The 144,179-nt window shown below is 37.9% G+C and overlaps 2 protein-coding genes across 10 annotated transcripts in view; both read right to left on the bottom strand.

The window, feature by feature from the left end:
• LOC116788091 (solute carrier family 12 member 7-like) overlaps positions 1 to 50,026 on the bottom strand; it is a 71,036-nt gene extending 21,010 nt beyond the window's left edge. The window contains exons 1-16 of one of the 4 annotated variants that reach the window (XM_032690480.1): positions 49,807 to 50,026; positions 32,100 to 32,194; positions 29,492 to 29,614; positions 27,133 to 27,279; positions 26,307 to 26,361; positions 23,927 to 24,057; positions 21,456 to 21,697; positions 18,797 to 19,008; positions 13,351 to 13,518; positions 12,659 to 12,757; positions 11,915 to 11,972; positions 8,185 to 8,359; positions 6,210 to 6,328; positions 5,426 to 5,524; positions 3,410 to 3,529; positions 1,615 to 1,719 (exon numbers count right to left, since the gene is read on the bottom strand). In XM_032690480.1, the coding sequence (XP_032546371.1) occupies positions 1,615 to 1,719; positions 3,410 to 3,529; positions 5,426 to 5,524; positions 6,210 to 6,328; positions 8,185 to 8,359; positions 11,915 to 11,972; positions 12,659 to 12,757; positions 13,351 to 13,518; positions 18,797 to 19,008; positions 21,456 to 21,697; positions 23,927 to 24,057; positions 26,307 to 26,361; positions 27,133 to 27,279; positions 29,492 to 29,614; positions 32,100 to 32,194; positions 49,807 to 49,927 (2,069 nt within the window). In that variant the 5' untranslated portion in view covers positions 49,928 to 50,026. Of the gene's footprint in view, positions 1 to 1,614; positions 1,720 to 3,291; positions 3,353 to 3,409; positions 3,530 to 5,425; positions 5,525 to 6,209; positions 6,329 to 8,184; positions 8,360 to 11,914; positions 11,973 to 12,658; positions 12,758 to 13,350; positions 13,519 to 18,796; positions 19,009 to 21,455; positions 21,698 to 23,926; positions 24,058 to 26,306; positions 26,362 to 27,132; positions 27,280 to 29,491; positions 29,615 to 32,099; positions 32,195 to 49,806 lie in introns of all 4 variants that reach the window. The other 3 variants (XM_032690452.1, XM_032690461.1, XM_032690471.1) reach the window with 3 other exon arrangements.
• Positions 50,027 to 71,808: 21,782 nt separating this feature from the next.
• On the bottom strand, positions 71,809 to 142,108 carry NFX1 (nuclear transcription factor, X-box binding 1). 6 transcript variants are annotated; one of them, XM_032690404.1, is made up of 24 exons: positions 142,039 to 142,108; positions 134,873 to 135,922; positions 132,383 to 132,544; positions 127,581 to 127,658; positions 124,848 to 124,953; positions 117,911 to 117,982; positions 116,132 to 116,271; positions 115,108 to 115,207; positions 114,749 to 114,966; positions 114,331 to 114,428; positions 112,855 to 112,885; positions 111,644 to 111,726; positions 111,007 to 111,115; positions 108,651 to 108,770; positions 107,885 to 107,964; positions 107,318 to 107,548; positions 106,968 to 107,041; positions 104,693 to 104,794; positions 99,450 to 99,491; positions 98,983 to 99,081; positions 92,979 to 93,045; positions 83,518 to 83,663; positions 76,921 to 77,022; positions 71,809 to 75,718 (listed from the first exon to the last, which is right to left on the bottom strand). In XM_032690404.1, the coding sequence occupies exons 1-24, from the start codon at positions 142,091 to 142,093 to the stop codon at positions 75,643 to 75,645; spliced, it is 3,441 nt and encodes a 1,146-aa protein (XP_032546295.1). In that variant the 5' UTR covers positions 142,094 to 142,108; the 3' UTR covers positions 71,809 to 75,642. The 6 variants fall into 6 exon arrangements, 5 of the variants coding, with proteins under 5 accessions (XP_032546295.1, XP_032546303.1, XP_032546318.1 ...); XM_032690412.1 differs by lacking the exon at positions 142,039 to 142,108 and adding an exon at positions 139,871 to 139,971; XR_004357537.1 differs by lacking the exon at positions 83,518 to 83,663 and having other exon boundaries at positions 75,604 to 75,718.
• Positions 142,109 to 144,179: the final 2,071 nt, after the last annotated feature.

Genomic DNA, 144,179 nt, shown 5'->3' with positions numbered 1-144,179 from the left:
CTCAGTAACCTTCTTTTAGTTTTTGCATATTGACTAGTTAGTTATAACAGTTTTTAGCCTCCTCTTCAGCCTTCTCCAAGCTGAATAAGCATAGCTCCCCTCAGCCTCTCCCCTCAGGAGATATGCTCCTGTGCTCCAGCCATCATCTCTGTGGTCCTATCCACTCCAGGTTATTGATGTCATTTCTATATTAGGGCATATAAACTTGGATTAAATATTCTAGATGTATTCTAAGGAGTGCTGAAAAAAAAGGAATATTATCTCCCAACATATTTACTTCTCAACTGTCTATGTTCCTGTCGATACCCTCCAGCATGTCACTGCCAAGACACACTGCTGAGATTACTACTAGAAACCATAAATCCTTTTCACCAGAGCAGGTTCCCAGTCTTGTATCACTGCACTGGACATGTCTGTGCTAGGTACCCCCTTCCAGATTTTCATGATCTTATTGACCCATTCCCCTACCTGCATAGGTCCGTCCAAAAGGACAGTCAAACCCTTAACCATACTGATAAGTAGCCCAAATTCAGTTGCAACGGTATATTATATAAGGATGCATTCTATTTCCTTTAATCAATATCCAATCTGGTTCTTCTTCCCAAACCAACATTTTATACTTTTCCTGTCATTGCTTTTCATCTAATGAAGAGTTGGAGCATACTTCCTACCTCAAAACTAGTTCAGTTTGAGATGTAACAAGACAAACCAATTCTTGCAATTACACTGACACAGCAGAAGGATAACTGAAGCAGTCAGATATTTAATAGGAATATCAACATTACATTACATTGATGCCTCTGAGATGCCAAGTTCATCAATCCCAGGGACAAATGATAAAATAATGCCATTACACTGAAAGGCAACAGAATATTGCATGTGCATGCACCATACATCACTGAGCAGAGACTATAATTAAAGTACCACATTACATTCACAAGAAGTGACAATGTGCAAATATCCTTCTGTTTTTAAATATTAAGTAATTTTTTACATTGGTTTTGAAGAAAATTGATAATTTAACAAGTAAAACAAAATACATTGCAAAAATAGTGGACACCTAACTTCATTACGTATAAATGGCCAGTAAATGTGAGATTTTGTTTTAATGATATCTAAGCAATTTAGAAAGTGTTACTATTGAATGAAGCTATATAAAAAAAAAGAATGTCACAAAAATGGATTTAAACTAATAAAGGATCCTTCATATATTTATACAATGTATTTCAGATGGAACATATGCAGAAGCAAAAGAACCACGCTTAGGGAATTGCAGCATTTCTTCCATAGAGACAGTGAGACTCAAGGATACCTGTTCCTTTGAATCTGAAAAATCTATCAATAATCAAACATTAAAATTCTTCTGCACTTTCGAAAACTATGTCAACACCCCCATGAATTTAAACTGGAGTTAGTGTGCCCATATTTCCAGTAAAGTTGATTACATGCTGACCATAAGGTACATTCCATTGCAGTAAAATAATACTATTGCAATGACATCATCGCCATGCCCAAATTAAAACATTATTTTAATGGTGAATTTCACTTTGGCCATTAGCTTTACCAGCAGTATTCCCAATACACTGACATATTTCAAGAATTATGTGACTCTACCTCCAGTTCTTGGTGTGAGGAGGACCGTCTTCCACACGAAGCAAAGCATAGCGAGCTGCATTCAGAGACAGTCCTCGGATTCCATCGCCCCATTCTTTTTCCGCTCTTCAGGACACAGAAGAAATTCAATTAACAGAGTCCCATTTATTTATACAAAGGAAGTATTTTTTCTCATGTGGGGGATAATGGGCATAAGAAATGATCACTTTTTTTGCATAAATGCAGGAAAAAACCTTGTCTTGCAGATTTAAATCAGGATTGAAGACTAACCAAGGTGAAGCGGTTCCAGGTGCCCTCAAGGGAATTTTTTCTTAAGTATTTATTTACTATGGTCTATTTTATACATACTTCAAAAGCATTTTTGTAATTGTGACAGCTACTTAAGTTGCTTTTTAGCACTAGAATGAATAAGTGAAGGCTACTTAAAAGGAATTGTTTTAAAGCAGCAAAATCAATAAGTGAAGCTTGACTGTGTATGGATTAGTGTAATCTATCTTCCCCTCAACACTACCACCACAGCTTTCTCCACTTACTTTCCTTCCCAGCTTCTCTCTCAGATAAGCCTAAAGGTCCATCCACCTTCCTTTTTAACTCACTTTTAAACTCCCTATGTCTTCCAGTCCTTTTAATTCTAGTATTAGAATACTGAAGATTGAAAGTGAGCAGGAGGGTGGATTGTACTACGGCAAAGGGTCCAACTCCCTTGCCCATCCTCCCACTTATGAATTCATGAATACTCACTGAACTCTGCTACCTCTAGCAAAGCAGCTCTTTCTACAAGGTAAATGTCCTGATATGTGCCAACATTTGTAGAGCCTGTATACAAATTTGGAAATATGCATAATTTTCTGCATGTGCATGCCTATATACATGCACAGAACTGTTACCATTTGATCTGACTTCCTTGATAAAATAGGGAAATTAATTTCCTTATCATTAACCCATTAAATAGAGAAACCCAGGAAAGCATCTAATCTGGAAATAGAGATATTAGAAGATGGAGAATCCACACGGGGGAATGATTTATACCAGCTGATCCACTTAAGACCTGTGTTTAATCAGTCATCAAAACAAGTGGCCTTGCTTCAGTTTCCTATCCAAGATCTTACTAATTTTTTTCAGCATAGGGTGTATTTCCTTTGGAAAGGATAACATGCACATTACTGATCATAATCACCTCTAGTGTTTATTATTGTTGGTTAGGTGAGGGGGATTGTGTTGCTTGCTGTTTTAGTTTTGGTTTTGTTATGAACTCAGCATACTTTTCAAGTCTCCTACTTGCTCAGCATTTCCTATACATATGAGTCTGTCTCAAATGCATACAATGTTGCAATTTAAAGATTACCTAAGCCCTCAGAAAACAGATAATTTTCAGTGGATCCTCTGTATGACTCAGTATGATTAATTCTAAGAAGTGCTAAAGTCCGCACACAAAAAAGTAGAGTTTGAGCTTCAGCACAAAATAACAATAATGTAACAGTTCTGTAACAGTTGATATTGAGAGGTGATGTTCTTTAAGTACCAAAACTTTACACCATCATCTCTGCTCCAATGAAAGTTTCTCAGCCTTATTGGGTCTTATTTCAATTAGTTCTGGCTGTTGAGAAGCTTGGAAAAGTGTTTCCAAGGAAATTAGAATCTGAAAACTTACAACACTTAACAGAGATAGGATCTTACCTTGTTTCAAGGAATAGTCTGAATTTTATTACTTCAGTTGTATCTATTTTATACAAAAGTGCTTTTTGCTGATTGTTAAAGATATTAAATATAGAATAAATAAGATATATGGTCTTACCCTCTATATTCTATGTATTTGTATATACATCCTGCGATTAGCATGGCAATCAAAGCATAGTACCAAGAGCAAATGAACATCAAGGCAAGACATAAACTCATCCCCAGGAATGAAAGAGTCCTAAAAGAAACCATTTTTTTCCATTTTTTTAAATAGGCATGCAAATGTTCTACAAAGTCAATTTCTTATTTAAGCTAACTTCCAGAAAGGCCTTTCTTCTTCAGAGGCCATTTTATAGCTACTATAAAAGCAAAAACACACTATCCCAATTTCAGATCATTACAAAAAAATACATTCTAAACCATTGTGCGACAAATAATACAACTGAATTAGATATAACAATAGATTTACTACATTCATCAGTGCTGAAACTCTATCAGTACCAAATAAGGTCAGTTTCAAAACATAATACTATCGCTCACTTACTGTTGATTTGAATTTAGGCTAAAAAATTTTCAAACAGTAACAAACAATATTGTTTCTTCCAGCAAAAATAGTTGATTACTTTAAATTCAATTTGACTCATCAGTTCTATTCTTCACTTCTGTTGTGGTCTGTCTGTTACACATTAACACAAGAGGGTAGAAGAGAATAAAGAAGAGAAGGCTATAAAGAAAGAATGACTGTAAGCTGAAAAAATTACAGAAGCATTTCCAGACTAAAATCTGTATGCCTGGTTTGCGCACGCTACTATCAAAGACAGATGTAAATCAGCTTAGAATGGACAGTTTTGTGTATACTTTTAGTCACATACAACACTCCAAATTACTTTTCACCCAATTTCCAAATTAGAACTAGCTTTCACTATATTGACAAAGAGTATCAGCAAATGCAACTTTCGTTTGGTACTTCAGTTTACTTCTTTAGTACCATGCAAGCATTGAGTCCAGTTATAAACTAAGGGAATGCTTTCCACCTGTTCTTGAGGATGCCAATCTTGTAGTTTGTTTAAAAAGAACTGCTCTTTCATACCTGAATTAATATAAGACTCTACTTTCACTAAAAAAAAATAAAATCCCATCCCAATTCCAGCCAAACATTCCAACACCTGCTTTGGCTGTAAGTAGTCACACAGTGAATCAGCTAGCTCACTGATCTCTCTGAGAAAAACAGAAAGGAATTGTTGTCAAATGTGTGTATTTGGAGGGTTAGGTGTCAAACTAGTGTGTGACTACTGAACATATTCAACAAGTTTTTTACAAAGGTAAAACAGCAACATTTCATTTTCACTCGACTCTTTGAAAGGAAAAATAATAAGCAACTCTTACATCCTAGAATCATGCCAGCTTACCTCGTATATGTTCTAGGCTTTAAGGTATTTCAGCACTAAAATTTCTCAACAGAATTACTATTAATTAAATTATGTATTTTTAACATACAGTTAAAAAAATCAAGAAGTTTCCCAATCTTAGTTTGAAAAGTTTAAACCCTCAAGCCGCTAAAAAAGAAAGACTAGACAAAACCCACACCCTCACCTTCAGTATTATTGACCTTTAGTGATTTTGTTAAGTGTCTACTTGTCTACTTCAGTTATAAAATGCAATGTCAAAAGCATATTTTAAAACCAGTGATCATATCATCAATGAGCCAACTGATGTATATTGAATGAAATTTTTTTTTACAAGTTGTGGTTTTGCATATTTTTTGCATAACCAAAATGAAAATTGTCCCAACGTTCCTGAACATTTTTATCAATTCTCCTTATTTATATATAAAAGACAGATTATATGTTTTTCATCCTCATTTTCGCACAGGTCTCTTGCCTTATAAGCAATATAAAATGTCATCCTATAACCCCTTCCCAAGCCATCTACGTTAGCCACGTTTTCATGATCACTGTTATTACTATTGCTATTCCAAACACATGAAAACAAATGTTGCTTTTAAAGTATTCAGTGCATGAATCATAACTCATTTAAGTCAGAAAGGAGATTTTGTTTTATTATCACAATAAAATCAACAATTTAGGGCTATATAGTTATTTTTAACTGTTCTGAATGAAGAAATATTCCCTACCAGTGGTAATACTTGAAACGAGGTCTCCAGTTAGGAGTTCGTAAAAGTGTTTGAACTGCACAAGCCAGATTCACAAACATATAGCACATAAGGAAAAACCTGTTAAGAAAAAAAGAGCATTTTCCAGTAAGAAATTAACTTGACAGATGTGCATTAAAACAGTGAACACAATCCAAAAAAGTGTAGGAAAGTGTCCATTCTCCTGTACACTGTGTTCACAGTGACCAATAGAACACAAGACATATATTAAGAATACTTATAGAATATTACACCTCAAAATATGGTATTAGCATAATATAGAGCCTCAAACAAATATTTCAGAGACAACGTAGCAAATAACTGACAATCATGGTGTATTGGTTTTGGTTGAGACAGAGTTAATTTTCTCCATAGTAGCTCATTTGGTGCTACGTCATGGACAAAGTCAGTAAAATAAAATTCAGTTTATATCCTAAAGTATTAAATGGTTTTGTCTGTCTCTACTAGATGCACGTGACCTAAAATAGCAGGAATTTTTATTTTAAAATCCTTTTTTCTTTTAAAGTTGAACATATTTTTATTCGCATTCAAGAACTCTGTCATGTAAAAAGTTTTTTGTGCCTAGAAAATTAGTTCCAGTCAGAACATTTTGTTGTTTCATATTATCTCCAGGATCAAACGAATATAATTTGCCAGAAAACAAAGTCTAGCGTGTATTATTTAACCAAGAAAAATAATTACTTAGTTAATTTAAAAATAAAATACTATTTAACTTAAGAACACAAAGCACTGCATTCATACTTACATTGAAAGAATTGGTGCTACACTGTCCAATGAAGCTATCAAAATTCCTATTTCACAAATACCAGCAGTGAGGAGCAGAGCCCAAGTTGGTTCTCCATTTGCTTTTCCATGACCAAATATCTAGTTCAATTCAAGTAAACAGTAAGATTAGGGAAAGCTGTTCATTACATAGTTATGAACTATGGTGCAGACTGTGAATCAACTAACTAACTTACTTCTAATGGGAACTAAAAGTAGTCATTAGTTACAAAGCAAAATAATGCAATCTATACTATGAAAAGCCAAAACTAAAATTGCAAAACACCCCATTTCCAATATGAAATATTTTTACTAAAGTAAGCAATGACTACCTAACATTAACATCCTATTACAGCTGCTGTTGAAATATTCTTTGGTAAATTAAAATCCATATGCATGAGAGATTTATGCTTAGTAAACAGCTAACATAGTTGAGGGCAGTATTTTTTGTAACAGAGAGATTAGGTGTCAATTCAGTACTTATGAATGTAATACTGACCTTTAAAGAGGACTTAGATAAGCCTATGATCCTGCATAGAGCCCTACCAAAAATCATTTTGCTTGTGGTAATTTCCTTTGTGGGGAATTCCATCCAGCTATACTGGTGACAGATGGCAAAATGCTTTGCCTCAAGTTCCAGCTGTACTTATTCTCCTCCATACTCCTCCATTCAATCACAGAGATGAAGCCCTAATTCATTCTCCATACTGTCTTCCTCCCTTAGCTTTCTATCATCCATCAATTTTCCTACCATAACATTAAAATCCCCTTTTTTTTTCTGCTCATGTTTCAAGTCTTTTGGTTTATTTTTTTTTAAATATGTCATACTCTTGTTCCTGTATTAATCTCCTTGAACTCATTTCCCTGACTGTCCATGCAGCAGCCATATCGTTCCAAAACTGCAAGCACACTTCGAGTCTCAAATCCCTCTTTAAATAGCCTGTTTCTCTTTGATTCCCTTTCTCTCACTTTCCAAACCACAATTTTTTTCCTTCCAGTTTTCACTCCTTTCAAATCTAAACATGATAAGGTGCAATCATACTGCCATCCTCTCACTACCAAATTTTTACTTCAGGCAAAAGTGAATTTTTTTGCTTGTCACTCTCAATACTACCCAGCATTTACAACTTATCGCATTACAACCCCTTTCCACTGACAAGTCGAACTCCACCACCATTCAGTCCTCCCAGCCAAGCATATTTAGTGTATTTACTTCCTGTTAAAGACACAGAGAGTCTTGCAAGTATTGAGGTAAGCTTTCAAACTCCAAACTTCACCACAAAGATCACAGCTTTGCTCTCTAGACACTATTTTTTTTGGAGTTTTATTTATTTATTTTTCACTCAAGTCTAGTTGTCTAGGTTTTACAGAAGCAGCCCAGCAAGAATTCTCTCCTCCTCTTTTGTTTGCCAGCTCCCTTACTTCAAGAAAAATCTGATTTATTTCTTTTTAAAACATGCACAGAGATGTTGGAACAATCTTGATGTTTGGAGTCATGGGGATAGAATTCTATTGTTACATTTTTGTTGACTTTATTTAGCTTATAAAAATGAATAAAAACTAGAATTGTATCTATGATACGAGAAGTATTATGCAGTTCCACAGTGAGATGAGATCAACTCTGTTCACAAATACAAGTTGTAAACACAGTCAGGAATCTAGAAGTTTAGTTGTTGTTTGCTTCTTAGTTAATTTATTTCTATTTATAGAAGTCTTATATTCTCAGTTTATAACCAGTTTTATGTGTAAAAACAAATATAATTAAATTGCATTGCACAAAAATATTGAAGCTCAAACTTTGTCCTACAATAGCCTGATCTATTATTGTACTCAAACAGAAGCGAGCTCCAAATCTTTTCCTCACAGTTCTATAAAAACGGTAGAAATTATGCCTCTTTTTTTTTTGGTCAAAATAGAAGCCACATTTGAAGCACTGTGAAGACAAAAACAAATCTCACTTGAATAAACGGTACAATGCCATCTCTTGCAATGGCCTGCAATAGACGGGGTGCACCAGTGAGACTCTGGAGACCAGCACCACATGTTGAAAAGAACGAACCAATCACAATAACCCATGGAGAAGGCCAGGCCAGTGTACCAACCACTAGATTTCCATTAACTGCTTCTCCAAACCTTAGGAAAGAACAGGGGAAACAAAAATAATTTTTAAAAAATCACTAAGCATTAAAATAAGTATTACTACAGTTTCAGTGTCCACATTTCAATCTTTTTGGATAACAGAAATTTTAACAATAAACACCATGTTACAGTATGAACTATAGGATTTCCCAACCAAGCAATCTCTCTTTATTCTGCTTTTTCAAAGAAACTGTTATAATTGCTTCACACTAGGTGCTGCCTCTAAGCAGACATGCAGCCATTATCAGGTATTTTGGCAAACTTTACAGAATTAACAGCAATAGCAGGAGTATGCACATATGTATCTTACAGATTCTTGTGACAGCTAGGAACTAGATTGTCTGTTCTAGAAGTAATAAAAGTAATACAGGTATAGTCTGGGGCATAAGCAGACGATTCACAAAACAAAGTATTAGCCTTTCCTTTTAACAGGGTGATACTGACATACAGACAAGTAATTAGAGAAATTACTAGACACAACCATCTAGAGTTTTGCACATCTTCTGACTGTTGTGCTACCTGATGCAATTTTTAAATTACTATGGCAAATAAGTGGGTAGAAGTCAGGAGGAGGTGCTTTCATTAGTCTTGAGTATCCTATCTAATACTACCTCCCTGTTTTTAATTTTTTTTTAAGATACCTAACTTTATGCTATTTATGGAATAATTGAGTAAACTAAAAAACAGTAATTCCTCACTCACCCCCCTTTCAAACTGACGCTTTTTTTCTTGTAGTTCATCTTACTTTTGTTAGTAAGTAACCAAAATCCATTTTAAGACTATTTATATTGCGATAGCACTTTTTTTTTCCCAATGTTTTCAGATTTTTCAAAATAAAACACCAGAGGAAAGGAAAAGTCTACAGACTAAGAAAAATTAAATGCTTTCTCTTTTCAGATCTGCTTTTAAAACAGGATCAAGAAACACAACAAAGTTAACATAGTAAGCCAGTGTTCAAATTATTGCATATGCCCAAGCTTGGATGTATGACTACATACTATTTTCAGCAGAGGGAAAAAGGTAAAATCACATCTTTAAAATTACAGGAGAAAAAGCTATGCTTCTATGATATTATTTATACAACTGCACATTTATTTTTAATTCAAATTCTAATGCTTGTGATTTAATTAGACACAAGGTAGGAATAACTTGAAGAGATGAAAGAAACACTGAAAGATGTACAACCTACTTTTTCCCATTGCAGATACAACCACCATAATGAAAAAAAAAAAAGAAAAAAACAAAACCAAAAAACAGTCTTTAAACCAAACTAAAAATCCATACACTCTACTGTTACGCTGGATTTCAGCCAAACAAGGACTGGTAGCACTGTACATGAAAGTTCACAGATTCAAAGCTCCTGCTACAATGCAACCTGCTCTAGCGACAGATCACAGTTTGCAAAATTCAAAACTCCCCTGCCCCAGTAAATTTCAAATATGTTACTTTCAAAAATGTGAGTTTATAGATATTACCTCTGCTTTAATTTCTAATTTCAGAAATCATTTACTATTTCTTAGGCAGTTTGATTCAGGTTTTATATTTTGAAGAAAAACATATCAGATATTTTCACTGATGAAGCAATACCATTTTAAAGTAAAAATCACTGAATCACAGAATGGGTCAGTTTGGAAGGGACCACAGTGGGTCATCTAGTCCAACTTCCCAGCTCAAGCAGGATTGTCCTAGAGCAGACAGTTCTTGAATATTTCCAGTGAGGAAGACTCCACAACCTCTCTGGGCAATCTGTTTCAGTGCATGGTCACCCACACAGTAAAGAAGTTCTTCCTCATATTCATATGGAACTTCCTGTGCACCAGTTTCTGCCTATTGCCTCTCATCCTATTGTTTGGCACCAACAAGAAGAGCCTCCATTTTCCTGGCACCTCTCCTTTAGATACTTATAGACATTGATGAGGTTCCCTCTCAGTTGTTTCTTTCAAGGGGGAACAGGCCCAGCTCACTCAGCCTTTTCTCATGAGAGAGATGCTCCAGTCCCTTGATCAACTTTGTAGCTCTCCACTGGACCTGCTCCAGAAGCTCCATGTCTCTCTTGTATTGAGAAATGGACACAGTACTCCAGATGTGCCACATCAAAGTTGAGTAGAGGGGAAAGATCACCTCCCTCAACCTTCTGGCAATGCTCTTCCAAATGCATCCCAGGATTCTGTTGGCCAAGGGCACACTTCTGGTTCACGGGCAGTTTCTTGTCCACCGGGACCTTCAGGTCCTTCTCTGCAGAAGTACCTTCCAGAAGTCAGCTCCTAGCCTGTACTGGTGCCTGGGGTATTCCTCCTCAGGTGCAGGACCCTGCATTTGGTCTTGATGAATTTCAGAGGCTCTTCTCTGCCCATCTCTCCAACCTGTCAAGGTCCCTCTCAAGGGCCACACAGCCCTCTGAGGTATCAGCCACTCCTCCCAGTTTTGTATCATCAGTGAACTTACTGAGGAGGCTCTCTACCCCTTCAACCACATCACTGCTGAACAAGTTAAACAATACTGAGCCCAGCACAGAGAACCATGGGGGACACCACTAGTGACAGGTCTCCAACTAGGCTCTGTGCCATTGATCACGACCCCTCTGTGATCTGCCATTCAGCCAGTTCTCAATTCACCACACCATCCACTCATCTGACCCACACTTCTTGAGCTTGCCTATAAGGATGCTGTGAGATGCAGTTGTCAAAAGCCTATCATGATCCCTTGCTGCTCCTTGTACTAGTTTTGAATAGAATCCAGCTTTTAACTTATATTTTTCCTTCTAGACTAATGAAATAAGTTGTCTCAGCATCAACTCCATCAACCTTTAAACAATAACCCAATGCCACTTCTTTATCACCAAAAGCAAACCTAGGCTTCGACAGAAAAGAGAACCAGACACCAGCAAGAAAGCAAATGTGAAATCTGACAACACTTTCATCCTAATCAACTCAGCTTCTCCTAATGGAGAAATTTATCAAAATCTGGAGATTCTGTTCATACTAATCTCCATTATGTTTATTCCCTTCATGCTTCATATTGTGCCTTAAATGTCGTTAGGCAACTACATGGTTGAAAATTGACATGACTCTTGATCTAAAACTGATATTTTAAAATGAGAGATAGTCATACATCCAATGGGAGTTACAGGTTTGATGGTGCACTGCGGTCTCATAAACTCTTCTTGTTGCGTAACAAATTTTTTTCTTGTCTTTGTCCCTCAGGAGCATATTACTTCTCCCTAAGTAATACCAGCCCTCTTATCCCTACCCATCAGCTCTGCAAATACTAGTTACAATTTTCTTTATCAAGAACATTTTATTAGGCTGGTTCCACTTCAAACATTTATCTTAGATTCTGCTTCTGCTTTTCGAAAGGATACAGCCTGATAACCTGACTCATTTTTGCAGCCATCTCAGGTTAGCAGATAGACTTTCCCTCCAGTTTTAATCAAAGCAAAAGAAATATATATCACATAGATATTTCACAGAAGAGTAATTAGTAAGTCCTATTAATATAACCCATGATTATATATACTCTCTGTAAAATTAGAAGTTGAATATGACTTACTTATCTCTTAATATCACACCTTCTATACAGGCACCAAACAACACTATACAGGAGAGATCTGTAACTGAGACTGAAGGAAGATTACGTTGTAGATAATTACGTAGAAAAAAACCCACCATTTTTCACGTAGGTATGAAATGAAAACATTCATGATAATGAAGTGTGTGGGGGGAAGGTGTTTCACAGTTGTTTTTGTTTGGTTTTTTTAGTTCTTCCCTACTATAATTTTTTAGTTTATATTCTCTATGACTGTATTTGATACATAGTTGATTTGTGAAGTATTGGAAGTAGCCAGTTCATACGTCACACAACAGAACAGGTATTTTCTCATATAAATAAGTAAGCATTTGTGTCCTCTAGGTTTTGAAGGAACAAAAATTTCTGTTGCTGGTTGTTTGGTTCAAGATTTGGTTATGCTGAATATAACAACAATCTGCAAACTGAAGCATGATGCTAAAAACATCTATGACTCTTTACAAAAAATGTCAGCTATATCTTGGAATTTGAAGCTAGTAGAATATAGGATATATATATTTATAAATAAATAATTTATAAATAGAATTTGAGATATTTTAATGATCTCTATAAATAATACTTATATTACAAATATACAAATATAAAATACTTCTTTTCAGGTTAGATTTAATTCATTTTATACTCAGGCAACTCTAATGACTTTCCAATAAAAACCTACACCTAAACTACAGAATGCAGACTAGAAAAAAGTCACATCATAAAGGATACAAATAAAAGATGTAGTTGAAATAGCCAAAATTGTTCCAGTAGGAATAGATTTCTGAGCATCCTTTAGGTCTCCAGATCTGTTTGAACCTGCCATAATACCTTAAAAAGAGATGAAATTTATATGTTATAAAAACAATTAACAGAAATCCATGGAAATAACTAATAGAACACGAACATTTAATTTTAAGCCTGATTTAACACAGGATTACCAATGAAGCAGACTGCAGTAGTATATTATAATTCTGCACAAATCTGCAACTTATACCTTCATTTTATTCAGAAATTTGTGTTACTACCCACTGTTGAATGAACAAATCCTATAAAGGTTGGTAAAAATGCAGATAAAAAAAAAAATTAAAATATTTCTCAACTATAACCTGAGAATCATTATTGAAATGAAGAAACATAAGAAGTAGCAAAATATTGGGGATGGATGTTATAAACTAACAGGGATTTAGCAATTTTAGCTAGTATGGCCAATGCACTAACTTTCTACTAAACAGACCACCATAATAAGATATGCAAGCAAATCAATAAACTAAAGAATAAAAGCATAGAAATAAAAAAAAAAGAAAGAAGCAGGCAAGAAGAAAAAAAATGGTTAGAAAAATCACATGTACACATCCCTGTTTCAAACTAACAAGAGAACAGAAGCATTTTCTAGCACATACTGTGACGGGAGTTGTATCTACCTGTCACAGATGGGAAATAAATCCCAACTAGCATTGTGAAGTAGGTCATGATGTCTGTAAAAACATAAGGGAGTCCACCCATTTTTGTCTCTTCTGATCCGGCAATGGATGGTTGATCTTTTTTCTCAACTATCGACCCTTTTTCTGAATAGGTACTCCAGAGATTGTCTACAAGGGAAGGGAAAAACAAAAGTCAGTGTCATCTCACTGTTTCAGGATATCAAGTAGTGAGAATGAAATAATCTTATTAATCAGATGCCTTTTCTTACACAAAAATCATGTTTCCCAATATGATTAATACCAACTTTAATGGGTGGATATTCCCACTGTAAGCCAGTAAAAATGCAGTAGTGTATGAGATGCATCATATAAAATTTTCTCTTCCCTTAAAGAAAAATTTAGTTAGAGAATTAAATGCTAATATATTTGTAGAATGTCCGCTTACATTGCACAGGCATACGGATGTATTATCATGATGTATTGTGAAAAGATAAGGAAATTATCTCCAGGTTCAGGCAATCTTAGCATACATTAATATTTCTTGTTCTTGTATTTTGAGGACCAGTACAAAGAAGAAATGCTAGTTAACAGTAACTTGAGTTCTTTGAGACCTGCTATACAGAATAATCTTGGACAACACTTCAGCATTCAGCCGTTCATGGTGAAGGATTTCCACATGGTGACAAAAGCAGAGTAACCAGACTTCAGAAAATCACTGATAAGCAAAAAAACCTGTGGGAGTTTCTCCCCAAAAATCCAATTTCCGAGCTTCCCCACAATTTGCCTCAATGTAAGAGAGAGGAGGTTTCAGACAGGCAAAACTCAGCATGGGGAAATTATATCAAAATTTATTACTAACAGAATAAAAACTATAGAAACTAAAAAGCAAATAAATACACATTATTAATACAACTCTTACGACTCCTGGGGAGTCCTCCCACATCAGTTCAGAAGAAAAACCTTCAGGGCGATAGCTAAAGTCTCTCTCACTGGGGTATCAGGGAAGGGGTCTTTTGCACCCCCACCAGCTCCTCGGCCTCTGCCAAGGTCTCCTCCTGGACTGCAAGGGAACACTTGCTGCACCAGGTCTTCATCACGAGTTACAGGGAGTCAGCTTTTGAGTCCTTTCCCCTGGTTTATGAAGGTTCCTCCTGGAAGTAAGATTCAGGGACTTCTCCACTTCGAGTCCACTCTTCCTCCCCAGGTTGCAGGGTTTCTGGGTTTTTGCTCAGTTTTTTATTCCCCAAATAGTTTTCATCAAAAGTCCTTACCCAGAAAAAGCCTGCTTGGTTTGGCTTCTCTCTGTCTCAGCTGCTACATCAGCTCAGCTTCCACGTGTCACGGGGAGGCATTCCTCCCCCGCATTCCTTGTCCTTCGGTTTTTTGGCTGCCCTCGTCCAAATCTAACATAGGGCACTTCCGAGCTCCTTGGCCCATCACCATGTTTCAGTCTCAGCTCCAGGTCGCCTCCTCCCCCGCCATTGTGGAGGAGGTGGCAGTGAGACTGCTTGAAGTTTTCTCTCCTCTGCCTGGAATTCTTCCAGCTCTGCTTCACAATTGTCGCTCCCCCCACTCGCAGTGGGGGGAAACGGTGAAGAAACCACCCCAGCCCTGGCTGGACTAAGGTCGTGGAGGCCCAGGGGCCCCCCGGGTTTGGAGGTCCCTGGCCATCCCTCGTGGCTTCGATCCTTTCTGCCAACAACTTCCTCCGGCTGTTGTAATATGCTAATTTCACAGGGGTGAAACGCAGCTCTGATTGGCCCCACACTGGAAACTCACCTGGGACCAACTACTTCCAGCCCCCCCAGGGAGGAGGGGTGGGGGGTGAAACCACCACAAAACCCCAGCAGAATGTGGTTTAAATTCCCCAGCAAACTAAAGATGTTTGTTTGAAGGCAACTGAGGGTCAAAGAACCAGCAACTTGAGAGAGTTTACATTTGTAGGAACACTGGTTGTGCACCTTGACAAGACTGTGAGAATATCCAACACTGACTCCTATTTTAAAATAAGACAAGTTATCCTATCACATGTGAGGAAACAAAGTAGATGCTCTCCCGCCCTGTCAAGAACACAAAGGATTTTACAGCACGGAAATAAACAATTCCCATGGACTGCCAGGATGATCAAATAGCCAATTTTTAGCCATTCTGTACAATTTTAGGGAATTTAAGTACAGTATTCTAAGCCTCCAAAATAGCAAAAAGTTACCTTGTGCATAATATGAGACTGACTTTGAACCATAAGTTACCAAAGAGAGGATACATATATCCAGATTCATAACAGAATCTTACAATTGGTAAGCATATACGGAAGAACGCATGAGAATTGTAAGAGACAGCAGAATAAAGATTAAAAGTAAGTTTTAATTGCTACAGAATATGTGTGTTAGTTCAATCAAATGAAGAGGAGTAATAAACCCATCTAGAGATAAGACTGAAGCCATAAGAAGAGTTAAGGAAACAAGAGAATTGTAAATTTCAGGAATTTTCACAAAGATTTGAGGACTGATGTAAAATAAGTCAAGATCTCCAAAGTAGCATCTACTTCCTGTGGAGCATAAAGGAAAGTCCAAAAATCAGCTTGTAACTGCCAATCAAAACCACTTAAATACTTAACAAGGACTCAACAGCTTGTGTCCTTTATTTAGTATGACACCGGACTGACAATGGCCTGACCACTCCAACACACACAACTTAATTGTGGAACTGCTCATGCCAGCATGAGTGGGAAAAATTAGCTTAGATATTTTGTTAAATAGAAATCACTTCCCCATTTCATAACATGTCACATAGAGCTTTTCTATACTCATTTTCCCACAAGTGATAATCCAAGGGGACTTGGAAGTTAGGGTGAGAAAAAAGAATCACTTTTCAGAAGAGTACAGACATTTGTCCCCTCTAGGACCATTCATGGATTGCTGAGGCTCCTCTAGCAACGTTTAGGACACACACACAATGCATCAGACCAGCATGCTACCATGAAGCAGAATAATGTTGATTAAAGCAATTTGGAAATTCTATCATTATTGTTAGGATTACAGACATATTTGTTCAGCCATTTGTAGAATGATTTATTATTGTTAGGATAACATTCAAAGAAGGTGTATAAGAGATTTATACTTTCTGTATATGAGTGCCCAATAAATAGTGTGAGGACTCAGCACACACTTCCTGGGACACCCAGTCATGGTATCTGAGTATTCCCACTCACAGCTCAAGAATCTTTAATGTGCAGAGCAGCTCCAAAGTCTACCTACAATGCAGAACAGACACTGAATGGAGGAAAACCCTCCCTGAGAAATCTTTGCAAGTCAAGCTCAAACCAGGTATCAGAATTTGTGCTCACACTCAGCAAGGAGGACACCTGAGTTCTAGCATTATGTGTCACTAGGATAGTGAAATGCATTGTAAGAGTGGTTCTTGTTCAAAGAAATGTTACTCAGTGAATAGAAGCAGAGCATGTATTTCTAAAAGTAGAACAATCAGTACTCAGCTTGAAATCTCCAAGAATACTGAAAGACCTGAGGCTGACGTGAAATCGTACTGCTACCCAAGGACAAACGTAATGCAAACTTTTTTATTTAAAAGGGTTTCAGAGAGACATAGAAACTAAAGACTCAGAAGTAGCATTGAACATCATGAACATAGCAACAACAGCAATTGAGAAGAGACAGTAAACATATGGGTGTTATCTTTGAGTTCTGAAAAAAACAGCAGCTATTTTCTTGAGTTTTGAGGAACTGGGGAAGCCTCAACTTGGTTTTTGTAAAAGAAAATTGCCAGAAGTATTCAAATTCCTTGAGGGAAACTTAAATGAAGGTGATCCACTTAAATCAGTCCACCTGTATTTCCTATGTTTTTGAAATATTCCTCACCCAAGGAACCTATAGTAGCCGTGGTATAAGAGGAAAACGGTTCAAAGACAGAAAACAACAGGTAAAAGTAAATGTAAGTAGTTTTGTAATGCAGAAGAGCCACCAGTAAGCTTCTATAAGGATGAGCAGCAGTATTTAACCAGTGCTATCCAGTACACTTGAACAGCCTAAAAAAGGGAGCTAGTAACAAGATGAGAAAGTTTACTGGCAATACTCAGTTAAATCAAAGTTGTAGAAGCAAAACCAACTGCAAAGAACTAGAAAAAATCATATTAGACTCAGTAAATAAATATAATGCAACTGATGAAATTCACTACAGCTAACCAACAAGTAACAAACACTGGAAAGCATATCCCTCACATTGAGCTTTCAGCAGACTCCTAATGGTCTTTAGAGATCTTAGCGTCACGTGAGAGTAAATTAGCAAAATGTACTTTTATACAGGATTGCTAGTTCAAGTAAATATTACATAGTGAACAAAACAATGAACAGAACAAAAGCACATTTTTCCAAAACAAGAAAAATCAGTGCTCAGCCTGAAACCTCCAAAAGCAAAAGAGCAGTTTAAATCTTACAGGGTAGCAAAAAAAAAAAAGAACATACAGTTGTCTTCTGAGTTGGAGCAGGAAATGCAAAAATATTTAGGAAAAACTGTAGATATGCATATGGTAAATTGTAAAATGCACAGAACAAACTCTAAGTCACATTTCTTGTAAGAAACATTTCAAATCAGAAATAATTTCATTTATCATTATCTTTTTTTAAACACACAAATTTACATTCAGAGAAGCCTATGTTTCATTTACTATCTTTTTATATATTTCTACACTTTATATTTGGTATTTAAACTGAATTACTATGGCAGTAGTGATTGCCTCGTGTCCTTGCGTAGGTAGCATTGCATATTTATATAAATCAAACCTTATTTTAAGAGAAAGCAGGGGAGAGGTATCAAAACATCCATTTCATTCTCAGAAATGCTATTTGTGCATGTACAGTAGAATCTCTTACATGAATCTCATGACTTTGTGCAATTGGAATTCCAAGCTGTCACAACTGGACAGAAATGTAAACAGAAGAAAAATCTATACACTCTGTAGGTTGCTTTTCTCGAAATCAATCACTAACTTGCCGTACACATTGGACAGGCCACTGGACTTCATTCCTCATTGCACTAGCTGTAAATTGGAAACAAGTTCTCCCTCAGGAGAGTTTGAAAATGTATTAATGAATGGCTTATTGAATTGTGTATCTGGCATACAAAGGAGCCAAACACTTCAAAAAAATAGCTGTGATAAGCACTTTACTACCATTTTCTTTTTGATTGAACAGTGGTTTTTGAAAGTGCGCCTAAAAAACTCCAATGACCCCCAAATTAAAGCACTTGATATTAAGCTTCTAAAACCAGATGAAAATTTAATAGGAAGAAGTATGCTCAAGGTAGTAATCTTTCACAGCAACAGATTAGAGGTAAAGAAGTAGTGACAGGTTAGACCACTACAATACTAACCAGCTATCAGCCAAATTAATAACATCCAAAAATTTTTAAATCACTGTGCTTTCCAACTTACCAGTTAGAACTCCACTCATTATTCCTGGAATACCTTGAATTTCTGTTACATTATTGAGACGAAAGTAGTCATCACACGTAGCATTAAGCAATGAGCTATCACAGAAGAGGCGCCACAAAGGTGTAGTCTTTGTTTCATTATTGCTTTCAGTAAATTTGGCACAGACATCAAAGTTGCGTTTTGATAATGTACGGTTTCCAAGGAGACAGATCCTACAAACAAGAAAAAAAAAAATCAGTGATCCTTTAATATAGGGTGTGCATTAAAGCATTTTATGTCTTTCAGACTTCTTCAGAAACCTGTTATTCACAGTATCTAAGACTCGTACTACATCTACTAAAACAGTATATAGTTTCTACATCTAAATGTATAACCTTCATCAATAGCCTTTAAAACATGGATCAAATATTTTGACTTTAAGGTATTAATAGCTATTTTGCTTTCTGATTTATTCTTTAGAAAATATAATCAATTTAAGCAGTTTGACTAAATAACAGAGATAATGATTCATTTAGTCCTACAAGAAATCAGGGAAATTAAGGAATACTTTATATAAAGATGAGTCTAATCAAGAAAATACGAAAGTAATATTAGGCAAATACATCATTCGCTTTTCTAGCAAATAAAAACTTTAGATGATCCTTGAACATATTACAATCCAAAAGGTAGGAAATAAGCCAGGAAAGTTAAATAGCAAAATTTAAAAACATTGATGGGAGTACAAATTAAAGAATCATGTAGCGGGAAGCAAATAATTTCTTTCAAGAATGAAAGAAAATTAGAAAAGTCAGAAGAGTTTGTCAAAAGCAAATTCCTACCAGCAAAGAATATTAAGGATCATGGAATATTTCTTTGCTAAACTACACAAAAGATGTTTAGGAGATCTCTATTCCAGGTTTGCTTAATACTCAAATTATATATATATATATAGATATAGATATATGAAGACGAAAGAAGGAATATAAAAAAAAATCCCCTGTGGGTTAGGCAGATTAGTCAAAAATCAGATAGAACACATGTAATATTTCTGAAGGAGCTCAGTTAAGAAGCTGATAACAAACAGTAAAAACATACCACTTGGCATTAGAACAAGTATATGAAGTCAAGCAGAATACTGCCCTAGTGCAATATTCTGTTTCTGTGTGCAATTAAAAGTAGATGCCATAGGAGGAGTACAGGACACCAGTACAGCTTCAAGGTATGGCATCACATGTAAGTTAAACAGGTTTAACAGAAAGCTGTTGCCAAAGAGATCATCTTGCCACTTGTCTTGCTCATTTTTCTTTTTAATTGCTATTAGTTTTGGTGACCCTATAGAAGCAAGGTCAATTGATTCAACCAATGGAAACTTCTTTCAGTTTGATTCAACTGAGAGATCATGAAGTAAACTATTTTACCACCTATACAATGGCCAAACTTAATGGAAGTTGGTGATATCAACCTAACTAACCAGCTAAGTGGAAGCTGGTTTTTTGATGACCAGCTCACCATCAGATCAGCCTTATCATAAATTAAAACCACACCTGAGTTTCTAATTTTGAGGCAGACTATAAGCGTAAACAATTATATTTACTGGGAAAAAACCTTTCTTTATATTTTTTCACCCCATACAATAGTATATCACAGTAGCAGCCTCATACAAGGTTTCCAGGAACTTGATAATCAGTCTTACCCATGCTACATATCCAGATAAACTCTCTTTTACTTGTATAGGTGACTAAAAGATTTAACTATTTCCCCACTGGAAGTTACAGCTGGTAAGAAACTCAAGTTTAATTCAGATATATGTCAGAATTTTTGATCACACTTATTTTTTCAATCGAGGACAGTATCATGTTACAAAACAGTAATGCTCAATTTGTAATACAACTACCCACACTTCAAAGTACTATAGAATCTGTAACAATCATACAGCAAAGGATAACTCTTGTTATGAAGTGCCATGCAGGACTGAAGTTATCAGCCTATTCCACTAGTGGTTCAAGCAATATAATCTTGTTTTCTCTTTAAACAGAAAAAGATGCACAAAAATGTAACTCACATACTGATAACTGGAGTAAAGCAATAACTCTTAGCTAAGGAGTTGAACAAATTGAAGGTGTTGAGAAGCAATGTCATGTGTGACAACAATAAAATTTTATTTTATTAACAAGAAAGCCTTCACAAACACAAGTGAATTTAACACTGCAATGTCTCAATTTTAGGAAGGGAGAAATGGAAGTTTCAAAAATTTCCTCATAACACAGAAAGTTTGAAAGTATGTTTCTTTCATAACTCTGGTTCATGGCTAATACGTTTTCTTGAAGTTTTTACTTTATTCCATAAGTTTTTAGTTTAGATAAAGCAGCTATATTTACTGTCAGTAAAACCCACCTTTTGATTCTTTAGGTGTGGGTGGAATAACAGCTAGTAATTTTAAGCACCAAAGAACATTTTCTAGAGTATCACGTCTTACGAAAAATGAGAGAAAGATTCAGATATGTAACTCAGAATAACAAATAAGCACATCAGTGCCTAAACCCCTTAAACCTACCATTGAAGCCAGTGCGCTTGTATTTTGAAGCTTAGCTTAAAACATGAAATGGTTACAGTAACTATTCCCTCCCCATACTTTTTTTTTTCTTTTAAATAACCCACACAACTTAAATATTGCACTTACGGAAAGTCGGGTGGGTCAAAAGCAGTCTTAATAACTCCAGCATATATGGCAATGATGGAAAGAATCACACAGGCAAGGAAGACCAGAGCAAGTTTGTTGACATACTTTACTCCCACAAAAACTACTATGGCCATAAGAATGATAATACATGTTCCATAAACTCTCATGTTGTTTAGCATAGCCTCTGTTTCTTCACCAACCTCTTCTGCTTTAAATATAGCAGCACTTGGAGAAATGTAGGTCTGCAAGAGATATGACAAACTATCACACATGTAATAACAAATATTTTATTAAGAAATCATTTACTTGAACTACAAAATCTAAACTTCTGTATTAGTTTTATGCTTTCACAAATGTGTTCAACCAGATAACATGGTCATTTAGAAAGTGTAGAGGTAAAAGGGAGGGGGAGGTGAGAATGAAGGAAAACAAGTTTTGAGAATAAGATACAGCTTTTGCTCCAGCTTCTTCTCTCCCCTTAAAGAGTTTCCACTCCCCAAACTCATGTGTCAGCCAGACAGGAAAAACTGCTAAGAAATCTGGGGGGAAAAGAAGGAGCACATAACAAAAATTAAAAGAAAAAACCCAAACCCATAAACTAGCTCAAACCAGATATATGCTTAATAATTCCACTGACTGAAACACAATATGAAGAATCAAATAATATAGCATAATAAAAACCTGAAAATGTTTTCAGTACTACAGATCCTACACTACATTTCATAAAATTTGAATCTGAAATTGCAACAGCACAAATTAAGATTAGCGTGACAAAGCTTAGTCCTGTGCTAAAACAGACAATTTGAACTACTGCAATTTCAAACATGAAAGCATAGATCTCAATTGAGATCTACAGATCTCAATTTCATACAATTTAGTTCTAGGTTCTACATGAAAAGAAGTTAAAAGTACAGCTCATAGGACTTACGCTGATAAATGCAATTGAGAAAACTAATTGATCTATAGTTCTAAGACATTTGTGTACTACACTACCTGAGAGCAACATCTTTATTCCTTCTTCTAGCATCTCTAAAAAAATCCTCTTCGCTCAGCTACTAGGGAAGTATTGGGGCTTGAGGCAACTCAATCCTTCAAAACAACTACTAAACTGGCTATCCTTAGATAATTTAACTCCTAAATGAAGAAGAAATGAAGAAATGAAGAAACTTTGAGGAGGCTATTCTCATATGTCCAGAAGCAAAATCCAAAACCAGACATGGAGGATTCTTCACTAGAGTTTTCTTAAATTAAATTTAGTACATCAATATTTACTAGAGTGCTAGGAGAGATGACAATTGTCACATCACCATGGAAGAAAAAAAAGTAAACTGAAAAACTAATTACAGGTAGAATATTTATATATTGTTAGAAAACTCTGCATTGCAATGTTGCAGAAGTATCAGGCTCTGTACAGGCTCTGTATGCCAGTACTCCAGTAAGATTTTCTTGTGTACTTTGTTGCCCTGCTGTTCACAGCCTTTGCTAGGGAAAACCACAGGCAGATGACTGATTCCTGTCCCTCCAAATAATCCACATCCCATCAGAGAAAAGAAAAAAAAGCAATACTTGTGCCTTGCAGGTATGATAGAGGTCTGTTTTGCAGTCTTTGTCAGATATCTTGGGCAGCATTTTACTTCAAATTGCATAGCTAAACCCCATACATATTTATTAGCAACACATACCCAGTATGACACTTTAATAGGGAGAACAGCGCACCAAATTCAGCTCACAATTTAACATGGCGCTGGTGTTGCTACTATAGATCAAATTGCCCAAGCAAGCAGTAGTGAGGACTGTCTCTAATTTAAATTCAAGAAAGTCTGGATTTGATGACATGGGTCTTAGTAAGCAACAAGGAGCAATTCTGAAGTATTTCTTGTGCATATCTGCAGTTTCTGATATGATGAACAATAACTGTCTGGCCCCTCCTGGATGATGCACAGTCACAGTAGCTGCACCACTGCCATACAGGCAGTCTTCCACAGCATCTTTACAAATATATGAAAATTCAAAGCCAGCAGTTTGGAAAGGAGAAATTGGGACAAATTCTTAATTCCTGCCTCACAGGTGATACGACCTTCACGTTCTTCACAACTTTCAATTGGGCAGCAGCCAGCGCATAGGGCACTGCAAAGCACTGTAGAAGCTGAAAAGTTTCTGTGAGTTACCCTGGGAATGCTTGTCTGATCCAGGTTCACAGACTTTCATATGGAAGGAGAGGAGTTCTATTTGATTCCTACTTTAAGTAGAAAAAACTTACATCAAACAACTTTTAATTTATTTTTGTATTATTGATAAGAATCTACCTTTTTCAAATAGTCACAAGTAAGAATAAATATCAACATACTGAAAATGTAGTATCAAAACATTAATAATCACCAAACTAGAATGCATTTTAGGCCAAGTAAATTCATCAGCAATCTCCCTAAGCAGCCCAAATACATTTAGCCTTAAGAGAAACTAGTACTCACCAATAAAATTTCGATGGTACCAAGAATGTACATTGCTCCTGCAAAGGTTGTGCCCAAATAGAAACAAAGTCCCACTGCTCCACCAAACTCTGGCCCTAAAGATCTTGAAATCATGTAGTAAGAGCCTCCAGCTGTGAATTTAATAAGAAACCAACCAAACAAAAAACTTCCAGGCCTTCAGGTTAAGGATGGCAGTAGAGAACAAAAATCTGAATCATTCAATCAACATAATCAAGATAACCACTGCATGTGTCTCCATTGACATGCTAATACCAAAACTGTAGTCAATGTCTATACCAACTAGACAGTACATTTCAAGATTAATATCCCCAAGCGCATTTTAGGGGGAACAGAAAGTAAAGCCCAACAAAAAAAGAGAAAAAATTTACACAAGCTAAACAGAAGTAAATTAGAAAAGGATATATAGGTATAGATAGATGTGAATCAATTTCTAACCTCAAGCTGTTCCCCACCAAACAACAGATTTCCAAAACCATTGCTTTATGACATAGGGACAAACCAGATTTTTTTCTTCACTGATATACATTCTTTTCATTCTTTTTATTTTCTGTATATGAAACCATTACCACTTTCACTACAGGCATTTTTTTTTCAGTACCATTTAAAAGTGTTAGCTAGGGATTGCTTTTTCTTGTGTGCTCATATACTATTCACTTTGAGCATGAATTTTTCAATTCTTCTCACTCTTACTTCCCATACACATGCATCATCTTTCTCTAAGTCATAAACTACACCACCACCACCTCCATTTCCAACATACCATTTCCCTTTCAATAAGGTTTTAAATTTCAAGCTCTTAATATCTCTATTGAGAATTTCACCCAACCCCCTCAAGGCAAACTCTTCTCTCTCATTCCCTCTCAATCTACTCCTGAATTAATATTTTCCCACTCATAACAAGGTTATGAGGAAGTAAGAGGAGACAGAGAAAGGAAGTGCTTAATTTTAAATACACATACGTCAGTGTGCAGTCTGAAGTTGTTTCTCATAGAATCTTTAAGGTTGGAAGAGACCTCCAAGATCATCAAATCCAACCATCAACCTAACACTGCCAGGTCCACCAATAAACCATGTTCCTAATCACCATATCTTCGTGTTTTTTGAACACTTCCAAGGATGGAGATTCCAACACTTCCTTGGGCACTCTGTTGCACAGGCTTCAATGTTTTCAATATGAACAAATGAGAAACTAACAAAGAAATTATTATTCATCCCCAATACTTTTACTAAATATAATGCTGTCACATATAATGTGACAAAAGAAAAGATCCTGTTGCTCAAGTCTCCTTCTGTCCTAGGTTCTTATCTTTCTGCCTTCTCCATATATTCCAGCACAAGCATAATTTCTCTAAGAAACTGGCACCAACAACAAAAAAGTGAAAATGAAGACCTGTCTAGTGTAAGAACTGCCAATTTCAAAGATTTCTGTGACACTCAGATGTCAAACAAAACCTTTACAATGAACTTTAAAAATATGAGGGGGACAAGAGCAGAACATTTTAGTTATCTAGACACTCATTTGAATAAATTTCTTTATAAAATACAAGTATTTAAAACAAAATTTTCTATTGTATTTTTATTTCATATATGGTACTGTATCCATGAAATACAATTATAATACAATTATTCTACATCCTGCACAAACTGAAACATTTACTTTTGCCCAACAACTTATCTAACAGTTCTGAAACCCCTTACTAAGCTGCAGAACCTCTGTGAGGAACTATTTTAAGTTCATTAAGTAAACTGTTCAGAGTTGAAAACAACATCTGAATGTCAGAATTATCAATTAACGTGTTGAGAAACTGAAAAGGATAAGAGCTTCAAGGGCTAACTGCTTTTGCATCTAAAAAAAATATAATTATAAAGCCAAACAAATTCATCTATTTATGCTGAACATGTAAGGAGATGAGCAGAACCTACAGTGCTTATATAGAAAAATATTTCTGCCAGCAGACTGGTTGCTATTCTTGCAGAAAACAAGATAACTATCTCCAGTGCTTAGATGGAATCTAGGCAAATTCAAGATAGAAAAAAGAAGCACTAGCCTTATTTGTAAATTTATAAAGAAATTTGTTTTGCATGAAGACCAGTCTCCATTCATTCAAATTACATCTTATCTTCCATTAAAACAGAATCAAATGATTAATGACAAAGATGTGCTGCAGTTCATTATTCCCAAACGATCCAGTTAAAAGACTGCATCTCACATTAAAAAGCTGTTTATAAAATCAATTAAAAGAAAATATGCACTTGACACAAAATCATTACTTCTGATATTTGAGACTACAAAAATTTCTTATCCCAGCTTTAAACTTTCATCATTTGACCATTCACCATCTAAGATAAAATTCATTACCTGGGACCACACCATTTGTTGCTATCGCACTCATTGAAATGGCGGTTAACATAGTCTGTGGGAAGACGAAATAGAGGAAATTTAAAATACTAGAGGAGGTTTTTTTTGTTTGTGGGGGTTTTTTGTTTGGGTTTTTTTTTGAAAGATGGGGCAAGATAAAGTGATCAAATGAAATTAGAAATTTACTTTTTTAAAGAAGATGTTACAGTTACCATATATTTGGTTTGGAATATCCATGTAAATTAAGTACTAAATTTTTCTGTAGAAGATTCAGTTAATTTAGATGTTTGAGACAGTCTTTAAAAAGAACTGGAAGAATATATACCACTGAACATACAAAACAGTATGTTATTTCAATTAAACAGTAGTGACAAACTGATCATATCATTGTTATGACAATATCTACTAGTGGTCTCACACTCTAAAATACTACTTCATGGACATAATGTTGTGGTTCAATTTGTAGTTTATATTTCAGTTCGTTCTAAAGTTGTGAAAAGCAGATCAGTTCAGATCTCAAAGTAAACAGTGAAATATTTACTAAATGCCAATTTAATAAAATCCATATAATACTTCAGACAAAAGCTTACTGTAATCAACTCAAAAGAAACTTATACAGGGTAGAATGACATGTGACACTCACTGCCTTAATACATATAACCCATCTCTCTCAATTTAACCATAGTGGTTAAATATCAGCGCAATTTAACCAATATATTTAAATATGGTTATCTTTCTCTGATACTCATATAATAGAAGGCATCAGTACTCCTGTAATAGAGGATTTGGCTAACAGTTAAAAAAAAGGAAAAAAAGGTGAACTTACACAAGCACAACACATGAACACGATAATGAAAGACTCAAGAACTCCAGCTGTTCCCACAATCCATGTTAAACGTAGGAAAAGGATGACTCCCAAGATGTTTTGCAAGCAGGGAAGATATACACCAATAAAAGTGCCCATCCGTGGACCCTGGAAACGAAGTGAGAACATGAATTTCTTTGCACTAATTCCTAAGCACTTTATTCCACAAACTCTTATCACAAATGCTCCATGAAGAAATACCAAGTGACACTGAATGGTAACTTCAGAGCGTCCAGCTTTGCAAATATTCATAGGCTATTGATGAAGAAAAATTCCTGAGAAGACAGAAAAGTATTTGTGATAGTAAACTCTCTTGTTCCATAGGAAACCTTGACAGGAGTAGGATGCCCCTTTATCTGTTGATTGCAATGCTTTACAAACTTTCTTCTGAAATACCTCTTAAAGGCTACTGTTGAAGATAAGTTACTGCCACAAATCAAAATACCAAATATGTTATGCAAAAAGCTGATCACAAATTACCATGCAGCTTGAGCAAAAAAATTATATTCAATAGCAAGTGTTTTCCATTTTTACAAAAGATAGACAAAGTATTAAGACAGAGAGAGAAGAAATGCAGAGCTGATTACAACTTGTTTTTGCAAAAGTTGTAAAACCTGCTACAACATAATACATTTGTACTTTTTATTTGCTGGTGATCATCAGGGATCAAGACACACACAAAAGATGTGTGTAGAAGTTTCGTCGTCTACACTTATGAATAAATCAGCCTTTGAAATACTCTAGTTAGAAGCAACAGCTATATACAGATTTCTAGACAGATTTTTAACACTTGGGCAATATCCATCTGAAACATCAACACCACTGTCTCAGTCTTGCCATTAAAAATGCTACCCTGCCAAGGTACTACTTAACTACAACTTAATTTTGGAAATGAAACTAAGACATGTGCATAAAAATTGTGTTAGCAGGCCACCAGATGGTGTTAAACAAGACAGGGCAAGTGAGGACATGAAGTTCATTTGACTGGTCAGCTCCAGAGGAACTAATATGGTGATGCATTGAGAAAAAACTCTGCTCAGAAGCTAAGCAGACAACAGGGATCACACGAAGGAAGGTGTGAGCTGATCAGTTTTGGTTTTCTCACATCTCAAGTTTTATCTTCAGATGAGGTGAAACAAATATAGATTAAGCACAACTAGACAAACAAAAAGAAAGCCCACATATGAACAAATGCAGGATAAGCAAAAAGTTAAACCAAACAGCTGGACTTAATTCCTCACCCTTGCCCGTTGTCCTGGTACCAACTTCCACTCAAAATCTCCCTTCCAGTCAAATAAGCTGCACTTTTAAGCTTACTTTCAAGCACCTTTTCAACTCTGTTTCTTCTGCTATGTGCTCATTTCCTTTTACTCATTCTCAGGTGCTTCTCCTCCTTTCTCAGTAGCTCAGCATACAAATTCAGTATCAGCACACCTTCTCCTACACAAAGGACTCCTAGCACTCTGCCTTTCCCATTATCTACCCTCATTTTCTTAGTTTCATTTACCATGCTCAACCACTTCCAGCTCATCATTCTTCCTTGCCTGGAAGTTTTTATACTCTGTCAGGTCATGTTTTTTAACCAAGCTTTCTCCTTCCAAAACAGCTCCCTGCTTACAGAGGGATCAATCCAACATCTCATTGAAGACTCCAACTGTTGCATATGTTTCATTTCTACAGAGGCTCAGACAGGCACTTTGGGCATCCAGTACACAACCCTTGATGAATTCAGTTGCTGTCTTCTAGTAAGTGTGTTTAACAATGTGCCAAACAGAGCATATGCCTTCCTTTCCCCCACCAATATAATATTATTGATGTATGTAACAACAAAAAAAGTGTTCTTGAAGTGCATCCACTAAGTCTTAAAAATACTTAGTCTGACACACTAAACCAAGAGAGCTGCTGGAAAAACTACTACCATGTTAACCAGGTGCAAATACGCTTACAGATTTAAAAATGCGACCTGTTTCTTGTCAGGTTTGTCTTAATTTCAACTAGGTAAAAACCTAGGCAATCCAAATACATTAAGGGCAAGGGAGGGGAGCAGAGGAAAAAGGAGGGAGGCGAGAGTGGGTGTACTCTGGGTTTCAGATACTAGCTTTGCACACATTTTACCTAGGGGTTTTACAGCAACATCTTGTTAAATACGCTAACAAGAACACCAAATTAACACAAGTCCTGCTGCAAATGCTTCAGTTCTAAACACATTATTAGTAATCTCACTCCTGTTTTTAGGTATCCATATATTCTCTTTTCAGGTTGAAAAATGCTCTTCTTTATGGCTAGCTTTGTCCCAACAACTTATTAGAAGTTTAAATACCTTGACTTCCTTTCGCTTGCTGTCTTCATCTGCTTCATGTTCCACCACACCTTGAGTAAGATTAGTGTAGTTTGCTAGTTTATTCAGAAGAGATGACACCATGGGATTACTATCCATTTCTTCCTGTTGGGTTTTTAAGAATACTGCATTAATTAAATAGGATTTTTTAAAAGTCATGATTTTATAATACTACTTCAAAATATACTCAACAGGTCAGCCCTGATTCACCCAAACCAAAAAATTAGCATGACAAAATACCAGTCAGCTTTCAACCAACTTTCTATTCTTCCTAGCTGTTTAACACTTGTAGCAGGGAGGATGCTGAAACTGAAACCAGTACACCGCTGAAAGCTCAACAAAACCAATATTTATTACCAAGAGGTGGCCAACAAAACAAGAACCCGAGAGAGAGGAAAGGGGAGGGAAATAAGCCCTCAGTACAACTCCCCACTCACTCAGGTGTTGCTTACAAAGTTATCTTACCAACTCCAGAATGCCTAGAACTACCCATAGCAGAAGCTGCATCCTCATAGTGTCAGCAGGCTCACAAGATGGCAGGCGTCCCCATAAAACGCAATGTTGTCCTTCATTGTGAAGCTTGAGTTCCACTCCCAGCACGAGCTATCTGCTTTTTATACAATTAATTGGTGATGTCTACCTGGGCAGGTGTGGCCAGCACCGCCTAGCTAGAGGCCTTCAGTCTCCCCCTCTGTTATGCACGCGGTATCTCTCCTGTACATGCATGTGTGCATTGGAATTTCCCTGTGCCTGCACGCTATACCTTGGGGGGGTCTTTCCTAAATGAGTCTGGGGGCGTACTTCATCACCTTCCTCTTCACTTTCGCTTTCAAATGCCCTTGAAGGGCCATCAACCAATAGTGAGGTACCAGTTAATTCTAGTTTATGCAAGATGCTTCCTTCAAGGACGACGTTCTCATTTATCAGTACTTGTTTTCTCATAACTTGGCAGGAAAAGAACAGACTCTCACAAGTGGTTGGGCCAAACACAGACCAAAGTAGCAACATCTAATTAAGCACAAATACAGCACTACATGGTTATGTTGCAACATACACTGTCTTACAATATGCAGCTTGAATATAAGGAAAACCTAGAGAAAGACCACTGTTTATTTAAAAAATCTTTTCTCATCACAATACAGTTTTTAGGAAATTGTACTGGTAGGGTTCAGTCATTAGGGTGTTCTTCCTGCATCTTGCTTGTGTTTAAAGAGTGATTTCAAATTATTCTCTCAAGCACCTCTCTGGAGGTGCTAAAGGACCTCTGAAGTCTGTAGCTGCAGGCTTATGCATTTTATCTTAAACCATGCATACGAATTCCGAAGTATTCATTTGTTGAAAATATGGGCACATATGCATGTCATATACAGTTGCACATATGTAGTATTACTTGACACAGAAGTCAGCCCCTCTTTCTTTAGCCAAGTATCTGCTACGAAACAAAAACATACTAAAACAATTAATAAAATCCAGAGGAAGCATATACAATAAAAGGATTCCAAGAAAAATGGAACCAGATAATTCAATCAAATACACAAAAATTGAATACTGGAAAGAAGACAAGCGATCAGGATCTCAAAGAGAAAGACAAGAACTAAAATACCTTTGCCTGAGACAGTAAGTAATGATAAACATGGTCATAATAGTCAAACTTGTTTTTAACAGTTTATATAAAAACTCTTAACAGCTGAAAACATGAGAAGAACAAGATTCTAAGAGCCAAAAACCAATAAGACATGCATACATGCCAAAAACACTATTAATGACTAACATTACTTTGATCCTTAGCACAATTTTCTCCATGATTCAGTGGAAAATAGTAAATAGACATTATTTGGGTCATGCACAGAATGAACTGAAAGACCATGTCCTCAGTGCAAAGATATTTGGCAGAGAGAAGAGATGAGTGGAAGAGAACAATAAGAAAATATTGAGAAGAATTCAACTGCAAGATGGCTAAGCAAACAACATTGGAAGGACTTTGATTATTGTTAACAGCAAGCATCGAAGCAAGACTAGTTGATACTGCTATAGCAGAACAACCTAGGTTAAGTTTTACTAAAAGTACTATTTCATTGAAATAGTGGTCCTTAAAAGTACTTCCTTTCTATGAATGATTGCAATCACTCATTTGATTAAAAAGGTATGAAACTTCCATTATAAAGTAGATGCTTATATTAGAAATTACAAATACAGCTCAGTCATGGCCTGTAACTTTGTTTTCTGCCTTTCCTGCTTTAAGATAAGTCTATGATTCCCTTGTTGAACAAATTAATTTGCTAATCCTTTTAAAACTGAATACTGTTCTGCTAAAACTAATAGATTTAACTTCCAACACCTTTCTCTAACAACAATTTCTAGATCCTAGCCCAAAAAACTTAAACACAAGAAGACTTATTTCATATATTCACATTAATGCACTATTAATGCGTTATGTCACTCAAATCTACTGAAATGGAATGTTAGCAGGAATCAAATTACAAAAAAGTTATTAAAATTCATTTTCCCCCACTATATTTCACAACAAAGAAAACAGGTGTTTGCTCATCCCAATTAACGGTTAAGTATGTTTCTGGGGTATTTAACTTACCTCAAAGAGAGCCATATTCTTTCCTTCATACATGTTTCCTCTGTCCAATTCTGCACTGTTAATAAATGGACTACTTTCCCTGGCAATCCCATCCCCTGGTGGAAAAGTACAACAATTAGAAACAAAAGGAAAAAAAAAGAGAACATGGTATACCATAAAAGGAATAGTCAGAAGATGCTGATTTAAGAACGGGTTCTAAAAGCACTGCAGGTGAGTGCCAAACACTGTCTTAGTGTCAGACACGTGGACTTAACATCCGCATTTAAGGAAATTAAGCTTATTTTAACAGTCTAATCTTTGTATAGTGTTCCATCTCTTAACTCTTAATTATTATTCTTTAACATATATACTGATTTCCCTCCTGTCCTTTCTAGTTTACCTAAAAACACTTGATAATAGCACTTCACATAAACCTTTTGGGCAACAAGAATAAAATAAACCCCCAACCTACCTTTTTATTATTTTACTGACTTCCTCAAAAAATCTCAAGTAGTTAATGCAGGAATTTATGAAAAAATGATGTGAAAGGAGTTATTCTTTAAAGGTTGTGGGGACCCTTCTGTGACACGCTATACTTACTCCTCATTGAAATATAAACCTCATTAACCTGTAGCTTCCCTGACCTGCTCTGGCACACCTCTCAAAAAATACAGCATTGCTTTCACTGCCTTCCAACCCACACACTACGAAACCTATCACATGCTGATGCTGTCACAACATCAGCATTTCCAAATAATCTCCAGTCCTTGCCTATGCCACTTTACCCCTCTGCCCTTTTGCCCTTATATTCAGAGGTTACAGCAATAGTACCTACAGAACCTCTTCACTACAGAATTAGGGAAGAGCTGGAGAACAAGTTGTACTCTTTTTCCCTGTATCCTCCCACTGCCCCCTCCAGGACACTTCTCCCACATAAAATCCCAGAAGAAAGCTCTTGCAAACACAGACACCAGTCTCAGCATAACGTATTATCTTCATTGTAGAACAGATAGAAATAGATCTCAGTCCCTTAAGCAGAAGAGGGACTGCATCCCTGACAGATTTCACACCACTCTTCATAGTATCCCTATAACTGTTGGTGTCATGACATAGAAACCATGTTCTATCACGAGAGACCCAGAAGACCATTAGGGTTCTAGAATTAGTTACCCAATCCAGAGAAGAAATATTGATGAATTCATCCACCACTACTGTGGTGTATCCAGTGTATCTCCTTCTATCCATATCCTCCTACTTATAGTTTTCTGTTTCTCTACACTTCATAATTGGTCCCCCACTGCTTCATGTCTTACAAGCTGTTAGGTGTCCCTCCTCCAATAAAGCTTAATGCAAGGCCAGCAGAAGGAGAACTGTGAACACAAAACAATCTCCCTCATGGACCAGCACCTTGAGGTGTTTTACAGCACATGGAACATGCTGGTTTGGCACAAGATTATCTGAGAAATTGGCATTTATCCTTTAATGGGTTCCATTATACTTAGAGAAAGGTTCAGTCAGCTTTTCCATAGACAATAAAAAGCAACTTCGTCCTCAAACAAATACATTCAGATTCCTCTTATCATCTTGCAAGACCATATCAGCACTAGAACTTCTTGCCTAAGATATTGCATTTTCTTCCCAAGATTTTTGGAACATTGTTTTTCTTTTAGCTCCCTTCATTGAAATGACATTATTTTTGCTACAGTTTTTACAAACCATTCATTTAAAGGTACATTCCCAAATAAAAATAAAAGTAAGGTTGTTTGATATTAGTCTTGCTGAAACCACACTTCTATTGACTTTGTCACCTACTGACAGCCGGCAGCTGTAATTATTAGCTAAATATCAGTACTCTTTTCAGAGTACTTCCAATCTCTTCAAAAAGGATTGCTCTTCAAAAAGAGAGCTGGGAAATTTCAAGTATTGTTTTGCATTCATACAGAATGTAATGTCACTGGAGTTACTGCTCCAGTGGGTATCATTAGACTAATCGAAACATCAAAAGGGTAGCCAAAAAGATAATGCGAATCAATATTCACAATTCTGAGGTAAAAGAATACAGTTTTGTATTATCAGCTCTGGACATAAAAATCAGTATCTTAGCACTATAAAGTATTTTAAATTGTACGTGGGAGAATAGTGAAGCCTTCTTTTATATGCTGGTATTTCTAAACAAATAGTTACTTAGCTTCACTCCAGTAGGAAAAAGCTCAGAGAACAGTATCTCTAACAAACAAGTCTTGTCAAATGCACCTAAGAGGCTTCAAATAGAAAAACAGAGAACTCAGGTTTCCTACTCTTCAAACCCTCTTTCAGTGCTTCCAACCAATATTCTTCCCATTTTAAAGCTTTCTAAAGTTAGTCTTCAAAACAGTCTGTCACTACCAGACTACTATAAAGTCCCGTTTCTCTAATACAGTTCTCTTTTTGTATTTGTGAATGTTGGTACAGCATATTTATAGTATTTGACATGATCAGCATGACTTATTTTAGCTCCATTTGAAAGAGAATGAATGTTGAAAAAGTGACTGCAAAAACAAACTGACAAGTACTCTGTCATCTGCAGTTTGTTGACTGTAATTGTAATTCTACAATTATCAGAGAATCATAAAATCATTAAAGTTGGAAAAGAGTTCTAAGATAAAGTTCAACCTTTAACTGAACATTACCATGCCAACTAAATCACAGCATTAAGTACCACATCCAGTCATTTGTTGACCACCGCTGGGGATGGTGACTCCACCACCTGCCTGGGTAGCCCATTCCAATGTTTAATAACCCTTTCAGTGAAAAAATTCTTCCTGATGTCCAACCTGAACCTCCCATGGTGCAGCTTGAGGCCATTTCCTTTTGCCTTGGCACTAGATGCCTGAGAGAAGAGGCCCGCCCCTGCCCTGCTACAACTCCTTTCAGGTAGCTGTAGAGAGCTACAACGTACCCCTAGAGCATCCTTTTCTCCAGGCTAAACGACCCCAGCTCCCTCAGCCATTCCTCGTAAGACTTGTGCTCCAGGCCCTTCACCAGCTTTTTTGCCCTTCTCTGGACACAGTCCAACACCTCAGTGTCTTTCTTGTCATGAGTGGGCCAAAATTGGACACAGAATTTGAGATGTGGCTTCACCAGTGCCGAGCACAAAGTAACAATCACTTCCCTAGTCCTTCTGGCCATACTAATTTTTTTAACAAGCCAGGATGCGATTGGCCTTCTTGTCCACCTAGGTACATCGCTGGCTCATGTTCAGCTGCTGTCAACTAGCACCCCCAGTCCCTTTTTGATGGGCCACTTTCCAGCCACTCTTCCCTCAGCCGGTAGAGTTGCATGGGATTGTTGGGTTCAAGTACACTTCACCTTACTGAACCTCATACAGGCACACCATTAGCTAACCTCCAGTTGTCTGTGACCTCCCCGGTCAATGATGACCAACAATAATGATGGAGAGTGGCTTGGTAAGCTCTTCTGCCAGCTCCTACAGGTCCTCTTTTTGTTTTTAATACATTTATAAACCCCCTTATAACACCTTTGAGTTTTCATCATTGCTATCAATAAAATCATCTTCACTGCAAATTAAAAAACACCACATTTTGGAGTATGTTTATTTAATATGTTTAGATAGTGTGGTGGATTAACGCAAGCAGGAAATTAAACTCCAAATAAGCCAGTAAGGGAGGGGTGAAAGCAGAAACTATAGGTTGAGATAATAATTTATCGAAAGCAAAAAGCAGTGGAATAAGAACCACACAGTAACAACAGCAATATTAATAATAGAAGTATACAAAAAGAGGAGGTGTTTTACCCCCAAAAGAGGTGTTCACCACGTCAATTTAATTCCATATGGCCATGTAGACCAAAAACAAGATGACAGACAGTCCCCATAGGTTGCACCCACATGGCTTCCCCACACAAAGACAATATGGCAATCATTCCCACACACCACACTATGTGGCTGCTGCAAACAAAGCCAAGATGGTAAGGGGCTCCTGTGGCTAGTGTTTCCCTGACTCCCAGCCCAAGACAACAAAAACCAACGACAAACAGACCCCCTAAAAGCTAGGTCGTCTGAGTCAGGTTGTGCTGTTGCTTGTTGGATTCCAAATTTTGGATATGAGAAAAGAAATTGCTAAGTTTAAACAGAAAACCTTGAGTCACAGAAGCTGGGGAAAAACCTCTGTTTGAAGGCCAGACCAGATGTCACTTGTTTGGAATGCTCTGCCAAGAAACAGGGAGATGGTGCTCTGATGTTATCAGATCTCTTCGTAAAATCCATTGTGTTCCCCCCTTTGCATATCTATACTCTGTATCCCTTGTGTCCTGTAGATTCAATACCTAATCCTCCCTGCAAAATCCCCTAAGATAAAGCAGGGTTTTTCCTCTGATGTAATTATAAGACCCAAAAGTTCCTAATTTAGGTTTTCCCCTTTACCTCATCTCTGGAAACCCCCCCAATTTTAATAGCACAAATATGTAACCCCCCTGTTAAATATGTAAACCCTAAACCCTTTAAATATGAAGCTGTATGTCCAATAAAGGATTCCAGCTTCTGCCTCCAAACTGGGATCGTCTTAGCTTTATTGACTCACTACAGTTGCTTTGTTGGGCTCAGTTCCTCACAGGTGCCTGCGCCACTGCTTCCACCGTTCCGCCACACTAGGGGTCAGTCCCATAGGTCACTGCTACTTTCCTACTACTCCGCTGCACTCCTTTCAGCTCAGCTGGACTGGGCTTGACTCCTCTGACAGCTGGGCTCCCCCTGGCTGGACTGGGGGTTGCCCCCACTGGTCTGTTCCTTGCCAGCAGCCTCCTCAGTAGCACTGCTGTTCAGCACACATTGATTCCGTGTTCCACCTCTTTCCTTTCAGCACCATGTCCCGTAGCTCTGCCTCAGAGAAATGGGAGAAGGTGGATGGCGGAAGCAGAAGACAGAGTCCACAGGGCAGATGCTGACAACTTCCCAGGAGAGAGAGTGAGGCAAAATGGTGCCCACTTCTGGGGGTGCACCCATTTCCTTCCTGAAACCATACCCCCTAGTGAGGACGTGGGTGGTATAGAATAACTTAGCTGCAATCTGGACAGATGTAGTGAGCCTTACAAACATGTAACTCAAATTGATATGTATTACATCATTCTGTAGAAAGAACTAGCTTCAGGACTCAACACACAGTCAACATCTATTGTGAAGTTAACCAAATCAGCTGTTTCTATCTTTAGCTCATCCCTTCTTCAAAAGAAGATTCGTTAGAAAAGAAGTGATTCATGAGAAGCCCAGAACTAAAAAAAAGACAGGATTTACACTTTTCACAAACACTGTAAATATTGCCCTCAGTGCAGCAAGTAAAACTGAGACAGTAGAAAAAACTATTTCAGTTGCTTCCACTGAGGTAACATGGAACATAAAAGAAATAGGCACTTCATCCCACTAGTCTCAAGCCATATACAGCTTTACATCTCAACCCTATTCCCTTGAATAGGGGAAATCTATGAGTAAGCTTTAACATAGTCAAATCATAGAATCATTTAGGTTGGAAAAGACCCATTGAGTCCAACCATCAATTTAACACTGCCAAGTCCAACACTAAATGTTCCTAAGCACCACATTACATATATTTTAAATACCACCAGGGATGGTGACTCAACCACTTTCTTGGGTAGCATGTTTCAATGTTTGAAAAGCAAATCACCTTTCCCTTAGGTTTCTTTGAAATTGTATATGTTTAAACTCTTCTCAGGTGTGGAGATGAGTTAAAAATACAATAAAAATTTTAACTTCCAATGCAGTTTTAGACATGTCTTTAAGTTGCACGTCTTCTGAAGTCCAGTTTCTGTAATTAAAGCACTCCAAAAATCTACACTTACTATTGCTTGATTTCTGAAAGTAACTGAATTTACGAGAGTTTACTGGCAAAAATCTTAAATCTGGACCAGTATTTCATTTTGGACCACTATTAGTGTTAAAAGATCCAGAAGAAAAGGCAAAGTAAAATAATAAAAAACCTTCTAAGGGTTTGGTTATGGTACATTTCACCTGTCTTCTGACACATGAAAAAAATCCACCTATTGATGTGACACTCCATTCTAACCAACATAAGTGACCAAAGCCTAAGCTTTAAAATTAATCTGTTTCTACTTCCATACTCACTTTAAAAATTATTACTAATTCTCATCTGCTACAGAATGTTCACATATCCTAGCACAATTCTGTGCTCACTGATGGACCAGTAGACAAATTAAAGCCATAACTAATGTACCTTTCCTAGAAGCCTGTCTGGTATTTTCTATGTTGATGAGACATGCAAAAATCCCTAGTCTTGACTTCTACAGATACTCAAGCACGATAGTTACACTTACATGGAAATTAGCTGCAACAAGTTACATTTTCTTTTCCATACAAGACATATAGTTGCAAGAAGAGAAGGTAGGAGACCTCTCAAGTGTGGAAGGTTACATTCAGAATGTTCACGCAGACAATCCCAATGTGATCTCCTATACACCCCAGCCTTCCAGCTGCCTATACAGTGTAACCCACGTAAATTATCACAAACTGTCCCAGTGCTATGCTGGCCTTAAATTTAAAACTGCCAGTGCCATCAGATGATTTCTCACTAACATTTCCACACACCAAACAAAACTTAGGTCAGAAGTTTTGCATGTCAGAATTCAAAGTGTTGGTCACAGAGGCAAAAATGGCACTCTGTCTAAATTCATATTCCTCAGATTTCAGAGCAGTGATCCTCACAAACATTGACAGGTAGAATACTTTCAGGTATGTTAATTATTAAATTTCTAAACTGATCTGAACTGGCCCATTTTATACAGCGTAAAACAGAACCCAAATCTATAGCTTAAACATGCTGAAGCCACCTTTGCCAAAGAGGTGGTCCACTCATTTGGAGGTTGGACTAGATGATCTCCAGAGGTCCCTTCCAGCACCAGTAGTTTTGTGATTCCCCTCTCACACTTATTACCCACCCATTTGTATCCCCATATCATAGTGTTCCTCAGAGAAATGGAACTATTTATTATAAATGCCTATATTGTCACTAGACAATCAGTGTACAAATGAGCAATAGTTTCCTTACAGTAAGCAAAACAACTTCCTTAGCATTGATGACAATACTGCTAAATCATAGACCTATGACTTTTTTTTTTAATGGTTTTCTCCCTTTCACACCTCTGCTTCCTCCTCTGCCCCTGAATCACAAGTGGTAGAGTATGAAAAAGATATGTTACAGGGGTTTTGTTATAGAGAAAGTGGAAGAGCATGGCTTGGGGTAGAGAAGGAAACGATCATTTAAGTGATCCTAAATTTCTACTATGATGCCTGTTCAAGAGATTAAGGACAAAAATATTTGACCATCTAATCCGATATCCTATCTTTACATGGGTTGCAGAATTTAATTTCTGCATTAGGCTCTATAACTTTGAAAAAACATACTGAAATTCGACCAGTGTATCTCGATGTTTTCAGAAACTAAAATAAGGAACCCCATTAAAAAACTTAAGGGTTTTTTAATTACTGAAAAATAATCTCAAATTGTTTCTTATCTATTTAAATTTATCTCTTTTCAAACTTCTAGCTATAATGTCTTAGTACAGCTTCCAAATTTAACTACTCACATTTAGTATTTTCTCTTGAAGGTAACTATACTTATTCAAATAATCTCAAGCTTTCTTCTGAAAAAGTAAGATAGTTAAGTTCCTAAAATATTTTCCTAACTTTTAATCATTTTTGTGGCAACATTCTCTACAAGTTTTAAGTTATGCAAAACCAAAAAATTCAAACTTTAAAAATCAAATACAGCCTTCTAATACCAGTCTCAGTCAATGCTATTTACAGGAGTATAATCATCACCTCTCTATTCCAAGGATCAGGCTAGCCCTCTTTACCACAGCATTAAACCAAGCTCATGCTATTCTATTCCAGTCTGACCCCTAAATCCTTTCCAGATTCACTGCTTCCTCACAGTCACACACTGTCATCATTATTCATATTTAAGTAATGCTCCTATCTGCTTTTGTATTCAAGCACATTTTGTCCAAAAAAGTAAGCACCTTTGTCTCCTGACATGCTGTAAGTTTTAACATCTATCTGAAAAATAAAACCAGATTGTTTTCATATGGCAAAAGAATTCAGGTGTTGTTCAAAGGAATGAGAATTATCTAAAACTCTTGAACAGCATGGCCTCAAATAAGATAGCTCAGCTCTGAAAATGTGTAACTGTTCTCCAAACAAGTACATGTGTAAAACAAAACAGCTTCGATTCCCACCAGAAGTTTCTAATTTTATATGCTGTTATTTAAAGCAGAACCACAGTTGGAGAATAATCCTTCACAGAAAAGTCCTAACTTTTCAGTTTCCAAAGGGCAACTCTTAATCATAGTCCACATACCTTGAAGTAGGTTCTGGTTAGCCAAATACAGGCAAAAAATAACAGTTCTTAATAAAAACAATGGTAACATTTTCATTCAGGTAGTATTTGGTCATATTAAGAACAAACCACTACAAAATGAGAATATGAAAATGAGATCCTGTTTGCACAAGGGTAAACAAGCACAGTGTTAATGTAACTAAAGCCTTTAAGGCAAAAATACATAAAGTTTGAAAGTCAGTAAAGCTGACATATAGGAGTGTCACACTGAAGAAAGCTGCCTGTGGCAAAACCTGTAATTCTATCTTCTCTACTATGCATATTTACTTCCTGTATGTCCAAGTTTTTGATTGGCAGGCAACTAAAGAGAAGTCATAGAATCTTAAAACTAAAATTTCTTGACACTTCTAATCCAAAAATATACAGAAGTACTCTACAGAGCTCTAATATATACTTGTTTTTAAAAGTCACTACCTTGCCATAATTCAAATTATGAAAAGGCATCAATAACCTTGCTTGAACACATCTTGTTTCTGAATTTTTGTGCAAGATGAGTTTAAGAATTCAGCGCAACCTAACCCAAAGTTTCAGGTTATTGGGTTTTTTTAGTAATGAAATGTCTAAATATATTTATTATATCATCCATTTCTTAGATTATTTTTAGTAATGATTAGCACAATTTACATAGGTTATCTTGCAATGCAAGACAAAGTGAATTTAACCTCCTTGTAAACCCCTTTACATAATGGAGGATTCTAATACTACATCCATCACCTTGTCAACATTGCTAAACTTTAGTTTTTACTTAGGCTACTATTATAACGAAGCACAACTTGCTTCTAATTGACGACACTGCAAAAGCTTTTTATAAGTCTTTATAATACAGCTAGAAGTACAGGAACCTGCTGTTTCAGTAAAGAGACATTAGAACTATGGTATTGTCTTTTAAAGAGACTCACTTGGATTTGGCCCACTTTCTTCATAATCTTGTTCACTCATGATTAAGGAAAATCAAAATCATTCCCCTCTGCTGATTCTTCATGTATTAAGAACTGAAACAGGCAACTGACAGTTGCTTCCTCCCAGCTTTGTGTAAGACCTCAAATCCTGTTTCTTATTAGCATTGGATTAATCCTGAAACAAGTCATTAAGGCGTCAGGCAGCACAAAGCATGCACATGACACAAACTACATGACAGTCACAGAACTCTTTAAAGGGAATTAAGCTGGAGGATTTTCATCAGCAATAAACACCCTCCTTAGTGAAATGGGAAGGATCAAGCCACCAAAACATTCCACATCTTCACCTAATAATAAGTGCCTTTAAAGTTTTATTTCTATCAAATAAATTAATTTTAAAATACTTCCACTAAACAGATCAGTATAGATTAGCAACAGTAAGTATTAATCTATTCCAAAGACCTACCTACTATTAAAAAGCCTATTTTATGCACCAAGTATATATTAGCAAACCTTAATTAAATTACAGTTAACTGTAGTTGTTAGACATCAATTTTATATAGAAATTAATTAAATTTACTTAAGATGTAGCAGATGAGAAACATTTTAAAACATAATTCTATTAACTTTTGTAAGCTCTTTATAAAACCAAATATTTTTAAATTACAAAGGGTCCTTTTCAAGACTGGCTGCATAATTTGTTAACTCTCAAATTAAATATGTTGCTGTTTTCTAGTTTATATTAACTTAGTTTACATTAATCTATTTCTCTTGGTTTAAAAAGAAACACATTGGGACATAGGAACTCTAATAATATGAACTCTGCTCCCCTTTAATAGAGGAATAAAAAAAAAAGATGGATGGTTTTCTCCCCCTTCTTCTAAACCACCTCCCTTGGCACCAGTGCTGCTCCATTCATCTTCACTGGGGTTTCGGGCTCCGTGCAGCTGAGGTGGGCAGCGAGGGGGAGGAGTCCGGCACGGGGGTCCAGCGTATGGGTCCCAGAGCAGCAGTCCCCGGGGGGCTTCAGTACTCAGGCGTCAGCGGTGGTGCGGGCGGCTTCGGCATTTAGGTGGCGGCAGCAGCAGAGGCACTTGGCGGGAGCAGGCAAAGCAGCAGAGGTGGAGGGGGGGTGCCACCAGCCCACAGTGAGCAAAGCAGAGGGGCTCGCAGCTGGCTCAGTTGCACCTTGGAGCTGTCCACTTCAGCACCATAACTCCTCAGTAGCACTCTGCAGGGGGCAAAGCAGCAAGCAGCAGAAGGGACCAAGTTTCACTGCATTTTTTTAGGGACAGCAAGTCCTCATCACTGCAGCAACTGAGGCAAGATAGCACCCTTTAGGTTCCCGGTGTGGCTTTTCCTGTTGTCCAGGCAGGGACAGTTTCTGGCTGCAGCAAAGTCTCCCCTCCCTTCCAGCACCCCATGAGGGGAGGGCAGGGCAGCCCCCTTCATATGGCATAACGGTATGAATATTCATGGCTGTAACTCTCTTCCCTGGCTTGTAGCCATAACACTATTACACATTCTATACCAGCCTTAAACAACTTCATACAAACTCTTTCAATTCTATTAAATGGATGTTAGAGCTTAGAACAGACTAGTTCCTGTGGTCAAATTTTTGAATAACATCCAAAATGTACTCTTTGTGATCATAACACCTATGTCACAAGCCTGGTCAACTGTGGAAAGGCTGAGACAGTTGCAGGCTCCTTCCCAGCCCATGCCCGAAGTCTCTTCTTCCTAGAACCAGTTCTGGTGCTTACTAATCCCCTAGAAGAGGACTAGTATGGGGCTATGTTTTGGATTTTTACTGAAAACAGTGTTAATAATGCAAAAATGTTTTCATTACTGCTGAACAGTGCTTACACGGTGCCAAGGTTTTTTTCTGCTTCTCCTACTGCTTCTCCAGCAAGGAGACTGCTGGTGCACAAGTAGTTGGGAGAGAACACAGCCAGGACAACTGACCCCAACTGACCAAAGGTATGTTCCACACCACATGGTGTTATGCTCAGCATATAAAGCTGGGGGAAGACAGAGGAAGGTAAGGGCCATTCAGAAGGATGGCGTTAAGCATATAAAGCTGGTGGAAGAAGGAGGAAGGTGGGGGCCATTTAGAAGGATTGCATTTGTCTTCAAAAGTCACCATTATGCAGAATGGAGCACTTTTCCTGTAGATGGCTGAATACTTACCTACCAATAGGGAAGTGGTGAATGGTTTTGCTTTGTTTGCATGTGTGACTTTTGCTTTACATGTTGAACTGTCTTTATCTCAGCCCCCTCTCACTTTTACTCCTCTAATTCCCTCTCCCATTACACCAGGGGTGAGTAAGCAAGAGCTGTAGCTGTCGGTTGGGTTTAAACCACAACATTGTACATTTGATGCAGTGATGACAGAGCCAAGTAAAACATATTCCAATCCTGAAGTACTCTTATTAGCTTGGAGTTGAGGAAGGCAAATAGAAACGTGACAGGATAAGCTACACTACTAGCAGAATTAAAGTTCTGCTAGCTACTGTTTGGAAAGTTTGCAAAGCCATGGTATACAAATAACTGCACTTATACAAATTATAGTGCGTACCAGAGGTGCTCCTTGTTCAACTAGTACAATGGAATAAGTTGGAAAATAAATACTATCTGATTATGCAAGAAATACCACAAAAGTCACAAAAAGATTGTATAGGTAAAAACAAAGCAGGAGAATCCATTTAAGTTGATAGAATTCACTTAAAACCAAGGGATGCACTTTGTTGAGGGGAAATCCTAAAGCTTTAATATTTCTACTGCTATTTAGAAAGTCCCCTGTGAAAACATTATATAGTTAATTAGTCAAAAGAGAAAAGAAAAAGCACTAATTCTTTCATTCCTCATGCTTTAGTATCTGTCTTTATATGAAGCAACAACATAGTTCAAAGATGCAGAAACAATTCATCACATCTGTGCTGCCAAAAAGGGTGGTTTTCTGCATTGGGGTGGGGGTGGAACAACTCTGTTGTTCCGCAATGAGCTAATTCAAGGAAATAAACCCTCTTATAACAATATTTTAAAAACAAGTGCTTTTCTGTCATAGCTATTTTCCTGTCCATTGAGACTATAATTACTTACAGTTAGCTCTTAGGCAATAAGTACAGTGAGAGTTAGCATTTCACTCACATGAAATTAACACAATGGAGTAAAAATAATTTGCTATCCATTTCATGCATTAAGACTCTCTCTCTCAAAAAAAAGGTCAACACTGCAATGGCCTAAAAGAAATGTTTAAACAGTTACAAAACGCTAAGTGACTGTAAAATGCTTGCTCCACAGTGAATTTATTTAGTCTATTATCCTTAATTCTAACTCTTTTAATTGTGTCCATTTCCCTTAGCACTATCAGTAGCTAACAGAAACACACATTCAAAATTATATTAACCAGTGAAAGGATCAATTACAGCACCTTGGCAGAGCTCACTATACATACATATACAACCAATGCCCCCCAGAGTAAAGAAAATCCCTGTGGTCTCAGGCATCTCCCATGCCTGTGATCAAATGTAAGATACGCAACAGGAATATTATTTTCCACTCCAGCACTGTACTATAACATACAGCATTGGGGTGGTGGGGGAAGACCATCACTGTCGCTTCTGCAAAGGCAGATTCTGTCTCACATGCCTAAAGAGTTCTTTGAAAGAATCAACAAGCATATAGATTAATGAAAACCTAATTTATACTGTCTACCAAGTTCTCCAAAAGACTTCTTAGGAAGTGCTTCTTTGAACATACTTAAGGAAATAAAACAGCCATAGAATGAGAGAAAAGGGATAAACCATAGGTAAATAACTAAGAAAATAGAAGACAAATGTGGTGTGCTCTCAGAGGCAGAGATAGTCATTGAAGTTCTGCTGGGACACATGCTATTGCACACATTAATAAAAAACAACAACAACAACAACAAAAACCCTTCATTAAAACAAAACAAAACAACAACAACAAAAAAACCCACACCAAAACCCAAACAAACAAAAAGAAACAAACAAACCAACCAAAAAAAATCAACCCCAAAAAAACACCCAGAGATGTGACAGTTTAAAACTATTTAGGATAGTCGAGGTGCAAGCCAAATGTGGAGACCTGGAGATCTCCAAGCCTATGTGAATGTTAAAGCAACAGGTAAAATTTGATGTAGAGATTTATACATATATATACATATACACACATGAAGAAAAAATCCTAATCCATCTGGGCTCCAACTGATGGTTACCACTCATAAACTACATACTTTGGTTATGACTGTGGCAAAACACCAGTTCAATACTTGCTTTTCCAACCACAGACTGAATATCAGGAATAAAAAAGGGGGAAAGAAGAAGAAAATAAAACTGTTTGTTCACAACTTGATTATCATGTGCATTTCTGGAACTTCCCCCATTTCAAAATGTACAAAAGTGGAAAAACTTCAGAGAAAGACAGACGGTAGAGCAATAAGTATGAAATAGCTTCTATGTAAAGAATGACTAAATATGTGTCTTCAGTTTGGAAAAATTATAGGGTTAAGATGGGACAAGATTTATCAAGGTTTATCATATGGAGAGGGACCAGATTAATTTAGAACTTAATCTAAAAATCTAAATTCACCAAAAAATGAGAAACTAATCCAGTTTCATATAAGACTTATCTTTTTCTGGCCTACAAGTTGTTGGAGCTTGAAAGACCACATGAAAAACTGTGTCATATTTGCCATCCCATGCTCACCCCTAGACCTGAGCCTTTAGCCACTACTGAAACACCATGCAATGCACACTACAGTCTAAGCACATGAACAAGGCAGAGAAGGGTAACTAATCCATGGAGATGAAAAATAATTGAAGACATCAGTCTGCATTTTTTCAGGATACAGCAAACTGGACGAATCACAATGGGATGAAGGGGAACATGCAATACTGCATTTTTCTGTACAGTAAGTTCTGAACTACAGACTGGATCTGTGTTTGAGTAGAAGTTGACTGAAAATACACCAGACATCTCAGTAAGATTAACCTAGTTTCCCTCCATTGCATATATATACATATCTATCTATCTATCTATATATACACCTCTGTCAACTATTTCCTGGTTTTCCAATAAACAGCATTTTACAGAAATTCACAGTATCCATGCTCTATTAGTTATATGATGACGTCTTGGTAGATGACCAGGTTTGTCACTGCTATTCCTTGCATTTGAGGGTCTTCAATTTGAAAAGATTTTCTAGGAGTTAGTTCTCGTATTAGTTTCTAAATAAAAAAATGCTGTGGTGAGGTAAATAATACTATGGGATGCTAAAAATACGAGCTATGCCTTGAAACACCTGATACGCAGAGCTGCTAATGAAATAGGAAGCTGATCCAACCTTATGAAGTTTTGACATGCCTATCTAATAGTCACCACAGATATGTGTGAAAACAAAAGACCCAACACAAACCAAACCCAGAATTTCTCATAAAACTTCATACATTGCTGCCTACAACAGAATCGTATTTCCTTTTCTTCTTCAACCAGTTACTATTTCCTGACTACCCTTTCTTTGTAGTATATTATAAACACACTAAAAGACACAGGCACATATGTCTTCTGCTACTTTGTGAACATTTGAGTCAGCAGGCCCTCAACTATGTTGTTCAATTGAAGCATTAATTTCCACTCTGCCTCCCTACTCTTCCCAAGTACTACTTTGGTCAGCACTATAAACCAGCCACACAGCCACTCACAGAAGTATTCTCCTCCTTCACACATGAAAGTGTGTTCACATAATCAAAAATGTGAAGCTGTAGAATTTCAAATTATTATGAAGGAGCCAAGATCATAGAGAAAGAATATCCCAGGTTACTTACTCCATTATCACACAGATGAGTATCAGGTAAGAATGTGTGAAAGGGGATAAATGCACAGAATTATGCACTAATTGATAAGTGCCTTGCTAATAAAAATCAAAATTACTTTACTCATGACCTAATGGCTGAACAGCATACAGCCTTCTTCCTTTAAAAAAAACATCGAGTTTGATGGGGTAGATTTTTTGGGTTTGGGAGGTTTTTTGTGTGTGTTTGGTGGGTATGTTTTTTTTTTTTTTAAAAAGTCAGTCAAGGAAAAAACTACTTGGTTTTTAAGACAGATAATTTAATCAAAACAGATAAAATTCTAGATTTCTAAACAATTGGAACAAAATGATATGCTGAGCTATATAGGCTAAGGGGAAGTTCCCATTCTCCTCTTTTTTACTTTCATCTCTGCTCTTAGCTTGACCCACCTCTTACTTTGACACAACCCTAGCCATTCTCACACTTTTTGCAGCACTCGCTCACCTCAACTCCAAAACAGGGGAAGCATGATTTGGTTTTTTGCAGGAGTTTAGTTTATGCACAGTTTAGCATGTTGAACCAGGCCAGTAAAATGTCTGATGAGCACCAAAGTCAAGTGCAGGAAAAAGGAAGCAAAGCCAGTGATGTAGAGGAGGGCAGTGAAAGAAATATTTACTCCCTAGTTTTTTTCTCAAGGCTGAAGCAGGGAGAAGGGCAGTCCTTCTCTGAGCAGCAGGCTTTTAGATGGGTTTAACGGGTTTTAGCTGTACTAATATTTTAGAATTCTTTCTAGTTTTCAGAAGAATGACTCAAGAATTATTTCATTTCACATCACTAACTTAACAATTCCATACAATACCCAAGTATGTTTTTCACTTCCCAAAACTCTCTATCAGAGTACAGCATGTAATCTTTTAATGAAGTCAGAGCTCTCCAACTATAACCTGTGTACAAATCAATGCCTTCTCTTTTCAGCATTTTACTCTTTAATCCCTATGTTACCAGCACACAGGAAGAGTCATAAATAAATTCACCCACTCAAGTGATATAGATCCATAACAGTATGGATGCCTTGCTGACTAGCCCTTCTACCAAAAGAAAATTTGTCCAAAGAGATTAATGTCATACTGTTGTCATCCATGATGACAGAAAATAAACTGTTGCCACAGTTTATACTGTTTTGGTTTTTCTATTTCATTTAGCTTGGAAAAAGAAGAGGCAATTATTAGAACACTTGCTCATAGTTTGGATTAGACTAAGGGAAAGGCAACTACATGTAGTATATATCTTTTATGGGTAAGTAGGGGTTCGAGGGGAGAAAGCTCTGGGAGAAAATAATCCAACTTTGTTAGCTTGGTGTTTTACTAGATCACTTCCTAAAATAATGTAAATACATTAAGTTTGTCAAATATCTGTTTTCATTCAAATGCCACATCACATTAGGTGATAAGGTATTAGCCTTATTTATCTGTCATCTATACCACAAAAAGGAAAAGATGCCATTAAGAGGAATTGCTCTTTACAAAAAAATCTATTCCCATCACCTGTGATCATCTAACATAATTAAAAAAAAAATCTTTACAGAAGTATTGATTGTAACACAGTGTCCAAAAAAACGTGCTAGATTTAAACTACTTCTCAGTGCTAGCAGCGATTCACACGCCATACTTGGTACTGCTGCCACAACACGCTTTAGCAAGAGGAAGTGTTATGAGCCAAAATTACTGCTTCCCCAGCAGTGCCTCATTATCCAAGTGAGAAAAGCACTAGCGCAGGTAAATACTCATCCCCCTGCAAGAAGGGGTGTCCTGAGCAGACCCTCCCTCACGATGCCTAAGCTCCTCCTCCGGCTTGATTCTGCTCCCCCCAGGAGGCTTCAGGGGCAAGGCCTAGCAAGAGGCAATCTCCGAACACCACGGCATCATGTAGCAACCACCTATTTAACCCGGGACACGGTCTCTGATGCAAAAGCACGTGGCAGGACGAATACCAGGTGCAAGGCAAGTAAAACTGTACTCTTCTTTGCAGTCTGAATCTTTCCTCCTATCCCTCTCTCTAGTGAGCTCCAAAAGGACTTGGCTTTTAACAGAGCTTAACGGTTGGACTTGATGATCTTAAAGGTCTTTTCCAACCTAAACGATTGACTCTATGACTTTTTACCCCTGCCTGTTGAATGGCCGTGGGCGGCGCTACTCCCGCCCGCTCCCCGTCGTAGGCGGGAAGCGGCCTGACTGCCCCACATCGCCGCGGGCAGGCGCCGCGCCCGGCCGCCTGCGGGCTGCGCCGCTCCTCCGCCGGAGCCGCCCGTGACTACTTCCTTTCGGCCAGCGGCGTTGGCTGATAGAAACAAAGAGAAACAAGCTCTTGGCCACCCCAGGCGCCAGACTTTCGCCCTCTCCGAAGCGCACTTCTCCTGGAAAGATAGTCCCGGCACCGATCGCTGCAGAGAAGCAATGCGGCCCCTCCAGAGCCTACAGAAGCCCCTACGACGGCGAGTCCGCCCGCCACATGCGGCAGACCCGCTTCTTCCCACACAAGGGTCAGGCGCTCTCTTCAGGCGCTGACCCCCAGCACCTCCCCGCTCTCTCACCGGTGCCCCGGTCCCTCTCGTCGTCTTCATCTTCTTCCTCCTGCAGCTGCCCATCCCGCTCTGGCGGTCCCCGCTCCTCGCCCTGCGCCTCCACCGGCACCACCGTGAAACTCGTCGGCATGGCGCAGACGGCCCCAGACCCGCTGGCACCTCCTCCCAGGGCAGCGGGCCGGGTGAGCCGGGCGCTGCCGCCTCCCTCACGTGAGAGCCATTTCCTCACGCGGGGGGGGCGGTGGCCGGCACCGCGCCGCCGCCCTTTACCGCCTGACTGATGGCGGTGCGGCCGCAGCTCCGAAGGGAGAGGCCCAGGCCCGGCATTCTCTCGGTCTCAAATCTTGCCTTGCAGTTATCCTTGTAGTGCTAAGACCACCGGGCGGCTGCTCTTCTCGTACCACCAGACAGAAACTGCCTTCCAAAGAAAACCAGAGATGGGCTGCAGGGCCCTGATTCTCCAGGTCACTGAAGGGATGACATCATCCAGAAAGCCCAACCAGGAGATTTACGGTTCACCTTTTGGACAAGTGGAGGAGGAAGTCCACTCTGCCTTTGGACTACCGGGAGATAAAGATGGTTCCCAGAAATCTGGTCCCCTGCACAGCAGCTATGCTTTGCAGAGGACAGGTGAAGGTCCTGTGATTCAGGTTGGAGTCAGCATGTAAATTCTGACCTGAAGTAAAGCAGATTCAAAGAATCAATGGATGAGCAGTGTATCAAATTAAATGTTAATGATATAGCACTAGTGATGAGCTGTAGTTCTTGGTTATCTCAGACTTCCTTCCCAGAGGAGGTTGTGTTGTAGCATCTCCACTGCAAAAGTAAAGAAAATGGACTTAGAAGCCAAGGGCATTTTTCTTGTCTCCTGGTATTCTACATTCCCAGCAAAGTGCTGGAATAGAGCATAAAGACTCTATTCACGTCAGTCTGTATCTATGCCTTTTGGAAGGACATTCTGGTGGTTTTGTGGGTCCAGTGCCTCAGTGGGATATACGATTTCTACCTAACACTACAACCTGTCCCACTACATAGAGGTCTTCAGAGAAAGGGGTAGGGAAAGTGATTCTGGCCATCAAAGATGGCAGTGAAGTGGCAGATGTGGAGACAGTGGGGCAGCAAGAAAAAGAGGGAGAGATGCATTCGATACTTGGTATGGACTTCCAGTTCCACCCCTATTTAAACCATAGTGTCACTACAGTAATGGGAATAGTGGCTGCATGAGAAAGGAGTTTCTTCATCCTTTTTTGGAGCTTAAGAAAGCAACTGGAATGGTGTCTTTGCTAATGACAGCATTTTACAATGCTGTTGTTTTTCATTATTCCGGGTTTGGTGGGCATTTTTGCATATAAATCACCCTCTTTTTGTAAATCTTTTTTATTAGTATTGTTGCTGTCATCGTTCTTTTATCTTGTTGCTGTTTTCAGTAAATTGTTCTTATCTCAACCAGTAATCTCTGTCTTTTTTATCTCCCAGCAGAGGGGGAGGGGAGCGGCTTGTGTTTTCTCTTTAATGGGAGTACTAAATAGGCAATACCATTCCTAAACCATGCAGCAGAATGCAATGTATAAGGTATGAGGTCATGTATGAGTATTGAGAAGAAAATTTTCAATGGCTGATCATCTGTAAAGTAACAGATGATCAGCTATTGATCAGCTTTTGTGCATGCAGTATTGTACTGCATACACAAAAGACTGAGTGGGGAGAAATTAGAACGGCAGCCTTCATTTTATTCCAACCTGTTACATTTTTTTTTGTCTAAAATAGCTAAGAGCAAAAGAAAGAGAAGCTTTGGACCAAACAACTTTTGAATGAACAGAGGCAACACTTCCAACTGTCTTCTGTCATAACCATGGAGAACCATCTGATTGAAAAATAGGCACAGTTCAACAAAGATGGTAAATTCATATGTGGTTGTGAGTTGTCCCTCATTACAGGGACACCCTGTAATATGAGAGCTGTGTTTTGTGAGCCACCTGGGAGTGGGAAAAGTAACTCACTTCTTACGTTTATTTATTGTCACTTCCTTTGAAATAGCATAAGTAGTGGTGTGGTGCATGCCACGTTTAACAACTGACTACTCTGATGGTACGCTTCTTGGAATAAGAAATAAAAATAGACCATAAGTAGAATAAGACTAAAACATTATACAGATCTGTATCTAAAAAGCATGGCATTCATTACATTAATGTTTTATTAAAAAAAATAAAAAAGGAAAAGCTTTCAGTCTGTGTTGTTTCCTGAAAACAGAGCTCTGCATCACCATAACGCTGTTTGGCAAGAAAGGAAAGCAGCAGGTACAGCATCAATTCAAACAGATACATCCAGATGGAGCTTTAAAAGTCATTCCTCTTGTTAACAAAAATGGATTTGAGGGCTGAATATTCTGAATATTCTACTAACATCCCCCCTGAATAAACTAAAAACAAGAACACATGAAGATCTGTGAAAGAAGCTAGTTTATATACCAAGAATAGAAAAAGGCTAAAATTAATACTAACAATATTGTTAGGATTTAAAACAAGACACCTGAGACACTTCTACCTTCACGCTGCCCCTGCATCAATGGACTCCCTTTAAGTTCAGACCTGGGCCTTCTGTCCCTGTGTGATCTATGCCATAGGTACTTGCCTCAAGTTTCATCACAGCTATGCTTCATTGTGAGCTTTGTTGATCCAGAACTTTGCCTGCTTGTCTCACTTGGGCATTGTGGAACCAGTGTCTGGCTAGAGAAGCTCCTACCCTGCTGGCCTTTGTCATTGTGCATTTGCTTTCCCCAAAGGGAACAGTCAGGCCTGTTTCTTGATGTTTGTCTGAATGAGGCCCTGAGTAACTTGATCTACCCTTGAAAATTTGCCATTAGGGTAAGAAGCTGCACTAAATGACCTCCAGAGATCACACACTACTTTCTGATTTTGTACAAATGCAACCACTAGCCCACATCAACTAGGCACAACATAATTTGCTTTTTAACAAAACCAAAAACCAGAAGGAAACTAGAAAGCTTGATATAGTATCTGTTGCCTTCAGCATCTGCTTCTGCTGTCTCCTTTCTACTTTTGCCTCTCCGTGCCAATATTGTGTGGTATGGGGACATCATGAAACCTATCTCCTATAGTTTGCCATGCCATATAGGAAACACTAAAAGTGTATTAATTAAAACAGGAAAAAAAAAACAAACAAAACCCTGCACTGCAAACCTCTCTGCGAGATGAAGGTAGGAAAACCAATGTTTGCTTACACTAGCATAACTTTCACATGCAGCTGTTCCTCTTTGTTGTTGCTGAACCACTACACCTGGGGAGAGAAAACATCATGAAAGTGTTTAAAACAACTATATCTCATGAAGTTGTCCTCTGCCAAAATTAATAATGTCTCCTCTCTCTCAATGACATCTGGTAGCAGTCGCAGTTGATACTGACTTGCAACATAAGGATTGCAGGTTAATCATTGCCAAAATTTGAATGACTTGTGAAACTAGTTTCATAATGCCAAATAAGTGAGGAGAATGTAGAACCATATTAAAAAAAAGGTAAAGAGTTCCTTAATGTCAAACGAGTGATGGGTAGAAACATTAGGATGATACAATAGCATATTACCTTTGTTTTGATACTACTTTGCTTTAACTGTGTTTTATTATTCTGCTGACAGAATTTTTACTTGTCAGATAAAAAATCACTCATAATCCAATTGCATTGCTTTTCTTCTGAAGGGAAACTATGCTCAACTCAATGTTAGGAGTCACTTCTGTCCCATGAGAACCCCTCACTGAGCAGCAACACTACCTGGTTCCCTGATATGCACTCCTTGGAAGAGTGAGTTCTCTGCTGGACAGCACTACATTTTCAGTAGAAAGGGTGGGGAGTAGCTTTTTGCATACTCATTAAGAATATTATTTTGGGACATGAGCAATGGCACCTTGAATCCCCTCAGGCAATAAATGTTTGGAATCCACTTGTAGTACTCCAAGTAACAGGTTATTATGCAAAAACTAGGCGCTTCACCTTCTCTTTTTAATTAACTAACTTTTGACTGTTATATGCCATATTTTTTAATGTCTGCTGAATGAGGCTCCTCAGAGGACATAGGCAAAATTGGGTGCTTCTCTGCTTTGTCTGAAGGGCATTGAATCTACATAAGCATGCTAATTCTTCATGTCTGAAGGTGCTCTAATTCCAACACTAAGGAATTTTTCAAATTGAAAATTAGATAATGATTGATCAAGCAAGGTAGTGTTAGCTTTAGTGTCAGCAGTAGTGTTATAAGGGAAGTATGTCATCTCTATTGCCATCTTGGACACAGACACCTGAATCCCTCTCATGTGTTGTATTAAATGCCAAGGAACATGGCCTTCATGTGGTTCATTATTGTTTATAATTGAGTCTTTAAAACATTGGAGTATTTTTCATAATCAGCTTCATAATCATAATCATAATCCCTCCATAAATTATGCCAGTATCAAGGATTCATCTTAGTTGAACATTACCTTGTAACTTGTCCATCACTATCAGCTGAGAATATTTCACCTATATAGAGACTTCATAGTTATAGTTAGAAGTGACACAGTAAACCTATCAATTTTGCATTAAAAATACATAAATTGCTTCCAAAATGTTGAAATTAAAGCTCTCAGATGTTAGTTATAGTTTATCTTCCTTTTAATTTCCCTATGCTTCTCTGCCAACATCTTTCTTCTCATTATTGGAGTGTTGTAAAACAAAGATGGAATCAGAAGTTCTATGAACTGCAGTAGCAAACTGCCCAATTATTTCTCAATAAAGAGAGCAAGTATCTTTTATGTATCAAGGAAGCTAGCCAACTTAATGAGCTTGCAAACCAATAGAAAACTATTAATCTAAATAAGGACTTTCTGTAACCTGTAATAAATGGCTACAATAAGTTACAGCTTCAAATTTGAATATTGACTAAAATTGTAAGACACTTTGTCATGCTGAAATATTAATTAGCGTAACCATTCCCTTTGTAGAATTGTGTTCAACTAAATAAGTGAAAAACTATTATCTGTTTGTTAGAAAAAATAATTTCCACAGTAGTTGAGAATATGTAGTCTCTGTGGATCTTTTTTTTTTATCATGCCTCAGTGTCCCCATACTGTTGTATACTATCATATGCAGTAGAGTATTATAGCGTGGTGGATCTTTATATGATAAAGAATGATGTACACTCTTCTCAGATGGAGAACAAAGAGGCTTTATTTGAATTTGGCACTTCCTTATATTCCCTAAAGCCATGTGACCATCGTAACCAATCGGGTTGTCTGTCCCTGCGCATGTCCCTTGATTTCTCTGCCCCTGGGATACGCCCCCTACAGGGTACGGTTGGACAGTACCTATCAGAATAGCCCAATGAAGTAAAACATGCTTAAATAGCACCTTTCCAACTAAGAACCATGGGGAATTTTTTGAAGTTTGAAGCAGGGAGGAAACTGCTGCTGAAATGGCATCTTTTGGTGACCCAGAGCACAGAAACAAGAGCCAGGTTTTAGAAGAGATTTTTTTTTGTTTTTAATTTAACTGTAATTCAGTGACAAACATAGCTATGGTGGATTCCAGGAAAACAGGTTAGGTTGTGCCTGCTACATGGACTTTGATCACACTTATCTAGAGACTGTGTGCTGGAAGCTAACTAAGAGATGCTAATTGATTTTAGAAAAACTGTTTACATGTCTACAACAACCTGTTCTCACAGCCTTTCTTTAGAGATAAGCTCTCAACATCAGCTAGTTTTACCGTACAGGAATAAAGCCTATGCTGTAATGTAAAGGCAAGTCCTGGTTTGAGTTGCACCATCATTTAGGACATTACACCTTGAACTGTCTTTAAATGGAAGTTCAGAAAACTGTATAGAAGGGTTGGGGGCTGAGCAAGGCCTTGTAAGTCTTCACGAAATATCACCTGGTTTACAGCCAAGAAAATTACCTCAGTCAAGGAAATTATGTTTAATTTTGAACTTTCAAGTTTTCACCTTTTTTAAGTTTTGAATTTTTGCTGCATAAACAGAAGGGCATTGTTTTGCCTAATTATACAGCTCACATGATAGTTGTTTTCTGAAATCAAAGTCATGGGTATGGAGAGTCTGGGCCCTAAATGCTTATAGCCAGGAGAGTTCTAGGTTATTAGTTCTCAAATGGGAACTAGAATGCTCATGGTTTTTATCTTTTCTATTTGTGTATTTTTTTAAGCAGTTATGTAAAAAGCAACTTTTGTTCTGACTGGTAATTTTCTCCTACACAGGGGTTAGAGTGCTCTCTGCCTTGTCCATTATTCCTAAAAGTGTGCTACAATGAAACTAATAAATGAAATTATTTTTGTGTGTTTACTTGGTGGTGTTATCTTAAAAATAATGGGCTTGAAAGGAAAAATGTATAATTTTCTGTAGCTTATTGGTTTTAGTCTGAAAGTCTTAGCAAATGTGGATTACCAGAAGAGCTTCTCAGAAGTGTCACTGATAGAAAAGGTGGATGATACTGTCATATTTTTACATCTAAGCTGCCAAGGTATATTATCATGACACAATGCGGGTTGTTGTGATCCAATTAATGAGAGATGCCTCTGCCTGAATTAAGACCATATGCTGGAGTCAATAATACCGATTTTATTTAACAGTAAGTGTGAGGTAGAGCGATAGAAAGAAATAGAAAAGGAGAGTGGAGAGAGAGAGTGAGAGATCAAGTGGAAGATAGTCACCACCAGTGGATCCAGCAGTGTCCTGTCGGTCCTTCTTCACCCTGTGCTTCTTGGTGGGGAGGGGTCCCAGAATTGTTCTTCTACCACCTTTATGCAGTGCAAGTTCTGGGTATCCATGCAGTGGTCGTAGATGTTCTTCCCGTAACTTGGAGTGATATGTGTATGAGTAGTAACTTCCTTTCTAAAGTGGGAATTTTTGTCTGGATGCATAAACCAGACAGATTTATGGTTAGGTTGTGCTAACCAGATCTCACCTTGCCAGGCCTGGAATTAGTGCCTTCCTCTCACAAATTCCTCTCTTCTGTGCTTATCTCAAGTTCCTGCTGTGGTGGCAAGTTCCTTCTTGACAGTGATTGAGACAGGCAGTTGTGCTTTTTAAGTCCATACAAGGGTACCTTATTAAATGTTTCAACAGAATAAATTAATGAATGTTAATAGAAGGACTAGAACTATAGAGAAAGGGTGAAGAAAAGAAAGAATAAAATTAATACATTTTTTGTTGAAATGCCACTAGAGTTGTAAGGAATATGGAACTAGAAATAAATCAACCAAAGCTAATATAATTGAAATCAGCTGTAATTTAATGAACAAAATTATGATAAAGTCATATATGCTGCCCACCAGCTTGCTTCTAGAAATGGGATTCAATTAAGGCCAGTGTGCAACTTGGACAATGCTAGCAAAAGACTTCAGCATTAACAAGAAAATAATTTGCTAGCAGAAAAAGGAAGCCAAATCAAAAGTTAGTGCAGAAAATAAGTATTGAATACTTGTGTATTTCATCTTTCATTTGAAATTAATGGGTCTACTAATGCCTAGTAAAATTAAAGACCTATGACAACTATATCCAGAATTAGGAAAGAACAAGCTACAAAATACTAGTATCAACTGAATGTTTTTGAATCCACAGCATCTAATGAAATTATCCTTATCATATTAAATAACTAAATAAAACAATCTTAAAGCTCTTAGTGTAGACACCCATATATTTTGCATTTGTTAGGACTGGGACCATACAATCACCACCTGAACAGTCTTGCTTTGTTTCTCCCATCCTTGAGTATCTTTCTTTCCAGTAAAGCCAGGTGTTATGATCAAGCTGCCATCTCTTATACAACTCTATTGTTGTTATATTTTGAGAAAATTGATGAAAACTGCTGTTTTGTCGCCAAGGCAAAGAAATTTCTTTTGAAATTCATTCCCAACTTCCAACCGGCAGAAGGTGTTCAGCCAAGTCCAGGAAAGCAGGGCTACATCATATGTAACAATCACTTGGAAAGACAAGCACCATCACTCTCAATATCCCCTGCTTCCTTCCACTTTCTCCAGCTTGCCATATAGTATGGAATATCCCTGTGGTCGCTTGGGGTCAACTGTCCTAGCTGTGTCCCCTCCCAACTTCTTGTGCATTCCCAGTCTCCTCACTGGAAGCAGAAAAGACCTTGATGCTGTGTAAGCACTGCTTCAGCAATAATTAAAACATCCTTGTGTTATCAACACTGTTTTTACCATGTGGTCAGCTGAAATGTAATCTGCTTTCTGTTGCACAGTAAAGAAAATATTTGCTTGCTAGGATTGTAAAAATAGTCATTAAAAAGTAAAGGCATATCAATGGGTAGAATGAGTAACAAGTGAAATTTCTCAGGTGAGCACAGTAATTTAAAGGAATGTTATGTGAAGTTGTGGTGGGGCTTAAAAATAAGTTTTTTATGTGGCAATAATAGCATGTGGCATAAGATAAAGCAGTATTGCTATCAGAATTCAAAATGCAGGAATTGGTGCCTCCATATTTAAACGAGTGCAGAAAAGACTCATAAAAATATTTGTTCTAGGAAATTAAGAAATTGGCTCAGAATAAGAAAGTTAGACTATTTTCTATTAATAAGAGCCAGAGATTACCAGATTACCATATAAAACTAGTTTTCATGTGGATATTATAGGGTACTAAAGAGCAATTAATCTACAAGCAAACCACTGATTTGATCCCAGCACCAGATAAAGAGCTATTGGCTCAGTCCTGGGGGACATTAAAAGCTTCTGAACTACATCAGGCTGCTCAAAATCCAGTAACTTCCCCCGTAAGCTTAAGATTCATGCATTTAAAAATATGTACAGCTATCCCTATTCCTACTACTTTTCATTTTCTTTGAAGTCTGTAACCATTTTTGCACCTAACAAGAAACTATCAGTTTGATTTATGCTTTCATCTACCTAGTGTTAATTTTTTGGTTTTATTTGGGAATTGTTTCTTTAACAATTATTTTAAAACTTCTGGAACCAGATTAATTTTGTCTAAACTGGAGGGATGCAAGGGGAGCATAGTGAAAGAGAATTTAGATTTTATTCTTTCTAATCTGTGTGTCCGGAGAGCTTTCTCAATCAGTTCTTCCTGGCAGAGATAGAGTCTATACTGGCAAAAGATGCTTTGGTTGGCAATCACTTAGGACAGCATCCTAAACAGAGCAAGACATACTTGCAGAATATACTTTATTTCAGCTGGTTATACCCTTATGTAAGAATGTAAGGGGGGGAATCACATCTGTGACAAATTGTTCCAAAATTTAAAAGTATAGGTAATGTAGTTAAGACTTTACTGTTAAAAATCTTAAAATTCTCTAGATGTACAGTGATCTTGTAAAAAGCACTTTCCACTTTTTCAAATCACACTCTGCAACATAAGAATACATTTTTCCTTTAAATATTAGGGGCTTAAATATATAAAATTACTGTTACTGTAGAATTTGTTATGTAATATATATGTATATAGTTTATAAAGTGTGTATACTGTATAAAGTGTTTATATATACACTCTGATACATGAATCTAGTTATAATTCCTTTTGGTTTAGAATAAGTGTTGGTTGTTCATCCTGTCAAAGCCAGGGAAGCAGGCAACAGCAAGTCATATCAGGGAAAGGTGTCAGAAATAGCTCAATTAGCTCAGAAACTGCTGCATGGTCCTCCTTTAAACACAGACTTTGTGAAGAAGACATGTCCTCACAATTGGACAAGACACAAATAGAACACCGGTGAAATAAATTGTCTACAAGAAATATTACATAGAATTAGACAGGGAGGAACAAATTATCATAAGTATACAGAATGTGTTTGGGTTTGAATGGACAGAAATGGGTAACTTCCTGTCTAGCTGAGAGACTAGGAAACCTGGAAAAATCTGGGAGTAGATGCAGCCTTGGTCTGAGTGAGGGCAGGGAAAAGAGTGAGAAGAGTTGCAGAGTTACATCTATGCCTTCCTCTGGTATTCCTGAAATATGTAGATTACATCACTTTTTTTGGAAGGCTAAAAGATCTTTTTCAGCTTTCCTCAGTGTCCCTTTACCCTGAGCCACAGCTGACCTCTGGAACTTATTTTTTTTATATGACTTTTTGATGAAAATCAAACAGTAGAGTTGCTCCCATAGAGTATGGCTGGAACCAGAGGGGCTCACTGCCTACATCTACTGGTGTTACCTGCTGCTTCCTTTTTCTGCTATACATTAACTATTTGTATCTGTTTCTAGATCTGTCCACTGCATGCCGTTGTTCCATAACAACTCAACACAGACATACCACTCTCTCTTTGTATGCAGTCTATCAGGCCAGCCCTTGTACCATTTTTCCTGTTTCTATTTAACTTTCCTACAGCCAAACCCTGTTACTTTACCTGGAGATACTAGGCTAATTTAATTAGAACATGACAGCTTCATCAATTCTTGGCCATAACTGAAAAATTGTATCTCTCTCCATGTTGGCTTGTTTCATTTTGCCTCTTCTGGGTGGATTTTATCCACCTATCTGGCTTATGACTGACATCATTTGATGGCACTGTGGGCATGCACTCCGACTCCTGGGGTGGCAGGCACCTGAATCAACTTTATTGGAAAAACACTACCTTATATATGAGGTTCAAAAAGTAACAATGTTTAACCAATCACATACATGTGCAACAGAGTACCAGGAACTACATTTCTCAGGATGCCTTTTGGCACGTTCCTGTGACCTAACTGCCACATCTCCTCTCTCTCTATTATAATTTTAACAAGTGATAGAATAATTTTTAACATTATAACAAGTGACATAACAATTCTTAACCTTTTTTCCTAAACTTATCTTGACCGTTTTTATAATCAGGGCCTAACGTGGTAAGGCCTTTATTAAAACTGATCATATAACTTTACTAACAGCACAACTTCTATAACTCCATAAACAGTGCAACCTTTAGAACTTGTAATAAGCAAATTTAGTTAGAACCTTCGTTCTGGGGTTTTGTGTGTATCTGGGTAGAGGCATCAGTTTTATTTCTCTGAGGATTTTTATAGAACTTTATTTCAAGGGCTTATTTCAGTTATCTCCGTGATATGTCTATAGAACTTTATTTCAAGGGAAAGGTTTTCTCTGAGTTATATGTCTTGTTATCAGTTATCTCCCATATGTCTATGTGACTGAGGTAGCATTTATGTTTTTAAGGCACCTTTGCTATAAAGTACATTTGAGTTTCACACACATTACATATCTTCACACAGCTTTTCTCATTCACACCAAGGTGGCCACCTTTTCATTCTCTCCTCACACACACATACTTAAATCTTTTATTATGTCCCTGCTTTTTAACAGTTCGGTTTATGTTTTCTAGTAGTCATTAGCTGTGTGTATCCTCTAGCTCACCTCCATTAATTGTTATCTCTGGTGCTCGTTCTTGTTTTGAGGAAAAGTTAATGTAGGTTCAACACATAAAAGAGACCCATATTTTCTCCCCCCCTTTTTTTGTTGTTTTTATAATATTTTTCTTAATGTGTGGTGTGCTCTCTCTATTATTGCTTGTCCTGTGGGTGAGTGTGGTGATATGTATATATTTCATATGGCTAAATTTAGTTATATGAGTGATCTGTGAATGGCAGTAAAGCATAGCTTTTGAAGGTAAATTTTCAATTTCTGATCATGGTCTGTGCCTGAAATAGATAGGTTATCATTACAATTTGCTCACGCAGTTTGAAATACAGTATTCTCGGTAAGAAATCAGTCCACGCTGTCTCTGATTTCTGGAATGCAGTCTTCAGGCTTTCATTCATTTCTCTCTTGCAGCTATTCTTTACCTTTAAAAACAATCTTAGCAAACATGTTAATAACAGTTCAGTCAGTCTTCGATGGAAAATGGACAGGAACAAGTGTGAGGGTCAGGTGAATCTGCAGTTTTTTGGTGGTTATGTCCAGGATTGGTCGAAGTTGGTTAATAATTTGAAGCAATAGCAGTAAGTCATTTCATGTCATAGTGTCTTTTACCTCAAAGTTGAAGGTTTAGGGATGATCCTTTTCTGTGTAGTCCTCTCTATCGGAGATTTGTTCCATGGTTGGGTCTGTTGAATTTTTTCTGGAGTATTTTGCAGTCCTGTTTCTTGAATGATATTGGTTAGAGCAATCATAATCATAATAATAATCATAATCATAATCATAATTCAAATTTTTGCTGACATTATGCACACTTTTCTGGGATGACAAAATATTTTGAGAATATTTGAATGTGTTAATTAACAAAGAGTTGGGATGTTTGAAAACTCTAAACACGTTACTTGAACAAAATTGTTATAACAATGAACCTATGCAAATGCATTTAATAATTTAACAACTTTAACAACTTTTAACTTTAACAGCTCAAACAAAGCCACAGGGGAACTGGTGAAAAAATAGGAAAAAACCCCTAAAACTTCAGTGTTCTTACCAAAGGTCCTCGAGACAACAAGATATGATGTTAAATTAGTTCTGTATGTCTCTCAGGAGGCACACAGCTGTGGGGTTGAACTGTGCAGGGGTGAAAGTAGTACAGTCATTCTAGTGCTGGAGCAGTACACTGCCATCCTCTTCCTTCCTAAACACTGAACTGTGTACATCTTTTCTGTTCTTCCTGATTGAATGCTATGTGACACTGTTGCAAGACCACTGTCTACAGATTTTACACTGTTCAATTAGTGTAATATCAGCAGTAACAATAGCAATCTAGGAGAGTGCTCCTCCTAACCTCAAAAGCATAGAGGAACACTAGCAAATTAGAACATGAAGGAGGACTATGCCCTAGTCTTAGAAGGCCACAAAGAAATCCCCAAGAAAGCTCTACCCCATTCAAAGAGGCTAATCCTGCGAGTGTGATTGAAAGACCCCATGTACCCTGACCCATGCTGCCAGGATGACAATGGCAGTTCCTGGGGCAGCATTTGGGCTTTGCATAAGTCTGCAAGATACAGGCAACACTGCACACTAAAATGGAAAAACAGAAGAAAAATGCCTACTTTGGGAGAATGTATAGGTGGGGACCATAAGTGTCAGCAATTTGTTGCTGGCTAAGAACTCTGCAAGTTTCTTAGCAGACTAGAAGATGGGGCGGGGCGGGGGGGAGGAGCAGTGGCAGGGCAGGCCGCATCCTATGATGCCTCTGCTGTTAATTCCACGGCAAAAGTATAATTCGAAACATATATCTCACTTTCCTGTATACACTTTATATCATCAAAAACAGCACTTCCCTGCCTCTATTTTCTTTTAACATGGGCATGAAGCACATGGCTTGTGTGCTGGTTTGACTAGGGTAGGCTTAACTTTCTTCACAGTGGCTAGTATGGGACTCTGTCTTGGATTTATGCTGAATACAGTGATGATAATAGAGATGTTTTTGTTGTTGCTGAGCAGTGCTTACACAGAGCCAAGGCCTCTTCTGCTTTTCTTACTGCCATGCTGGCAAGGAAATTGGGAGTGCATGGGAAGTTGGGAGGAGACACAGGTGAGCCAAACAGACCACAGGGATAATTACATATCATATGACATTATGCTCAGTATATAAAGTGGAGGGAGGGGATATTTGGACTGATGGTGTTTGTCTTACCAAGTAACCACTATGTGTGATGGGGCCCTGCTCTCCTGGGGATGGCTGAACACCTGTCTGCCCATGGGAAGCAATGAATTAATTCCTTGTTTTGCTTCGCTTGTGTGTGTGGCTTTTGCTTTCTGTATTAAACAGTCTTTATGTCAACCCACGAGTTTTCTGGTTTTTACCTTTCCAATTCTGTCCCCGACCCTACTGGTGGCAGAGTAAGTGTGGTGCTTGGTGGCTAGCTGGGGTTAAACCATGACAGTCCTATTTGGCCCCCAGTGTGGGGCACAGAGGGTTTGGGATAACGACAGATTTGATTGGGGTGCGCTAGACTGAATATTATAGCTGTTAGTGTTGTTTATCTAGTAATCAGCAGGCCCCTGTGTTTGCCATGGGGCTTGCTTGCCTGACCATATATTACTCTAGTGCTCATTAGTGATTGTTTTTTGGTTTTGTAGCTTGCTGTAGTTCTGTACTGCTTCTCACCTCACTGTATTGTGGTAAGAACAGTTTGATAACAGCCATTGTGATGCCCCTGGGTTGGCAGATGGCCAGGGTGTTGCTGCTGTTCCTGTGCTGCAGTACCAGATAGGTTGGAACTCCAGTGTGGACTTGAATGGACTGTGACATGAATGAGTCCATGATGGAGCAGAGATTGGCAGCCCACGGAGGACCCAAGTGGATGCATGAAGAAGGCTATGACCCATGAGATGCCGGTGATGGAGCAAGCTGGCAGGGCTTATGACCTCACAGGGGACCCATGCTGGAGCAGTTTGTGAAGAACTGCAGCCCATAGGAAGGACCCACATTGGAGAAGTTCAAGGAGGACTGTCTGCTGGAGCAGGGGAAGCAAAGATTCCCTTGCAGCCCATCATGAAGACCATGGTGAAGCAGCCCATGGAGAACTATGATGTGGATTATAATAATGGTGGACTCTAGCAGGAACCCCTTGTTGTCAGCCAGGCTGGGGACAAGGGGAGGAGTTAATTGCAATGTTAAACCCTATAACCTGGCCCAAAAGGACCAGAGGTGGAGATTGTAATGCATATACCTTTTAATTGTTGTAAGCTATGATTTGAGTTGTGTGGTACAGGCATTAGTACAGCAGAAACCACCTGAACCAATGGAGGAGAAGCCTTACAAAAAGCAGTTGCAGTGCAGCAGTCACCCAATCTAAGCTGGCTTTAGTGCCTGGTAACTCCAAGCAACGCACCACCTCTCCTGTCCTGAGTGACCACCAGAACAGATAGAGCCCGAAGTAACGGAGTAAATTAATTCAACAGATATTTTGCAGACATTTTGCAGGGGTGGTCCATAGACTCAGGGAACAATCTCAAAGAATAGGAAGGCAGGGGGTAGTTAAAGAGGTTGTATTAAATAGTGTGGGACCTGAGAATGATGTAAATGACATAGAATAAGGGATAGAAGTCCCACTTTTTTCATACACTTTATATCATCAAAAACATAGCACTTCCCTGCCTCTAGTTTCTTTTCACATGGGCATGAAGCACAGGTTTTGTTTAGATATATCTGTAGGAGAGGTATTGATGCAGTCTAAAATCCTCTCTGCTTTCATATTGCTTAAATTAGTAGTGGAAAAATATGAAGGCTTGTGCATGCTGACAACTTCAAGATGGAGCTGAGCATAATCACCAGGTTCAAACAGTTGGCATGAGTGGTTAAAACATTTCATAACATTCTAATAATGATACCTAGCCTAAATTAAAAAATCTGTATTCTTATTGTATTTTTATACCTTCTACCTTGCCTGCTATTCTCCCTACCCAGTAACAACCATTAAACTCCCCCAAGTTTTTGGTACCCTTGGTTTTTCAGCCATAACTGTGGTCTCTAAGATCATGTGTCTTTGGGCTGCATCCCAAAGCTGTTTTCTTGCTCTTTCAACAGTAATTCTGCTGTGATAATTAGTAATTATGGTCAAACAGTACAGTCCTTATTTCATTCTTAGTCTTCTGCTTTTTGTTTGAAACAATAAAGAAGATTCCAACACAACTATTATTAGTCTTACAAGTTGTTGTAAGCTCCCCCACAGCTGTGTGTAAAGGGTGCTTCCCCACAACCCACATTCTCAGAATTAAACTTGAAACTCAGTTCACAGTCCCAGCTCATGTGACCTTTTATGAGAAGCCTTCAGGCTCAGACTGCCCACTCACATCTTGTAAGGACTTCTGTAAAACATACAGCTTTTCTTCTGTGACAGTCTGGCTTTTCAACTCTGAAATGGCCCAGACCACTGTTGTAACATGTACTACACCTAGTGTTACTACCCATTGCAGCAAAACTGAAGGATTTCATATGCTTGCTAATTGAGTGCAACTGTCTATTCTCAGCAATAACCCTGAGATTAGCTCAGCTGGTTAAAACCTGATGCTAATAACACCCAGATCATGAGTTCAATCTCTTGTATGGGCCATTCACGTAAGAGTTGGACTTGGTGATCCTTGTGGGTCCCTTTCAACTCAGAATATTCTGTGATAAGAGTGAGGAATTTGTCCTTGGGCTCCCTGTGTATTCAAACAATACGACTTGTCTTCTTTTCTGCTGTCCTGTAAATATCAAAAGTCCAGCCACAATTTCACTACACTGCACAACAAATAGAAAGTCATTAGGATGTGACTTCAAGCAGCCTTTTGAATTTGTTAATTCTAGCATTGGGCTCATCTGTATTGAAGACTGCTGAGCAAACACTGTGCCTGGCCTTAGAACTTGAATATCAGTAGATTAAAATCACATGGGGTTTATCAGTAGTAGTCAAAATATTAAGTAATATCTTCTGTAAGCCATGATCTACAACCATAGAAATGTATGAACTAAGATGTTTAGTCAAAGGAACAGAATCTCACAGAGCATAACATAGGATCCATTCTGTCATCTCTGGCTACTCTGCAAGAATAGAATGGAATTTATATCTACAGTGAGAGGACAAGTGGTGATCAAACAGAATTCACTGGTCCCCTTAATACTTACTGGTCTTAAGGATGAACAAAACCTTCCCTCTATGTGTCTATGTGACAATTATTTTTTTCGCTATCCCTTGATAGGTTGTAACTCCATGCTATTACCTGGCACACTGTCCACCTTAAAACCAGGAAGTCTTCTGGTACTTGACACAAGAAGCACTTTGTGGTTCTCTGTTAAGAGAACTCAAGAGCCCACTGCAAAATGAACTTCCCCTGAATCATCAGTGTTTTGGCATTCCCATCTACTCCTCTGTGACTTAGCTCACCCTTTAAAGCAGGCCAGACTCTGGTTGAGGGTCCACCCCCCATTTGGGAAGGAAGGGAGGTTTCACCAATGGTGCCTCTTCAAAGTGTAATAAACATGTAAAGAGGAGGAATAGATCATCCCTTTCTCTCCCCTCCCACCATTGCCTACCATGCAAAACTTCTTCACCTTTGGTGCAATCATGAACTGAAGCATAATCCATTTTTTCATTCATGAAAATCTGCAGTCATTAGCTCATGAGCCTAAATCTCCCATTGTTATTTCAAGCAATTTTGTCCCTCAGTGTGCCACTAGAATATCTGCATACACTTTCCAAATGACTCAGCCAGCTTTTGTTTTTGAAATGTATTGCTGGTTGCTGTCCAGGCTGCAATATGCTCAGGAATACTACTGACTGTATGTATCCCTTTCCTCATTTTGTCCTGCTCTTTTCTCATCACTGTGAGACTGGTTCCTCCCAAAACCAGAGCACAGCCTGATTTTCTGCCCTTTTAGCAGAAAATGCTGGAGCAACATTTTCTTCATTCCTTCTCTGAATACCTCATGACTCCTGGGCTGCTGGAGTGACAACGCCTTTGTTCCTGGGCACATATGCTAGCCCTCCTGCTTTCTTACTTCCCCATCTTAGCCAAAACTGCTGTTTCCTGGCTATCTTATGCCATTAGACCTATGCTGAGGAAGCCAAGATTGACAGCACCATGCATATGGCACCAGACCAGTTTCCAGTGTCATTCAGCTACAGCAGTAGAGATGTATGCTGCCTTCCTTACTACCTTTGTATTGTCAAGCATAAAGAAATTAATCATACCCATACCCTTCCAATGTTCTCCATCTTTTTGGCACCCTAATGACAAAAGGCTGCCAGGTGTAATACAATCTTCAAGGAACTCTGGAATTAAAAACACCAGCCATGACCTGAGTCCATGCCTTTTTCTCTCTTTTGCCCAATCTGTTTTCCTAAAACTCCTCCTGTCATGGATTCATATGGGCCCACATTCCCACTCTGTACCACTACCTACCACTAGATGGCCAAACTTCCCATCTAGTAACAATCAAGAGGTCTAGTACCTAGAGTGAGGAAAGAACATTACTGCCATTACTGGCAGACTGAATTTGAATGGAAAAACCAAACAGGAATCAGTCAGTAACTGATTAGAGCTTGTATGCTACGGAGTAATTACAAAATTGCACTCTTCAGCTGTGACACTGGTGGAAAAAAGGGAAAGTCTTAGCTCTAGATGCGCATAATTGTAAAGTAGTTTTTATTGATATTAATTTCTTTCACATGATTATATTTCCAATTTGAAGACCTGGATAATGGATAATGTTTTGAAAACTATATTACAGGGTAACTGTTTTTAGTTTATATCCACATGAAGAGGAGCACATCTGCCACTACACTATTTTGTAAATCCTTTTGCTTTGGAAACAAGCCTTTTTATAACTTCTTGATATATATTATAAGATGTTCATTCCACAGAATCAACTTATCCTGCTTCAATCAGTTTTTGATGACAGAATGTGTTTGGCCATTAAAAGTATTTGCATCATTAAGGAATTAAATATCAGGTAACACTCACAGAATGCTTTACTAATCTCAGAATAACGAGATCTCTCTTCAAGCCAATGTCTCTCTAAATTATTTCAATTTTATACATTCTTTGATGCAAAAGAAATCTGTTATGAAGCACTGAAATAATCTTTTCATTCACTTAGAATAAATAAATGTTAAAAATCTGTTGCTTTTATCATTATCCCCAAAATTAATATTTGAATTTAACTCTAACAGTCTTTGAATCTGCAAACACTGTAGTAACTGAAGGATTACAGCCTCACCATGAGTTACATTGCATATACAGCTTATAAGGCCCCAGGAAAACATGGAAAATTTTATTTCCTTTCATTCAATCCATTTTGTTCTACCAGAAGATATTTTATCCATGAATGTGTGAAAACCACTGAAAGTTACATATTAGAAGAGTGCAAAAGCTGTATCAGAATAAACAACAACACCAAAGATTAAGAACTATCCAATTTAGAACAAAACAACCATCAAAAAGTCATTCTTATTGAACACTTCAATGTGACTGCAGAATTACCTCTTTTATCAATTAACCAATCATGATCTTTTTGAAAAAGAGAAAACATAGCACAGATATTAGCATATTAATAGAATTGCTAGTGATTTCTGGAGACTGTATGCAACATTCAGAAAGATGAATAAAACAGACTAAGATGATAATCAGAATCAATAGCCTGTTCAAAAAAAAAGGAAACTCAGGGACATCAAGACAGCCCAGCAAAGCAAAGACATGGAGAGAATTAATTCATCTCTACAAACATCTTTGTCAGCTAACACTGTATGTAGAAAAGGAACTGCTAAAGCTCAAGGACAAAACTGACCCAGAACCCCTTTGGTAGTTGTGCACAGCAGTAAGATCTCTTAATATTCTCTCTTTTGAAGCTGAACAAATCCAGTGACTTCAACCTCTCCATGTATGTCACATCATGTACTCCTGCTTCCTGACCAACTTTGTGGTTTTCTGTTTGACTTGGTTCAGTCAAGGTCTTTCTTGTACTGGGGAGCCCACAGCTGGACCCAGTATGACTCGAGTCATCTCACAAGTGCTGAAGAGGGGAGTAATGACTTCCCTCGACCTGCTGTCTTTGTGCTTACTAATCCAGCACAGTGCATGGCTGGCTGCCTTTGCCACAAGGGTGCACTGTTAACTCACAGTTAACTAGCTGTCCACCAGGATCCCCTGGCACCCAGGTCTTTTTACACAGCTGCTACATCTAGCCAATGAGCTCCAGCCTGTAAAATTGCATCAGGGTATTTTATTCCAAGTGCACAGCTTTGTGCACATTCGGGCTGAAGATTAAATAATTTCTCATGGTGGGGAATGGAAAAAACAGGAGAACCAGAAAATTTAATTGATTTTGTATGAGGCTTTCTCAGTTACTTCTTAGTGCATTACTTACTTAGTAAGTACTTAGACATCAGCTGATAGGCAAGAGGTAGTGCTCCTTAAATGTCTAATGAATTAACCAAAAATACCTTATATAAACACCTTATATAAAAATTCATCACTTATTTCATTGATATTTCAGTTGCATCAATCCCTGTTTAATCACTGCCTACTTCAATAGAATATAATTAGAATTGCATAAGGCTTTGATTTAAGCTGCTGAACTGTCCTACCTAAGCAATCACACAGACACATACTTAATTAGAATCTTTGGCACTTATTTGATGCCAATATACTGAATTTAAACACCAACCTAAATCAGTACTTACCCCAGGATTTACTGCACTGATTGAAGATTTTAATTAACATTTCCTGAAACAGCATTTGTTAATAAGAGGTATCTAACTTACTGGGTAAGCAGTAAATTATGAAAATTCCTTACTGCTTGTTAAAAAAAAAAAGATAAGCTGCCTAGGTGCCTTGAATGAACAGAATTTACTTTCCTGACTGTACTGTTTGATAGGCAACTATCCAACACATCCAACAGTTTTCACCACACCTTTTACTTCCTAGAACTCAGATATAAATAATAATAAATAATGCCTCCTTGTAAAACATGTTAGCTTACCCTGCATACACATTTTGAAAGGGACAGCCTTTTGGTACCTACCTCCTATATAAAAAGTGTTCTATTAAGATAAACTTTTCTTTATAGTGATAATGATTTTAAGTTTAGTTTCTTACATCTCCTTACAAATGAAGCCCTCTAGTCCTCTGACTGGAATACATTTTCTACACTTTAAGGGAATAAATATGGATGTAGCAAGATGATTGGACACTGGAGTAAGCACATGTTAGATACATCAGAAAGCTGAATCGTTTACTAGGGGGCAGTTCCTGGGCGTTACACAGAAAGTAAAGTTGTGAGGGGCAAGCAAAACACATCTCTACACAACAGACACATTTTGCCCCTCCTTCCTTTAACTGAAAAAAGCTCCAGAGAAGGCAACAGTAGGTCATAATGGAGCCCAAAATATTAAAGAGGATTGCCTGAAATATCAGAAAAGTGCTATACCTTCATCTATGCTCTGAAAAAGATTCTTTCAGTGGTAAAAACCATTTTCTACTGTGAAAGAGACCTGTATTTTCCATAGAGGTGTAAAACTGGACAACCTGGTTAAAAAAAACCCAAAACAACAAGAACCCCACAGTGCTAGAAACAATACCTCATGGGATAACACCAAAGGACAGCGTCAACATGGTCTCTCCTGCTCAAGATGCTGCACTACTTCCTTCAAAAATCCTGAGATAACAAAGAAACCTGGTCTAAAGCTCAGGAGCATCCAAAATACAGCCTCTCTAAATATACCCTTTCTAATGGCTCTGATATTCTTATTCATGGTTAAGTAACAAGTATATAGACAAAAATTTGCACATCAACCATCTTTGGAATTCAACATCTTAGTAAAGCATGAGAACAGCATTTGTTAAATAGCAAGACTTCTACTGGGAACTCAGCATCTGCAAAGACTAAAATACTATAAACCCAACATTATTTGAACAATATTATTCTATCTAATCATATTTCCAACATGGACAAGTGAACAGAAAACAAAATTGATTTGTCTCTTCTGGTGCCATTTGCACACATTGGTAAGGATGAGATATTTGGTCACCTTCTAGTCAATGACAGTCCTGAACTGAAATGCAAGTGTTTTTTTCAGGTAAAGATTTCCAGTTAAGATCTGTTTTCCAATGTTTATACACCTGCAGCATGCCATCTTCATCCTCCAAAAATATCCAGAAAAGAAAGTCCAAACTTACTGGCAGCTGAGGTAGCAAGACAAGTTTTCCAGCTGTCTTTCAAGAATTCTTCAATCTCAGATCACTTACTGAATTTCTGAAGCCATCTTGCACTTCACCTGAAATATCAGGTCAGGCTTTTGCTGTTGGAAATGCGTGACCTATTATAAAACTTTCCAGAGGAGGCAAGTTCAAATTATTTCAAACTTCTAATTTTCAGACTGCTTGCTTTTTGAGTCTTCTTGCCACTTACTGAACTCTGATGCTAAAGTTTTTACATCATCCTTCCACCCCCATTTATCATTCTGTGTTTGTTACATCTAATGGCCTAAAGGACTTTAAAGTTACATCAGTACCCACTCCCCTCCCCCCTCCTTTACAGTCACAATTACAGCTGAATGGTGGACAAACAACAATGAAGAGACCATCAGTTAAAATCATACATTTTATTGCCAAGTAGCATTTAGGCTGACATAATAAAGGGTTTTTCAGATAACCAAAATGTACATTTCTATTCAGAATCATCTCTTCTGTACTTCTGAATTCCAAGAAGATAGCACAGTCTCCATTTCCTGGAGAGCCCTCTTTACTTGCTTCATTCTCCATAGAGCACTCATTTAAAAACCACTTCAAATCCAGGAAATCACATTTTTCTTTCAAAATTTGAGGAAAAGGACTCCCCAGATTTCCATTTAAATCTTTACTGTTTCTCTGTGATGTCTCAGTGTTCCAACTTTGGAATACCAAGACAAAGTTTGCAAACAACTCCAAAGCACTGAACTTTCAATTTAGATTTATTTTAGGTTTATAAAGAAAGTAATTTTATATCAGTAACTTGAAAAAATCCAGTAAAATATAAATCTATCAACAAATAACTTAAGTGTTGTAAAACAATTTTACTTTGCTCATTTAGGTATGAGGCAGATACTGTACAAAACTGCCACAGAAACAGTGGTATTGAAGTCTACTTATGCATCTTATACAATTTTAGGTTAAACCCATGCACTGAATATTCAGAGCACTTTAAACATGTTAAACAATACAGATAGGCAATAGCAGAGCCCAAATGCCATAGTATCTGCCTATTTTATACACAATTTTAAAAGCACTTCATGAAGTTGCATAATTCCAATTGACATCACAGAACTTATTTCAAAAGATGTTTATTGCAAAGTACTTTTTCCAAATAAATTTACAGGGACTAATATTATTCTTAGGGCTCTGGAAAATTACTAGCATATCAAAGCTGAAGTCATAGTTCCAGTAATGTCAATAGGATTTTTGCCATTGACTTCATTGATGCATGTCCTTTATCCACTCATTTTTCTATTAGATAAAGGTGTAAAGGCCAGCTCAGATTTACAAAATAGCTATCTGGAAAATATTTCTACGAGGCACATGTGCAATATAAAGATGAGTTATCACATATATCAAAACTACAGCCTTTATTACTATTCCATATGAAAGTCACTGATACATTGCAGCAAAAGCAAACAAAACCAGAGAGAACAGCACCACTGTTAACCTTTGCTGAATTCCTTAAGGCTAATGTAACTGTTCTGGGGAGAAAAATATCAATACTTTCTTTTTGGTATTACTTTCATGGGTAAACGTATAGTATCATGTTTTTAACCAAGTTATTAAAATGTATTAAAAAAAAGATTTGGCACATGTGACTTGTAACTACAGGTATGCTCCAACAGCCATGATTTAGAGGTGTGTGACATATGGATCTATAAAAATGTTTTAACAGTCATGTAGTTAAGAGGTTAGTGATGGGAAGGATGACTTCTCAGTTTTAAAAGATTTAGTAATAATTATCAATCTCAGCTTGAGAAGCTGAAGATTAGCTCTGTTTTCTTATTACAAGCAGTGGCAGATATTTGACTGCTGAAGTGCATCTCACCAAGGCTCACATTTTTATGTTAAAGCCATAATCTGATGAAAATTCCAAAAAGCAGAGTTAAAAATAATGCTATGAAAATCTTTTAAGTTTTAAATTTCAAATCAGAGGTGTAAATGTGATGTTTTGGCTATATTCATGTGAAACTGTGTTAGTAGGCTTCAGCTTTATTCTATTTATTATAAACTAAATCACCTTGGTTTTCTGTAGTGTTAAGTCTATGTGTGCTCCAGTATACATGTATCTAACTCAGTTCACTGGAAATGTTTATCAGCTCCTGTCCAGAACCCTACCTTTGCAGTATAACTATATACATTCTCCCTAAAGGTCTTAACTAGATTGAAATCAGTGCTGTATTAACTCAGTGCTATAGCTCTGAGTTTCAAAACCAGAAATAGCCTTTGTTTGGTCATATTGAGCTGGCACTTGTCTGCAAGCTTTTCATACACATACACACTCCTCGCAATGAAGGGATTGAAGAAATACATTCCTGGAAAGATGTAGAGTAACTTACTTCTTCAGCTGAACTTAGCAGCATTGCACCTTGTAGAATCAAACCATAATATGCTTATGAAATTAATGGCAATATAAGCTATATTGATTAATTTTTCATTTCTGATCACAGAGTATTAGACAAAAAAACATAAAACCAATTTAAATTACTATATACAAATTAGAAGCCTGAACACTCTTGAGGGTACCTGTTCTACCTGAAGCACTTCAAAACGTTTAAGACTGCATTTTTAAAAATGTGAAATAATAAACTCCTACAAAAATAAATGATAATAGCATGCATTTTCATTTTCAAAACATTTGGGGGACAGATACAGTCTGTGAGTTTGCTGCTAATTCTTTAATGTTTCATGAACTGTTCAATTGAAATGTAGCCACAGAATGCTTCATAGTTAAGGCTCAGGGTCATATGATAACTCTAAGTGAATCTAAGCATGCAGAACTGCCTTCCATTTTCTTGGCAACAAATCTCACACAACAACATGCTGGCTGAAAATTAAATCAACAGATGACCAAGTCTTCTGCTAGATCTGTTTCTTCTTCATGCTAAGGCCCTTTTAGCAGCAGCCCCTGATGCTGTGCAGGGGACACACCTCTAGTGCTAATTATAGCAACCACAAGGATCAAGAAAAAGAATGCATCAGTGTCAGAGTTCCTGAAGTTATTAATATAAAAAACCTTCTCTTCAAGAGAACAGATATAACTCAAATTCAGAGCTGTACCACCTCTTCCGATCAGACCTACAATGTCCTCTCCCAGAGAGCTACTCACCTATCTTAAATCAAGATCTGGAAACAATTCTGGAAACTGTCATCCCATTTTGTTAATGGCATTTCCCATAAAACAAAGATCTTCCATTATCAAACAGTTTAGATGGTCTTATAAATTTTACAAATATTATTCCAAATTCATAACATACTTAAACCAAACTTCACAAATTCATCTTAAGCTTTCACAGTACAGAAAAAAATGTAAGCCCCAATAAAACCATGCATAAAACACCAAAATATATATAAAGTCTGATTTTTGATTTTGTTCAAGGTCTTGAACAAAGACCAAGTTATTAAGTACTACTAAACCAAGTTATAGTAGTAATCTTGTGTTGTGGGGTTGATTTTGTTGTTGTTTGGCTTGGGTTTTTTCCTTTGTTTTTGCTTGTTTGTTTCTTTCTGTTTTAACGCATCAAATTTGAAATAAAGTAAAATAAGTCTTAATGCCCACTTTCCCCAAATGCTGGCTCTTCAGATACCAAAGGAAGTCTGTGCTCTTAATATGCATTTATGTATATATTCATACTTAAATTTTATATTTCCTTCCATGCAAAAGAGTAACTCAAATTCCCAAATTTACCACATTAACAAATATGTGGATCAATAAAACATGAAAATACTTTGAGAATTTCCTGACCAGTGTTTTTATCACAGCTCATTTCTAGTTTATTTTAATTTGTGTGAGATCTGACAAAATAAATCTTTGTGATTTATTGTTGTTCTTAATATCCCAAAAATACATTTAATTACCACCAGTTCTCTTGCTTTACAGGCATCAACGAAAATATACATCATTCTGACAGCACGTTAGATAAAAAATTGCACCAAACCCAGGTTAAAAAGCTATACTACTATTAGGTATTATGCAGTCACGTAAACTGTTGAAATGCATAACTTTTTAAACTGTCACAATCTATCTAACTTTAGATGTTAAATCATGAATACGCTGAACAACTGATCATTTGACAGATAATCAAAAAGCACCTCACACAGTAACTTAGTATCTTCACCTCTAAACTTCTGTATCATTCATAATCAACATGATTCTGATACATCTGAATGATTCTACATCAATCACTTCAGTCCTGGACATCAAAGTAGTCAATTACTGGCTCTTCTTTTAATGGTTTGGATAAGCCAATGTTTCCACTACTCCTGAAATTATAAGAATATCAGATGTTACTCACATGCATGAAGAACAAGATACAAAGTAAACTGAAATGACAAACTCACATAATGTCTCAGTGTGCGCATGTACAGTGCTTTAGTAAATGGCATGTACTTCTAAATTACGTTTTAACAGAAGTACCTTAATACTCCAGAAAGCCTTTGTTGACTGATTTTTGGAAAAAACATATACTTTATTAAATTAATGTACATCAACATGTCTGAATCGATAAAATTTGTTTCAGAGTTTTACCAGAAAATATAATTTACAATAATTTTGTAATATTTATTAGAAAAATTATACTGTACTGAAGACTAAATGTTCAAAATGTCTTTTTAAAAGAAACAGCAAAAGAAATACTTTTCAAGTGAGCTGATGATCAAATGTGCTTGCTTTTAAAAGCAAGAGTAACAAAATACATGGTAATACCAAATCCAAACACTGTAAAAATTTTTTTCAATAAGAGAATATGAAATCTTCCAAAAGGTTTTTTAGAATTAAGCACTCTGAAGAAATTTCACTTATAGTAATTAAAATAAATGGCTAAAGCCCTTTATTTAATTTCGCCACATAACTCCTTTACATGAATTAGGGCCACTGAAGACAGCAATTCCAAAGAAGTGGAAATGAAAATAACTATGGGTATCTGAAGCTGGCAGGTCATACGAAGCAAAGACTGTTCTATTAAGACTATTCAACAGGAAGCCTTATATATCCCACCTTCAGTAGTTTTCACTATCTGATAAAAATGGTAGTTCACCTTCAATCAACTGTGTAGTCATATCTAAGCAAGAAAAATACATTTACTATGTGTCCAAACAAACCATGCCAGTAAGATATTACTCTTGTACAGAGAATGGTTAAAGGTAAAAAAAAAAAAATTCCCAACTCTCCCAAATGGCACTCTCTTCCCAACTATCTAATATTTATTATAAAATAATTTTAAAACTCCATAATATTTGTTATATCACTATCCCTGTATCACATAGCCACTCCTACATTTTCTTGTCACTTCATTTCAGGCTTACTTCTCTGGAAAGAACATCTTAGTGCATGCTGAAAGCTCCAGAGCTGTGTGTGGGTTGGGAAAAAAAAAGAAATAGGGTGTATACAGTTGAAGCTCAGGAAGATGTTCCTCAAGTAACTCAGCACAAAATTGAAAACCACTGTTTTGAAACGAATTCCTTACTTATCTGTTTGTTTGCAATGAGGAATAGGAGGTGGAGGTCTGCTCTGCATTTCTTTATCTAGCACAGAAGTTAAGGTATTGCTTGGACAAATGGATTTCCCTCTAAAGAAATAAAAGAAAGGTTATTTAATTCAATAGGAAATTACATTCATTAAGAAGCTGGGAAAGAGTAATATTTGTAAGCAGCAGTTTTGCTGTCAGAGTTCATACCTGTATACTTTAATCATCTATTTAAATATTTAATTTTCCAACCATGGAGACTAGCAGTGCACAAAATACATTTTCATTACCAAGAAGAAGATATCCAGTACTGTAAATGTCTCTTCACAGAATTACAGAATATGCTGAGCTGGAAGGGACCTACAAGGATCCAACTCTTAGCCCTGCACAGGACCATCCCCAAGAGTCACACCATGTGCCTGAGATTATTGCCCAAACACTTCTTGAACACTGTCAGGCTTGGTGCTGTGACCCCTTCCCTGAGGAGCCTGTTCCAGTGACCAACCACACTCTGGGTGAAGAACCTTTTTCTAATATCTAACCTTAACCTCCCCTGACACAACCCTCGGGTCCTGTCACTGGTTACCAAAGAGAAGAAAGCAGTGCCTGCCCCTCCTCCTCCTCTCACAAGATGCAGAAGCAGCTTACTAGATCTGAGCATTGATACTCAAGACTCCTTTTCTGCATATGAAGTGTACAACTCCTTTCTACTATGAAGTGCACAAAATGATCAACTGTTAAAATATCAAAAATGCAATACTTAAAACTCTAAGGGCAACATATATCTGTTCTTTCAGGGAAAAAGATAAAAATTCAGAAGGAACAACTTAAAAGCTTAACTCAGCATCATGAGAACACAGTTCACTGAATCTTCACAACATGTTATCTCATGTTTGGGAAGCACCTTCTCAGACTCTGGCAGTAAGTCATGTTAAACCTGTTGATCACTGCAAAGCCCTGCTAAGCAGCACTCTCCCAGGAACGGTGCAGCAACACTGCCTCTTCCTTGTCAGCTAGTCCAGGTGAACCAGATAAGAAAAAAAAACATTATGCATTAGAGAGCGGAAAAAAAAATCAGCTCTTTCTACCCTCCACACTAGTTACAATCTATTGCGATTGTGATTGCCACCAAGCAATGAAGCATCCTGCTTGTGCTTGTCCCATCTGCAATGCAAAGGTCACCGTATGGCTATAGTTGCAGGGCATTATTTTCTCCAGTACGGGAGGACAGTGTACTTTAGCAGTTATATGCTTTAGACATATACTGGCTGTGAATCACAGTCAACTTTAGTTGGCAGTCTGTGCCAAAGACTTGAACTGACTGGTGAAAGAGAAAGGATATAAAAAAAATCTGAAAACAAACAACCCCCAACACCCAGGAAAAAAAAGAAGTCCTAGAAAGATTGTTTCAAAAAGGCATCTAATTAAAAAAAAATAATTACCAAACACAGTATATCTCTATTAGGTTGTGGAGATGTCTCAAAATTTCCTCTAAATTCATGAGCGACTTTCAAGAGTGAACTTGCTTTATTTCACTGTTATGATTTACTGCAAGACTGAAAGAGTTTCCACTATCAGCATCTTTCCCACTCACAGTTTCTTCTTCGTCTTTTCTGGGGGCAGATAAGCTGAATAAATCAAAATTCCTAAGCGTTGTAAAGGTCCATTTCTTACACTTTTTGCATTTTCCTCTAAACCCATGCTACTGACATTTTCAGACCAAACTACTTCTTGGTACACTAAACTGAACTGCTTTTCTATTTCTATCTGAATGTTTTATATTGGGTATTAGGAAAAATTTATTCCCCAAAAGAGTTGCCAAGCACTGGAACAGGCTGCCCAGGGAAGTGGTTGAATCACCATCCCTGGAAGTATTTAGAAGATGTGTAGACATGCTATTTAGGGACATGGTCTAGTGGTAGTAAAATTGGACCCAATGATCTTAAGGGTCTTTTCCCAACCTCAGTGATTCTATGATTCTGTGTCAAGCACTAAATAATGTTTCCTCCTTATTTACTTCATTAATGCATTTTTAAATAAACTCCTCCAGACCATGAGATTCTTTGTGTTTACTAATTCCATTACATTCTTACTAATTACATTAGTAATTACATTACATTCTTACTAATTACATTACATTTTTACTCAATGAATTCCTACAAGATGAACAAGTTCATCTTGTTCCTTTCAAAGTTACATACTGAATAGAAAAAATGCTGCAAAGCAATGGGTTGTATATTGTTATAATTCCAGAAATGTGCACGTGTTGAATTCCATGCTTCACACATACTTGGTAATTCATACTTTTTCCCTACCTCCCTCAGAGCTCTAAGCAGATGAAATCTCACATTAGTACATAGATGAACACTAGTTCTACTTCAGAGCTTACAAAAATGAAGTCTTTGTCTTATTTCCATCACATTTGTCTTTTTTTTCCCGTCTCATTTCTATCAGTCTGAAAATACAATGGCCCATTTCTGTGATATTGAGGCAACACAGATGAAAAATGCAACAACATTTTCAAGGTAAATTAGAAGTCCACTAAAATATGAAGTGGTGATCCCTGAACGCATTTCAGTATTCTTTTAAACTGAGTACTGTCAGTCTATTCAAATGAACTAAAAAATCTTACAAACATAGGTCACCAATTTAAAAAGTGTCCCTATCTCCTGAACAGTAAAAGTGTTCGTTATTTGGGAAAAAAGTTACTTGCCAGTGACTATAATTTTTTCAAGGTTATATTATGTGTACATGTACATTCTAACGACAAGTATATTACAGTCCTATCAGTTGAGAATAGTTAATTTTCCCCTTGTGTAAAACGGTTAAAAACTCCTCCTCTCCTTTAGCTCCAAGCCTGTCATATAAAGTCAAATGCTCACACTATCATTTCAGTTACATCTCAACAGTAGAGTTCTACCTGAAAAAAATAAAAGAGGACAAAGGTAGATGGGAGAATATTTTGCTGTCTTCTTTCATTTTTATAAACTGTGATGTGCAAAAACATGGAAAGCAAATTGCCTGGCGGTAAATAAGCAAAAAAAAGAAAGGCTAGAAAGCCCTTCTCCAAGTAATGTAAGGTGCTTGTCCTTACTCTAAAATGTCAGGTTAAATATCTCTTGTATAGTAAAAAAAAAAAAAGGAAAATAAATGAGGGCTCTGGAATGCAGGAAAACAGAACACTTGGAAGAATACATGTGCACTAATTTCTACAATTACCTAAAAAAAAGAAAAAACTTACCGAAAAAAAGAGTATGTTCCTGCATTTCAAGAAAGTAAATCAGCAGCTTTGCCCTAAAGTTGTTTTCCCAGGATGCAGAGGGTTAGTATAACAAACCTTTAAAAATTAGGAGGGATCAAAGCCTTGTGGACAGTTAGAAATGAGCTTGGAACCAAATTTGCTTTGGTCACATCAAGGCCTAGACCTGGTTTAGCTTTGACAAAATTTAGCAATCCTCCAATAAAAAGCAGAAGAGATATACAACAGACTGTTTGGCCATGAAACAACAGAGGTTTTAGAGACAAAAATCTATCAACTCACACTCCAGCAAAATGTACACCGCTTCCTGTATACCTTGGTGATACATGGGACAAAATTAGACTTGACTCCAATTTCCCTAAAATTCTGTGAACTGATTGGTTAAAAAAAAAAAAAAAAGATTAAACAGTCACCCACATTTAGCTCATGTGGAAAAAACCCAAACTGAATTCAATTAAAGAGATGTACAATGGGAAAAAACCCACTTTGTCCAATTAATTACCAGAAATAAGAAAGAAAGCAGACTCTTCCTAACCTGTCATGGTTATCTAGCATCAGTTAGAACAGTGGATATGAAACCAAAAGGCTCTGCAAGTACTTTGGACATTTTGATTAGAAAGTTACCATTCTTCATTTCCTTAAACTATTCTCAAAGTAAGGAAAAAAAACCACAACTGCTTGCCTCAAGCAACAAAGTTGAGATGAAAAATTTTTAACAGCAGTACAGGGAAAGTAATAACATAAACTATCCGCTGATTTTAAGACAGTGCTAGTGCTGACAGGATGGCCTGTTGTATAAAACTGAACTGTGGAAATCAGGATTAAATTTATCTTCTCCTTCAAGCCTAGAAGCTCAGTTTTCATAATGGATGGATCAGCATTGATCTGTTTTGGTACAAACTACTACAAAATTCTTTGCCACTAACCTGTCCAGACTTACTCCATGTAGTCGTGCAATACTGATCCATCAGCTTTCAGACAGAGTAGATTTTTGTGGAAAATGTCTCCAAAAACTGATACAGTTTGGGTGGAATAATGAAGCCAATGGCTCTCAAATGAGATTGTGGCAGAATGTGGCTTTCTCAGTGAGAACCATGTGGGACCCTGCCACCTAACTGAAAAGTCTCCTTGTTCATGAGGATAAACTGACTGTAACTATCTTCCTGGAAAGAACAGGACAAGGATGGTTCTTACAGGGATGACTGCTCTCAAAAACACTTCCAGGATATCTCATGTCCATACAAGCTGCTTAAACAGTGGTCAGTACATAACAACAAGCAGACACTCCTTTAACAGGCTCTGGAATTAGAGCTATTTGGAGAAAGAGGAAATTCATATGAGTAAAAGTCTTCAAAAAACCACTGACAGTAACAGTGAAACAAATGTGTGTGCTTGGAGAGGAAAGCTTTACTCTTTTCACTACAGTAGTCTGGACATTACCTCTGAACCTAGTTCAGAAAGAATCTGGTATTGCAATGGCTAAAAAGATGGAGACTGCAAAGATGACCAACAGGGAATTACAGAGAAGGGCACTGCAAGGATTCACTAGGGGTCTTACACTTCGAATGACACCAAACTGTAATTCAGATCAAGCTTAACAATCAATACTGGGAATAATCTTCTCTGTGGTTACACGTGGGCAATACTGTACATCAGTGATCCTAATGCAGTGATTCTAATGGTGATGGGGGCAGGAGCTAAGGGCAAAGCAGGTTTTATGGCGTTTGCTCCTAGATATCCAGAAGAGAAAGAAGCCTGGACGGAGGAAGCTTTCTTAGCACCAAGGAGACTTTCTCACTCCTCTGCCCTACCTGTATGGTGATGTTACCATTTCAGTGCCACAGTGGTGGAGTGTGAAGAGGAGGAATGGTCTTTTTGCCTGATTTATTTTGAATTATCTATACATGAAGGAGCTCATGATAGAAATCTACAGGGAATGCTGAGAACAGAATGAAACATGACTTTCCGGTGATTTGAATTCCTGGAATTGAAGAAGCCATTGTGAAATACTCAAAAATATCGGCATGGAACTTGGGCCTATCACTTGTCTGAGGCTACAATGTTTTTTAGCCTCAGAAGACCTGGCAAATAAAAAGACAATTGAAAAGAAGCTTTGGATGAATCCACTGCATGAAGAAATATTGCTATGCAGCTGAAGAATATTCTTAGTAGACCACCAAGTGTCTTTAAGAGTGGTAGTGATGAAATAGAAGCATGTGCATTCTGCGCAGTATGCTATTCCCTGAACAACACAAGGGAAGGATCAAGTGTGCAAACTCTTCTAAAATCATAGAGGGCCTCCCATTCTCAAGTTGCAGGATATGCCTTTGCTTTTAAAGGATAGTCATCTGTCCTGCTCCTTTTTCCAGCACTTTTTCCTCTTCATTAATTTCTGATCCCACTACCCCCATCCATTTATTTTTCTTAGGTAAGTGCTTTCAAATATGATCTCTTTTCTCATCTTCCTTTACTTGAAACAAAAAGTATCTTACATTGTAAGATCAAAGTGATGCTCCATCTCTCTTGGAAGAATACAATTTCTTGGAAGAAATCAAGATTGTAGCTAAGCTACCAATGAATGAACAAGTTCAGGAACAGCTCATGGCACTCTAGTAGCACAGAAGGTGACAGGTTTCTTATGACTACAGTTAAAAACAACTGTTTGTCAAAGAATCACAATTTGACTGCTAAACTAAATATGCTGTTGATACTGGAAACCGTCCCATACTATGTCTCCAGTACAATCACCTTGCTTTCCCCCTAGCTGTATTTCCTTCATTTTCTTTTCTAATATGAACTGCCTTCTGTGAGTCTTCTCCAAATATTTTCATTTTTGCTTAGAAATCTCTTCAATTTGCAGTAATTCCAGCTCCCTCTTTGTCCATTAACTAGAGGGAGCATCCTCTGTGGTAGGTTCAGATAGATGGAGAACAAGTATGTTACAATAACCAGATTTTATCAAAGGTGATGCAAATTTTATGTATGATTTCTCAACCCATCAGTTTTTATAAAATGTTATTACATATTATCTTTGATACCTCTATCAAATTTAGCTGATGACAAAAAGTTACTGCACAGATGAATGGAAAACAACCTGGCAAAATATTTTCTTAGCTTTATTATTTCTAATTGCGTTTTCTTCCCTGAAGATATACTTGAGTAATAGAAATAGAAGTCCATTAAACTATCAATTCAAAAATTGCTTTAAAAAAAATTCTACTAGAAATTAGTGCGTTTTTCAAATTGCATTGTAAATAAACTCATTCTGGTAAATGATAAAAACATCCAATTACTTAAACTATGCTTAAAAGATTTGAAAACAATAACGAATTACATACTTCACTGCAGTAATAACAACATTGCGTTTTGGTTCGTTGTCATAGCTCACACTTTCAATACCATAAACCTGAGCTAATTCATGGATGATTCTGCGGTGATCTCTGTTCATTGGTGGGTAACAATGACTCTTCTTTGTATGCTTGCCCTGAATTCAAGAGAAAAGGTTAAGAAAAGAAAAAAAAAAAAAGGTGAAGTTTTCCTTCAGGGAAGCCAGGGGAAAGAAAACAAAAAGAAACAAGTGTTTCGACCTTTAAAATTTTGCTGCTATGACATAATTAGTACCACAAATTGCTAAGACCTCAGTATTTACAGAAAGCTCATCTGAAAATGTCTGTTTAATTAACAAAAATTAAATTTTATGTTCTCTATTGTTTCCATCACCTCAAAGTATACACACACCCAAGCAGGTGTATACTGCTTTTAACTTTTAAGTTTTAACTTTTCAAACTTTTAAGTTTGAAATACAAATCCTGATTATAGTCATTCTACTTATACCCCAAAGAAGCAATACAAAATTATTTTTATCTCAATTTTTTTTTTCAAAATGAGCTGCCAATTTGCATGACATCTAATTTTATTTTTCAGAATGGCTTTGCAGTGCACATATTGCAGATAGCTACAGAGGTGTCAAATTTATCAATCATCTCCCTCTACCATAGAAGCTATTTATCTTCAAAATCCCTGATATAATGGCATCAATAGATTTTTATTAAATAAAAAAAAAAAGTCCTACTTTTAATTTCAGTTAACAAAGACTGACAATACTTGATTCAAACCTGATTATTATACAAATAGTAAAAGAACAAACAAAAAAAGCAGGGCCCTCTGCAGGGCCCCACACAAAAAGCCAGTCACCCCATCCTTAATGGGATAGATCTTTGTAATGACAAATGCATTTGAGGATAAGTCACTCAGTGCTTCAGACTGTTTACAGGCATTCAGGACACTGCTTCAAGCTTTTGCCTCGGTTATCACCAACAAGGTCTTCTAGGTCTTTGGGTCTACAAAGGAGGTTCAAGGGGAAGAAAAACTACCAGTAGTAGAATAAGTTTGAGTCAGGGATTTCTAGAGAAATCCCAACCTATGTAAGTTCCTGAGTCTCCAGGCAGTGCATGTAAGGGCAATGAGAGACCAGGATGATGTCCTGTTCTCCATCATCTGTGAAAGATTGTAAAGAACAGGGTAGGAACTCACTGACTAGAGAAAGGTAATTGTTGCAACTATATTAAAAAAAATGCGAAACAAAGCCCAAGAACTATTGACTGATCAGCTAAAATTCAAATCCATTTTCAGGTACATGAAGAAGGTCCCTGGGAATAATTAATGTGGATTTACAAAAGGTCAACCACCTAAATTAGTGTAAGGACTACCACATGTAATAGAGCAAGTCATAAGGGGTACACTGCAGCTATTCTGAAAATAGAGGGCTAATATTTGTCTCCTCTTAGTTTGTAAAATCGCTAAGTTACAAACAGTAACTGGATCTGAAACTGCTCAACCATTTCCATTACGTCTTTGGGTAATCACATGCTGACAGGATATAATCTTTACTTTGCAACAAACAGTAATAAACCTCCCAGCTGTTACCACATTTGCAGCATACGAACAAGCATTTGAATGAAGAACTCTGTAGATTCTGTACCTATTTATGAAAATGAGTACACTTACTTTAAAAAAGTGGTGATGGTTCAATGCTCTGAAAAACATCAGAATTCCTGGCCATACACAGACAGAGCTGGCTATACATGCTTCCTGTCTGTTCTGCTTACACATATCAATCACAACAATTCTGCTATCCTAGATGAGTACATACTGATGAGTGTAGGGCACCAGATATTTGTGAGGCAAGCAAAGTCATATGTGATAGATAGAACTGAACAATACTAATACTAAAACTTTTAAGTAACAAAATCCTTTTTATTACTCATTTATCCAGTTAAGCTGAACTGGGTATCTCCAAAGGCACAATGTAAAAAAATTAAAAAGTAACAGTAAAATGTGTAAGCATAAGTAACAGTAATCAGTTTGAAAAACACAGTACTGATACAGGCAGAGCTACATGAACGCTTGATAGATTAGCATGCAAAATACTTTTAATACAAGTAAAGTTCTACATCTAGAAACAAAGAAAGCAAGTCACATCTTTAGTTAAGAAAGTATTTAGGAATCGTAATAAACAAACAACCAAACACAGACTCAAGCATAAAGAGGACTTGACGATCGTGACAGAACAACTAAAACCAGTCTCCCTACATAATGCCATATCACACATATTAATCCAATCTTTAGTTCCATAAACTTGTGGGTTGCAAGATGAAACATGACTCTCACAAGAGAGAAAAGAAAGCCTCTGAGACTTTCAGAAAAATAAAAAGTTATGCAAGAAGAATTGAGAAGCAGAGAAAGTTAACTTTACAGTGCGTGGGAAATATTCCCTTCTATACTGTACATGCTGCAATTTTTAAGGAAAAGAAAGTCAGAGCGTGGTCTCCATACATGCTGTTCCTTTTATCTTCAAGACAGATAAGGAAGACAGGTGGAGCTACAGGCTGGTCAGCCTCACCTCAGTCCCTGAGAAAGTGACAGAGCAGCTCATCCTTAAACTCAATTCCAGACACAAGAAATTCCTTGGGAGTACATAGTATGGCCTTATCAACTCAATAAACTTCTGTGATGGACTGATGTGTCTGGTAGATGAAGGGAGAGCAGTGGCTAGTGTCTACCAGGCTGTCAGTAAGATCTCTGACACTGTCTCCCATAACAGCCTCGAAGCCCTCAAAAACAGGCTGTTGCTGTAGGGGTTGGATGGGCAGACAGGGAGGTGGATGGAAAACTGGCTGAATGGCTGGGCCCTAAAGAACAGGGCAAAGTTTAACATCTTTGTTAATGATCTGCATGATGGGGTAAAACATACCCTCAGTGAGGTTGCCAATGATACAAAGTTGGGAGGAGTGGCTGATGGACCAGAGGGGTGTGCTGCCATCCAGCATGAGCTTGACAGGCTGAAGAAATGAGCTGACAGAAACCTTGGGAAGTTCAGCAAGGAGAAAGCAAAGTCCTGCACCTGCTAAGGAACAACCCCACACACCAGTACATGCTGGGGGCCACTCAGACGGAGAACAGCTTGGGATGCTGCTGGACACCAAGTCGGACATGAGTCAGTGATACACACTTTGTGGCAAAGAACGTTACCGGTATCCTGGTCTGCAATAAGCAGTTTTGCCAGCAGGCTAAGGGAGGTGCTCCTCTACTCAGCACTAGTGAGGCCACCGCTGAAGTACTGGGCTCTGCAGTACTGAACCGTTCAGTTCTGGGCTCCTCAGTACAAGAGAGACATGGACATGAGTTCAGTGAAGGACTACGAAGGTGATTAAGGATGGGAACATCTCTGCACTGACAAGAACACAGAGAACTGGGACTGCTAAGTCTGGAGAACAGAGGTCTCAGGGCTGATATCATCAGTGTCTATAAATACCTGAAGGGAGGGTGTAAAGAAAACAGAGCCAGGCTTGTTTCCATGAAGCCTAGTGACAGGACAAGAGGTCATGGGCAAAAACTAAGATAAAGAAGGTTCCCTCTGAACATCAGGAAACACGCTTTTTACTATGAGAATAACTGAGTACTGGCACAGGTTGCCTTGGGAGCTTGTGGCCTCTCCATCCCTGAAGATACTCACAAGCTATCTAGACATTGTCATGGGCAACTGGCTCTAGATGGCTCTGCTTGAACAGAGTGGGTTTTCCAAGATGATATCCAGAGGATCCTACCAACTTCAAACATTCTGTGATTTTGTGAAACAACTACAGCCTCATGTAGTAGGGCTCAGTGTTACCAAATGGTCTCAACATGAAGAAACACAGGAGGTTTGTAAGCAATGTGAAAAATGCAGATGTAGAATGGGCATCTAAACAGAAAACTGGTAATCAGTAATCTAAACATTTCAAGATAGAATTTGACAGCCTTGTAAAAATTAATATATAACTAAAGAGAGGATTTTTAGGAACAGAACATTAAGGTTGTCATGGAATTCATGAAGTAACTGTTGGGTTTCCCAACTGAAGAGTTCATGAAAGAATGACTTCTTATCTGCATTTGTATTATAACAGATGCTTCAAGGCTTGTGTCACTTGCCTTTGGTGTTCAGAAAGAAATCTCCTCCCTTTTGAAATATAACTTAATTTCTGGGAACTTCTCGTACCTTATGCAATTACCTATAGCCTGAGGGGTAGGATGGTACAGGATTGATCCTTGAGATACTGAACTGTCATGTGAACCTAACTGGTTCCTCCTGGTCATGATAAAAGCTAAGTAAACACCGGGTAATTCTCCCTTTAGGTCAGACTGGGAAAAGACTGACACATGTGATTTGTTTTCATTTTTTCCTTCTCTTCTGCAATGTAGATGCTCCTTAACAGACATAATTTGTCTGCTTTGTAGGATCATTATTTAACAAATAGTTGGTTTTTCCACTGAGAGCTAAAGCACTGGAGATACTTCTGAGCTCTCTGGTACTCTTCTTCTGGCATATTGTGACATCATTGTGACTAATTTGTATATTGTAAATTCAATTTTAATATAATTAATATAATTACATATCGTGGTTTGATTTAGTATAAGCATATATTTGGTATACGCAGTTATATGTAGAAATATATTTGTGTGTCCACACTTGTGTACATATGTGTGCATGACAGAGGTAGTGTATAAAGAAATATGGAAAATCAGATAACCACAGGCAACACAACACTGGGCAAATTATTCTTAGGTGATAACAAACAACTATTCTATGCATCTACTTCCAACTGATGAGGCTGGTTCCACAGATGAATTCAAAGATGTGAGACCAGCATGGAGACTGAAAATGGAATTAGAGGCTGACGGGCAGCTGATAGGAAGGCGTGTGGTGGAGGATTGTACTCAGAATGAAGTAAATTATATAATTGCATGGTTTAAACAGAGACTGGAAGAATCTCTACTGACTTGGACAGTGCGTTTGTATGATCAGGAAGCGTCAGGGGTCACCCTGGATTTGGGGGATTCCAGGAAGTTTTTAATCTTGAGTTCAGACTCATATGTGCAGGATGCATTTTAGAATAATGTTCATGATGCTAATCTGTTAGCTTTGACTGCTTTGGGATGCAGTAATAAATATCCTGCAGAAAATGACTGACCAACTGGAACTGAGCGTGTGTGGTATACTTTGTGGGACTGTGTACAACGATTAAAGGAAGAAGGGATGATATCAGTGATTTTCATAGGAGATGTTGACAGTATGATGCAGCATGTTTTGTCTGTTACTATGAGAAATAAGGTGATCAAGACTTCCCCAGCAGCATACAAAAACTTTTGATTAACAAGACAGGAAATCCCCTCTGTGAAGTAACTGAAAAAATACAGCAGCTAGGTAACCTTGGAGAATGGGGGCCGCAAGGCAGTGCAGGAAACCGGGATACTAGAGACAGCTCCAAAGGGAATGACAACAGAATTTCTCATAGGGAAATGTTTTCAGCTTTACTGAAAGATGGTATGTCTCGTGAGGAAATTGATGGGGTTCTGACTCATGAACTATGGCAGATTTATAAGCGGAGAGGCCTGAGTAAACCTGGTAAAAAAGTGCAAAACTCTAAAGTAAATAATCCAGGAACAACTCAGCATACAGAATCCCCTCCAGAGCCTCAACGGGATTCCGCACCTGTTCACAGTGGGCCCTCCAAGAGTAGATCCGTTATTCCAGGGGAGAAGGAGGACTGGGAATGATATTCTGACTTTTATCCTTGGAAACAGACCAGGGAAATTAATCAGTGTGGTAAACGACACTGAAGTGACATCCAAACTCCAGTGCAATTGATACAGGGGGATCGGCAGGCCCATGTGGAGCTTCAAATATCTTGGAAAAACTGGTCTTCACAAACATTACTGTTAATTGATATTGGAACGGAGGCCTCTTTGATATATGGCAATCCCAAGAAATTTAAAGGGCAGCCTGTAACTATTACCAGTCTGGAAGGGAAACAAATTGATGCCGTAAAAACCTAAATACAAGTGAAAATAGGGAACTTCCTGAAACGATCTTACTTGGTCATGGTTGTTCCTATCCCTGAATAATCCCTAGGGATAGATATTCTAAAAGGATTAACTGTGAATCTTCCTGATGGTCAGTACCAATTTGGAATAAAGAATTATATTAGTGCCTGGTCAATCTTCCAGTAGGAAAAAAAAAATGTCTCCTGTGCAGATTTCTGCTGCAAATGAATTAGTAACAATGAAACAATACCGGAAACCAGGAGAGCATGAAAAAAAATATCACAATTAAAGATTTGCTGGATGCTGGAGTTTTAAAATTGACTACCACAGCTTGGAATAATCTGGTATGGCCCATAAAAAAGAGTGATGGATCATGGAGAATGACTGTAGATTTTAGAGAGTTAAATAAGCATATGCTGCCTCTCATGATGGCTGTACCAGATACTGCGACTTTAATAGAAAAAAATTCAGAAACATTCCGGAAGTAGGTATGCTGGAATTGATTTAGCTAATGCATATTTTACTATACCTATTGTAGAAGAACAGTGGGACTGATTTTTTCTTAACGTGGCAGGGACATCAGTATACTTTTACCTCGTTGCCCCAGGGGTGGGTACATAGTACAACAATCTGCTACTGAACAGTGGCTGAAAATTTGGATGAAATAAAGCTGCCTCCTCATATGCAAATAACGCATTACATAGATGACATTTTAATTAAGGGAAACAGTGAGGAAGAAATACAACAGATGCTGGAATTGGCTGTGGATCACATGAAACAAAAAGGCTGTGAAATAAATCCTACTAAAATTCAAGGACTATCCCAAGCAGTGAAATTTCTGGGAATTCAGTGGCATTGTGGACACTGGGAAACATTACCTACAACCCCACAGAAAATTTTAGATTTTGCAGTACCTTGTAATAAGAATGAGATGCAGAGGTTTGTCAGATTGTCTGGATTTTGGAGACAATACATTCTGCACCTAGGACAGATTTTCACCCCAGTACAAAGTAACAGGGAAGAAATATGAGTTTGAATGGGGGAGTGAACAGCAAGGTGCCTTTGAGTTAGCAAAAGAAGCGATTCAGAAAGCTTTGGATTTATGTCCCAAGCAGCAGGAAGAAGTGGAGTTAAATGTAGCTGTAAATGGGAACTGAATGGAGAAAGGGGAAGATATATGTGAAGAGAAGGTTTGTGTAGGTTGATTTCTGGTAAGAAAGGAGTGGTAGTTGGAATATTCAGGAAGATAGCTCTGTATTTAGTGTTTGCTTTGAACATTTTTAAATAAGCAAGAAAGCAAATATCACCCCAGTCTTTCCTAAACGGCAAGAAGGAGGACCCCAGGGAACTATAGGCCAGTCAGTCTCACTTTGGTCTCTAGAAAGGTGATGGGAACAGCTCATCTCTAAGCATATGGATGACAAGACGGTGATCAGGATTAGTCAGCATGGATTCACCAAAGGGAAATCATGCTTAACCAACCTGATTGTACGATAAAACAACTACCTGGATGGATGAAGGAAGAGCACTGGATATCGTGTACCTGTACTTCAGCAAGGTTTTTGGTATCTCCTGTGATACTCTCATAGGTAAACTCAGGAAGTGCAGACTGCATGAGTGGACTGGCTGAACAACAGATCTTAGAGGGTTGTGATCAGTGGCATAGCATCTAGCTGGAGGACTGTAGGTAGCAATGTTCCCCAGGGGTCAGTACTGGTTCCAGTATTGTTTTAACTTATTCATCAGCGACTTGGATGAAGGGGTAGAGAGCCTCCTCAGCAAGTTCACTGATGACACAAAGCTGAGGGGAGTGGCCAATACCCCCGAGTGCTGTGCAGCCCTTCGGAAGTGTCTTGACAGGCTGGAGGGATGGGCAAAGAGCAACTTTCTGAAATTCATCAAAGGCAAGTACAGTATTCCACCCTCTGCACCTGGGGAGGAATAACCCCATGCACCAGTACAGGCAGAGGGCTGACCTGCTGGAAAGCAGCTCTGTGGAGAAGGACTTGGGGCAACAATGAGCCAGCAGTATGCCCTTGTGGCACAGCGCCAGTGGTATGCATTAGGGGCACTAGGAAAAGTGTGTCCAGTAGGTTGTGGCAGGTAATAATGTCCCTCTACTCAGCCCAGGAATACTGTGTCTGGTTCTGGGCTCCTCAGTACAAGAGACACATGGGGCTTATGGAGTGAGTCCAGCAAAGGGCTACAAAGATCTCACAAGGATAGGCTGAGAGAGTTGGGCCCGTTTAGCCTCGAGAAAAGATGACAGAGGAGATTTTATTTATTGTTATTTATTTTGACTATAGTATCTCAAAGGAGACTGTCAAGAGGATGGAGGCAGGCTCTTCTTGGTGGTGCCAACCAATATGAAGAGAAGTAACAGGCAGAAATTGATGCAGAGGAAGCCCCACCTGAATATGAGGAAGAACTTCTTTAATATGCATGTGACTGAGCACCTAAACAGGTTGCCCAGAGGGGTTGTGGAGTCTCCCTCACTGGAGATATTAAAGAACTGTCTGGATGCAATGTGCTCTAGGATGACCCTGCTTGACCCTGGGAGGTTGGACTGAATGATCCCACTGTGGTACCTTTCAACTTTACCCATTCTGTGCTGACTAGAAACAGATGGGACTGCTTTTAGACATTCATTCCAATGTTGAAAACAAAAGGCAAGAACATTAGACAGGTGCACAAGCATAAATATTAAGAAATATCATACATAATCTTTTGAAGGAATAAAGTTAAGTAACTGTCTTCAGGGCCTAGAGGGAAAGAAATTGATGTTTTCTACAGCAGGTTAGCTCCTTCTTGAGCTAAAAGCAACTGAGAATAGTATACTTTACACTGTCATTTGAACCACATGTACTGGGTCTTTCATGATGCAGCTGCAAGCCAGGAGTATGCTAACCTGATAGACCTGAAGGTGATATCACTGAAAAACCTATCATTGTGTCTCTGGTATCAATCTTTCTAGGTATACTGAAGTCTGCCAAACACTCTAGTTGAATCCAAGGATCCTTACAGAAGGAGGAGGAAAACCTCACACACTGGCAAATGCAGGAAGGTATCAAAAAATTTGTGAGCAAGTTCCACTACAAGGATCAAAAGCACCTAGGCTTTCCTCCTCAAAGTCTGAACCTTTAAACATCATCTTTGACAATTAATACTTTATTAATGGCGATCCAAAAATTAATGATAATCCACTGAGGCATTAAAGCCTAGCCCTGCTTGAATCTTTAAACAAAGTTTGTCACCGAAGTGCTCCTGAACTACTAAGTCTCCTAAAATTTTGTTCTTTTTACAATTAAACATTGGAGCCCAAACAGAACTAGTGTCAACTCATAACTATTAGTATTAATAAAGTTTAGTAGTATCAAACTCCTCCCAAACAAAACTGTTTCTTAGAGTAAGTCATAGAGAATATCTGAATACTGACCTTATTTACAGCTTCCACAAGCATTCTCATTTCCTTCTCAATGTCACTGACAAATTTTAAATCCTTCCTGCAAGAACAGCATTCTAAGTTAATGAGGCAAGAGAGCATACAAAGATACAATCTTCATTTTTTCTAACATTATTTTTCAACAAGAACAAAATTACAGAACTCAACTGACTGAAGTAGAAGCTTCATTTACATTAATGTTAGTGTGTCACCAATATTACGAAAATAATTATTTTTCCTTCAACCATTAGAACTCAGAATAAAATGATATGGTTCTACTGTCTGACAATACAATTTTACATTTTCAAATTGATAATGTAGATTTTAAAACTGCCATTTCACAGTTTTTAAATTACTTGTCATTAAGGCAATTCACTTCATTAGAATACAAGTTGAGACATAGAAATGGGGATGGGGTAAACAGAGTGGACTTTTCCAAGACAAAGGAAAAGTTCACTGACTTGGTCTTCAACTCGCTTAGCATAACAAACTAATAAGAACACAAGAAGCATCATAAGGCTACTTGCAGGCAATCAAAATTTCTTGATGTAAGATATTAAGGATTTGTTAGAACTATTTTTTTTGTACCTAGCTTCATCACAGTACTTCAAGTCTTTCATGTAAGGGTAAGCTTTGTGCTCTGTCTTACATAAGCAGGTTAGCTAACTCTAAAATTAAGGTTGTTATTTGTTAGCGCACTGTCCCCATGGGGAAAAACAACCTGAAGATTTCGTATCTCAAGGCTGGTTAGTAGTAAATAATAATTCTTCAAAAACCAGGCACTATTCCATACCAAAACAATACCACTTTGTGAATGATGTCAGAATTTAACCAGTCAAGACATGCCTACCAAAGCAGGCACAACCATCTTTGGTAGATGCCCTACTGAAGTTTGGATGCTGAAGTGAATGTATCATCAAAAGACCAAGAAGTCTCAAACAAACATGCAAAATGACAACATTGAATAGCTCAGCTACCAATATCACTTGATCAGATATGATGGACTCAGCCCATCACTGGAAAACCTTCAAGGTTTTGCAAGAGTACATGGACATAGCATGTAGTTATGAAAACTCCTGGATCTTCAGTAGAGAGAAGTATTACACTGGGAGAACTGCAACAAGGACCTGGACTTGCAGAGCTGAAAAGAAAGGAGCCTCCAAACACCTAGGCTGTGAAACAGAGAGTCAGCCCATGTGGTATGACGCTTTGAAAAGAATATTACAGCAGTAATTTCAGGTTAAAAAACCCCCTACCCAAACAAAAAAACCTGACTCAACAAAAAAAATAAAACAAAAAACAAACAAACAAAAAACCCCCACCAAAGCCACAGATACCTTCAGGATCCAGAGGGTCAGAAAGCAAATACTACACTGAATGCCAGCCATAAACACCTAAATTTCAAGGTGGAGTGATCACGGGAGGTAAGAAAAAAATGAAATCAACAATCCAACGAGAGAGTCCACAAGTATCTGATTTGTAATATTTAAAAGCCTACTGAGGAACCAGCTCACACACTGAGGGATAAATTAAAAAAAATAAGCCCTTTAGGAGTCTACAGAAACAGAGTTATCAACTGGAAGTCACCAACAAAATCAGCAAGCTGAGAGTTCTTCCAGAAATACTTAGAATGTCTCTCAGCTTCAAGAAATTCCAAGATAGTCAATACCGAAGTACAATACACATGATCTGACAGTGCATATACTGAAATTCTGCAATGTGGGATATGAAAGTCTATTTTTCTGTGAAATGTCTATAGATAGTGTACATTAGGCTTCTTCTCACTTTCCTGCATTGCATGTAAGCAGGAGCAGGCCTACTGTCACTTCAGTTCTTCTCAACCACACTACTTAAAAAGAATGCTCCTGACTGCTTGGTTTTCCACTGTAGTTCTTACTGTATATTTTTGCTTTCCCCAGACTTTGCTGCCTTTGCCAAAACCCTTCTTATTCTTGCAACACTTGCCAGTCACTTTGCCTTTAAGTGACTGACATCCCATGTTTGCAGTTCACCAGTCATGTGCTTGAGAAGCTGCTCTCACTGTCCCTTTTCCTTTAAGATGTAGTTCTTGTTTAAGAAAGCTGTCTCCTAACCCTAAAACTGTACACTGCTCCTGTTACCAGATCACACACGGGAGTGCTTGGCTCCTCCTTCATTGCCTGCAGTGGCATGTGGAGGGTTAACTCTTGGAAAGACTGGCTAAGATGGTAACTACTAAGGACCCATCTCCTTCTATGTCCTTCTTAACCATTTGATCTTGATTTTCATAGTCCATATAGCTGCTGTGGGGTCTTGCACAGCCAGTGACAAAATAAGAACATTTTCTTCTGTGTAGCTCCAGGTGGCCAGATATTCCAGATGTTCTCCTCTCTTTCTCCAGTAGTTTTAATTCATCAAATAGCAGCCTCAACATCATCCTTGTCCAACTGGACATTGATACTTGTGCCAGTCTATCCTCCAACTTCATGTCAATGGACCAACCTGAGCATTTTCTTGCTCTCTGTCTGTTTCTGGAGCTTCTTAGAAAAGTCAGTGCTGAGGTGTTCAGCCAGTGGATCTGTACCCCCTGGTCTGTGCTCAGTTGTGTTGGTACAGTCCTCTCCATACTACAAGATAGATTCCTCCATGTAAAGCTATATGGTGTAGAGACTTTTCTTTTGATTGCTTGTCAGATTTTGGCAAACACATCAGCAAGATCAGCATGCAGCAGCATTACCGTGCTATTGTTGCCTAAAATTGGCTCTTAAAAGAAACCTCTAAGACCAAATTTTTGAGTTTTAGAAGCCAGGCATTCTTTATTATGATGTGCTGCATGATCACAGTATGCCAGGTGCCCTGGGAATCAGTTCGCCAAAGTGCACACAGAGGTGTCTTAGCTACAGCTTATATGTCAACACTACATGATTATTCATTTTTCATTCCTCGCATTCCTGTTACATGTTCATGACATTTCCCAACACTTATTTGCACATATACATATCCAGTCTCTGAGGGGCTTCACTGAGGGTCTCTAGTGGTTGTCTGTGTCTGGAGCCCCCCAAAGTTCTAAGTGACTGCCTATAAACTTCTTTAAGACAATACACCTGGTTATAGAGTAACTTGGTTGCCTCACTTCCATTCTTCATTGTTTCTTTACTTTGCTTGGTTAGATCTTTTAAATCACATGGCTCAGTTATATGTAGTTTCTATGGTACATTCCACTGCAAAAACTATTAGTTCTTGTTACATCTCAAAACTCAGATATCACTACTCCTGGTGCCCCCTTCTCCTGTCACTGCCCTACAAAGGAGACGTATTATCTTGACACGTTTCCACTTACTTATCTTCTTCCTGTTACCTGGAGTTGTACTGCATCTTGGGAGCTTTACGGTTCTGTAATTAGAGATTACACTTCAAAATCAGGAGTTTTCTCACAGCTTTCTCAAGTTTGCCTCCTTTGTAGATGTACATTTCTTTCAGCCCTTGACAATGTACTAGCTTCACAGATCAATGAATTGCCTAAAGAAGATAATATCACAGCATTCTACTGATGATTTTGGCAGCTGCTGCCTTCTTGAGGCAGTGACTCTGAATGCACAGGTAGGTAGCTGCTGTGTTTCTCAATCATTCTGAGATCCCATATATGAGTGTGTAGCTTACACTCTGCAGAAAACCACAAGCCCTGAACTCTTGCATTACTGGAGTGACATGTTCAAGCAAGAATAAATTAATCTGTCAAAACTTATTCAGAATGCTGAGCCACCTGAAAAACATAGTGTAACAGATACACTTTCTGGATCCTGCTACCATGATGGAAAGCCCGATCTTTTGCAAGACTGCTGAGATAACATCAAGAGCAGTCAAAGAAGTAAGTTCATAAAGCCATAGCTTTACAAATTGAAGACTGCTGCTCTTGTAAAGAGAGCTTTATTAATACAAGGAGAAACTCATTTATCTTAAAGACTAGATAAATCAAATCCAGTAATGCAATGTGCAAAGTAAGTGACTTGAGGACTAACAAAACTTTTGCTTTAGCTCTGTGCTAAAGCTGTAAGAATAGCCTTGGTGTATTATTTATTGTGAATTACCAGTATAAAGTGGCTACAAAGGAAATGCAAGTAAAATCACTGAAAGAAAAAGAAGAGGAGTGTGGAATCATTAAGGCTACTTTTCAAGGTATCTGTTTTACCATTTGGAGAACAGTGCAGGACCCTGGTCATCCAGTCCTGTTCATGAAAGATGAACACTGCACTATGAGTAGTGGTTGGCAGAAAGACAAAATAGAATTGTACTCCAAAGACTACACACACGATGCAAAACTTTCACTTTCTTGCAGTATTGAAAATGTGTGCTGTCTTTTTCTGAAAGAGGTAAAGCAAAACATAATCTATACACACTTAAGAGAATAGTCCTTATAATAGCACTTTTAAGTGCAAATACTACTGAAACAGTAGCTCCACAATGAAAACATTCAGTTCCTATTTTGCAGTAGGCTCATCAGTTGAAGTAAAGGAAGAGGTAACTTACTCCTAAATTCTGTATGGCTACTTATGTAAAATTTCCCACTTATCTCAACGCATCAGCAAACTAAATAAAGGATTTTCAAGCAGAAAACATCCTTACAAAATCATGAAATTCATGTAGCATTAGGATACTGAAGCAATAATAAAAGATTAGATGGTCTAAAAAACTTAGACCCAGTAAAAACTAATGTCATGCCTAAAAACACATACGCAAGAGTAAAAACTTCTTAAATGACACATCATTTAAGCATCTTTTTAAAGATGTGTCTGATCCCTCCCTGTCACTCCAGATTGCACAGTATGTATTGGTGTAATGCTTTTGATATGAGTTTGATTTCATATTGCCTTGTTTTAAGATGTTTCAGTCTAGCATCACTCTTTACAGTCACACTGGCATAGGTTTTGCTCTGCATCAAGTATTTTATTAAGTCCATTTCTTTATTTTTAAAATATAAGCAGTAAGACAGAAGAAATTAATGAGACTGGTGGACAGAAATACCATCAGGCTACAAGAGCATATTTTATTACTTAGCCACCACTTTTGTCTTTGTTTTGAAAAGTTTGTAAGGAGCACTGAGATAGAGGCTGGTTCTGTGTGAAAGCAGTAGAGATGTGAAAAGTACAAGTACTGATTCATAGTGAGAATGGTGAAAATGATGTTCCCGTTCTAAATCTGGTCCTGTTACAGAACAAAGCAACCTGTCAGGCACTTTTTACTTTTCAGGTTCTCATTCTGGAGGTCTTGAGAAGTGCACATCACCTCCTTTGCCTCAACTGCCATCTACTGCCAAGGTGGTTATTTTTACAAGAGTAAATCAAACTATTCCACATTTTCCATCTTGCTCTCAGCACTGTTGAACTATGACACCTTGTGGTGGTTTGGGCTAGGCCTTCCTTGGTGACCAGTTTGTAACCAAGGAAGGGTCCAGATCTACCCAGTATTCCCTACAATTTTTACGTAAGCCAGACTATAAGAAGAAAGGAGGAGAGGCCTTCGTTCTCTTTCCTTCCGGCAGCTTGGAGGTGCAGGTTCCCTGCTGTTGAGTCTGCCGTGTTGGGGAGCGAGGCCTGGTAAGGCCTTGTCAACTTTGGGAGGCGGAGGTTGCTGGTGATCGTCCCGGAGCGACTCTCGGTTGTCCCAAGGAGAGTGGTGGCATATTTTCTTTGCTAACTCTTTAGTTACTAGATCTCGGGCTACTGATTGGGATATATATATATATTTTATTTTGGTTTTGTTCCCTTTCCCTTCCCCCTTCCCTTTCCCTTGTGAAATTGTATATATTTTAATTGTATATAATTGTAATATAAGTGTAAATATATATTTATATATATATCACTTTAGCTGTCTCTCTCTCGTTTCAGGTTTTCTTGGTTGTTTTCCTCCCTCTTCTCCCTGAGGTTTTGGGGGGGGTGGGTACTTCTGGTGGTAAGGTTTGGAGACTTGGCAGGGAGCCAGCTTCAAACCATATCACACATGCCATCGTTAGAACACATACCTTGCGTCTTCTTTTAAAACGTCACTGTACTTTGGTCCAGAAGAACGGATGTTAAAAGGATCAGAATTATCATCTATTTCAAGAGCTTCAGCAAGACGTCTAAATTTGAGAGTAAAAGGAAAAAACCCCAAAATGTAACAAAAACATAAGCAAACAAAAATAAACATATAAATCCCCTCAACGTTTCACACATGTTGTCATTGAAAAGGTACAGGTTACTAATATAAATAAACAGTTTGTAAAAGATATGGTCTGTACATTTGAAACTACTCGCTTAAAACTTTTCACTAGAATATTCTAGCAAGATCTCAGATCATTTAATATAGATCCCTAGAACACAGGAATCATCTCCACATTTATCTGTTCTCTAGGTCATGCAGGAAAGGATTTTTTCCTGCATACATTAACTTTGTGAACCTGGATTACTACTGAGGAAAAAAACAAAATCAAGAAAGTTAATTGCCCACCTGTTCCTCTGAAGGGCTAAGCACTCTTCATCACATTGCAACCTAAACCATGAAAGAAAAATAGAATTAGAATCACAGCTTCTACTCATACTTTTCAAACTGTAGCTTTGTTGGTGTCATATCATCATAGTCTAAAGAAGTAAGAAGAGTGTGTGAGCATATTTATTGTATTAGAACAGACAGTAGAGCTAAAAATAAACCATCAAGCAACAATTAAAGATCTTTGATCACACAACCCCTTCTCCAGATCTTGCTAAGGAACAGCAATTACCAAAGTCATACAGAAACTGAGAAAAAAAGCCTCTGAATTAGATGTTATTGGTAAAATCTATCATTTAAGAAAAGAATGCAGTTGATATGAGTATTGAGGGGATGCTAGGAAGGACTGGAAATCAGCAAAGGAAGATGTCACAAGGTCACTTATTCCTATGAATCAGAAAAAATTATAAGCCAGGAAAAGGAGGAAAGTTAAATATGCATATGGACAATTACGATGAACCATAAAAATCGGTATTTCAACTGAATCCCTAACGTCAGTAGAGTTATGAATTTCAGTTTTTTGTTTCATCTTTGAAAAGTATTTTGTAATTTTATTTTGAGGGATTAAAATGCCAGAGAAGAATCAGGAGTTCCCCAGAATTTCAGTGGCAGCTACAAACTTCTTCCCCTTAGACTGCACAAGTTAATTAATTCTGTTGATAATAGTTCCTTAAACTAAAAAAAAAAAAAAAATAATTGCTATGGGGTAAATTGCTTCATTCAGGTTGGAAACACAGGATCTAGAACTTCTTCTGATGGATTTCTTGAAGGGGACAGAAGAAAGTTAACATATTTGCACTATAAGATCAACTTAGTACTGTTTAAAGTCATTTGCTTGAAGAATTATTTTCTCCTCTGCTATAAGAGGAATGTAGGCAATTTAGAGAAGCTGTTCTAGGTCTGATTAAATTTGTCACAAGAAAAACTCCAAACCCTAATAAGAAAAATGAAGTATGAAAATCCTTGCACAGTTGGCATAAAATATTCTGTTACTGTAAATGAGTGAAGCAGATTTGTAAGTTACTTTGAAAATACTGGAGTTTGACAATAAACACTCTGGCCTTGGAGCTGCAAGCTCACGGGCTCAGCCAGGAGTTTTACTTTAAAATATATATATATACGGTTCTTTATTACCTTGAGATAGTGTCAAGAGAATAAGTCACAGACTTTTTCCCAAGAGGTACTTTTATTGATAATTTAGGGGAGAAAATAAGAGAACTTGGCAAAAGTTCAAAAGGGCACCACACAAGCTAGACAAAACATTCCACTACAATACACATACTAATCCACAACACTTAAGTGGAAATCCAATCCCTCCAGCTTTAAGCTACCCAAAACATCAAGAAAGGAGCAAAGAAAGAAAAGAAGAGGGAGCAAGAAGAGGGAAGGTGGGAGAAACAGACTGTATAGCTACCACTGCAACCTTGTGGAAGACCACCTCTCACATGTCCAGATGGCAGAGCCACATGCCTTTAGTCTGTTCTGGTCCCTATGGCCACCTGCCCAAGGTGGGGTCTCTGACCCAATGGCCACTCTGGGGTTCCAGGCCACGGTGAGGGGCAGTGATCTCACCGTCCCTGCCAATCTGAGGCTGGGTTAGGGGTTCTGGGAGGTGTGATGTGTTATAGTCTTCCTGGGCAGCTTGTGACTGACAGCTATCCCAGGGCTTCCCCATGTGGGCTCCAGGGGCCTGCCATGAGGGATATGATGCCACCTCACCTCTGTGAGGTTTCAACCCACCCCTTCCCCCCTACACGCACACACACATATACCCAAGGAGGTTCTGATCTATTGTCTAACAACTAGAAATTTAAGACTAAATATTTTATATACCAACATCTCTTTTCCCCTTGCCCCGGTATTTGGTAGATGAAAGTGGAAGGGAGAATACTTCCTCTGACTGTCCTTGAATAAAAGTCACCTGCCACAGTTTAGCTATCATATTAGGAAAGATTTGCACAAAGAAAAGTTATCTCTGATAATTTCAACTGTCAAAGGAAAGGGCAATGTTTGTCCACCCAGAAAAATGTGTGGCAATGTGTGGCAACACCTACAACACAATTTATATTAAACATTGCAAAGGTTGGGACACCAACATTCATCCTCCAGGTAAGTGTACAGCTGTTATACAGACTTGCAGCTTTACTATCTAAAAAGGTCACCCCTCTCTTTTCCTACCACCCTGCACCTCCATTCTCCCTGCCAAGTTTTAATACTGCCAAATGGTTGCTTTCTTTAAACAGTGAATTTTTGGGAGACGCTGAAGTTGGCTTCATGTTGTTGAGTACATTTGTATCTGATTGCCATTGTGATGTAAACAGAAAGTAGTTGAAGCTCTGTCTAGGTCATCATCATGGCTAGGCTTCGCGAACGAAGATTTGGGAAGGCACTATCCACATTTGCTACAGGCAGGCTGGTGGCTTATGAGGCCAATACGTGACAGACATATCCGATTGCAAAAGGCGCAGCAGAAAGACTCCTTAGATGGTGTATTTTGCAAGATACGGTTCTTTCTGTGTTGCCTTTTTTCCTCGAGAGTGATCCTGCGTGAGTTCTCAAAGGAGACAGCTGCGTTATAGATGGCATGTCTCCAGGCCTCCCGATTGGAGGCCAGAGAAGACCAGTTATGGTGATCAATATGGCCAAGGCTGAGATGTTGTTTCAGGGAGTCCTTGAATCTTTTCTTCGGGGCTCCTCTCATGCGGCAGCCAGTGGCAAGTTCACCATAGAGCAGGATCTTAGGAAGGCGGTGGTCCTTCATCCTTGAGACGTGCCCTGCCCATCGCAGCTGCATTCTCAGTAACATGGCCTCAATACTAGTGACAGCTGCTTGCTCTAGTACAGATGTATTGGTCACATAATCTGACCAGCGGATGTTAAGGATTGTACGGAGGCAGCGCTGATGGAAGCGTTCTAGGAGACGCAGGTGGTGGCGGTAGATGACCCATGATTCGGAGCCGTATAGGAGAGTAGACAACACTATGGCTTTGTAAACACTGATCTTGGTGCTTTTCTTCAAGTGTTTATTATGCCATACTCTTTTGTGGAGTTTTCCAAAAGCATTATATGCCTTAGCTAACCTGTTGTCTATCTCTCTGTCGATCTTACCATCTGATGAGATGAGGCTACCAAGGTTAATTAAACTGTTGGACTGATTTGAGCTCTGATTGGCCAATGGTGATGTGGGGATGATGGGGGACTTCCTGAGGTGCAGGTTGATGGAGGACCTCTGTCTTCTTTAAGCTGACTTCCAGCCCAAAGAGCTCAGCAGCATCTGCAAAGCAGGATGTTAAATGCTGCACGGCTGCTTCTGTGTGGGCAACAAGGGCGGCGTCATCAGCATAAAGCAGCTCCCGGACAAGATGGTTTAAGGTCTTGGTGTGGGCCTTCAGTCGCCTTAGATTGAATAGACTTCCATCAGTACGGTATCGAATGTAGATACCGTCCTGATCATCGAGGTCTGCTGTGGCCCTTTGGAGCATCATGCTAAAGAAGACGGTGAATAGGGTAGGAGCGAGAACGCAGCCTTGTTTCACACCATTCTTAATTAAAAAGGGCTCAGAAAGTGTGTTGCCATATCTGACTTGGCCGTGCTGATCCTCATGGAGTGAGATGATCATTTTAAGGAACTTGGGGGGACAACCTAAACGTTCCAAAATCTGCCACAGACCTTTTCTGCTCACGGTATCAAAAGCCTTGGTGAGGTCGACAAAGGTTACATAGAGACCTTTGTTCTGTTCCCTACACTTCTCTTGCAGTTGTCTGAGGACAAATACCATGTCTGTGGTGTTCCTGTTGGCTCTGAAACCACATTGACTTTCAGGTAGAATTCCTTCTGCTATAGTGGGTATTAGTCTGTTCAAGAGTATTATTCTACAGTAATTCTAGAGACAAAAATTAATGCTTACATTGCACATTTTTGAGTATTCAATTAATTGAAACAAACAGGATATGCTAAAAAAAACCTCACCTCAATTACTATTTCTTCCTGGTATCTTTCTCATTACTATGTTTATACAGTACTATGACCATGCTCTTTATAGTTGCATGCAGGAATTGGTACAGCTCTCCCTCTTTCACCTGGTTTTCTCCTCTCACTTTCTTCTGAAGTATGACACTGTCCCAACTAAAACAAAGCTGAAGACTGGGATGAGCAGGTGCTCCCATGTATCATCTTGCTCATACATTCAGATTGATAATTATTTCAATGTAGAAAATGATCCAAAAGGATGTGGTAATAATGTGCCTCAATTTCATAGACTAGCAAACAGAACAGAATGACTAGGAAAAGCTCTTGAAGTATGCTGGTATTAACTTTTGATACAGGAAGTCATGAAGCAACTGTTGGGAAATGTCACTATTTTGACTTGACACAATAAAAAGGAACATTAGATTTTAACACACATAACAGACTGACTCAGAAATAATCAAATTTAATATAAAAAAGGAGACATGGTAACAGAAATAAACTAAATCCAAAGATTAAGGACTTCAATGGCAAGGACTTCAGTAAGTCAAGTTTCTGACAGAAGGTCGTTGGAGAAAGTTGACAATTTCATAACTAAATCATACTAAAAATAAAAAGACAAGTTATTCCAATCCTGAGGAACATCAGGTGAAACAGAAAATCACCAAATTTAAGTCACAAGTGTTTTTGTGACTTAAAATCAGATTTTCAGTGGCAGCCAGGATGAGAACACTGAAACACCAATCAAATTCAAATACAAACGTAAAAATATCTAAAAAGAGTAATAAAAAAATATTATAAATACTAAGATGTTGACTAGGAGAAAATATGGCCTATGAATAACCCAAAAAGGAATGCTGGATGCTGAAACAGAAGATAACAGTAAAAAGTGGCACTGTCTAGAAATCTGGAAAAAAAATCCAGAGGAACTCCAAGGAAATGGCTGGGTAGAAAGAAAACTCTGAAGCCACAGTTGTATTGTTCTAGACATAATTATAACAACCAATCAGACAATAAAAGAGAACTCATTCTACATGAAAGCAAAAACATGAATCACTAAGAAAGTGCAAAATACTCTTTTAGCAATATTGTTAAAGTAAGGGTCAGGCTATACAGGAAGACTAAGTCTTCATATTACAGCTGGCATTTTGATCACCATATTATGCATTTTGCATGTCATCTATGCTTCAGGTGAAGAACAAGGGCTTGAAATCTGTTTCTACATGTATCTCCTTACCTGGCTTGCTTCATTTCTTTTTTTGTAATAAGCCTACTGATTTCCACGGAATCCCCAAGCTGTAGATCTGTTAACTTAGTGGCTATAGATATAGCAGCTATTCTGAAAAAGAAGAACATTAGATTTAGTTTGTGGCAACACAAACCTCTGTAAAGGTGCATAAAGGTGCAGATTTAACCTCCAGATGGAAGAAGTAAGACAGACTGGCTGTTTTCTCATCAGATTACAGAATGGGACTCTTAGTTCCACATCACCTAGTTTTAGGAGTCTAATCTATCTATCCAAATTAAGATGTTACTCTCATCTCCCTCAAGAACTAGGAGGAAGACTAAGAAGTGGATATGCTCCTTAAGAAAGTCTAAACTAGGCAAGGCGAATACTCTTTCTCCACTCTTGCTTAATACACAAACTACAGCTGACCATATAGCTTTAACTACCCTTTTATGTGTCTCTTGCTAACTGTGTGCAACTAAAATCTTATAAAGTAGTTAGAAATTTGCTTAGAAAATATGGATGATACAATCCATACGGAAAGAGCAAAATGCCTACTGAGACTGTTACTATTTTCTTTATAAAGGTTCTTCATCATTCTCTTCAATAACGTCTTCCCAGTCTCGCTTGCTAAAATTTGTATAACCATAATTATACAGTGATTTTTCAGTGAAATATCCCATATAATTTTCAAACAAAATTCTAAAACCGGAATATTCTATCCTTTGAACTATCTTTTTGGTTAAATTCAGATAAAAGAATATGTTTGTCTCTATATGTTTTGCATCATATTCAGAGAACTAATCATCTATCAGGTTCTAGGCTAGAAGTAGGAAGTAGGCTAATCATATTAAATAAATCCAAAATGCACTGAGAGGCACCATCAGCTTCTTATTTATCAGGTGGTGACAAAGTCTAAGTAATGGGACATTAGATGATATGACATCATCATTTGTACCATATGTACAGATATAGCGGCGCACTCCCTTTCCTGTTCCCTTGGACATTCTTTCACTAGCATTCACTGACAAACCTCAAAGCTGTTTCATCCTCCCTCTAATGTTTCTGAGAAAACTTAGACACCCCACTAATTCGCTGACCTTTACTTTGTTGTTAGGTTATTTTTGTTCATAGTTTTAGTTGTTTTGATCTGGTGGCAGGAAAAAAGACAGATTTCCCTCCACAAGATCATAATATGTTAATCTTTCAGCAATCCGAACTGCTGGAAGTTACCAAACTTAGCTGGCATTAAATGCTGCTTCTGTTAATATCATGAGTCAAGAGTAATTTGTAAGCACATACAAGTACATTTGAACTAACAAACACTTGCTTTAAACAGAATGTTTCTTTCCCTTTCTCTTGATCTGGGCTCTGATTAGAGAAATTAATACATTTGTGTTCATCTTAGGCATGCAAGGACTCTCACTGGCTTCAAAGGAACATTTTCCTTGCATGAATACTTTGGCAGAGCCTGAGCAGCAGAGAAATAACAGCCTTCAAAAATCTGGACTTGTATGTTACCTTCCCAGTTTATCATTAGTGACAAGCATATGTTAACTTAATCTGGTATTTCAAAGTTTGAGTCAGTCTTCTGATTTGTATTCACAGTGAGATGGACCTTAAAAATACCAAACTCCTGTACATGTATCTTGCATTCAACTCAGTATTGCCTAAAATTGTTCTTGAGTGTTTCTGACTAGCACATTTTTCTCCTTGTTTTCATTAGATAATATTAAGCACAGTGCTGAGCCTTCTTCTGTCAGAATTTGATTATGGCTAGCGTTTAGGAGAAACAAAGCAGCATATCCTAAGATTTAGATGCCAGAGCTCTCCAGTCTAAATTTAGCTATTTCAGGATTACATCATATCACTCTTAAGCATCCATCATCTCTATCGACTAGGTTCCATCATACATGATTGGAAGCTTAGACAGCAACTCACACACAGACTGCAATCACATACATTCAGGAGCCTGAATCTGGACCTGACAAATTAGTCTGTATCTAATTGCTCCACAAATGGAAGAGTCAAGCTTTGACACACTCCCATAGCTGGACTAATTCAACAGTAAAAAAAAAAAAAAAAGAAGTGTTCTAGTACAGCAAAGCTGGTATGAAAGCTCAAGGGAATAAAAAAATAAAAAAAAAAACCCAAACTTGTATGTCAAAGTACAAAAAACTGAAAAAAGTTTGTGAATTAAATACATTTAGTCAAGCCTGAAATTCAATCAAACTGCGAAGTATTAAGTCCAGTAAGGAATTAAAAGACTTATTACAGTACCAACCTTTGATACTTATTAGATGCTTCTGAACAAATCATACTCTCCTCTCTTCTTCCACATTCACATTGAAGATCAACCTGTTGTATCACACGAGAGAGTAGCTTTTAGAAAGCTTTGTCTTTTTATCGCCATGGAGGGGTATGAGGGAGGTACCTTTAAAAAGTCCCATTCTAGTGGAATAATGGCTAACTAAAAGTGATTAATAGTTTCATTTTTAAAAAAATCAATATTGTAAGTTTAAAGAAAAAATGTCATGCTATCAATATGCAAACATGTCACAACTGTTACTGGCTGTTAATCAAACCATATGATTCACCTGTGACTTTGTAATTAATTTTCTTTGTGTATCTAACCTTTGCACAGCACGAGGTTGTAGGGCAGGGTGAAGAGGGATGACACGGAGCCATACAGGGATGATTACAATACAGCCTTGGAATAATACATGGTTGTTTACACTCTTCATCTATAAGACATTCTCCTTTATGACAGATTCTTTTACATTTGTGCATCCCACATTTTAACATTTGATTGCAGCGAAGTCCGCAGGAAATGTCAGTGAGATGACAAGGAATATTACTTCGCAGCTGAACGAGGGGAGGAAAAAGATGACAACTAACAGTAAAATTTATCAGTGGAAATCTCAAAATGGTTTTACTGTTCACACTTTTATTTGGCACTGTCCACACAAGAATCTTAACATTAAAACATTTTAGGTCAAAGACTTGAGTTTTGCTTTATACCATAGTCCAATACAGCAGTTGGTCTGAATGCATATGAAATAAAAGACATACTTCTCCAATTTAATCACATTAAACTCAAACTCCAGTAACATATTCTATTCCAAAGAAGCAACCAAAATATAAGCCTACAGTCCTAGAAAATTGTTTAGTATTCAAAAACATTAATCGTCCAGAACTTACTTCATGCTTGCCCATACACCATTTCTGAGTGAGATAAGTACAGGGTGGACACTTCTCCTCACTATGACATGAATGGTACACTGCAGCCACAGAGATATAAAAGCCGTAACAGTTTTATTAGCATACTTCAGTTGAATGCATTAAAGGAGACAGTAAAGACTATTAAACGAGAGTTTGCATTTCAAAATTATACAATTTATGGGAAGGATGATGCTTCATTGAAGAATAATGTGTTCTTTAAAAATTATGATAGCAGGTGTTTAGGTGAATACTCTTCCATATTTTCTAAATTAAATAGCAGATAATTTTCTAACTTCTGAGTAGGCTTATACTATCAGGCAGAATTTGACAGAAAACATACATGTTTGACCTGTGCTATTTATTTTGCCATCAACCAATGTAATTCCAAAGAACACAGAAATTAACTGTTCACTAGATTATCCTACTACTTCAACAGAGCACTTGATCTCTGGAATGTAGCATTTAATGTGTTGTGACTACTAATACCCCTAATCTTCGTTCGCAAAGCCCAGCCACGATGATGATGACTACTAATAACGATCAGAAAAAAATGACAATGCTTTTACCAGTGAGAAGTACCACTAGTAGTATTCATTGCAAGTTTTTAACTGGTTAGCTTTTAAGGGAAGACTTCTGGAAATACAGTTTCAAACAGACCTATGTACACTTTTCTATGTTTTGATTAAAAGAAACCCAAGTACAAAACAAAAATACCCCACAAGAAAAACTAAATGGCCTGACTTACCTGGATGATCACAGTCATGTGGCCTGGTACATATTTTTTTACACTCCGGTGGCTGAGTGCCACAGGGTACAGGGGGGTAAATCACAGATTCACCACAATAACAAGTTAACTCATCAAAACCTGAAAAAAAAAAAAGTCAAATACATCCTAATGGCTACATGTATTTGCATGTCTCATCCATGAGAAATCTTTACGTACCATGCAAATGTTTTACTCTAGCTTTGGGGTTTTTTTATATTAAGCACTAATATTTGATATCAGTGAATTTATTAGCTTTTCTGGCTTGCACAAGAAAACTAGACTTTGATGATTTTATTAGAAATTATGCTTGCTACATGCTCCCGTGGTCTGCAGCCAAGTTTCTAGTTGATGGCACTCAGATCTCTCACACACTGAACAGAGAACGAGATTATACTAAAAGATACTAACTATGACAGGATAGACATGAAGTGCACAGATCTCTGTCAGATAAGTATGCTGACCAGCAGCTTCATTTGTTCATTTTATTTTGTCTTCACTTCATTTTCCCATGCATCCACCTTGATTCCTCCCAAGTAATCTAACAAAATAAATTTTTCTTCTCTAAGGAGACTCAATTACAATAAATTCCAGCAAATAAGAATTCCAGGGAGAACAAAATGTTATGAGTTAGAAGGAAGAAGTAGAAAAGATTCAGAATGTCCATTTCTGGGGAAAGGAAGCCCAGGAAAGAGTTGTCCCTCACTATAGGTCTTGAAACAACCTATAATACTCTAGGCTTCAAAGCCACAGATCTTCCCTAGTCCAGGAAGATGAAAGACCAGAGACCAAGGTCCCTGGAAGATATGAATGTTAGACAGCTACACTGACTGCTTGCTATTGATGACAAGTGACAGGTGAAAAATCTTAACCATAATGAAAATCCCTTTACTAGCACTAATGAGGATAATGGGGAGAGAGTGCAGAGTGGTCTGATCCAAAGAACAGAAATACAATATCTGAAAATTAAAAAAAAAAAAAAAAGCATTGTCTCTAATGCTCACATTATTTATTTTCCCCAAGAGATGTACCGCTTTCTTGAAGTAGACCAGGTGTGCATAAAGAGACCCTAGAACAGAAAGGGACCTCACCTATCAGCACTAAGGAAATTACACTGGAAAGGAAAAGTATGTGGGAGGCACACAGAACCACAGAAGTGTAGATGTACCCTAGTACTGCATCTTGATGTCAGCCCTCACCATTCCCAGCAAGAACAGTAGTGGAGATGGAAGCAGGGGCAAGAAATCCAGTCTAATGAGTAGGCAAGTGGCTTGCAGTTGATCATGCCACAGCATCTGATACCATGGTTGATGTAGCTCAGCAGCAAAGTGGTGACTAGAGAGGTGAGACAAAGTCAAGAATGGCCTTCTTAGTGCTGAGAAGCACTCACAATCGACTACAGGGTCACAATCATATAGAAACATACAATGTGTGCCTCTGAAATCTCAATTAGCAGCATTCAGGGAAAGCAGGTAAGAAATCTTTAAAGATACTGGTTAGCTGATTTACCTCTGGATAGATTCAGAATAGGAACCTTCAGGGACACACAAGTTTAAGCTAAATTACCATAATTATCCTGGAGTAGGTAACTGCTTTTCCGGAATTCAGAAAAGGGCCACAGGGCCTTGTTGCAAAATATCAGCAGGGAAGACTGACCTCTAGATTGCATCACATCCAACAGTGAAGCAATTTACACAGGAGGCCATCCTTAGCTCTCTCCGGGTTATGAGAGGCATATGAATCTTTGGTCTGAGAGTGAACTAAAATCCTCAAAAATATTGCAGCAATGTGGAGAAGTTTAATGATCTTAAACATCAAACCCATGGAATCCTCTGAACAAAAGCAACTGCTCAGAAAAAAACTGCATTCTGTCTCAACTAGACCAGAAGTTACTAACACGACCTCTGAGACACTAAGATTACTATTTTGCTTTGTCAAGAGAAATGTTTGGACGCAGAAATATTTATATTTCTAAAGAGAGGTACAGTCAACATGCATCATATTCATAGGCTATTAAGACAGACTACAATGCTATTTCAAGCACAGTGAGCTTTAGAGGCTCTAGTACCTTCTCTTTTCCAGAATATTTCCATGAAAAGTTGGTCTCCAAAAAAGTGGCGGTCTTTAACTATATCAACATGCGTAAAATATAGGAGAGACTCATGTACTACTGCAGTTAAGGCACTTCCAGTTGTAAACAGTATCCTTAGAATATATATCACATGTCTCTCTCCTTCTCACCAATGTGAAATGGGTCACATTCTTTATCTGACTGACCAGTTAAATTAATATATTTCTATAATAAATAAGAAATAATGTACTTTTGCACATAACTCACTTGTTTGCCAGCATGTTTGACAACTGCCCCGATGACAGGGTTCTTCACATCTATGAAGCCCACAGTTGAGTTTACGACCACAAACCAAAGAGCACTTATGTTCTGTGTCCTAGGAAAAAAAAAAAAAAAAAGGCATAATTGAACTATAAATGCCACTGGTTTATTTTTTCTCTCTAAGGTCAATAACTAGTAACTGACAAAACGCTATAGTGCAAAAAATAGCTTAGGCCAGATCTATACAGCTTTTCCATCACTGTATGGATATACAATTTTTAAAGCAGATTCTGTTAAGACTTTTGTTGCAGACATAGCTACATCATAGCTTATACTTCTTCTATTAAGTAATATCCTTCCCCTCTACATTCTCCCTGGAATCACTGCATTGACGAAAAGCCCTTTTGCACTGATTTAACTGCATTTAGCTGGAACATGGTTTTATATTTATAATGATACCCATAAAACAAATTTTGCAAAATAAATGCACACATACAAACTTTTTGAGCATGACCAATACTGCAAATAGAGAATGAAGATGCACAAAAATGTAAGGATATAAAAGAAAAAAAGACTTAACATCACAACCAAAATCAAACATACACCATACCAAACAATTCTATAAAACCACATGTAAACGTACCACACAGCAGACCTCATTACACTTGTGTCGTCCACATGATCTTTTCTTGTTGCATCGCTTGTCACACATGAATGTAATAGCAGCTATTAAAAAAAAAAAAAAAGCCCCCCCAAAGTCTTAACTTTTATGTCTTTGCTTATGCTGAAAACAAAAGCTGCAATCACAATATTATGCTAAGGCTGTTGCAGGGCATGGTCTAGAAAAGACTTAACAGAGAGTAAACCAGCAAGCAAACTTTTAAATTACTTGTTCTTCCACATTAATTCCCCATGTGGATACTTGCCTTCCTTTAAATAAACCCTTATTCAAAAGGATTTTGGAGAGCAGAATATCTGAAGCTAGTTTATTTCACATTAATCTTGACACCATAACCTAAACAGGGTATTCTGATACAATGAAGTACTACAAACATCCAAGACTGCTTAAATTGGTAGGGCAGTAACAGTCAGCTAAAAACAACTATGCTGATATCCTCATGAAACTAGCGCTAATAAAGAACATCCTTATTACCATACACAAGTAACAAAAGCAATCACTTCTGGATTCCACAAGAGCAAAGACAGACGAAAGTTCAAATTAGGAAATATGCATATTAGTTGCATATCTTGTAAATAAGTACCTCAGTATGACGGGGTCCATTCAAGTAAAGATTTCACTGAGGGGAATTTTGAGATGCTACATCCAGAGTACCAAGAAACATCAAACAGGAACTATCTGCCAAGCTCAGATGCAAAGACCAGTTGCAAAAATCAGCAGCATACCATGTGAAGCAGAATCAAAACTTGTATTTCCCCAGAAACTTGGGCAAGAGCAGAGCAAAACTCTTACTTTGAATCTGAGCTGTGCAAGTTGACCTAAAGATATATCGGATGATGGGAGGGGGCAAACTGTTGAATATGGTGGCACACAAAACTGTTCAAAATGAAATAGACAGATTGGTCTGTAATCTTTGAGACCAAATGTGAAGAAGTCTTTCCTTATGTAAAAGATGGATGAAAATTAAAGGTGTTTATTTCAAACACCTTCCCCAAAATAGCAGCATGACCAGCACTAAGACCAAGCAGCAGCAATGACCAACTTGACAGAAGTACAGATAAAAGAAGGAGTACTGATCAGCTGTTTGCCAACTTTGTCAATCAAATCTCAAATTACTATAGCTGCATATATTTTTTAAAACAATTTCACATTATATATGTATTATAACCTTGTACCTTTATTTCTGAGAAGAGTACATGGGACTTCCTAGGAAACAAACAGGGAGCCATTAGGTTAGAACAGATGAAACAGCTGAACCATACTTATCTAGAAAACTCTTGGTCACATAATAAAGACTCAGCACACTCAGTTTTCAAGCATATAACACATCTGTATGCAAAAGTGAAACTAGAGTAGGAAAAAAATCCTCAAATATTTTAACATAATATTTTTTCCATAAACAGTCAATACCAATTAAATAAAAATTGTAGTTTCGTATTCTCCACTTAATTCAGCAGATAATGCTGTGAAATGACAAAATCAGGTCTGTCCTAAGAAACCAGAAACTTGCATGATTGAAACCAGAGATCTCCTAGAGAATACTTGACAGTCCATAAATTTGTGTTTTGACTAACCGTCTCAAAAATGCAATGAGTAAAAAAAAAAAAAAAAAAGAAAGAAAGAAAGAGTAAAGTCAAATCTTATGCTCTAAGAAGTTATACCTAAAGATCTCAACATAAAAATGTGATGGATGAAAATAACATTGCTGACATTTGAACCTTCAGTCATCACAGTTTTATATTCTGAGCTGTCATTTCTGAGTCTCACATTTTTCATGACTGATTTATATTACCACTGTAGTTCACTCTTACCGTTTTAAGAAGCATCTTTCTGGTGTCTGAGAAGCTGCATAAACTAAAACCAAAACCTCACTACTTTATTTCAGGACTCAAAATACAAACTGAAGCCTTCTACCCCATAACTACCTTCAGCAAACTTGTAGGAGAAAGTTGTTCCAACCTCTAACAAACTTGCAGTCATTTCTATGTACCTCTAGACATATATTCAGAATGATATATAATGGTTCAAAAAAGTCATCAGAACTCCTGTGATTGTAGCAAAAATTTCAAAGCTATGATTACAGAAAGTAGTATACTTTAAAAATATACTAATTATTATATAACAATAGATGAGAATATGCAGGGTCATTGTATAAATGTACAAAGAATGGGAATCAGTAAAAACTTCAAATTCTCTACAAAAATATCTACAAGAAATCTGTAAGATATTGCTATAAAGTTTTAATTAGGCTGACTTCTCTCAGTTTACTTTACTCTTGGTAAAACTACCATTCTTTGTGCTATACAAATACTCCAGGATAATACAGGATTTTGCAGACAACTTACACTAGTAGAACTCTGTGCAAACTTTGCCAAAATACTTCAAAAATTGCCTCCATAGTAAATAGCCTATATTCAGCTTCTCAGTATAATCTAATTCCCAAATCTTCATTCGTAAAGCCTAGTCATGATGATGATAATGTAATTAGCATGTATCAGTCAGTATACAACGCAGGTTCTTGCAACTAAGGAGCACAGCACCTCTTATGCTTCTTAGTTTTCTTTTCCTCAACTACTTCAGCCCCTTTCTCTCCACAGCTTTAAAAACCAACAAAGATTATCTGTTTCCATGGTCAAGCTTTACATACTCACCTTCTTTTTGAAGCCACATCTACAATAAATATTTGATGTGTGAGAACATGGTCTACAGTCTCCTTCATGGCAAAGGCTTTCACATGTATGAATGAACTCTAGCAAAATGAAAATAGAAATATTAAGAATAAAAAAATAAAATCTGTGACCTGGAATTTCATATTTATCAGGAGCATCACTGGTCAAAGATATTAAGCTTATGTGCAGCTGGGTTTTATTTCCTGATTTTAAAGCATCATTATGAGCAAACAGCCAGACTGCAGGTTCTGCAATGGTTTTTAAATTCAGTTTGGTTAAAACTCAAAAGCACTAATCAAATAATTATTTATTGAAATAAAACATTTAAGGACCACTTTTTTTTGTTTTGTTTTAAACTATGAGATACTTTGAATACTATGATACAGAAATTTCTAATTACCATAGCTACCACAAGAAAGAGGTTTGCCACATGTTTTTCCACATGACGGGATAGGATCTGTGCATATTTTACGTTCAACACATCCTAGTTCCAGTAACTTGCTGAGAGGAGTCTGACCACAGGGACAGCGATACACCACTTGTGGAAGTCGTGGACAAAGCTGGCAAGGCTGAGGGTGGCATAATTGCTTACAGTTGTGCCTCCCACAATTTAATTTCCTGGTAAAAAAAAAACCAAAATCAAAGAAATAACAAAACAAGTAAAAACTTAAAAGGGGAATTATCTAAGAGTATCACGATCACTCAATGTGAATAAGATGACCTTTTCCTTCTCAAAAGCCTAAATTATAGTGACCTTACTTGCCACATATATTCTGACATGAGAAACTCCCAAATCCATCAGAGAATTCTTCCTTTGACCCGCACAATACTTCTTTAAAGTTGCTTCCACAGTAACACACTGAAAGAAAGAGATATTTCACAGAAAACAACACAAGAGAATATCAGTGATAAAACACTTCCAGCATATATATAAAGGTAAAAAGTGAAAAATTGTTGCAGTCAGTTTTTATTTCAGCAATGGAGGTTTTCTGTCCTGCAGAAGTTGGAATTCCAGCATTAGTTGCTTTGATAAGAAGATAAAAACTAAAGGGGAGGTATTATCTGCAGAAAAAGCTTGCTTATTAAGCAGTATACATAGGAAGTTATTTATTACCTTAAAAGTTGAGAAAACTAACTTGCAATTTTCTATAGAAACTGTTCTATGAAAATGTATTTGTATACTGGCATACATACTTACTCAATTCAATTTCCATTCAAGACCAAGTTTGGAAAATTTTAACACAAATCATTAGAAGCTTGTTGAAATACCTCTTCCTATTTTTCTTCCACGTACCGTTTAATTAAGTCTTGTAATTATAGTAAAAGATTCAGTAGGACCTTAGGACAATTCAGATAAGAAGGTATCAGTTAGTCCAGGCCCCTACTTAAAGCACAGTCAGCAATGAGATCAGACCATGTTACTCAGTGTTTTATTCAGTTGGGTCTTGAAAACCTCCAAGAAAAGTTTTTCCTTACAGCTAGTTGTAACTTTTCAATTTACACTCATTGTCTCTCATCCTCCACACATGTATAGCCTCTCTCTGTCTTCTTGATTACTGAAAGGCCACTATTCAGCTGTCTCAAGCTAACTAAGTCCAGTATCACCAGCCTGTCCTAATAAGGTACATGCTCCAACAGCCTAATCATCGTGGCAGGATTCCAACAACAGAGTTTGGTTTTGTTACGTAAAAATTGGCACTTGCCTCTTGGTACTGTTGTTTTTTGTTTACCCTCTTGTTTTCATAGCATAGGATGGATATACATAAAAAATTTCAATACTTACCTTGTTGGACTGTTAACTGGCAAGGTGAACATTTTCCCGCATGGCACACTTGAGTACAGCTGTGCTTACCACAGTTTAAAGTATTTCCACATACATTAGAACAATGAATTTTTGTTGATTGGCCACAGCGAACTGAATGACTGCAGAGAAATAACACCATAGTCTGTCAGCTACCTTAACATCTACAGAGTATTTGATTAAAAGGAAAATGCATTTTCAGTAAAATGCCAAAGATTTTTTATTCACGAAACCTTTCAGGAAATAATACCCCTATTTTTTTCACCTGCTTCCCCTCTCCCACCCCACTAAAGTAGGACACTTATCACAGTAGTGAGGCTACAGATTTTTTCCTGAAGAAAATGGGGGGAAAAAACCCAAGGGTGACACTAAAACCTGAACCTGGTGTATGGTTATGCATTGTGCCAGAAAAGCAGATGTTTCTAATACAGACATCCTTCCAAAGACTTAAACAATCCTAAGTCCACTGAGCACAACGCAGATAAGAATGTGGGCCTTAACAGTGGGTCAGTAGTCTATGAAAAGAATTGGGTTTTTAATTAAATTGTCAAAAAATGGGACAAAACAATAAATTCTCCTGTTTTTCAACTCTGGCTGGCCCATACAATGACTGTAAAATGTAAATTTAAAACAGTAACCTCAAAACATCCTAAAGTAAGAGGTGCCATGCCATACATCCTGGATTCTAATACAGGACGTGAAATAATGCTATTTTGAAGCAAGTTTTAAGTATCAAATGTAGAATTACAAAAATCAGCAATCTGGTGAAGTAGTTGACATCTGGAAAAAATAATAAAACAAAGTTTTATCATGTGAATTTTCACCTATTAAACTTTTAAACGCCAGAAATAGCCAGAAAAACAAAACCCAACCAACCAATCAACCAAAAAACCCCAATTAAAAAAACCACAAAAAAATCAACCAACCAAAAACAACAGAAAAAGGAGGTGATCTTACTAGGTAAAATGCAATTCAGTAATCTACAACTAATCCATTTTTCTACTGAAGACAAAGTCCTTTCAACTGCAAATAATGCCACAAAAATTTCTGCACCACCGTCTAAAAAATTAAGATCACGTGCTAACACTGAAATAGGTTTTTGTTTGCTTTGGTTCTGTAAACAAGCACAGACAAACAATTTATTACACAGAATCAGTTCCAGGTCGCTAAAAAAGGGATTCTAAAGACTCAGATCAACTGATTATGAGATAGTATGGGTAGTACCATCTTGCTGTTGGCAATGACACTATATGCATTAAATATGCAAGGAAACAATAGCCTTCAAATCTGGACTATACTACAGAGCTCTCTGTACAATTTCTGAGAAAAGTACATGTTATTTTTGAAATTATTATTTCTGGAATGAAGTTATTCAAGACAGTTTTCCATTCAGATAGAAAAGATGTGAACCTTTTCCTACTAATTTCTTGGAGTCTTCTACCAAAGTAAATAAATACTACTACAAGATTTCAAAATCAAATCAACTTACAGACTGCCTGGACAATTCAGCTACATGTATCATAAATGGATAAGTCTTTGTTATTTTGATTTTTTTTCTTGAAAAATTAAAAGTAGTTGCATTTTTTCAAAATATAAAATCTCCAAATTATTTTAACCACAAATAAAAGTTACAGCTCAGAAAAAACTTTGTTCAGTATACTTTTAATAAACCACAAAAAAAAATAATTTAAAATTTTAATAAACTATTCTTTTATTTTTATAATAACTTAACTTTTTTTTGTTTAGTAGAAGCATTCTTACCTTGTTTGTCCACATTCACATGATTTTGTCACAAAGGCTGGGCATGAAGGGCAAGGTCCAGGATGACAAAGACTTAAAAAGTTAAAAAAGCAAAGTTAACTTTAGCTTTATTACACTCTCAGAGAAACAATCCACCATAACCCAACCCTAAGTACATTATCAGAAAATTATACAAGACTCCTACACTCCTGCAGAGTATGAAAGCATTATTAACACACAAAAAATACTAGATTATTACAGTTGCAGTCTCAAATGTCACTTATGCTAAGGGAAAACCAGTATTCCTGCTGCTGTCAAATTAACAGTAACATATTTCTGCTACTAACACATTTAATATTTTACATTTCACCTGCAGACACACATCAACTCAACTGCGTTCATCATTGATAACACCCAAAACAAGCTTCATGTGTCCAAACCATTAATACATTTCTTTCTTCATTGATCTTAAATAGGTTAGAGATAAACTTCTCTATGAATTTCTTGTTTTGAGCTGGTGGTTTTATCTTTGAACTCAGCATTTCTACTGCCACCAGTAAGAGGTGTTGCTCCTCTTCCTGTAAGGTAACACATGAGAGACACAGTAAGTCTGCCTCAGTTTTCTTTCTTACCATCAGGTGCAATTTCCTTTGAGTGTCATCAATGCCAGTTCTTTACACGACTATCAGATCTCACCTTCTACTTCAAGAAACACGACATGTTCCCTATCTGCATGTAAGACCTTTGTTGGGTACAGAGAAGTCCAGGTTTGTGAAATTATACTTAACTACCTTGTCTGCACTCTTTCTTAGCTAGCTCCCAGTTCCTTTCCTTTCCAAATACAGTGGCTCTCATGTGGAGCAATTATTATTGGCCAGGACTGACCTGCACAGACGTCCAAGCCAAAAGAAAAATAAAAAAATTCAGAAACATCAGAAAACCCCATAAACACAGACTACCCAGTTACATGGTAATTACTAAATTCCCCAAGTACAGTCACTACACAAGTACTAATTAGTATACCAGTTACTATAGTCATATGCTATACAGTTGAGTCATTTCACCAGCTTGTCAACAGTGGTTGGGATTCCCTTCTTTCTTTTACCACTCCTCTGAGTTGACAATAAGGCCTAATCTATCACTCAACTTATGCTGGCCCTAAGAGTAGAGCCAAGCAATTACACTATAAACTAATTCAAAATAATAAAAAAAATCCCATCACACAAAACAAACCCCAAAAAAACAAAGACATCACAACCCTTCCTCTTTCATAGGTCAGTTTTATGACATAATGCAGAGTTGAAAAAGTACAAGAGTATACACAAGGAAAGGGAGAAAAAAGCATGGATGGAGCAGACAAAACACGATACAGAGGAAAATAGGAAGAAGAAGAAACCAAAACCACTGACTTAATTAAAACTGTGTGCTGGTTTAGAAGTAAACCTGTGCAAAAAATGAACCCAACTCAAGAGAGATTACAAATCAGAATTACAATTTACTAAAAAAGATTACAGCACCAAAGATCTATGAAAGAAGTCCGGACATTAAAATTTAACTTAATATAGAGAAAAATTTCATTTACTGCCTTTGTAAGATCTTTTTCAAATGCTCTTAAAGCCTTGCATAGTTCCAGCTGGCAGGGAGAACTTAGAGTCTTAGAAGTTGTTTAAGTTTGCCAGGAAGCTTATTATCAGGAACATTTTATTGAAGGTTAAGCTAGGTGTTTCTTTGATGTAGAACCTAACAGTGCAAAATGAATTTCAAGTGTATTAAACTTAAAAACGTGAAAAGAACTCACTCTGTGAAGTGCTATGCGCACCACAGCTAAACCCTAAAAAAAGGTGTGCAAAGCACTCCCCTTTCAAACAGCTGCTTGCCTGTTCCTCAGGTCTGCCAAGTCAGCTGTTTATATAAATGGTTACTATTTCAATAAACATAAGTAAATACTAAAGATTTATCATTAAACCAGTGTAAATTAACTTAATTCATTTTCACCAAAACGGGGCTAGCTAGTGCCACACTTAGCATCATCATCCAATTAAACACTATCCCGTAGAAAGGAGATTAACACAATGACATCTACAGAAAAAAAAAAACCAAAAAACCCCAACCAAACAAAAGAAAACAACAAGAAAAAAACCCAAACAACAAAATGGCCAAATTCAGGAAATACGCTTGGGACTTGGCCAATCATTAAAAAATCCATATGCAAAGTGCGGTAGGGAAAGCAAAGGCCTCAAACCCAAAATGTAAACGAATAACCAACATACCACTTCAGTAGAAAATAATTTGTTCTGGTGGTATAAAGTGGATCAACATATAAACGCAAGCTGGTTACAGGCAGCAGTAGGCCGAAGAATTGCTGTATCTCTCTAGACTAATTTTTTAAATTTGAACACCAATGTCAGAAGTTCCTTACAAGTGCAAAAGAGATGCCAAATAATTTGAAAGCCTGTGATGGTTTTGGCTTGGATGGAGTTAATTTTCTTCCCAGTAGCTAGTATGGGGCTATGTTTGGGATTTGTACTGAAAATGGTGTTTTAAATGAAGAGATGTTTTCATTATTGCTGAGCAGTACTTACACAGCATCACAGTCTTTTCTGCCTCTCACACCACCCCACTGAGGAGGCTGGAGGTGCACAAGAACCTAGAAGACACAGACAGTTGACCTCAACTGGCCAAGGGAATACTCCACACCACATGGTACCATGCTCAGCATATAAGCCTGGGTCAAAAGAAGGGAGGGAAGATGTTCAGAGGGATGGCATTTGTCTTCCCAAGTCACTGTTATGTGTGATGGAGCTCTGCTTTCCTGGAGATGGCTGAACACCAGCCTGTCCATGGGAAGCAGTAAATGAATTCCTTATTTTCCTTTGCCCGCATGCATAGTTTGCTTTACCTATTAAACTGTCTTTACCTCAACTCACAATTTTTTCCACTTTTACCCTTCTATTTCTCTCTCCCATTCCACCATTGGGGAGTAAGCGAGCACCTGTGTGGGGCTTGTTTGCTAGATGAGGCTAAACCACCACAGAGCCATAACCAGCAGGTTCGCAAAAACTAAGGTAACATGGCTTTGATTCCAACTGAAAATATGTAGGATGTGTACAACTGATTACATCATTTTAGATAGTGCTTGGAGACAAAGACCTCAAAAATTATGATCTAACACTGCAAAAATTGAGAACTATGTCAAATTAGACCACCCCACAAACAACACATTTCTTGCCTGAAACTGGCTGTCATCCTAATCTCTATCTTAACCAGGATATGAGGTTTAATATCCTTTCCAAAAGCATCTTTGTGATGCTGAGAGCTCTAGACATTCTCATTACCCATATCATGATTAGTTCTCTTCTGAATCTTATTATTTGCATCAATTTCTTGCAGGGAGATGCCCTGCCTAGCAGAATGTATATGATACATTCCGAATTTGCCACTTTCTGATTTAATTGAAGGTCTCATTTCCTAATCAGGGAACACAGTGGAGCCTGGGAAGAGGGTAGGGAGAGAAACTCCCTTATTTTCAATGCTTTCTTGATAAAACTATTCACTTTAAAAAGTATTAAAGGATAAAAATTTTTTCCTGTGACTTTTAATCCAATTCTTTCTCCTCAGCCACAGGAGTCTGATGATTACTAAGTTTTAAAGAGAAAACAGATTCTCAAGTAATTTAATTCCCTTTGATCTACTTCATTTGCTACTTCATATTACAGTAAGAGTAATGTAACCACCTAAGCAGCACTTAGAAGAGCACAACTGGCACCACCAAAAGATTATGCGACTACACATCACTGTCAGAGCTGCTCACTCTACAGGGGAATATCTGTTCACAGAGCCTAGCATACAGCATAACACAATGCATACAGAAGGCAGACAGGAGGGAAGCTGAAGTTTAGACCACTACCAACTGTTACAATGGCTTGCTTTCAACACCTCCTGTACTCTGTACATTTCATCTGCATGGCAGAGGGAGAAAATACAAGCATCCTCATGCAAATCAATGAGAACAATATTCCTCTGATGCCATGTATGAGGAGAAGAGGGAATGATGTTTGTTTGATCAGGGTAGCATCACAACAGATAGCTGAAGTATAGATACATACATAGTGTGTGGTTTCTGAAAACTCAGACAATACTGCAATTCAAATTCTGTTACAGACACTGCATAAATAATTCTGATTTAAAGAGCAGGGGATAGCTATAAGCATCAAAATGTCACATACTCTGATTGTTGAAGTAAAAGCCACAAAGATAACAAATAAAGCAAGAATCCAGTGACTCAAATGCAGATTCCCCAAGACTCAAATTCAAGTCTCACCAATGAAAAGGGTTCATAACAAGGATTCATCCAGATGAGCTCTTTCAGAGGCTAAAGTTCTGCAGATACAGAGGTTTGCTCAACTGGAAGACAAAGGGTGGTGCTGGACTTTAAATGAGACACATATTGCAAAGGGTTTCCCAGAATAGATGGAATTGAATAAATACTAGAGGAAAGAGCAACATCAAGACCACCACCTCAAGACTCAGATACAACACCAGACTCAGTGCACTGCCAATAACAAAGGGACTCATCTCTACTATCAATAAAGTCACATAGACTTGAGAGGCATGTGAACAGTCTTCCCAAAAGAATTCATCATACCATCAGACTGTGAGGTAAAAAGTCTTGATGCTGACATGAAACATTAGACCCAGAAGGGTCAAGGGCAGACATGGTGGTGTGGTGTTGAAAAGCTAAAACAAAAACAGATTTTAGGGTATTAGTGACACAATGGCAGTTCTGGTTCAAACCTTATCATCTTATGGTAGTATGTGGGAGCAGGGGAAAAAGGCACACAGCAAATCCACAATCCAAATAAATTACTGTTTGCAAGAAAAAGTTCTCAGATCATCTAAACTTAAGCGAGAATCATGAAATACACTTCTGGTCCTGATAGTAACATCTATCCTTGAGCATTCTCTTGAGGAAAAACTCTGCCCAGATACAGATCATGATCCAGACTTATAATTTGCATTCAAATGACAACACTCTACATATCTTAACTCCACCACTCTCATATAGCAAGAGGGAACCAAGTTTCTACCTGCTTTTTGATTCAGCAGATGGAAGCTGCCTCATAAATACCCAAGATTCCCATATGTGGGGGAATGTCCAAAACTGGGTAACATTGATGTTGAAAGTGCATTCCTCTCCAGGTCACTATCACAAGTCAGTATCAAAAACACCCATCATCTTGATCTGCACCCCTACTGTTTCCTTACCTCCAGGACTGGATGATCTCAGCATAGTTTTACTCATGTGGAACATGAGCTGAATGATAACATTTTTAAATATGATACAACTGGTCACAAATTGGGACTCAATTTTCACAGCTTTTTGATATGACTACTAAGGACTAGGAATTCATAGTGCCCCCAAGTGGTACAATATTGCTACCACTCTTCAGAAGACTTCCAGAAGACAATGCCAGAGACTAAGCCTCCGCTGTTGACCAGAAGAAAAGAACGTCTGTTTCTTCCAAGCACTACAGGGAAGTTTGTCAGGCAGCAAACTGCAGTCAGGGCATTCTCAAAGTAGTTAAGAAGTCTGTTTATTTCTTACTGGACAAAATGTGTCTCCATGAACAAATTCCTCTCCTGAGACAGAGGCCTGGAGGTGGCCTCCAAGAGAATCAGTGTTCTGTTCAGGGTATCAGCTACATCAGGTGTAGTCTGAAAGATTATCTGTGTTTCAGTTTTACCCTGCAAATCACAGCAAAGAGGATCTAGCATGATTACATGAATCAAGAAAACTGCTATAGCACTGAAATGAAATATAATACAAATCATGTGCATAAATACATAAGACATAAATACAAATGAAATCTAATATTGAAAAGAAATCTAATACAACATTTTCACGTGTGGGAAAGAAGTATTAAAGAGTAAAAAAGTATTCTGTCACTCAACAAAATGTTGAAATATATTTGAAGCAGAACACATTAAATAAAAAGTTCGGACTAAAGTTCAAGTAAAGTTCTGAGCTTTAGCAAACCTTGGAAAAAGTGTCAGATGACCATCTATTTCTTGGAATGACTGAATTTTTTCACTGTGTACCAAGAGCAGAAAAAAATGCTTCTGACTATTAAAAATTTCTCAAAATAGAAACATGAACAGACACTATGGACCAATTTCCATACACGGAAATTGAAGCTGTATACACTAGGAACAACATATAATTTTTTTTTTTACTAGCATGCATATTAATAGATTGAAAAAGATCATCTTATGCTGTTAATCTTAACAAAACTACCACACTGCTAAAAAAAAATCTAAAGGAAAACATCCAAAACTGAAAACACAGGTGCTCTCCTTTGCCTATACTAAAATACGTTAGCAAAACCAAATTGAGTTACATATACTGATTAAAATCTCCATGAGGAATTCTGGTTAAACCATCTGGTATCTCAACAAATAGATAAATACAAATAATGCCCTTTTATCCTCAATAGTTTACAAGCCAAAGAAAGGAAAAAGAAACACAGGAAACAAGTGAGTGGTCCTTCAGTTTAACCAATTCGCACTGATCTCAATTTAAGATACACAAACACTATTACATGAAAAGCAGCACCTAAAACATCTAGTGGATGACTAGACACATTTAAAATTACTTCTATTCAGTATTATTTCTCTACTTTAATTAAAGTTCTTGAAACCAAGTCAGACAGCTAGTTCAGTTCCTAAAATATGATAGATATGGTGCTACAACTACTGCGGACCTCCTGTTCACGCTGTCATATGAACTCACTTTAGACATACAAACACAACCTCCATTCCTTTCAGGCTTCAGCTGATCTAAAAACCTCTTTAGGTTCTAAATCTCAAAGCATATCCTGTAGTCAAAAAATACACAAATAAAGTCTTCAGAAATTTTTTCAAAATCATTTCAATATTCATATGATAAACATTCACTTACATGTTACAAAGATGTGGACAGTCCAAACACTGTCTCTTCTTTCCGCAAAGCTCCCCACAGCTATGTGGGATTTCATTTCTATTCCATTCAGGATTGTGCACCTTACCTAAACCATGCCAAAGACAAAAAGATATTTATTACTTTGAATACAAGACTGATTTTTTTTAAAAATATCATACCAAAAAGAAAAAGCTATATTTTCAACACTGGCACTAGTCTTCTTTGAAAAATAAAATTACACAGATGTTTATGTTTTTCAGTGCTGATATATATTCAACTTCTTTAAAAGAATATACTTTTGGAATATCAAACTCCAGAAGATTCTTTCCTTCTGTACTGAGTCAATGGACGTATAGGTAGTTGGTACTTTACATTAAATTAAACTGATAAAGTACATAAAAATTAAAAGCCTCCTTTAGTTGGTCAGGCTGCGAGGTAGTTAAGAAAATTAAAGGGTAAAATTCACTTGCTGCCTCAACGTAGCAGGAAAAAAAAAAAAAAAAAGGAAAGAAATTCCCAGAAAATAAGATCTAGCTGGTATGTTGATGGGGAACGGGGAATTAAACAGGGCAATAGGGAATTAAATGACTGGGCAAATTATAAAAGTCACTTCTCTAAAAAGAAACAGATTCTACATTAATCTAAACGTTAAAGGCTGATGAAGTTTGATGAATGCAGCAGGAAGTACATTAGCTTCGAGTATTCTGTATTTAAGATAAGCACTAAAACATATTTTAATTAATCTGACATACTGCTATCAAAAATCTCATAGTTCTAAGCGCATGAGATGACTATCAAGGTTAAGGTTAATTGCAATGGTTAACACTCTCTTGGCTTTCTTCAAGAAAGGAATTAAATTACCAGTGAAGCAACTAAGCCAATGTTATAAATTTGAGTTGTGACAATTTAAAGCAGCAAGAAAAATTTCTGGTGATATAGTTACATAATTTTAACTCTTTTAGTACATCTTTGTATATTCTGTAAGTAGTAAGTTTGGAAAATACAAATAAATGCTATAAATAGCTTTCATTCACCTGAGTTTCAACTAAACTAACTGAAAATTCAGGAAAATCCCAAAAATCAGAAGCTTCAGAAGAAAAATAAGCTAGGAATTTCCTTATAAAAGGGAGGGGTAAAAATAAAAAACCCACACTTAACCACACAGCACATAGTCAGTATTTTGCATCAAACAGAAGATAGCTTTGCACATGTCCAAATTATGTATCATTAATGTAACACTATCTAGAGAAGATCAAACACTTGCATTACAACACTGTGCTCTGCAAATAATAATACTGTGGACAACTTAAAGTCCTTATTGTAGATCTCCTAAAACTATGAAATGGACTTTAAGCTCAGGTACAATTTCTTCCCTATTTAACAGACAGAAAAAGTCTAATTTTCATTTGGTCAAAACATTCATTCATGGTCAATTAATTCTAACAGAATTACAATCCCTATACTCATAAGATATTTAAAACCTGTGTCTTAGCTGCACTGCACTGTTCCTAACCAATTCACTGACACATTTAGATAAAAAGAACTATAGATAAAATTGTTTCCTATTTCAGTTTCTTTAGGGCAAGTTTACTGACACCAAGTTCCGGTCTCAACTTCAGAACATCCTATTTTGTAGAAAGAGAGGTGAAACTTTCCAGTCACTCTGACCTAAGGAAGGGAAACTTACGTGAAATCAATATAGATTTCAGAAATGTAAATCCCAAACAAAACTTATCCACACATGTACAATTAAGTTACAAAATTAACTTCTCCTTCTTTGTAATATATTTATGGGCTGGTGAGTGTTATACTCATGTCATTTATCTTTTTTATTAAACATATTGTAATGGGTTTGTTACTCCCTTTGAGAAGGAAATGGAAATAGGATAGTTCATTTGATGTATATTTTACCAATAAGATATTCCATACTATGTGTACGTCAGCTCAGATATAAAAGACGGGAAGGAAGTAAAGGGCTCTCTCCTCTCTTCCTGGTAGCTCTATGGTGGTGGTCGGGCTGCTTCTTCTTTGGAGGAAAACGTCTTTCGTGGGGAAGTAGTCTTCATTGTTAATTTTTCCTGTGTGTATAGTGCTTATAGTTCTTTTTTTCCCCCCCCTCTCTGTGTACATATAAAACTGCCTTTCTTGATAAATCCCGGGTTTTTACCTTTTTTTCATCTCCCCTTTTCCCTCTGGCCGGGGCGGGGGAAGATCTGCACAGCCTTGGTGGACATCTGGTGTTCAGCCAAAGTAAACTATCCCAGGACACATATATACACATAAAGATCTGAAAAGTCTGAATATTTTTTCCTATTTAACCTGTATGTGCCCCTGAACAACAGAAATGACAAAACTGCTAAATCAATTTAAAGGTTTAGGTAGTTGTATGTTTGGTGCATCTCGCCAAAAAAAAAAAGACACAACACATGCAGATTATTTCATTCCTTCTACCGAAGGAAACTGTTAAGATAGTAGTCCAAATCTATCATCATTCCATAAAAATCACTATTTTTACATAATGATATGAAAATATTTATCACTTCTGCCTTAGTATTTCTTTATTTTTCAGCCATCATATGTGTGATTCGCTGTGCACCCATCTGCCAGTGTCAATTTTTTTTTAAGTTAAATTTCAGGCATGTAAGCAAACAAGCACCAACACTGAAATTCATATTAAAAAAAAAAATCAAAATGACAAAACTGTTTTTCTTTACAAGCAAGCAAGAAACTCACCACAGAAACAAGTGTAAGTCTTAGGAACTTGCATAGAAGCATTCTGACAAGCTGGACATCTCCAACCACTATTGCCATCTGTAGATAAAGAAATAAAAGATAAAAAAACCTTGAAAGAGCTAATCTGCAAACCTAGAATAAGTGCTTTTGCCTTGTTTCTTACCACAGGTGCCAACAAACTATTTTTTTCCATTTACTCAGAAGTGGTGAAAAAGCAGGTTAATAAAAATGCATTTTATACAGTATCAACATCTATACAGCAGTGCTACTACATTTAACCAGGCTTCAATTCTTTATTGAAGCAAACCCAAATTTTAAAATTCCACTTTTTCTCATATCATATGCCCTGCTACAAGATATGCTGCTAGAAGATAAGGTAGTCGTCACCATATCTAAAGATGCGAGAAACAAAGTGTTAAAGAGAGGGAAATGCGTGAGAAAAATGTAATTCTCTAGTCTAAAGCACCACCTATATTTTCCTTTTCTTTATCCTCTCATGAGTTTAAGTGTCCTGTAGAAGACCAGTTTAGTGTTGCTTCATGTCCACAATAAATCAGTGTTACATAAACCAGAATAATCTACTTTGTTCATTTAAAGTTGCTAATACCCAGACATTGACTAGGACATTATTCTTCAAGCTGGTATTTTAAATAGTAATTTTCTTGCTTCTGCGTTCCAGAAGGGTGCTGGTTAGCAGTAAAGGAAAAACTTCAGTGTAAGGAAAGTGACATTAATAAAGATGTTTCCCAAATTCAGTACACATCTGGCTATGAAGAATATGAATGTGAGAGCACTACTGAACACAACGGGAGACGGAGAGGAGAGATATATGCTTTTATATCTACATATAGATATTAAAAAAATTAAATAAACTGATTAGTACTTTTTGTCTCTCTTACCTAATCAATTCAATGCTGGTAAATTAATAAAGCTGTGATTTTAGAACTGTTCTTCACAATTAAGAAATCTGACCGAGATTCATGATATTTTCATATTACAAAAGCAGAAGGGATTGCAAACAGGAAACTGTCTGATAAGACAATTGCACTACAACAATCTACACACACACCTAAGTTCCCTTAAATTGGGTTGAAGACTTCTTACGTTAACCATCATAATCCACAGCAATAATGATTTTCACAAACTGAAAATGATCCAAATTATAGGTTCTAGAAATCTAAAGCATGAAATCTAAGGCAATCTAGAAATCTAAGGCATACATTTCATGCCTATTCTTACCACTCATTATCCTGACTCATATCATTGTGCCACTAAGCTTGCTGCAGTGATCTGCACAATTAAGGGCTGAGCAGCTGTAGGACAGTGGTACAAGGCATATATTCTAATATTCATGCTCAAGAGCAATCTGCATTTCCTAAGATTTTTTTTCTTTTGACTGCTACAAAAAGAAGCATCTCAGAAGAAGCAACTCAGAGAATAGTGTTAAAAGTTACAGGTAAAAACCAACTGACTGAAACATGTATCTGCTGACAAAACTGTTAGGACTTTATGTGGCTCCTCCTAAAGCTAGTATACTAAACCCTAAGGGATTATTTTGCATAGTATACTTAACAACTCCATTAACAATTTCTTTCATTGTTATTCCATGTTATGTTTTTCAAAAGCTGGGAAGGTAAATCTACCCTGAAAGCTTCAGGAGGCCAGCAGGTGGCCTCTCCTATCAGCAACTGCCCAGGAACAGGATGCCTAGTCCTCTAAAAGCAACAGTTTCTCTAGAATACAGTGAAGGCCCCCATAAAATAGGAACCTTTCACCAAGCAAAACAGCCTTTCAAGATATATTTTGTTCTTCTTCATCACTGACTATCCTTTGCTCTTTTAAGATGTTAATAACATTCATGTGGGTCCACCCACAAGGAACATACAAGGTTGTTTTCCTCCGAAATTAGAATGAATAAAAGTTTTCTTCAGGATTCAGATGCAATTACAGTAGTATAGAATGACACTTGACAGTCACATTTGTAAGGAGTGGTCCTATAAACACTCCTTACAAATCCTGATTACTGAAGAAAGTGAGAAGGAGGATGACCCTACAGAAAGAATATTCCATTTTCTTGACTATTCTCATAAACAGAAGCAAAGTAGGCAGAATTCCAACCAAAGACAGCAAAGGGCAATTGTCTAAGCAAAATCAACACACCTCATTCCATTTTACTAGAGATTGTTTTAGTATTTGCTATCTTCTCCCTCCTTCTGGGATAAAAAGATTCCTTACTTATAATTTATTACTTACTTATTACTTATTTATTAATTATTAATTCAGAAGCCATGTTAGAGGCCAGCATTGGATTGGTACAGATCACTAGCCCACCTGGAAGTGGAGGCCATGGGCAGAATAGAAAGACACAGTTGTAATAACTCAAATACATCCGATTCTTCCAGACAAAATAAAAGTACCAGTTAAATTACCTTTACTGCAAAGAAGGGACAAAATGACTTAAACTTTTGTTCCATCAATGTAAGTGCACCATTGAAGCATCAGTTTTTTAAAAAGTTGAAAAAGGAAGGGGGCAAGTGACAATGATTTCCCCTTTATAAAGTTCTTGTGTGCAGTGCAGATATTTTTGTCAGATTGACCTTAGTTGTGTGATATCTAAAGGTCACATTCCTTCAAGACATAATTCAAAATGTGAGATGCTTGTTTCCTCATAGGAAACAATCTTTCCACATGATGGCAAAGTGATGCTGAGTGCTGCTGACAACCTACACTGCAGAAATACTAAATGTTGGATGTCAACTGGTTGAGGTTCAGATGCAGACTGAGATCTGCATGAGAGTCCAAGACAAGAGGCTACAAACTGCCAACAAAGGGCACAAAGATGGGTGACACCAGCCAGGTGAAGAGACACTGAGACACAGTAGGAGCTGTGACTCCCCACAGATAATCAGGAGACTCTTTCACTTGCCTTGGCCAAACCAGATGCCATTTTTCAGATGACTGTGAAGACAATAGAAGGCAAAGAAGTCTCAGAGGAAAGACATCTTCAGTAAAAGAGAGTCCCTAAGAAGAAAGATACTGTAGAGTGCAAGAAGACTGTTGCAGTAACCTTGTTCTCCAAGGAGTTTCTAGAATCTAGACATCTAGAACTAAAAATAGTTCCTTGCACTTCTTGTCATCCAAATCCTTGGATGACACACCTTTTACTTCATTGACACTGTGCAGCAGGATGCTCTGCCCTGGAATGTGATCAAGTAACTCTTAACAATTTGCAACACTATCAGTGGTGGGCTGAGAGGGGGCTCATGTGCTGTTTTTGGTGTTGAATTATGCTAAAACCAGTTGTCACATCAACCACAAACTAATATCTTGATAGTAAGGCAAAGATTTGGCAGATAAGCTGCTAAGCTGACCTGTAGACATGACTGGCTGTCAATCATTTTATAATATAAAGTCCAGTTCCATGTTCATATAGTAGATTTCTTCTAACGTACTCTTCTTGGAATGTGTGTGGAGTTTTCTCCCTTGAAGTGGGGATACCTCTCAAGTATAGTCCTGGAGGTTGAGTGAAATAGATTTTTGCCCAGAACAATTGGTATGGGTGAGTTACATCAAATCTTGACTTAATAATTGTTTCTGGGGTTTTTTGCTAGCTTTAATATAATTGCTTTGATATAGTGCACTACACTATATTATACTAAACATTCTAGCTTTTATGCACTGTAGTAAATAACTCTGATTAAGATCCTTTGTCTAGCCATTTGTCATAATAAATAATACATTTTATATAAATATATCCAGTTTGCCATCTTTAACCCTGCAGGACAAAGTTGTACTTAAAACGACTGACAAAGCCTGATGCTAAGATTGGATCCAGCTCCCTGGAGGTGCCTCTCTGAGAAGGACTTTAGAAAGCAAGGGGGTCCTGTCTGCACCTCATGACTCAATAGGAGCTTCTCTAATAAACTTTGTTTGAAGCTCCCACTCCTACCCGCAACACACAATGATCTGGAATAGTGCACTTTCCTCTTCAACTGGACCCACCTTTGCATTGGTGCCAACCTGATGCCCTGCTGCAGACCTGAAAATTTTTATGCTGGTTTCTCTCCCGCACTGTACAACCCCACCACTGTACAGTTGCAAAACTCTGAAAAGTTTACTCAGAACCTTTGCTCAGACACTTTGCCAGGCACATGCAGACACATGCACACTCAACCCCCCTCGATGCCACCAGACTTCCAGAATCTTCCAGAAAGATGCCCACAGATCTTCTGTGCACGCCCAGAACCTCTCCTGGAGGAGGTATTGGGGCACTTATTGGAAGAATCAGGATTATAAACGCCCCAATTTTTGATGTGTATGCAGGCCCCCTCCTCTGATGGACCAGGACTATGTATTGCGATCTTGATCACCCACACAACACTGGGGCCACAGATGGTGATATCTATCTCTTTTCCTATCTCTCTCTATTTTTCTCTTTCCAATTTTCATCTCTTAGGAATGGCTATATACCCCTTTTCGAATCTGTTACCTTTTTTTCCAGTTATGTTTCAAAGCGGTAGCTCTAATAAAATTCATTGTTTTATCAGTTATTTAGCAGCATTTCTCTTTAATCCACCCCAACAGATCCCTTTAACAATGAACCTAACTGCCCTGCCTCAGAGGCGGGTACAATATTGGTTACCCTAAACCAGTATTTTTAAGTAGTTTTCCAACACAAGAAACACATGAACGTGGCTACTAGATATATTTGAGAGAAAAATTATTTATACGTATAATATATATTTGAGAATATATATTATATATAATAGGTAAATATAATATAAATTTGAGAAAATACCAACCTTCCGCTTGTGAAGCTGGTGATCGTGCCCACTTCTTAATGCAATTCAGGTGGAATACATGATAACAATTCTGACAGCTCCACACTGGGGCTACTATTCGGACCACCTCACAGCACACCATGCATTCATACTTTTCTGTGGTCAGCTGTTCAATCAACGACCCTGCAAATGAAATATATTATTTGTGCATAAAACATCAGCTAGCTGAAAAACAAAATTCAAATTAAATTCCAAGATTTCTTTTAAATCATAACAAAACTTCTTTTACCTGTGTGGCTATAAACAAGATATTGGTTTACTCCTGGAAGATTTCAGTTTGATACTTTGTATACATTTCTTTAGTTTCAGAGCAGAAAAGGAATGAGATTCCCACAAAAGTGGCAACAAAAATTCCTGTTGATGAATGGCACTCATCCTGATCTTACAAATTAGTTAATAGTCTTAAGAGTGGCAGAAGCTTGGGATTTAACTCATCACTTTATATGGGAACTTTATCTTCACATAAAGGTTAAACCAATAAGATTAAAGTTCTTAGCTACAGAAATTTCAGCCAAAATTAAACTTAATTCCTATCCTTGAGTATTCCGGGGGGACCACACAACACATATCAACAGTGGAGTGCCTGAATTATGGGAAAAAGCTCTTTGTAAACTGACTGTTTTAGGAGTGGAATTACTGGGAAACAACAGTAGAAGTACAGGGTCTTTTGAGCCATATGAAAGCACAACACAGCTTCATTTCTGCCATCTTAATTCTCCCATCAAGGTAAGGCTACCAAGTTCACCTTAAAAATGTCCACTGAACTTTAAAATATCTTAAATACAAGTGTAAAATAAAAACATAACATTTTTAGAGTGTGACAATACAAGGAAAGTTTGAATTCATAATGACGGAAAAGAAAATGAAAATAACAGAAGAAAATTACTATAAATTCAAAATGTGCTTGTACCACACATGACTGCAACCAAGCCCATGGCTGCCTGGAAACTTGCAAGTGTTAACATTGTTTGCTCTCCTTAATAGAATTTTCAAGTTTCTTTTCTAGCCCTCCTGCATCAAGCACCACAAGATTTAAAATTAAAAGTCATTTCTCCTTCTGTTCTCCCATAATTACTATCTGCTGTAAAAGAAGCATCCTCACCTGAAATGCACTTCTTTTCTCCAGAAGCGTAAAGCTATACAATACTCAGAAACTATAGCTATACCATAAATAGTTAAAAAACCACAAACTCAGTCCTCTGAAAATAGCGGCAGTCACTGTTTCCAAAATAGCTCGCAAATAAAGCATGCAAACAAAGACTGCCATTTTGGAGGGAGAAGTTCCTTAAGTTGCCTGTAAAAGATTACTACTTCTCTTCCTGCTTTTTGCACATGATGTTTTTCACTTAATAATAATGCTGGGAGAAAGACTGAGTTTTTTTAAAGAAACCAGGAGCACAAAAGTTAATGCATTTAGGTTACAAAGGATTAAGGAAGATCCTGATCCTTGAGCTTCTCCTAATGGAACAAAATTTCTGACTAGAGCTATGCTTCCCAATTATGCTACTATTTTTTCATGTCTGAAATAGAAGAGATGCTGAGAAGCAAAATTTTCACTAGATTTGATACCACAGTTACGTTAACAGGAACTACTCTATCCATCTCTATCATTCTGGGCTGCAGAAGATAAGGTTGAGATGCTTTGTAAAAAAAACAAACTAATATCATTCTTGGTGTTTCTCCTTATTGCCTCTGAACACTTAAGCCTCACAATTTAAGTGCACACTTAAGCTTATGTAAAACTGAAAGAAAAAGCTACCTAGGTTTCTCTTGAAACAGAAACATTATTTAGTGTTTCTAATAGCACTGAAGAGATTCAGCTGATTTCCATTTAATGTTTTCAGTCACTAGTGGTATGAGTCAGCAGAAAATTCACTCCGACATTCAAAACCCGTGAGTCTGCTCTACACTGTGAACAAACACTACGTTTCTGTTCTCAAACTTCCAAAAATAGTGTCCAGAGATCGCCTCTATTTCTAATCACCTTTCGATACTACCACTGTAGGAAAAACCCACAAAATTCAGTTAGAAGCAGAACACAGTTTCTCTGTCTGGCATTTTCCTATTTCTACATATAACATGAGAAAACTCATTCTGCAAAAATCAGTTTAGCATTGTCCTCCTCCAGTCCCATTGCTCAGAATGCTTAGAAGTTTACTCCCACAACACACATGTTTTAACATGGTCCCTGACCAGGTCATCATTTGCAGTTCGATAGTGAAACAGTAAAAAACTTTAAACAAAATCTGTCCTTCCCTAGTAAACTTAGAGAACATGTCGTCACTCAGAAATCATGCATCTACATTTAATTCTATCTTCTGAAACCAATACCAATCTAATGTGAAATAATAAGCCTCTTCAGCTACTCAAGGCAGTAGTTGAAGAGAAAAGTTTAAATTATTCATGATTGTATCTTTAATGCAGGAGTACACAACAGTCTGGAAAGCTTACCGGTATGAGTTTCTTTGTTTTTTGGTACATCACTTTGCTTTTTCCAGTACTGGGTCCAGCTAAAATGAAGTGCAGGTGCCTGATCCCCCTTTAGCAGGAACTTTCTTCCACTGAGTCTGACAGACTCAGACAATTGATGCCTGACTTCCTTGGTCAAGTTTTCATCATTTTTGTGGACAGGGAGTTCTTTCTTCCTTTCATTTTTATCTTTTGGAGTATATGCAAGAGAAGACTTCTTACCTACTTTTGTATTCTTACTACGGTGAGAATCACGTCTTTTCTGACACTCCTTTTCTACTGAGGGTTTATTCCACACAGGCTTCCGGGGATATCTTTTGTTTAGATAATTGTAGCCTTTTTGCTCATCCCCACTACCAACAGGTGCATCGCAGAATGCCTTTCCAACAGAAGATTCTGAAGAGTCAGACTGCATCAAATCCAAAGATGGAACATTTTCAAGCAGCTCTACTTTCTGTTTAGAGCTCACTCTCTTTTCACGGTCATGTACTTGCTTTCCCTTCTCCCTGAAACCTCTTCCAGATGCATGCATCAGATGCGTTTTCTTTGGCTTTGCTCCTCTGCTGTCTGCATTAGGTACCTCCCTGTCACTCTCTGAGGAGAGAAAATCATTGTATCCTCTAGGAGGTGCTCTTCTACTAGGTACTATTGCAACATCTGAAATTTCTGGACCTGCAGCAGCATCAGCAGTACTTTGCCTTATCTTATTTCTAGTACATGTGCTATCATTTCTTGATCTCTGCAATCTCTGGCTTGGCAAGTTGCGATTCTTCAAACTTTTACTGGTACTAAAATACTGGTGGAAGTCTTCAGAATTCCCATATTGCCTTTCTGGATTACAAAAGCCATGGTGCTTTGTGGAAGAGGTTTCACGGTCTGTACCTCTTTCAGAAGACAGACTAGGAAATGATAAATTACTTCTATTCTGATTACTGTTAGACTCTTTCCTATCTTTATTTACCCAGTTTATATCTGTAGGTTGTCTTTCTCCAGGAATGGAATCAGCAGCATCAGGACTGAAATTCAATGTACCTAAAAATTAAAAAATAAAAGCAAATATGTAAAACTATGAAATAGTAAATACTTCTTTTCAGCAAAATTACTACACATGCAAAGGTCCAGAAGTTCAATCAATCCCACATTTCACACAACAACTGCAAACAAGCTTCCAGAAACTAGAACTGAATCATACAGTGCTTTGTAGAAGACTCCTATTGTTATCTTTACAGAAGGACTGTGATGACCCAGAGTTAAGAATATAAAAATAAAAGACAAAGAAAAATGTTTGAAGCAGTACAAGACATGCAAGCGTGATAATCAATGTTTAATATCTGAAGTTTTTCCTAGCATGTTTACATACATACACAAACCTGAAGAAAAAGGGGTTCTTTAAATACAATTTTAATATTATACAAAACTTTGAATATAAATTAAAAGTAGCAATAGTAAATGTTTGCATGAACTCTGGTTATACTGTTCTACATACAGATATATTAAACAGTAAAGGGACTATCCAGGGCAGCTTTGCAAAATTATTTTTCTGAGGCCATCAACATGAACCATGTTCCTACTTCAGAAGTCTTCTGTAATTTCTATGTCTCTAAATAAAAGAAAGAGGTGCACATAGGAAATCCTATGTTGCTCAATTTCCTGTAACATTGTGCCAGCAGTGCCTGTCTGCAACAGAAATTATTAGGTGAATATCAGGGACAGTTTAACAGTCTGTGGCATACTGGATAAGTCTTACACAGAAACGTAAAAAAGAGAAGAAATTTCTAAAATCTCATGGGGGTAGTACCGATTTTACACGTTGAGTAGGTTACCCTCATGGTAGGGCAGGGTGCAGTTTATTCCTGGTTCATGAGAATTCAAAGAAATAAGTGCTTAGGCTATGACTTAGGCCAAGAGACTGTCCAAAAAGCTAATGCTACCTAGGTCTCTCAAGTACTGTTATAGGTTTAAAATCGTCTCTTGTAATTTTACCATACCACCATTAGGGGGTACGTGCTGACAACAGCACCACGATCAATACAGAAGTGGAACGAAACAAACAATACTGATTAGTACCAGTTTTTCTGACTGGACAAGCACTCATTTTTTAATTGACCCCTTTTTATCGAGATACTATTTTTGGCTGAATTTAAGGGTGTCTCGAGTACTGTGTGCAGTTTTGGGCTCCACAACACAAGAAGGGTATAAAAATATTAGAATGTGTCCAAAGGAGGGCAACAAAGACAACGAAAGGACTAAAAGACATGAGAGGCAGCTGAAAATACTAGCCTTGTTGAGTTTGGAGGAGACTGAGGGGTGACCTCATTGCTGCCAACAGTTTTCTCATGAGGGAGAGCAGAGAGGGAGATGCCGATCTCTTCCCCCTGGTGGTCAGTGATAGGACATGATGGAATGCCTTAAAGCTTCATCAAGGAAAGGTCAGATTGGATAGTAACAGAAAAAATTCTTCAATTAAAGGGCAGTCAAGTACCAGAAAAAGCTTTTCAGGGAAGTGGTCCTGAGCCCAAGCTTTTTAGTGTTCAATAAGTGCTTGAATAATGCTCTTAGATATCTAGTTTAACTTTTAGGTCACTCTGTGTGATGTCAGGCACTGGACTCAATGACCCTTTTGAGTCCCTTCCAACTCAATATTCTAGGATTATATGTTCAGTTTATATACTATCTCTCAGTTTAATTTCAGGACTGATGTCTTCAGTTTTAAGTAATTCAAATAACCAATTCTTTCACCTAAAGACAGATGACAATATAGTGTATACATAACAATGTATTTGTGTCAGCACTATGAATACCCAGACAAGAAATGGTCCAGTCTGCTGAATATGAAGCATAAGTTACATGGAAGACACTCCCTGCAAATCTTACAATACCGGTATTAAACTGTACCAGAAAGGAAAAAAAAAAAAAAAAGAGGAATGGTGCATTCACTTTCCTGTTCACCCTTACAGGCTTTAGAGAAACTCTGTGATATCTTCAGTTTAATGACGCATTGTACCATGTAAAACACTCAGCTGCCTTTGTGAGGGCAAAACCCAAAAACTACATTCAAAAGCAATTACACCAACTGATAAAAAAAAAACATTAACAGCTCTTAAATACAATGCATTTGTCCCTTCTAGGTGCAGAGGGACAGAAACTAGAAAGGCATGTCAATGTGAATACTTATTCTACAGTTGCCTTGGTCCTTATATTCTTCCTCTTTGTCGTTTCTTGGGGGTCAATAGTTGTTCACTATTGGCAAAATACACTGGATGGGCTGCACATCTGCAGTGTTTGAAAACTGTCATTCTACAACTCCCCGATCTACCCCAAAAGCAGAAACGTCTTTCAGTTTTAAGCTCCTAAAATCATACACTCACTCTGTCCATGAAGTTGCATGGCAAAAGCCAGTTTACACCCTAACACTGCACAAGTGCAATTCAAAACTTACCTATGAGATTGTTGTTGATAACACAGCACTGCCACAACAATAAATCAACTTCAGAACTTATGCCATGCAACAGTATCTGTCGCAATTATCTTAAGTATTATACGGCAAGCGTAGAAGTGGTGCATCATCCAGACTTCTCAGTAAAGCAATTTTTAGCTCAGTATACCTACTTAAGACTTTTTATTCCAATATATATAAACCATACAAAAGATTTCACAATCAGAGCTGACCTGCAGCCTGATAGAAAGATAATCAGACAAGCAGACATTTGACTGTACCCGCTTTACTGAAACTATCAATCTCTGCTCTCTGAACCATGTCCTAGGCCATTTCACCTGCCACAAGGCAGTTGAGGGTCCATTTTCATACCACCAAAAAATGACCTCAAGTAACTTTTCCGTCATGATAGCCAGGCTGCCAAGAACAGGGGATGCTGTTTAGGACATAAACTAATGATAATCTTAATCTGAATTAACATCAGGGTGCTGCAAAAGTAGAGATTGATATTTTCTTCTTCATCCAGGACCCAAAAATCCAGGATTCTTCCTGACAGAAATCCAACAACTCTATAAACAATGAAATGAGTTAGCTCATCAGTGGACCTCAATGTGACATTGATTACCTGAGAAGTCTACCTAGACTAGAAGAAATTAAAAATGTGATGAAAAAACTAAATATTGTTAATTACTCTAAGCAACAGTGTTATTTCTGGATACATGCTCAAGACACAATTACATAAGGATTATGTGCCCATAATGCATGATAAATCATTAAATGCAAGGCTGGAATATAGATCTTGAAAGGTTTCCCTCCTTTTCCTCAGCAGTCACAACCAATAAAATTAAAATTAATCTGAACTTGCATCATACAAGTACGCAGGGCAAAACAAATAAAAGAAAAAACGTTTTCTTGCACTTGTGGCGCTAAATCCCCGTCCAGGTCGGCTCGGGTCCTTATGACGCTCTCCACTCGTGAGCCCTTGCCGAAATCACTCTAGACAGGTAGCACCTGCTCTAAGCAATAACCTCCTGCACGTCCAAGACCTCTACTCACAGATTCCTCGAAAAGCCGCGGTTTTACAGCAGCTTGTAGGGTTATGACATTGTCACTGTCATTGCCCTGTGCAGGCAGCCTGAAACCCGGCTTTCACGGGCACGGGTGTCGACAGAGAGCAGTAGATTCTCCCGAAACCAACCGCCTCTTTAGATTTTCTCTGACATTACCATTCCTTTGTCACATATAGAAGCTCGTACGTTCCTCTTTAAGCAAAATTCTCCCTAGCCCGTCCTGCGGCACAGGCGAACCCAGCCATTTTGAGCGCCACAGGCGCCGCCAACTTGCGGCGGGCGGGGGCGGGGCAGCGGCAACAGGTGGTGCCGCAACCCGCACCCCTCGACGAGCCAGCACTCGGCCACGACCGCCATGGCGCAGGCTTGTGCCTGGCAGTATCGCTGCGGAGTGATGGCCGCTCCTCCCCTTCACTGGGCCCACCCCACCTGCAGGCCTGAGCCCCCCCGCCCCAGCCCGGCAGCCGCATTCACCTGCGCCGGGCCGCGCCTCCGCCATGCCAGCGCCAACCTCGCTCCGCGGTCCACCGTCCTCGCCGCCGCGCACGCGCACGGCTCGTGCCCGCGCCACCACCAAGGCCCGCCTCTGCGCGCGCAGCCGCACGGAGCCCCAAGCGCGAGCGGGAGAGCAGAGGCGCACACAAGGCGGGAGGGACGGGGCGGGGCGGAGCGCGGATGGCAACGCCCACCGCGGGGCCGCGAGACCAGCCGGTGTCGTGGAGCGGGGGGTGCTTCGTGTCCGGCCGACGGAAAGAGCTGGAAATCGGAAGCCTTCTGTAATACTGCAAAGGAGGAAGAAAGGAAAACTAACGGCGACAAAGAAATCCTAGCGCTGGCAATAAATCGATCATTTGTTTGGCAATCGGCTTGCCTGCTGCATTTAGACCCCGGCTATGCGGGCCAAGAGCAGGAGGGTGGGGTTCAGGACAGCTAGTGCCTCTGTCTCAGTGCAAAGAGGTGCTTTCTGTAGCCACAAGATAGAAAGCAGGGATGTGTCATCAGGCTGTCTATTGCATCTTGCATGCAACTGCTTAAAGGAGGTGACAGAGACACACACAAGAATTCCCATACTCCAGCTGGTGCTGCAGACAAATCTTATGCTCCAGCTACAAATACTCCATAAGAATTGCATGATTCATCATACTGCAGGTTTCAGCACCAGTGTTTAACCATTGTATGATTCAAACCTCCCTGCAGAGGTTTGCAGTGCCATGGTTACAGTACATCTACTGAACATTTCGGAGTCCTTACAGAGCTGCTGATCTTTACAGACACTGCAGAGAAAGTTCACAGTTTTATAGCATCAGCAGCTCTGAAGAATGGCACCTCAGGAGCACTGCTGCATGCATTCTGTCTGCCTTTTGACCTCCACACTCTCCTGGTGAAAGTCTCCCTTCGAAGTTCCATTTGCTGCATAGCTCTATTGCTCCTAGTCGGCAAAGTTCACGACTTTAAAGCCCTTAAAGAAACAGTGGGCTTATTGCAGAAACACTAGCCACTGAAATGCATCCCAGACTCCTGACATTGCAGAGGAAGTTTGCAAACCAGTATAGCAACACCCTTATGACATGCTACATGTTTTGCCATGCATTTTGAGTGTGTTTGAACTGCTTTACTATATGTAAACATGGTGATCATCTAAGGTTGCAAAGAAAGGTATGCAGCAGTGGCATCCCTTCAGAGACATATGGTTTTCCAGCTGCTGTCAAGAAACTTGCAATAGTCCTCTGGTTCCCATAGACTTCTCTGTAACTACTGTAAAGATGTGTTATGGACACATAGAACTACTAAAAATGTTTAACACTGCTTTTCATGAATACCACAGTACTATCACTTCAGCATCCACACTCTTTTTTTGTTACCACCAAGAAACCAGTTTCTCTCTGGAAAGTACTATAGGGATTTTCACCTGTATGTTCTGCTGCACATTTGCCAATTATTAGGTCCATACAGGTCTTCCTTTGTTCTCTGTTTTCCCTTTTTATCTAAACAGTTCTGCTTTTTTTTTTCCTTTCCTGTCTTAAATTGCATTGGGACAATTCCATCCACTCCTGATAGCCTAACTTAATTGCCTAACATGTGATTTTATTTTCTTCTTTAGTTTGGCCAAAATAGTCTTTTTATGTTTTTCTCATAATTTCTTCTTTTCAGCTCAAGGGTAGGACAAGGATCTCCCCACTGTATCATACACCTTCTCTTAAAACATGTTTTTTGTTTCTACTTTGTCACGCTTGAATATTTATTTCCCCATCTTTTTGCCATTTATCACTCATTTCTTTTTTCAGTAGCTGCTTTTTTCCATCTGACCAGTATGCCTGTCAGAAGTAGCAGGGACAGAATGCTCCATATGTAAAGTAGAGCTGGGAGCTGAGAGTCAGTAAATTCCACAATACCTGAACAAGAAGAGCAAAGCAAGTTCACCAACAGCCCAGGCAACAGGTCAGGTTGCTATGCGAGCCTGTAATGACAAGGCAGCTCAAGCCAGAAGTCAAGCCAGCGGGCAAGGATTAGAGAGGGTAGACACAAGCATATCTGCAACATAGTTCAGGAGGAAAGGACAAGAGCAGGTATTTTAAAGCAGCATGAGAAAGAGCAAGGGGCAGGCACCTATTGAGGTTTTTCAAGGCCTGAGAGCTACTTACAAAAGTTGATGCTGAGCTCATCCAGACAAACTCCCAGGGTGGGGGGAAGGGACATGGGAGAGATGTACTCAGGTCTCTTACATAGATGTCTTCGGCAGCAGGGATGCCTATAAACAGCCTTGCCTTCAAGGGAGAGGGGGAGATGAGGTAGAGAAGCAGAAGGAAGGGAAACCCTAGCCATTGTTGTCTGTGTCAGCATGCATGCCAAAGAAGATAAATCTCTAATAGAAACATATTCACTCCTGAGCTGGCATCACTGTGTAGTCATTTTTAAGAACCAGTCAGCGACTGGGGTCAGTGACTACTGAGGACATGCTTTGACATGAAGACAGCAAGGTTGTCATGATGCTGAGATTCTGGTGAGGAAGATGAAATGGTCTACAGCCAATAAATTACAAGTCTAGATGTTCAGCATGAGTCTTCTGCATATATACGATACCCTTTTGTGCAAAGGATTTCCTGGAATTCCTGGTTTTTAAAGAAGCTGTTCCTAGGTAATTCCAGATGCCATTAGGGTTGCAATCCCTGCATCCAGAAGCAATAATCTAATACAGTACTGTGTACACCTCCAGAAGGCAAGGGAAGAGTGCTGTGGGCACAGTCAATTGCAGCACACAGCGATGTTCTCTCTCTTTCGTCCTTTCCTACCTTACATAAAGCCCTTATAGACAAGTAAAAAAAAAAGAAAAGTCCACCAGCATGTGCTTTCATTTAAAAAAAAAAGTCTGTTGCTGGGGACAGCTTTTCAGAAGCATCCTTCCAAAAGCTAAATTTGGGCATAAATTGAAAATAGAAACCAAACTTCTGACAGATGAAAAGTAAACCACACCATGAGACAGGCTAAAAGGGTTTGAAGAACAACTTACATAAGGCATAAAATCTAATAATAAACCCCTTTCAAACACTTCAGGCTCTGGACATCTCCAGACAGACTGCAGCACCAGGAAACTTAAAAGAAATTTAAAGGAGCATACAGAGAAAATAAAAAAAATCTAAACTCATTCTTTACATCTGTGCTCACTGCAGCAGATATGGATTCCTGAGCCAGCTCTTCTTTTTTAGAAGGGCACTCACCAGGGGTTATGTCTTGAAAGATTCAGTATGTAATATATAGGTTATAGAACATACAGGCAAAATTAATAGTAATAAATCACAAGGACCAGATGGTATATACCCAGGAATTTTAAAAGAATTCAGGGGTGAACTACAAATGTCCTGTGTCATAGTTTGAGATTGGTCCCCCTGAGAGTCAGGGGCTCAGAGGTGATTGGGTGCCAGGGCAGTGTTCCCTGGAGAGCCAGTCACCACTTGTCTTGTTCGCTTCTGCTAAAAATCTTATATACACAGCACCGGAAGCTGCTGGCAGTGTTTTGCTGGTGGTGTCTGCTGCGTGTAGGTGGAGAAGGCCAGGAGGTTGCTGGGCTCCTTCTTTCCCCCCTCCCTCCGGGGGAAAGAGGGGAGCCTTGTGGTCCCCAACTCTGCCTAGGCCAGAGTTAGAGGCAGCATTTAGAGTGAGTGTTTGTGAGGGACATGACTCACAGCACCTGAGGTAAGAGGAGAGAGGCAGGCTTTGCAGCCAAGCCCTCTTCCCCCTCCTTTCTGCAATTAAGCTGTGGAGGGGAGGCTTTTCTTTCTCTCCACTGTAAAGTGGAGGAGAGGCTCAGCATTAGAGCAGAGCCAAAGTGGACAAGCTAAATATAGCTCAGAGCCAGGGAAAGGAATCCCAGGTGAAATTGGAGACAGACCAAAGAGAGAGGCCCGGAGGATGTCTCTGCCGTGATTTAAACGCAGGACAGCCAAAAACCCGGAGGAGGAATCAACATTCCAGGACACGTACGTTGATAAGCTACACTACAGCAGCCTACGAACCGAGGTATGAGACTGAGAAAGAGAGGTCACACAGCAGACCGAGGAGAAAGGACTCAAAGCTATCTTCTTGGACTTCGTGAGGAGAAAAACTGCAGCAAACAGCTTGAGGTTGGTAGGGAGCATTTTGGGCCCTGAACACTCCCACGAGGGAGAGACTGGTTATTTCCCAGTCTTGAAAGGCTCTTCCTGGACTAAAGTTAAAGGGAGGGGCTTAAAGGACTGATAGAAGTGTAATTATATATATATATATATATATATAGTTGCCTTTAGTT

Source organism: Chiroxiphia lanceolata, chromosome 1 (genome assembly GCF_009829145.1).
Source record: "Chiroxiphia lanceolata isolate bChiLan1 chromosome 1, bChiLan1.pri, whole genome shotgun sequence".
Taxonomy (NCBI): Eukaryota; Metazoa; Chordata; class Aves; order Passeriformes; family Pipridae; genus Chiroxiphia; species Chiroxiphia lanceolata.
The sequence above is the reverse complement of the archived record's forward strand: the minus strand, read 5'-3'. Positions and strand labels throughout refer to the sequence as shown.

Excerpts from the sequence above, each read along its gene's own strand:
- NFX1 (XM_032690404.1), bottom strand. The coding sequence starts at position 142,093 with ATGTCCCTTCCCCCCACCCTGGGAGTTTGTCTGGATGAGCTCAGCATC. Across the intron at positions 114,967-115,107 it reads TGTCAGAATATATGTGGCAA|GAAATTAAATTGTGGGAGGC; the intron begins GTAAGGTCACTA and ends TTTTTTTACCAG. Across the intron at positions 114,429-114,748 it reads TCTTTCTTGTGGTAGCTATG|AGTTCATTCATACATGTGAA; the intron begins GTAATTAGAAAT and ends TCATTTTGCTAG.